Here is a 113,617-nt window from a genome sequence, read left to right as displayed (position 1 = left end):
TACTGGTTTAGCATGCATCCCCTGCATTAGTTCCCCGCTCGGCCCCCGTGTCATCAGCTTACCTGTTGAGAAGCCAGACGAAGTATTGTAAGGAGGCTTCTGGAGTCCACATGGCGGATCCATGCCGGGCGCAGAATCGGGATTCGGAACGGACGGCTTTGAGATAGGCTGCGCGTCTTATTACAGCTAGGGGTGAGTGTGTTCCCTGCTGGCAGCAGTCCCCTGTTACGTGCAGAGTCGTTGTCTCACCCTGCAGAGTGTGCCGCGCGTCTTCTGGGGCTTCCGCCTTGTGTATCCAGGTCCGTCCCCATTGGTCTGACGTCAGCGGCGCAGGCGCAGTCGGCGGGGGAATCCCGCGCATGCGCACTGCGGATGAACGTTCCGGCATTCATTTATTCTGTGATCACTGTGAAGGAGGTTGCAGCTCTCTGCCTGGCAGCACCTCCGGTGATCACAGAAGGTATTTTGACAGCTCAGGGGCTCTTATATTATCGCATATCAGATGATGCGATGAATTTACTATTATGTTTCTCTTATAGATGGCTGAAGAGTATAGATCCAGAAAACGCACAAGGAAAGACAGACACAGATTGTGTTGCAAATGTAGACAGCCTCTACCTGATGAACATGAAGGCGACCAGTGTGCGTATTGCTCCCCGCAAAGGGGTTCTGGATTTCAGGAGGAAGCCAAAGAATTCTTCGGCTGGTTCAAAGGCCAATTATCATTGGCCCTTGCCGAGGTGACTTCTCAAACACATTCAGCCAAGAAAGCTAGAAAGGAGTCGTTTAATCTAGTCTCTTATGAAGAACTGTCCTCTGACTCTGAAATATCAGAGGAAGAGTCGGATTATTATTCTGGCAAATCTTACGGACCGGTTTCTGAGGAACTTTACCTTTTTAATAAAGATAAAGCCCAACACTTTATAGACAGTGTGAAAGACACAGTTGAAATGGAACCTTCCTCATCTAGCCTACCAAAAAATGAGGCTCTGTTCTATTTCCCTAAGACTGATAATGCAGCTTTACCTGCTCAGCCTTTGCTAACTGAATATATGCAAGCTGACTGGAGGAAACCTGACAAGAAAATGGATCCAGGTTCTCATTTCAGAGCAATGTATAGGCTAGATCCGAAGGTTTCGGAAGATTGGGAAAATCCTCCTGTTGTAGACCAGCCTGTGGCTCGTCTTTCTAAGAAGTCGGTTTATCCTGCTGAAGAGTCGTGCCTGTCATCCGACGCTATGGATAGGAAAGCAGATTCGGCATTAAAAAGAGTCTATGCGACTGCAGCTACGTTTTGCAAAGCTTCTATGGCTACTGTTCCGGTAGCAAGAGCTCTTTGTCTCTGGTTAAGCCAGCTGACTAAGGATCTGTCACAGGGGGTCCCTAGAGAAGAAATTTTACACTCCTTACCAGACATGAAGAAAGCAGCAGAGTTCCTGTCTGATTTCCCGGTTGATGCCATCAGGTTCAATTCCAAGATAATGGCGACATCTACAATAGCTAGAAGGGCATTATGGCTTAAGCAATGGGGTGGTGACGTTCCAGCTAAAAGCCATTTTTGTTCACTACCTTTCCAACCAGCAAGTCTTTTTGGCCCTCAATTGGAAAAAATCTTAGAGTTTCTAAGTTCTTCTAAAGGGGTTGCTTTTCCTCGACCTCTTAAGAAAAAAGGGTTTCAGCAATTTCGCAAGCAGCAGAGAAGATCTCCTTAGTATAGAGGATATCGCCAGCAAGGTAGACAGTCCAAGTATGGTAACAGAGGAGCCAACCAGTCTTTCTCTCAAAAGAAAAAGCCCTATCAAAAGAAAGAAAAAGAGCAATGACGCCAGAGGAAATGTCCCTGTAGGAGCAAGACTGCGTCATTTTGCTTCTGCATGGATGACGACAACTTCCGATGCATGGGTCAGATCAGTAGTCTCAAGAGGTTACTCTATAGACTTTGCAAATTATCCTCCAATTCACTACTACATAAATCAAGGCAAACCGCTACTCCTGCAACTAGTTCAAGAATTCATTCACAAGGGAGCCCTAGAGAATGTACCGTTCCATCAACAACGCTCAGGGGTTTATTCAAGGATTTTCGCGGTTCCCAAGAAAGAAGGTTCTTGGCGCCTCGTGATAGACCTGTCCTTCCTGAACAGATATATAGTCGCAAAACATTTCAGGATGGAAACAATAAAGTCTGTAACAGCCTTCTGGGAGGAGAACGATTGGGCCGCAACCTTGGATCTCAAGGATGCCTACCTGCACATCCCGATCCTGAGAGCACATCGCAAGTTCCTCAGGATTGCCATATGGCAAGGGAAATCACCTCCAGTTCACTTGCCTGCCGTTTGGGATTGCATCAGCTCCCAGAGTCTTCAGCAAAGTAGTGGTCACTCTAGCTGCTCATCTGAGACTCCAGGGAGTTTTTGTAGTCCCTTATCTGGACGACTGGCTCATCAAAGCCCAGTCAGAAGAACTTCTTCGGCAGCACATCAACCTGACTATATCAGTCCTTCAACATCACGGATTCATTCTAAACCTGCAAAAATCCAATCTTCAGCCGTCCAAGAGATGCAAATTCCTGGGTTTCCGGCTGGATTCAGTGGCCATGAAAATCTTCTTATCCACCGAGAGGGAAATGAAACTCTTCAGCAGCGTCAGAGATCTTCTTCACGCAGATCAGCCTACCATTCGTGTGGGAATGAGAGTCCTAGGTCTCATGACCTCATCTCTGGAGGCAGTCCGATGGTCCAGGTCTCACATGAGACTCCTCCAGCAGGACCTGCTCGCTCAGTGGGATCGTCGCCAGGCTTCTCTGGACAGTCCGTTTTCTCTCTCTCCAGCAACGAGGAAAGACCTAAAGTGGTGGTTATGGTCAGACAAGATTTCTTGCGGGAACAGTCTGTCCAGGGCTCCCCAAGTCATACTCACCACAGATGCGTCCAAACTAGGGTGGGGAGCTCACGTTGCGGATGTTTGGGTTCAGGGGTCTTGGTCCAGAGAGGAGTCTCGGTGTTCATCCAATCTGAGAGAGCTAAGGGCCATCCACAGGGCTCTACTTCATTTGACTCATCTAGTCTCCCATCACAATGTTCTAGTGCAATCAGACAACCTGGCAGTGGTTTACTATGTAAACAAACAGGGAGGAACAAGATCTCCCATGCTGATGAAAAAATGCCAAGTCCTGATGGGTTGGGCAGAGGAACATCTCTTGGACATTCATGCAGTCCACATCAAAGGGTCGTCCAATGTCACAGCGGACTGGTTGAGCCGGCACCAGATTCAATCTGCGGAGTGGAGTCTGCATCCGGAGTCATTTGCCTGGATAGTGAAGAATTTCGGCCTTCCAGAGATCGATGTTATGGCAACAGCAGTCAACAAGAAGCTACCAGTGTATGCCTCTCTCAACAGGAAGGACTCGCCAGATGTTCTAGATGGTCACTCCTTCAAATGGTCCAGCCAATTCCTGTACATTTTTCCACCGCTTCCTCTAGTGACGAGAGTGCTGAGGAAGATCCAGGAAGATCAAGCCCATGCGATCGTAGTACTCCCATTTTGGCCCAGGAGTGCTTGGTTTCAGCGCACGTGGGAACTTTCGAGAGGGAGATACAAAGAAATTCCCTTCCGCAGGGATCTCCTCAGTCAGAACGGCCTGCTTCACCCCTCTCTGGAAACCTTGAAACTCACGGTCTGGGAGATGACAGGCAGACTCTGAGAGACAAAGGTCTAGCGGATGATGTAGTTGACATTCTTCTGTCATCTAGAAGACCTTCTACCATTAAAGTGTATGACAGAATCGCTGGCATTTTCAAATCGTGGTGTTCACAAAATAATGTTTCTACACCTTCGGTACCGGCAGTGCTAAAGTTCCTTCAAGTAGGTTTTAAGAGGAATTTGAAATTTAATACCTTAAAGGTACATTTTTCGGCAATCAACTATATGTATGAAGGTCGTTTTTCCAATCAGGTCTTGATTAAAAGATTTTTCAGGGCAATAAAGAACTTACGCCCTTCAGTCAAGAAGCCCATTGCTGCTTGGGATCTGTCACTGGTGCTGGATAGCCTAACATTACATCCATTTGAACCCATAGAAGAAATGGACATTAAATTCCTCTCATGGAAAGCACTGTTCCTGGTAGCTATCTCTACAGCAAAAAGGATAGGTGAAATCCAAGCGTTTTCCTGTAGACCTCCGTACCTCAGAGTCAGTCAAGGTTGTCTCATACTGCGCACCTCCCAAGGTTTTCTTCCAAAGGTACCATCATCATCTAATATATCTCAAGAAGTGTTCCTGCCATCATTGTGCGAAGATCCTCAAGGAACAGAGGAAGAAAGATTAAATCGCCTCGATGTCAAAAGGACGATTTTGTCTTACCTGGAAAAGACACAACAGTTCCGTCTATCGGATTCGTTATTCATTCAGTTTCAAGGCCCGAATAAGGGTAAAACAGCTTCCAAAGCTTCCCTAGCTAGATGGCTAAAAGATGTAATCTCCTTTTGTTATACCAACCAAGGGCTTCAACCTCCAGCAGGTATCAAAGCTCACTCGACCAGATCCACTGCCACCTCGTGGGCTCACTTGGCGCAAGTCTCATTGGATGATATTTGCAGGGCGGCTTCGTGGTCAACTCCCAATACATTCATCAAGCATTATAAAGTGGATGTGATCACCAACAAGGAGGCGTCCTTTGGCAAAAGAGTGCTGGAAGTGGCTGCTTCTTTATGACCCTCCCTATTTTCTTGATTGCTTTTCTATCCCAATTGTTTTCCTGTGCTGCCGTAGGACGAATAGAAAGTTTAAATTTACTCACCGAAATTTCTTCTTTCTATGAGTCCGTAGGCAGCACAGCATCCCGCCCTATTAAAATTGTGTTATTGCTGCATAATTAACTTGTGTGGTGTCCTTTCTGGGATCTTCTTATAGCAGGGTAATTAGGGCTAGGTATGGTCACCTGTTCAAGCTCTAATTGTTTGTTTCTTCTGCCTAGTAGGATGAAACTCATGTTAACCCAATTGTTTTCCTGTGCTGCCTACGGACTCATAGAAAGAAGAAATTTCGGTGAGTAAATTTAAACTATATATATATATATATATATATATATATATATATATATGCGTATATGTGTGTAGGTCGATACTTTTGCTTGTATATGCTCTGGGCTTTAGTATTGTAGTTTGCACTTCTACCACTAGATGTCACTATTTATTCTAGTCTTTGTGTAGCACAGCTAAAGGAGATTAAAAGGGTTAATTGTTATTGTGATTGATTGATTGTTTGCGTTATCCTATAATATGTGATGTAAGCTGACTGAGACCAATCCCTTTCAAAAGGTACCTCATGCAGGGCCCTCTTCTATCTTCCAATGTATCAAAGTTCCGATTTTGTGTCACAAGATGTGTTTACCCTAATCGTAGTGCTCTCTAAAGGAGATTTATGGTGAGGTGGAGCTGGTTTGGGTATGTTCAGTCAGAGTACTTCAGAGTGAGAGCAAGCAAGAGAGTGTGTTCCTGATGCAGTACTTTCCAGGGCCTGCTGCAATATGCTAGGTTTCCATAGGCGTCTCGCCAATGACTAGCTCTACACACTAAGGGGGACATTTATTAATTCCGTCGTTTTCTGCGCCGGACTTAAAAATGCCTCCGCAGCTTCGGCGCTACGGAGATTTATGTAGACGCGGACTGCCTCTACATAAATCCTGTGCGCTCCGTCCTGCATTTTTAACTCATATACAAAATAATAGTGGTGTCTTGGTTACCTCCACCCCAGCCATTCTTGGGGTATTCCTCTCCTACTATGAAAATCTCTATAGTTCTAACTTAGAGGTCACCCTTAATCACATTTCAGAATTTCTATCATCCATTTCTTTCCCCACCCTTACTGATGACGCTAGAGACTCTCTGGACTCCCCGTTGACATTGGAGGAATTGGAATTGGCAGCCACGTCTATGGCCAATGGTAAGGCCCCGGGGATAGACGGGCTACCTGGGGAACTATACAAAAAAGTTGGGGATGTACTGTTACCCAAACTGCTAGAGGTCTGGCAGGCCTCACTGGAAAGGGGTTCCCTACCAGACACAATGCGGGAGGCGTTAACTGTAGTCCTGCCCAAACCCGGCAGGGACCCATCCTTGCCTGGGTCATATAGACCTATTTCTTTACTAACCGCAGACATTAAAATCCTGGCTAAAGCCATTGCTACTAGGCTGTCCTTATATATGTCCTCCCTGGTACATCATAACCAAACGGGATTTATTCCCACTCGGTCCACGGCAATGAATATTTGCTGAGTATTTATTAATTTACAGTTGCCCTCAGAGGGCTTTTGATAGCGTCGAGTGGCCATTCCTTTGGGCAGTATTGGAGAGGATGGGTTTCAGGCCCCGGTTCATCACATGGGTTAAACTATTGTACTCTTCACCCTGTGCTAGATTAAAGATTAATGGGGGGCTGTCTTCCAAATTCCCCTTGTACAGGGGAACCGGGCAGGGCTGCCCGTTTTCCCCACTCCTATTCGCATTAGCAATAGAGCCACTTGCTGCCCTAATAAGACACCATCCAGATGTTCACGGGTTTAGGAGGGGTCCACTTGAAGAAAAAAATCGCATTATATGCGGGTGATGTGTTACTATACCTAAATGATACGGATAAATCTTTATCCACAGCTATTCTCTCATAAATGACTATTGCCGATATTCTGGCTTATCCATTGGATGGGACAAATCTGTGCAATTGATGAGGCTTCTGTCTGATTGTTGGACCCCTCTATCCCCCTGAAAGTTGTAGAAGACTTTAAAGAGAACCTGTCACCCACCGTGCCGGGGTGACAGACTCCCGACCCCCTGTTATAGCCCCCTATACTCACCTGATCCCATCGGGTCCCGCTTCCTGATCCAGTCGGGTCACAGAGATATCAGCTCCCAAAGCCGGGCGCGCGCTGACAGGAGAGTCCGATGCCCATAGAGAATGACGGAGCATCGGACTCCCCATTCATTCTCTATAAGCGTCGGATTCTCCTGTCAGCGCGCGCCGGGGTTACACCTTGGCTGGGAGAGCTTTTCTTCCTGGAAGGTTTCTCCCAGTGGAAATCTTGGGGCCCCCGGAGAGTGGGAGAGTTGTATAAAAATGGGCAGTTGAAGAGTTTTCAGCAACTAGGAGAGGAATACCCTATACCAAGAACCCAGTTTTACAAATACTTACAGTTGCGCCACGCTTGTGAGGGAGAGGGGGAAGTTCTCATACGGGAACGGGTTAACGTTCCACCCATATATATTGTTGGCACCTCTACATCAGCTTCTGGTCTCATATCTATTCTATACCTCCACATCCATGAAAAATTCCTAGAACAACATCCTTTAACTATAAAAGAAAAATGGGAAGCTGATTTGGGCCCGTTAGAGGATGATCTCTGGAAGGAGGTTTTGAGTATGACCCCCCAGTTGTCTGTGGGTGAACAGCATCGTTTATCACAATTATATTTATTGCACCGTGTGTATCGGACTCCTGCCTTCCTGTTTAAGGTGGGGATCCGACCGGATGCCCTGTGTCCTAGATGTCAGAGGGACGAGGGGGGGGGCTCCTGCATATGTTTTGGCGATGTCCTAAATTGACTAGATACTGGCGAGAGGTCGCCTCTACCATTTAGAAGGTGTTCACTATTCAGATAGAGCAATCCCCCCTGGTTTGTGTCTTAGGCTATGTCGAAGACATTGACCTTACAGCTCCTGAGAAACTAGCCGTGGCCTGCATACTCTATATGGCCAGGAAGTTGATAGCGCAGTCCTGGCTAGACCAGAATTCCCCAACCTTATCCTCACTTATAGCCAAGGTAAATTGGCTTATAGCCAATGAGAAATATGCTTATGAAAAAAGGGAAGCTCTGAAGAAATTTGAAAAGATCTGGGCACAGTGGCTTGACACGCCAGGTTTGGCACCCGCTTCGCTTAATAGGGGCAGCCCCCCCCCCTCTCGCCCTCACCTGGAGTAGCATTGGGCAGGTGAAATATCTCTGTTAATTGTTGGATAGCTGAGCATTAGTCTAATCTGCATCCGCAGTTACAGAAGTCAATTACGACTACTTTCTTTCATTGTGATTTTTTACATTCTTCAGGATGGACTTTATGATGCACTGTACGGGACATTGCCAAAAGGTTTTTTGTTCTTCTTTTATTTGTGTATGTTGTCTCTTCCAGGGTGGACTCTGTGTCTGTTTTCCACCCCTGCTGTTGTTGTTGTCTGACTAAAACTGAAAAAACCTTAATAAAGATCTTCTTGATTAAAAAAAAAAAAAAAAAACCCACACACAATGTGAGACAGAGGCATGTAATATTTGTCTCCTATGGTGGGAGAGCAGTGGGAGCAGGAGACAATGTGAATTGGCACAGAGGCCATTTTTTTTTAACTTCCTGGATTTCCAGTGTACCAGTGTAGCAGAACCGCACAGATACAGTAATAGGCTATGTTCACACTACGTACGCATCCGTACGCATTTCGTACGGCGCCGTACATGTGCGGCTGAAACAACGGCCGTGCGAATATTCGATGTGCGGACGGATGCGTACGCAGTGTGTACGCAATGCGTACGCATTGCGAACGTACGCCCGTAGTATACTTACGCTTCCTGAGCGCCCTACGAAGCGATCTGACAGCGGTCTTTTACTTGGAAATCTTCGCCTAGCCCCGGACACCCCACAGAACCTTTTGGATCGGCATAGAAGAGCGGAAAAATGAAGAAATCACCACTTCGTACGGAGCCGCGTGATACGCTACCGGCGTAAGTTACAAGCCTTCCGGCCGGAAACAATGGTCTTGTTCATTTCTTACGGTGCCGTATACGATCCCGGCGTACATTCGTACGAAGTGTGAACTGTGCGGCCGGGATCGTATACTTTGCATTGTACGCTAACTACGTAAGTTTCCGGCCGCGTATTCACGGAGCGCACTACGGACGGAAACTTACGTAGTGTGAACATAGCCATACATTGTATAGACACATCTATATAACTTTAAATGTACTTTAAATAGAAAACAAGTTTTTCTTATCCGGAGTTCCCTTTTAACTTTCTGGTCTTCGCCATCTTGGATATAGATCAGCATTTAGAAAAACTTGTAGCTCAGGAACAGCGGCAGCTAGAAAGACAGGATACAGCTCAAAATACTCAGGGGGACTTGTTAAGTAATACCAGCTAGGTTTAGGAGCATTTCATATTTAACTCTTTAATGGAATACTCCTTTAATACAATACTAGAATCAAGCACAGTTAATGAATAAGGTACTAGTATCAAGCACAGTTAACAAATATGGTGCTTAATACTAGAATCAAGCACAGTTAATGAATATGGTACTAGAATCAAGCACAGTTAATGACTAAGGTACTAGTATCAGCAGTACTAGCAGACTAGGTATTAAATATCAGACAGACACCACACGTTCATCCATGTGAAACTTGTTTATTCATAACCCACAGACATAGAGTCATCATGGAGTTGTTAGAAGTTATAGTAGAGGGACACTAGTCATACAACTTTTCATCATAAATACAGTACATGACAGAAATGAGTGGGATTGTAAAGAAATGGAACAAAAACGAAAAGGAGGAAAAAAGGTCTTACCTGTTCTACTCTCCTGTGCTTACTTCCTCCCTCTGCTCATTTTGCCTCATGTACTCGGCCCCCTCCCAGAAGGCCTACATCCAAGAGGAGCAGAGGGGGAAGGTGAGCACTAGCGAGAAGAACAAGTAGGACCTTTTACATGAGTGATCAGACTGTCAACCCACATGACCTATTGTCAAAAGGTCAAGACTCTTTGCTTTTATACTTTATAGACCTTCAGTTTGTTGAGAAACTCTCTTGAAAAGACTTCAGAGTCATTTTTGATCCAGGTGATCACAGATATCTCTGCCCTGACTATGGCTTTTATGGATAAGCTCTCGATATAGTTGAAGCAGTGTTATTATTGTAGTGATATGTCAATATGTTACACAACTACCATTTTCATCATGTCTGCACAGCAAAAGCTAAAATAACGGGAATTATAGTTTTGTAAACTTTGAAAGACCAAAGCTTCTCAATGACTGTTGGCAAGATGACATGTTTATTTCATGTTGTTCTTAGGTTGGTAAGGGCTTGATGAGGAGTTATTCTATCCCAGTCTTCAGGAATTTTTGCTGGTTTGGCATTATAGATTTGGGCAAAAAAGTGATTAAACTCTTTAAAGACAAACTTCCAGTAGTCTGAGGCATTGGCAGCCATGTCGGGACAGATGGCCCAGTCAGGGTAATAGGTCCTGTAATCTTTGTAAGGATGAGGCTTCCAAGCGGTGTCTTCATTAGTAAATCTTTTGTTAGAGATGACATTAGTAGAACATATAGAATGGTCAAGAACGTTGGTCTGTTCATCTTTATGTTGTCCTAGTCCTCTGGGTCGGTGAAGAGAAGTGAAATGCTCCTTGTGGTCGGCTCCTCCAGCCTCGCAGGGGGCTTTACAGAATGGACACCGCTTCCCACATCCGATGGCCTTCTTAAAGAGCTCCTCCTGAGGCTTCAATGTCAGCCGTGAAAGTATTGACTCTATACTCATTAAGTTCATCTGCTGCTGGATTTCATTTTGTAAATAACTGAGATGCAAGTCGACATCCTTGACAAATTGTTTAACATTTACCTTACTCTGGAACAGGACAGCTTTCATGTTGTTTTTGGAAATTACAAGTTCTTTGTCTAAAATGTCACAAAACATCCCTAAAAACTCATTGAGGTTTCCAGAAGAGATAGGAGCTGGATGATTGAGGGTTTCTCGCACTTTGGCCATTACAAAATGGAGAATCTTCTCTTGCAGCACTCTGATACGTTCTTTGTAATGTTCAGTAATGTAAGCGGAGATCCATCTTTTGAGAAAACTCTCATAGTCATTGATGTATTTTATGTACTGTTCCCATGACTTGTCCTTTAGCAACTTCTCGAGAATCACTAATTGTAAACGTTTGCGACTCTTAAATTCTTCTGGGTCATTGGTCAGTAGGATGTCATCCATCATCTCCTTACCAAGATGTTTGTTGATATGATCAGTGATGGCCGGCTGCAGACAGAATTTACAGAATTGTTCTGCTTTCCTTCGACAGTCGTCCCTTTGTTCATAAATGCTTCTAAAGATGGAGAAGTATTGAGGCTTCAGCCTCTCCAGGCAGGTTCTTGGGTCATTTCTTTGTACAAAGTCCTCATGCATCTTCTGGAATCTTATGGTTGCACTTCCTAAGACGTGAAGTTTAAGATCTAACACAAAGAGTTTGTTAATGTGAAGATCTTGGAAGTCTCGACCTCCCAATGCTTTATTGATCAGTGATAGCAGCTCCTGAGAATACAGGGTATTAAAGTCATCCTTCTTACTAGTAACGTCTTCAACATATCTTTTACATTTATCAATTAAGGAGGTGGTAAGATCACTTAAACGCTTTGCATCATCTGAAGAATAGCCGGAGAGATGCTTGTTTTTTAGCTCAAACCTACTCTCTTTATACACATTGAGGTTATGGAACCACTCCATGATCACACTGTCTTCACAGTCTATATCTTTCTTTAACTGTGGCAGGATTTCATGACCAACATGGCGTCTTTCTATTTTACTCAGTGTCAAAGTAGAAACAGTCGTATCCCACATTGTCACAAATTCTATCTTCAGAGCATCATTGTTTAACATGTATTCAGTATTTCTTGTTCTTTCCATCACTTCTGCTATTTTTTCTTCCATGATGTCAATGTATTGGGCCTGTATGGCTTGGATCTGGGATTTATCTCTCTGGATACAAATGGTCTTCTCACACTTATCATAAAGAACGTTTTCAAGTTGTTTCCTGAGATATTTCACACTTCTGATAAAGTCTCCTCGAAACATTTCCAGGAGATGAGCATTCTCAACATCACTCTCGAAATACTCCTCTAGAGTCAGATTCATGGCTCTCTCCTCCTTGTCCAGTATTTGATTCATATAATTTTTGAGCTTGTTCCATAAATCTGCACTTATTTTCTCATACGTTAAGTTGTAGATGAAAGTTTCTGTCTCTATCATCCATCTGTGAACATTTTTCTGAAATGTCCATTCCCAATCGGCATACTGAATACACAGCTGGTTATAAGCCTCAGTGACCAAGCGGTTCCTAAAGCTGAAAACGAATTTCTCATGTTTTACTGCATTCCATAAACTTTTTATCCATTCTGTAAATTCTCGAATATTCTGAGGTTTTCCAGCCATTGATTGAAGGGATCTGAGTATTGATTGTCTCAGATCACTGACTATCTCGCTATATCCAGTGTTTACAGAGGCCATAGGTGGTATCCCATACCATAACCCAGGAACGTACCAGGAATCTTTGTCAATATCACAGTAGATAATGTCTGAGAAATGATTGATTCCGCTTCTTTTCTCCATTCTAGCTGCTACTTTGGCCATTTCACTCAACTGCTCCAGAAATTTCTGTCTAGCGTTTCTGTTCTTTACATGAGCGGACACATCACTCACATTCTGGTGAACAAAATGACAGCTGGATTTCTTGCCTATTTCTTTCATTCTAAGAAATGCATGGACCACAATCTGTAGGATATCTTTCATTTCTTCTGCATTTTCCATGGCCATGTTGACTATGGTGATGTCACTTAACCCAACTACAACTGTGGCCAACTCATTGTCATGTTCATAACTGTTCTCCAGAGAAACAAGTTCCAAGGATTTCAGTCCTTCAGTGTCAATGACCAGAATGTAGTCACAATTTAGTTCTTCCTGAAAGTTCTTTGCATCAATAAGAGTCATGAAGGCTCCTCGTGTGCATCGCCCACTGGCCACAGGGAACTGTAAACCAAACATGGTGTTCAGGAGGGTGGACTTCCCTGTACTCTGCACTCCCAGTACAGTTATCACTCTCATCCTACATTGTCCTCCAGTCTTCTCATCCAACTCAGTCAGGACATCAGTTATCCACTGTAGGGGAATGTTGGACGCATCTCCATCAATCAGCTCCAATGGGAATCCATCCAACAGGAGGTCGGCAGCTTTTCTTGGCAAATCAATTAACTTATTTTTAGATTTGGATTGTATTTCATAAAACTGCCCCAATTCACGTATAAAATGTTCTACACCCAATGAGCCATCTGCTATTTTTTGGTCGATTTCTTGAAGATCTTGCTCGGTTGCTGATAATTGTGTATACTTACGTTTGTATTCGTTCTGAAAATTTCTTAGATGATTTCTTCCTTTTGTGTCAAGAAAGATTTTCAGCCATTTTAGAAATAACTTTCTTTCCGATACAGAATACATCGTTATGGCTTCCCGGAATCTCTCCATGCCGTATGTCAGACTTTGCTGTCTTTGCACTTCTTGGAGTTGTTCTATCTTTGCCCGGAGCTCAGACTTATATTCTTCTGCATCTCGGTCACCTAATTCTCTCATTCTACACATTTCCTTTTCTGTTCTAGACATTTGTTTCCAGAACTCTCCCTGGAGCTTCATTGTTTCCTTCTTATACTGATTTATATCATTTATTTCATCTGTAATTTCCTTGGCTTTCCCTTTTATTTCCTGACATTTTGGAGAATTCTCATCAATATGGATATTGGGTTCAGTGACTTTCTTTGATATTTCCTCCAGACTACGTGTGTCTTTGGTCTCTGAAAACATTCTCTTCATTGCTGTCCGAATTTTCTTCACCATCTGAGAGTCATTGACTCGTTTATTCTTAACTAGAAGATTGTTTCTCGGGAGCACTTCAGTGAGGGATTTCAGGTTCTCAGTATTCACATCTCCATCTTTTACATTTAGAATGAAGAAAACATTTGCTTCCTTCTGTAAACTTGATACCAGACTGCGATGATGCTCATTGATGTCCTCAATAAATATGAACATCCCTGATGATAGACTTCTCAGGAAGCTGAACTGTTCCTTATTGGATTTAAGGTCTCCTCGTAGATTCGTAACAGCAATGGGCTCAGGAAAAACATCTGACTGTCCATTTCCAGTTGGAAGATACCAACATATTTCCACAAGTCCTTCCGAGAGTTTCCTAGGAATATTCCCACCAGGCATATCGCCATGCACAAAGAAGTTATGGTTCTGTTGAGGTGGACTTAAGACTTGGTTCAGATATCGAGATTTGGAAATGTTACAGGAACCAAGTCTAACAAAGGAAAATACAGGCATGGGGACATTTACTATACTGTCTTCCTTATAGTCTTTACTTGGGATCAAGCACTGAGGTTTCCATCTCTTTACAATGTCTCTCATTGACCACAACATAAAGGTGAAGTCTCGTCTATCAAGGGAAGGAAGAAGAAGAGGGACAGCAAATTGGCACATGGACATTTTGTATACAATCTGTTGTTGTCTGATCATGTCTGAACAATTCAGGAGACCACACAGAACATCAAGAGGATTAGAGGGTTTTGTTGACTTTGTGTCTTTCTTTCTGAATTCTTCTTCTTCATCATCATCATCATCATCATCTGAATCCCAATATGTTATCTCAAACTCCTCATCTTGAATAGTCTTCCTGGCTGAGGTATCCAGGGCCATCAGCTTCTGTAATAATTCTTGAAAAGATTAAAAAAATAAGTTGTCAAAATCACAAAGCAGAATAAAATATTTGTCACTACTTAACTTGATATAAATTCCATTTATACTTTTTTTTTATATATTTCAATCATTCTTTATTAAAATTTTCAATATAAATATTAACATACAAAGCAGGGACCGGCACACATCGGTGTACATAATACACGAGTGCTTGCTTATGCACAGACATTTATCCATAAGTAAAGGAATGTTAAAACAATATTACAATATTAATACAATTTTTTACTTGCTATTTGCCTGAATCGGGGGATTTGTCACTTCTTCATCACTGTGTCGGCACTTTGGTCATAGCAGCCTATCATTTACTGTTACTGCATACAGCGGCTGAACAGTCCACCATAGGTGTAACCCCGGACTGTAGTAGGAACAACGACCTTTGGAGACCATGCTTCTTTACAATTGCAGCGTTCTGTTGTGTCTACTTTTACACAACCACTGTCTGGTTATGCCCACAGCAACCAATCACAGCTCAGGCTCATTTTACTAGAACACTTTAAAGGGAACTATCAGCAGGTTAGAAAAATCTTGTCTGCTGATAGCCCCATAGTGTGCAAGGGGGCAGAGGAGGAAGGTGAGTGTGTTACCATGACCCTCAGCGCAGTTCCCGGGCTGTTAGTTATGCCTGGTAAGCTCTGGAGGGGGGGGGGGGCTACTTTCCTTTTAAGCAATGATAATCACCAGAGAGGATGGCCCGCCATCAGAAAACCCGCCACCCCCCAGTGCGTGCAATGATTGCCCTCTTGGGCCCCCATAACCACACCCCCAGTGCTCCTAACAGCTTACCAGACACAACTAAATGCACAGGAATGGTGCCGAGGATGAAGGTAGCAGACATACCTTCCTCTTCAGCAACCTGTGCCCACTAGGGAGCTATAAGCAGGGAAGATATGTCTTAGATTTAAATTGAATGTGCAGCTTGTGGATAGTGCGGCGAACCACACATAGAGTAAAAGGGGGGGGGGGGGGGTGTCAGGATCACTAAGATATAAAACTTGAGCTGTGATTGGTTGCCGTGGGAAGGCCAAAGAGTTTAAGCAGATACATCTATGTGTGCTACTTTATTCCTAACTATGGTGGATGAGTGGATATTGTAGGTTCCACACGTTGTTGTACACTCTTGTTTCTAGTCCTCAGCGGCTTCATCAGGTGCGTTTATCTTACCTAACTGGGGATCATGGTCTTCTTCAGGATATACTTCTATGTTTCTTGTCTTGGAGTTTATTATTTCTTCTATTTGAGATAAAAATGAACATATAATTTATTACTATCATGTGCAAATGTTTCCTCGTCATTTACACTAATGTTCCCCACATTCCCTCATGGGACAGATGCTCTGCAGCCTCTGCTGCCTCTTTACTGGCAGAATTATGTGGGTTTCCCTGCGTAATGGCTTGTGTGGACCCCAGAGACAGCGGCTCTTAAGAAATCTAAAGGATCCTGTATTGTCTTCCTATAGTCAGCTCCAGTGGTCCCTCGGGTTACAATATGAATCGGTTCCGGGCAGGGCCGCTTCTGCCATGAGGTACAATGAGTATTCCAACTCAGACGACAGATTCTGTGGTCCTGGAGGGGACAGCTTAATCTTCTCCACCAGTGACATTTTAGTTAGGTTTAAAATAGCAGCGAGGGTCCCTCTCCCTGAGCAGCCTCTATCCCCACGTTCCGCCACCCACACTCACTGGTGTCCGCACGTACTGCTGGGCTCAGTCCATGATGTCACCCGGCAGCCTTCCTGCTGATTGGGTACGTGCACCATGGGCGTCCACTGAAGTGATACACTCTTGTCACACACCTTCTTATGCGCTTTGGTGAGTATACTCGGTGTGGGCAGTTTACTCATCCTGGAGGGGCAGGCTTGCTGAAGTGACTGGGGTGGTGGGGCGGTGTGGGCACCAGGTGGGGGGGGGCGACTATCTCAGATTTGCCTCAGACAGCAGAAAGCCTGGAATTGGCCCTAGTTCCAGGACGATCATTGTATGATGAATATATTTTATCTGGAGACCAAAACTCTATGGAAAACTGGTAATTGGTTCTGAAACCCCCAAAATATCATCCCCAAATGAGAAAAAAAAAGAATATAAAGGAGTTAAAGGAAAATAAGCAAGTAACTAATGAGGGTAAGGCAGGTCCTTACATACAACAGTCAGAACAAACTACTGGAGACTGTAAATTAGTTTCTATGTAGAGGAGCAGAGTGTTCCCAGACTCCTGTACAGATCACACAGGGTCCCAGCAAACCAGAATGAAGCCGCCCTCACCTGGTGCCCAAGGGAGAGGAACAGCAAGCCGGCTCTAACCCTGGACACAAAGCTGGAGATCACTATATAATGGCTCTTAACTACTGTGCAGACTGAAGGTAGCAAACAGGATGCTCAGACCAATAGTGCAGCAGCCATGAAAGGAGAGTGGAAGAACAACAAAGTCCAGCACTCACCGATTTCCAGCTGATATACATCAAGAGCAGGGGGGAGAAGCAAGAAGGTGCAGGGAGGAGAAGCAAGAAGGTGCAGGGAGGAGAAGCAAGAAGGTGCAGGGAGGAGAAGCAAGAAGGTGCAGGGAGGAGAAGAAGAAGGTGCAGGGAGGAGAAGCAAGATGGTGCAGGGAGGAGAAGCAAGATGGTGCAGGGACGAGAAGAAAGCAGGTGGAGGGAGGAGAATCAAGAAGGTGCAAGGAGAAGAGGCAAGAAGGTGCAAGGAGAAGAGGCAAGAAGGTGCAAGGAGGAGAAACAAGAGGGTGCAGGGAGGAGAAGCAAGATGGTTCAAGGAGAAGAGGCAAGAAGGTGCAAGGAGGAGAAGCAAGAAGGTGCAGGGAGGAGAAGAAGAAGGTGCAGGGAGGAGAAGCAAGAAGGTGCAGGGAGGAGAAGCAAGATGGTGCAGGGAGGAGAAGCAAGATGGTGCAGGGACGAGAAGAAAGCAGGTGGAGGGAGGAGAAACAAGAAGGTGCAAGGAGGAGAAGCAAGATGGTTCAAGGAGAAGAGGCAAGAAGGTGCAAGGAGGAGAAACAAGAGGGTGCAGGGAGGAGAAGCAAGAAGGTGCAAGGAGGAGAAGCAAGATGGTTCAAGGAGAAGAGGCAAGAAGGTGCAAGGAGGAGAAGCAAGAAGGTGCAGGGAGGAGAAGCAAGAAGGTGCAGGGAGGAGAAGCAAGAAGTTGCAGGGAGGAGAAGCAAGAAGTTGCAGGGAGGAGAAGCAAGAAGGTGCAGGGAGGAGAAGCAAGAAGTTGCAGGGAGGAGAAGCAAGAAGGTGCAGGGAGGAGAAGCAAGAAGGTTCAGGGAGGAGAAGCAAGGAGGTGCAGGAAGGAGAAGCAAGAAGGTGAAGGAAGGAGAAGCAAGATGGTGAAAGGAAGGAGAAGCAAGATGGTGAAAGGAAGGAGAAGCAAGATGGTGCAGGAAGGAGAAGCAAGAAGGTGCAGGGAGGAGAAGCAAGAAGGTGCAGGAAGGAGAGGCAAGAAGGTGCAGGGAGGAGAAGCAAGAAGGTGGAGGGAGGAGAAGCAAGAAGGTGAAGGAAGGAGAAGCAAGAAGGTGCAGGAAGGAGAAGCAAGAAGGTGCAGGGAGGATAAGCAAGAAGGTGCAGGAAGGATAAGCAAGAAGGTGCAGGGAGGAGAAGCAAGAAGGTGCAGGAAGGATAAGCAAGAAGGTGCAGGAAGGATAAGCAAGAAGGTGCTGGAAGGATAAGCAAGAAGGTGCAGGGAGGAGAAGCAAGAAGGTGCAGGAACGATAAGCAAGAAGGTACAGGGAGGAGAAGCAAGAAGGTGAAGGAAGGAGAATCAAGATGGTGAAAGGGAGGAGAAGTAAGAAGGTACAGGGAGGAGAAGCAAGAAGGTGAAGGAAGGAGAATCAAGATGGTGAAAGGGAGGAGAAGCAAGAAGATGAAGGAAGGAGAAGCAAGATTGTGAAAGGGAGGAGAAGCAAGAAGTTGCAGGAAGGAGAAGCAAGATGGTGAAAGGGAGGAGAAGCAAGAAGGTGCAGGGAGGAGAAGCAAGAAGGTGAAGGAAGGAGAAGCAAGAAGGTGCAGGAAGGAGAAGCAAGATGGTGCAGGAAGGAGAAGCAAGAAGGTGCAGGGAGGAGAAGCAAGAAGGTGCAGGAAGGAGAAGCAAGAAGGTGCAGGGAGGAGAAGCAAGAAGGTGCAGGGAGGAGAAGCAAGAAGGTGAAGGAAGGAGAAGCAAGAAGATGCAGGAAGGAGAAGCAAGAAGGTGCAGGGAGGATAAGCAAGAAGGTGCAGGAAGGATAAGCAAGAAGGTGCAGGGAGGAGAAGCAAGAAGGTGCAGGAAGGATAAGCAAGAAGGTGCAGGAAGGATAAGCAAGAAGGTGCAGGAAGGATAAGCAAGAAGGTGCAGGGAGGAGAAGCAAGAAGGTGCAGGAAGGATAAGCAAGAAGGTACAGGGAGGAGAAGCAAGAAGGTGAAGGAAGGAGAATCAAGATGGTGAAAGGGAGGAGAAGCAAGAAGGTACAGGGAGGAGAAGCAAGAAGGTGAAGGAAGGAGAATCAAGATTGTGAAAGGGAGGAGAAGCAAGAAGTTGCAGGAAGGAGAAGCAAGATGGTGAAAGGGAGGAGAAGCAAGAAGGTGCAGGGAGGAGAAGCAAGAAGGTGAAAGGGAGGAGAAGCAGGAAGGTGCAGGAAGGAGAATGAAGAAGGTGCAGGGAAGAGAAGCAAGATGGTAAAAGGGAGGAGAAGTAAAATGGTGCAGGGAGGAGAAACAAGCAGGTGCAGGGAGGAGAAGCAAGAAGGTGCAGGCAGGTAACCTCAGGCAACTGTAAATTGAGGGATTACTGTATAGTATTTTTTTTAATCAACTGGTGTCTGAAAGTTATAAAGATATGTAAATTATTTCTATATAAACATTTCCAATCTTCTAGTCCTTATCAGCTGCTGTATGTCCTGCAGGAAGTGGTGTATTCTCTCCAGTCTGACACAGTGCTCTCTGCTGCCACCTCTGTCCAGGTCAGGAACTGTCCAGAGCAGGAGAGGTTTTTTATGGGGATTTGCTGCTGCTCTGGACAGTTCCTGACATGGACAGAGGTGGCAGCAGAGAGCACTGTGTCAGACTGGAGAGAATACACCACTTCCTGTAGGACATACAGCTGCTGATAAGTACTGGAAGACTGAATATTTTTGCACAGAAGTAATTTACAGATCTGAATACATTTCTGACACCAGTTAATTTAAAAAATATCTTCATAGTTCACCTTAGGTAAACATACCTCTTCTTTTAGCAATTGTGTGTGGACCTATAAAACCTACAGTATAAAGCTTAGTTTCTGGCCCCTTTAATAAACTGATCAGCAGCCATCATGGGGGTCAGAGCCAAACATCCACCATGGAGTCCCAGAAACCCCCTACGCTCTATCACTTGTTAGGTTGTAGGTCAGTGTTTCCATCCTTTACCTGAAGGCAGGGCATCATCTCTTCTAGTCTCCCTTGAGCTTTTCCTGGACACTTGAGGTTCATCCGGTTCTTCACTTCTTGAGACTTTTCTAGGAACTGCTTCTTCTTCTTTATATTGTCTTTTTCCTGATCCATTGATAAAATGAAGCAATTTTAGAGCAGAAAGAAGACACAAGTTCTTTACAGGTTTATATTGAATATGCAGCTTGTGGATAGTGCGGAGATTGGTCGCTGTGGGAAAGCCAAAGAGTTTAAGCAGATTGATCTATTTGGGCTACTTTATTCCTAACTATGGTGGATGAGTGGATATTGTAGGTTCCACACGTTGTTGTACACTCTTGTTTCTAGTCCTCAGCGGCTTCATCAGGTGCGTTTATCTTACCTAACTGGGGATCATGGTCTTCTTCAGGATATACTTCTATATTTCTTGTCTTGGAGTTTATTATTTCTTCTATTTGAGATAGAAAATAACATATAATATATTACTATCATGTGCAAACGTTTCCTCGTCATTTACACTAATGTTCCCCACATTCCCTCATGGAACAGATGCTCTGCAGCCTCTGCTGCCTCTTTACTGGCAGAATTATGTGGGTTTCCCTGAGTAATGACCCGTGTGGACCCCAGAGACAGCAGTAAAAGGGAAGAGAAACAAGAAGGTGCAGGGAGCAGAAGCAAGAAGGTGCAGGGAGAAGAAGCAAGAAGGTGCAGGGAGGAGAAGCAAGAAGGTGCAGGGAGGAGAAGCAAGAAGGTACAGGGAGAAGAAGCAAGAAGGTGCAGGGAGGAGAAGCAAGAAGGTGCAGGGAGGAGAAGCAAGAAGGTACAGGGAGAAGAAGCAAGAAGGTGCAGGGAGGAGAAGCAAGATGGTGAAAGGGAGGAGAAGCAAGAAGGTGCAGGGAGAAGAAGCAAGAAGGTGCAGGGAGGAGAAGCAAGATGGTGCAGGGAGAAGAAGCAAGAAGGTGCAGGGAGGAGAAGCAAGAAGGTGCAGGGAGGAGAAGCAAGAAGGTACAGGGAGAAGAAGCAAGAAGGTGCAGGGAGGAGAAGCAAGAAGGTACAGGGAGAAGAAGCAAGAAGGTGCAGGGAGGAGAAGCAAGATGGTGAAAGGGAGGAGAAGCAAGAAGGTGCAGGGAGGAGAAGCAAGAAGGTGCAGGGAGAAGAAGCAAGAAGGTGCAGGGAGGAGAAGCAAGATGGTGAAAGGGAGGAGAAGCAAGAAGGTGCAGGGAGGAGAAACAAGAGGGTGAAAGGGTGAAGCAAGATATTGAAAGGGAGGAGAAGCAAGTTGGTGAAAGGGAGGAGAAGCAAGCAGGTACCCCTTTAGGTAAACATATCTTTTAGCCATTGTGTGTGGACCTATAAAACCTACAGTATAAAGCAGCTTAGTCTCCGGCCCCTTTAATAAACTGATCAGCAGCCATCATGGGGGTCAGAGCCGAACATCCACCATGGAGTCCCAGAAACCCCTTACGATCTATCACTTGTTAGGGTCCTATTCCACGGGCCGAGGAGGGCCCAATCAACGATGTATACGAGCAGCGATCTGCTAGATCGCCGCTCGTTTACTGGGCCTATTCCACAGCTCGTTGAGCGAGGGCTGCAAGGATATCGTTACCGATGTCCTTGCAGCCCTTGCAGCAGCAGTAATACATTACCTGCAGGTCTTCTCCGCGCTGTCTTCATCCCAGGGTCCCGCCCTCTCTATCTTCTGAATGGCCGGTCAGCTGACAGGCCACAGTCAGCCAATCACAGGCCGCGGCGGTCCCGGCCTGTGATTGGCTGAGCGCTCCGTCAGCTGACCAGCCATTCAGAAGATAGAGAGCGCGGGACCCTGGCATGAAGACAGCGCGGAGAAGACCTGCTGCCAGGTAATGTATGATGCTGCTGCTGCTGCTGCTGCTGTCAAATCGTCGGTCGCCCGCCGCGCACCGCTATTCAACCGTAGCGATGCGTGGTGGGGGAACGATGATTTTAGGTCTGGCCCTAAATGAACGATCAGCCGATGACTTGATCATCGGCTGATCGTTCTCTCTATTTCACCGAAAGATAATCGGCCGAATCGGGACAAATGGGGCCAATCCGGCCAATTATTGTTACTGTGGAATAGGGCCCTTAGATTGTAGGTCAGTGTATCCATCCTTTACCTGAAGGCAGGGCATCATCTCTTCTATTCTCCCTTGAGCTTTTCCTGGACACTTTAGGTTCATCCAGTTCTTCACTTCTTGAGACTTTTCTAGGAACCGTGGCTTCTTCTTTATATTGTCTTTTTCCTGATCCATTGATAAAATGAAGCAATTTTAGAGCAGAAAGAAGACACAAGTTTTTACAGGTTTATATTGAATATGCAGCTTGTGGATAGTGCGGAGATTGGTCGCTGTGGGAAAGCCAAAGAGTTTAAGCAGATACATCTATGTGTGCTACTTTATTCCTAACTATGGTAGATGAGTGGATATTGTAGGTTCCACACGTTGTTGTACACTCTTGTTTCTAGTCTTCAGCGGCTTCATCAGGTGCGTTTATCTTACCTAACTGGGGATCATGGTCTTCTTCAGGATATACTTCTATGTTTCTTGTCTTGGAGTTTATTATTTCTTCTATTTGAGATAGAAATAAACATATAATATATTACTATCATGTGCAAACGTTTCCTCGTCATTTACACTAATGTTCCCCACATTCCCTCATGGGACAGATGCTCTGCAGCCTCTGCTGCCTCTTTACTGGCAGAATTATGTGGGTTTCCCTGAGTAATGACCCGTGTGGACCCCAGAGACAGCAGTAAAAGGGAAGAGAAGCAAGAAGGTGCAGGGAGAAGAATCAAGAAGGTGCAGGGAGGAGAAGCAAGATGGTGCAGGGAGAAGAATCAAGAAGGTGCAGGGAGGAGAAGCAAGATGGTGCAGGGAGAAGAATCAAGAAGGTGCAGGGAGGAGAAGCAAGAAGGTGCAGGGAGAAGAATCAAGATGGTGCAGGGAGAAGAAGCAAGAAGGTGCAGGGAGGAGAAGCAAGAAGATGCAGGGAGGAGAAGCAAGAAGGTGAAAAGGAGGAGAAGCAAGCAGTTGCATTTAAAAAGTATCTTCTCAGTACCCTTTAGGTAAACATATGTTTTAGTAATTGTGTGTGGACCTATAAAACCTGTAAAGCAGCTTAGTCTCCGGCCCCTTTATTAAACTGATCAGCAGCCATCATGGGGGTCAAAGCTGAACATCCACCATGGAGTCCCAGAAACCCCCTACGCTCTATCACTTGTTAGGTTGTAGGTCAGTGTTTCCATCCTTTACCTGAAGGCAGGGCATCATCTCTTCTAGTCTCCCTTGAGCTTTTCCTGGACACTTGAGGTTCATCCAGTTCTTCACTTCTTGAGACTTTTCTAGGAACCGCTGCTCCTTCTTTATATTGTCTTTTTCCTGATCCATTGAGAAAATGAAGCAATTTTAGAGCAGAAAGAAGACACAAGTTTTTTACAGGTTTATATTGAATATGCAGCTTGTGGATAGTGCGGAGATTGGTCGCTGTGGGAAAGCCAAAGAGTTTAAGCAGATTGATCTAATTGGGCCACTTTATTCCTAACTATGGTGGATGAGTGGATATTGTAGGTTCCACACGTTGTTGTACACTCTTGTTTCTAGTCCTCAGCGGCTTCATCAGGTGCGTTTATCTTACCTAACTGGGGATCATGGTCTTCTTCAGGATATACTTCTATGTTTCTTGTCTTGGAGTTTATTATTTCTTCTATTTGAGATAGAAATAAACATATAATTTATTACTATCATGTGCAAACGTTTCCTCGTCATTTACACTAATGTTCCCCACATTCCCTCATGGGACAGATGCTCTGTAGCCTCTGCTGCCTCTTTACTGACAGAATTATGTTGGTTTCCCTGAGTAATGACCCGTGTGGACCCCAGAGACAGCAGTAAAAGGGAAGAGAAACAAGAAGGTGCAGGGAGCAGAAGCAAGAAGGTGCAGGGAGCAGAAGCAAGAAGGTGCAGGGAGAAGAAGCAAGAAGGTGCAGGGAGGAGAAGCAAGAAGATGCAGGGAGAAGAAGCAAGAAGGTGCAGGGAGAAGAAGAAAGAAGGTGCAGGGAGAAGAAGCAAGAAGGTGCAGGGAGGAGAAGCAAGATATTGAAAGGGAGGAGAAACAAGAAGGTGCAGGGACAAGAAGCAAGAAGGTGCAGTGAGGAGAAGCAAGAAGTTGCAGGGAGGAGAAGCAAGATGGTGAAAGGGAGAAGGAAAGAGAAGCAAGAAGGTGCAGGGAGGAGAAGCAGGATGGTGAAAGGGAGGAGAAACAAGACAGAGCAGGGAGGAGAAGCAAGAAGGTGAACGGGAGGAGAAGCAAGAAGGTGCATTTAAAAAATATCTTCACAGTACCCCTGTAGGTAAACATATCTTTTAACAATTGTGTGTGAACCTATAAAACCTGTAAAGCAGCTTAGTCTCCGGCCCCTTTAATAAACTGATCAGCAGCCATCATGGGGGTCAAAGCTGAACATCCACCATGGAGTCCCAGAAACCCCCTACGCTCTATCACTTGTTAGGTTGTAGGTCAGTGTAGACCCAGTGTGGACCCCAGAGAAAGCGGTAAAAGGGAAGAAAAGAAAGAAACTGAAAGGGAGAAGTAAGAAGGTGCAGGGAGAAGAAGCAAGAAGATGCAGGGAGGAGAAGCAAGAAGATGCAGGGAGGAGAAGCAAGAAGTTGCAGGGAGGAGAAGCAAGAAGTTGCAGGAAGGAGAAGCAAGATGGTGAAAGGGAGAAGGAAAGAGAAGCAAGAAGGTGAACGCGAGGAGAAGCAAGAAGGTGCAGGGAGGAGAAGCAAGAAGGTGCAGGGAGGAGAAGCAAGAAGGTGAAAGGGAGGAGAAGCAAGAAGGTGAAAGGGAGGAGAAGCAAGAAGGTGAAAGGGAGGAGAAGCAAGAAGGTGAACGGGAGGAGAAGCAAGAAGGTGCAGGGAGGAGAAGCAGAATGGTGAAAGGGAGGAGAAACAAGACAGAGCAGGAAGGAGAAGCAAGAAGGTGAAAGGGAGGAGAAGCAAGAAGGTGAACGGGAGGAGAAGCAAGAAGGTGAACGGGAGGAGAAGCAAGAAGGTGCAGGGAGGAGAAGCAGGATGGTGAACGGGAGGAGAAGCAAGAAGGTGAAAGGGAGGAGAAGCAAGAAGGTGCAGGGAGGAGAAGCAGGATGGTGAAAGGGAGGAGAAACAAGACAGAGCAGGAAGGAGAAGCAAGAAGGTGAACGGGAGGAGAAGCAAGAAGGTGAAAGGGAGGAGAAGCAGGTGCATTTAAAAAATATCTTCACAGTACCCCTGTAGGTAAACATATCTTTTAACAATTGTGTGTGAACCTATAAAACCTGTAAAGCAGCTTAGTCTCCGGCCCCTTTAATAAACTGATCAGCAGCCATCATGGGGGTCAAAGCTGAACATCCACCATGGAGTCCCAGAAACCCCCTACGCTCTATCACTTGTTAGGTTGTAGGTCAGTGTATCCATCCTTTACCTGAAGGCAGGGCATCATCTCTTCTAGTCTCCCTTGAGCTTTTCCTGGACACTTGAGGTTCATCCGGTTCTTCACTTCTTGAGACTTTTCTAGGAACCGCGGCTTCTTCTTTATATTGTCTTTTTCCTGATCCATTGATAAAATGAAGCAATTTTAGAGCAGAAAGAAGACACAAGTTTTTTACAGGTTTATATTGAATATGCAGCTTGTGGATAGTGCGGAGATTGGTCGCTGTAGGAAAGCCAAAGAGTTTAAGCAGATTGATCTATTTGGGTCACTTTATTCCTAACTATGGTGGATGAGTGGATATTGTAGGTTCCACACGTTGTTGTACACTCTTGTTTCTAGTCCTCAGCGGCTTCATCAGGTGCGTTTATCTTACCTAACTGGGGATCATGGTCTTCTTCAGGATAAACAGTGGTGCCTTGGATTACGAGCATAATTGGTTCCAGGACCGTGCTTGTAATCCAAATCCACTTTTAAACCAAAGCAAATTTTCCCATAAGAAATCATAGAAATGCAGATAATTGGTTCCAAACCCCCCAAATAATGATTTATTATTGTGAACAACATGTAAAACTAATGAAACAAACATTCAGAAACAGCAGAATCTGTGATATTATAAGTTACTGTACAGTAATGGAGAGGATGGGAAACACAAGGGCGGACAGAGACTGCAGGGAGCATGAAGGAATGAGCAGGACAGATGTGGGCACATACATGCAGCACTCTCTGTCCGAGGAGAGAGGGGTTACAGCTATGGAGAGATTACCCCACAGTCCTGTCCTCTGATGAAAGCCCAAGCCTGAAGTCGATTTGCTATGATTTGGAAGGTGGGGGAGACTTCCTGGGTCAGAGTACAGTGCTGTAGACAACGTTATGCAGACCATGACCCTCCCCCACTCGCGCTCCCACCCAGCACAGGGAGTTCTTAAACCAAAGCAATGCTCTTAAACCAAGTCATAATTTTGAAAAACTGTGAGCTCTTAAACCAAAACACTCTTAAACCAAAACACTCTTAAACCAAGGTACCACTGTACTTCTATGTTTCTTGTCTTGGAGTTTATTATTTCTTCTATTTGAGATAGAAATAAACATATAATATATTACTATCATGTGCAAACATTTCCTCGTCATTTACACTAATGTTCCCCACATTCCCTCATGGGACAGATGCTCTGCAGCCTCTGCTGCCTCTTTACTGACAGAATTATGTGGGTTTCCCTGAGTAATGACCCGTGTGGACCCCAGAGACAGCAGTAAAAGGGAAGAGAAACAAGAAGGTGCAGGGAGCAGAAGCAAGAAGGTGCAGGGAGAAGAAGCAAGAAGGTGCAGGGAGAAGAAGCAAGAAGGTGCAGGGAGGAGAAGCAAGAAGATGCAGGGACGAGAAGCAAGAAGGTGAAAGGGAGGAGAAGCAAGAAGGTGCAGGGAGGAGAAGCAAGAAGGTGAAAGGGAGGAGAAGCAAGAAGGTGCAAGGAGAAGAAGCAAGAAGGTGCAGGGAGGAGAAGCAAGATATTGAAAGGGAGAAGAAACAAGAGGGTGCAGGGAAGAGAAGCAAGATGGTGCAGGGACAAGAAGGTGCAGTGAGGAGAAGCAAGAAGTTGCAGGGAGGAGAAGCAAGAAGGTGCAGGGAGGAGAAGCAAGAAGGTGCAGGGAGGAGAAGCAAGAAGGTGCAGGGAGGAGAAGCAAGAAGGTGAAAGGGAGAAGGAAAGAGAAGCAAGAAGGTGCAGGAAAGAGAAGCAAGAAGGTGCAGGAAAGAGAAGCAAGAAGGTGCAGGGAGGAGAAGCAGGATGGTGAAAGGGAGGAGAAACAAGACAGAGCAGGGAGGAGAAGCAAGAAGGTGAACGGGAGGAGAAGCAAGCAGGTGCATTTAAAAAATATCTTCACAGTACCCCTGTAGGTAAACATATCTTTTAACAATTGTGTGTGGACCTATAAAACCTGTAAAGCAGCTTAGTCTCCGGCCCCTTTAATAAACTGATCAGCAGCCATCATGGGGGTCAAAGCTGAACATCCACCATGGAGTCCCAGAAAACCCCTACAATCTATCACTTGTTAGGTTGTAGGTCAGTGCAGACCCCGTGTAGACCTCAGAGACAGCAGTAAAAGGGAGGAGAAGTAAGAAGGTCAAAGGGAGAACAAAAAAGATGAAAGGGAGGAAAAACAAGAATGTGCATTTAAAAAATATCTTCATAGTTCCCCTTAGGTAAACATACCTCTTCTTTTAGCAATTGTGTGTGGACCTATAAAACCTACAGTATAAAGCAGCTTAGTCTCCGGACCCTTTAATAAACTGATCAGCAGCCATCATGGGGGTCAGATCCGAACATCCACCATGGAGTCCCAGAAACCCCCTACGCTCTATCACTTGTTAGGTTGTAGGTCAGTGTTTCCATCCTTTACCTGAAGGCAGGGCATCATCTCTTCTAGTCTCCCTTGAGCTTTTCCTGGACACTTGAGGTTCATCCAGTTCTTCACTTCTTGAGACTTTTCTAGGAACCGCGGCTTCTTCTTTATATTGTCTTTTTCCTGATCCATTGATAAAATGAAGCAATTTTAGAGAAGAAAGAAGACACAAGTTTTTTACAGATTTATATTAAATAGGCAGCTTGTGGATAGTGCGGAGATTGGTCGCTGTGGGAAAGCCAAAGAGTTTAAGCAGATCTATTTGGGCCACTTTATTCCTAACTATGGTGGATGAGTGGATATTGTAGGTTCCACACGTTGTTGTACACTCTTGTTTCTAGTCCTCAGCGGCTTCATCAGGTGCGTTTATCTTACCTAACTGGGGATCATGGTCTTCTTCAGGATATACTTCTATGTTTCTTGTCTTGGAGTTTATTATTTCTTCTATTTGACATAGAAATGAACATATAATATATTACTATCATGTGCAAACATTTTCTCGTCATTAACACTTATGTTCCCCACATTCCCTCATGGGACAGATGCTCTGCAGCCTCTGCTGCCTCTTTACTGACAGAATTATGTGGGTTTCCCTGCGTAATGACCCGTGTGGACCCCAGAGACAGCGGCTCTTAAGAAATCTAAAGATCTTGTATTGTCTTTCTGTAGTCGGCTACAGTGGTCCCTCAGGTTACAATATAAATCGGTTCCTGGCAGGGCCGCTTCTGCCATGAGGTACAGTGAGTATTCCACCTCAGGTGGCAGATTCTGTGGTCCCGGAGGGGGCAGCGTAATCTTCTCCACCACTGTCATTAGTTAGTTAGGTTTAACTTAACAAAATAACCTCAGGCATGTCCCCTCTCAGTCCTTGGCCAGCCGCTATCCCCACATCCGCCACCCACACTCACTGCCGTCCGCATGTACTGCTGGGCTCGGTCCATGATGTCACCCGGCAGCCTTTCTGCTGATTTGGTATGTGCACCATGTGTGTCCACTGCAACGTTAAGCTTGGGTCACCCACCTTTTCCTGCTCTTTGGTTAGTATACCAGGGGTGGGCGAGAGTCAGGCCACTCAGCTAATCACAGGCCGGGACCGCCGCGGCCTGTGATTGGCCGGGCGGCCTGTCAGCTGACAGGCCACTCTGGCGTTACAGCGCGCGGGACTCGGGGAGAAGAAGACTGCAGCAGCAGCCCTGGAACGTGGATGGGTAATGTATATCGTTAGTCGCCGGCCGCGCACCACTATTACACGTAGCGGTGCACGGTCGGCCCCCGACAAAAAATAGGTCAGAACCTATATCAACGATCAGCCGATAATCGTTGTCATCGGCTGATCGTTGTATTTATTACATGGAACGATAATATGCCGAATCGGATAATAGTACCCTAAAACTCTATGGAAAACTGGTAATTGGTTTATGAAACCCCCAAAATATCATCCCCAAATGACGGCTATACCCATCATGTGGTCGTTAGGGGGGGGGGGGGGCAGAAGAGAGAAGGTGCAGGGAGGAGAAGAGAGATGGTGCTGGGAGGAGAAGAGAGAAGGTGCAGGGAGGAGAAGAGAGATGGTGCAGGGAGGAGAAGCAAGATAGTGAAAGGGAGGGGAAAAAAGGTGAAAGGCAGAAGAAGGTGCAGGGAGGAGAAGCAAGAAGGTGCAGGGAGGAGAAGCAAGAAGGTGCAGGGAGGAGAAACAAGAAGGTGAAAGGGAGGAGAAGCAAGAAGATGCAGGGAGGAGAAGCAAGAAGGTGCAGGGAGGAGAAGCAAGAAGGTGAACGGGAGGAGAAGCAAGAAGGTGAAAGGGAGGAGAAGCAAGAAGGTGCAGGGAGGAGAAGCAGGATCTATCCATGAAGCATGTCTGCCCCTGCTCGTTTCTTCTCCCGGCACCATTACCTCTATGGAATACACTGAAGTCTGTTGCTGGATATCGGTGAGTGCTGGGGAGACGCTACTACACATCCAAACACTGCATGCACATTGCTGGGGATTTACTAGTGAAATGGCCTCTTTTAGTTGTCTTTTACCTATTCACATGTGCCGTAGTAGACCCCGACTGTCTGTAGCATTTTATGCTGAGTCTGTTCACAACATACGATGGTCCAGAAAGGAACAATGTATGCTAAAATATTGTAACCTCAGGCCACTGTAAGTTGAGGGATTACTGTAATCAACCTGTGTCTGAAAGTTATAAAGATATGTAAATTATTTATATATAAACATCTCCAGTCTTCCAGTACTTATCATCTGCTGTATGTCCTGCAGGAGGTGGTTTATTCTCTCTAGTCTGACACAGTGCCACCTCTGTTCATGTAAGAAACTGTCCAGAGCAGGAGCAAATCCCCATAGAAAACCTCTCCAGCTTAGTCTCCAGTCCCTTTAATAAACTGATCAGCAGCCATCATGGGGGTCAGAGCTGTCCAAGAGTCCAAGAAACCCCCTACGATCTATCACTTGTTAGGTTGTAGGTCAGTGTATCCATCTTTTACCTGAAGGCAGGGCAAAATATCGTGTAGTCCCCCTTGAGCTTGTGCTTGACACTTGAGGCTCATCTCCTTCCCTTTTTGAGACTTTTCTAGGGTCTGTTGCTTCCTTTCGATCTTTATATTTTCTTTTTCCTGAGCAGAAGAAACATCAGTGTATTGAGCGTGTAAGAAACCACGTATAAGAGGTAGTTCCTGTCCTTAAGAAGAGCTCGTCATAAAGACATATGGAGACTTACAGACCATTGCTGCTCCATTGAGAATTCTAGAAAGAAAGGATATGCAAAATGGCTCTCACACCTCTTGAGCAAAGAGATTTCCCTTCAAGTCAAGTCTCGCTCAGTCAAGGAGCCTTAGAACATTGACTGGGGATTTTATGCCAAGCCAAACAATCTCTCCAAAAGGAAGATATACCCATCTGCAGGCGGCTGTTTCAGGGTTTTTGCCCCTCATCAGTGCAGAGCAGGGTGTTGGCTGCTAGTGAGAGGTCTATCGACGTGGGTCAAAGGGGTATTGACTTTTGCTATTTTGCATATCCTTTCTTCCCAGAATTCTCAGTGGAGCAACAATGGTCTGTAAGTCTCCACACGTCTTTATGATGAGCTCTCCTTAAAGGGAACCTGTCACCCCCCGTGCCGGGGTGACAGGCTCCCGACCCCCCGCTACAGCCCCCTATACTCACCTGATCCCGCTGGGTCCCGCTTCTGGATCCGGTCGGGTCACGGAGATCTCAGCCGCTGCAGCCCAGCACACGCTGAGAGATGAGTCCAACGCTCATAGAGAATGACAGGCGAGTCCATCGCTCCGTCATTCTCTATGAGCGTTGGACTCATCTCTCAGCGCGCGCGCCGGGCTGCAGCGTCTGAGATCTCCGTGACCCGACCGGATCCAGAAGCGGGATCAGGTGTGTATAGGGAGCTGTAGCGGGGGGTCGGGAGCCTGTCACCCCGGCACGGGGGATGACGGGTTCCCTTTAAGGAGAGTAACTACCCCTTTGACCCACGTCGATAAATCTCTCACTAGTAGCCAACACCCTGCTCTGCACTGATGAGGGGCAAAAACTCCAAAATAGCTATCTGCAGATGGGAAATCTTTCCTTTTGAAGAGATTGTTTGGCTTGGCATAAAATCCCCAGTCAATGTTCTAAGGCTCCTTGACTGTGCGAGACTTGACTTGAAGGGACATCTCTTTGCTCAAGAGGCATGAGAGCTGTTTTGCATAAGATGTATAAGGTATAAGCTACTCTGCTCCTAGGACCCCAGTAATCAACTGTAATGTGTAATGATACTGGATGAATGTTTAATTTTCCTGCTGCGCCTCCTCTGGGAAGATTAGGGCTGTGTGTATAATAGTTGATGTTCTTGGTCCCCCAGTGGCAGGGTTGTTTCTTCTGCTAAAAGATCTAAACTCGGGGACTCCCCTTTTAAACTTAGGGCTCTATGACATGGAAAGATTTTTGCTCAAGAACTCTTCATATTGTTTCGAATTTAGTCAATAATCTTTCTGTGTTTATGCAAGCAACCATTAAACAACTGGCGCAAATAGAGATGAGCAAAGTGAATCCGGTGGATTAGGCTGTCAATTCCCTTCACTCTGCGAAGGGAATTCTAGCTGATTTGTTAGGAAATTAACAAAGAAAAAACAAAATGGCAGCAGCACATTCTGTCTGGAGCGTCGCTGAGTGGGAGAAAGGGATTAACCATAATCCCTAGCGCCTGTCCAATAAGGTGCAGGCCCCTCTGTGATGTCAGCACCTCCCCCTTACCCTCTATAAGACGGTTCCGTAACGGAGGTGGCCAGTCGGCTGTGTGTGTAGGAGAGAGCAGGATGGCAGCAGAGCAGGGAGAGACTTACAGAGCAATATAGGGACAGAAAGGAGAGGAGAGACTAACAGAGCGATATAGGGACAGAAAGGAGAGGAGAGACTAACAGAGCGATATAGGGACAGAGAAGAGAAGAGAGACCAACAGAGCGATATAGGGACAGAGAGGTGAGACTAACATAGCGATCTAGGGACAGAGAGAAGAGACTAACAGTGATATAGGGACAGAGAGGAGAGACTAACAGAGTGATATAGGGACAGAAAGGAGAGACTAAAAGAGAGATGTAGGGACAGAGAGGAGAGGAGAGACTAACAGTGTGATATGGAGACAGAGAGGAGAGATTAACAGAGAGATGTAGGGACAGAGAGGAGAGACCAACAGAGCGATATAGGGACAGAGAGGAGAGGAGAGACTAACAGAGATATAGGGACGGAGAGAAGAGACTGACAGAGTGATATAGGAACAGAAAGGAGAGACTAAAAGAGAGATGTAGGGTCAGAGAGGAGAGATTAACAGAGAGATGTAGGGACAGAGAGGAGAGACTAACAGAGCAATATAGAGACAGAGAGGAGAGACTAACAGTGTGATATAGGGACAGAGAGGAGAGACTAACAGAGCGATATAGGGACAGAGAGGAGAGGAATGGCAGGAATTGGATTGACATTATTTTTAAATTGTGATTTTCCAATTTTTTACACTTTATACAGGAAGATGCTTTAACACATTCTCCCTTCTGTAATAGTCCCAGTACTGGAGCTACTTTAGTTTGGCTGTTTTATTGAAATTTTTTAAGATTCGATCCACGAATACTAACATGCTTGACCGAAAATTTGTGAAGCTCACCAAACGAATTTTCGGCAGCTTCTCTTGTCTCTAAAGGCAAATTTGTTTGTGTCATTGATCACATCTTTTGAGCCGACTTTAAAATTATCATTAATCATTCACAAACCTTTTGGTGTGAGTGCACATCGTCCTTTTGTAATTACAGTTTGCATACTAGAATATATGAATGATCGTAATTGTTTGCTATCATTTATCATAGAAGAAAACGAAAAATCAGTTTGTCTAATAGGACCCTTACAATTATCTAACAAGGAAGCCCCTAAATACTTCAATAGAAACTTGGAAAATAAATATAAAAATGACCGCTATACTCACCATCCATATAAACGTGCAACACCTAGTGGACGTTCTGGTGGCTCCCGACTGGATGGGACTCTTAACACTAAGCTCACCTTTCCCAGGTTTTAGAGGGTTTCTGCAGTACTTAGAGCTTATCCAGGTTATCTTAGCACAGGGAGGAATTCTGAGGAAGGCGAAGGTGCCAGTTCTTCCGATTCCTCCCAATAAGAAGTTTTGAATGAGGGCGCGAGAGAGAGGCAGAAAGAAAAACCCAAGCACCATAAAGGCAAGAAGCAGGGCTGGGGAGGAACTTCAGGAGCCTCTAAGGGTGCCAAACCAAAGGGAGGTACTAAGAGACCCCCTTTGATCAGTCTATCGAATGGATACCTGTCCCTTGCAGAAGGCCACTGTCCTCCTGAGGGGGAAGAGCAGAAGGGACTACCTGGGTGCCCAAACCTGCTCCCCAGAGGGTGGTTTCCAAGGGTGGATAAGTAACCACAGTGGGTAGAAGTGAGGATCCTGGAATGGATGCATAATTTCTCTTAAACATACGAAGGAAGAATCCAAGGAGTCCTCCACAGACCAGGAGGATAGTGTAAAGGGGAGGCATTAAGTCTAATACGGCTAGGTTCACAGCATTTGATTTTTTTATTTTCTTGGTCATATTAACACCAACTGTCAGGAGCCGGCCAGCTCCCGCACCTCCAGAGCGTGCAGCCAGACATCCCCCCACTCCCCGATGATATCCCTGGGTACCGGCCGGCCAAGTTGCTAGGGACACGCTGGCATTCAGTGTTTCTGCCATGGGTGCCCTGCCCCCGGCTGAGCATCACTGATGATGTGCGTTAGAGTTAAATGATTGGTGGACGGCACTGCCAGTCACACTGCTCTATGTGTCCTGAGGCTGGACTCTGAGCCCAAATCATGCCTGGGGCTGGTACTCCTAGCCCTGTAAGTGTCCTCCCATGCTTGTGCCCTTTGACCTAGCGTTCCTTCTTACGTTGTGTATTTGGTGTTTTGACTTCTGGCTTCTGGACTTCGACTATTCTTCTGGATTACGTTTTGTACTGCGCTGCCCTCTAGTTGCTGACTTTGACCTTTGACTTTGCTGTATTGTGTTGCGTTTGTCTATTGTTCCATGTTCACACTTAGCAAAATGGATTAGGGCACGTGGGAAGTTTAAGGGTTTTGTATAAAGGGAGATAATGAGAAGATACTAATGTATGCGGACGATCTGCTCCTATTTGTCGTCAACCCTGAGTTAAATCTCCTGCGCATTATAGATGATTTAAGGATTTTGGGTGACCCTATGGGGTTGTCGATAAACTAGAGCAAATCGTTCGTCATGCTGTTGGATAGGGCTTTAAGGGAGGATTTATGTAGTCTTAAAGTTTGTAGTATGGAAAGGGGTTTTGAATATTTGGGAATCACAGTGGCTGCCGATCCCGCTTTATACATAAAACAAAATGTTAAACCAGTAATGGAGAAAATTGCAAAGAAGGTTGTGGTGTGGGCTGGTCTCCCTATATCAATGTCAGCAAGGATGGCCCTTATCAAGATGGTCCTTCTTCCTCAAATTAATTTCTTTTTGGCAGCCTCACCAATATGGATACCTGCTAAGTGGTTTAGGAAAATAGAAACGTAGTGCCGATCTTCAAAAAGGGCTCTCGAACTTCACCAGGGAACTATAGACCTGTAAGCTTAACGTCCATTGTGGGGAAACTATTTGAGGGGCTTATAAGGGACTACATCCAGGAATATGTAGTGGCTAATAGTATTATAAGTGATAACCAGCATGGTTTTACTAAGGACAGAAGCTGTCAAACCAACCTGATATGTTTCTATGAAGAGGTAAGTAGAAGCCTGGATGGCGGCGCGGCTGAGGATATCGTGTATCTGGATGGGGTGGGGGCGGCTGTGGATATCGGGTACCTGGATTTTGCGAAAGCGTTTGATACAGTTCCTCATGGATGTCTGATGGGTAAGTTAAAGTCTATCGGTTTGGAAAGTTTTATGTGTAACTGGATTGAAAACTGGCTTAATAATCGTACCCAGAGAGTGGTGATCAATGATTCCTACTCCGAATGGTCCCCGGTAATAAGTGGTGTACCCCAAGGGTCAGTACTGGGCCCTCTTCTGTTTAACTTGTTTATTAATGATATTGAGAATGGAATTAACAGCAATGTTTCTATCTTTGCAGATGACACCAAGCTTTGTAGTACAGTACAGTGTATGGAGGATGTGCAGATGTTACAGGATGACTTAGACACACTGAGGGGGACATGTATCAAGCCAAAACTGTGTACTTTTCGGCAGAAAGGGGCGAATTGCGAATATTTTATTTGCTAAACGACCATTTGCGAATAAAATATTAGCAATTCGCCCCTTTCCGCTGGGTATGCCAGTGGGGCGGGAAGGGGGTGTGTAGGGGGTGGAACGGAGGGCGTGGACTCTGTTCCGCCAAAAGATAAGCCGAAAACCTACTCCAGTCCTTAGCTGGCGTAGGTTTTCGGCGGTGCGCACCTGCGCGCACGGGATTTATGTAGAGGCAGTCCGTCTCTACATAAATCTCCGTAGCGCCGGAGCTGCGGGGGCATTAAGTCCGGACTTAAGAAAACGCCGGACTTAATAAATGTCCCGCTGAGTGGTTGGGCGTCCACTTGGCAAATGAGGTTCAATGTGGATAAATGTAAAGTTATGCACCTGGGTACTAATAACCCACATGCATCATACTGTATGTCCTAGGGGGAGTAATAACCTGCAGCATCATATGTCCTGGGGGGAGTAATAACCTGCAGCATCATATGTCCTGGGGGGAGTAATAACCTGCAGCATCATATGTCCTGGGGGGAGTTACTCTGGGAGAGTCGCTGATGGAGAAGGATCTGGGTGTACTTGTAGATAATAGACTACAGAACAGCACACAATGTCAGTCAGCTGCTTCTAAGGCCAGCAGGATATTGTCATGCATTAAAACAGGCCTGGACTCACGGGACAGGGATATAATATTACCGCTTTATAAAGCTTTGGTGCGGCCTCATCTGGAGTATGCCGTCCAGTTTTGGAACCCGATTCATAAAAAGGACGTGATAGAGCTGGAGAGGGTACAAAGACGGGCAACTAAACTAATAAGGGGAATGGAACATCTTAGTTATGAGGAGAGATTAACCCCTTAACGACATCGGGCGTATATTTACGCCCTGATGCCGGTAAGGACGTTCAGAGCGGGGCCGCGCGGCGACCCCGCTCTGAACCGCGGCGGTCCCGGGTGCCACTTGTAGCCCGGGACCGCTGGTATTAGCGGGCACGGTCCGATCGCCGTGCCCGCTAATACAGTAATCAGATGCAGCTGTCAAACATGACAGCTGCATCCGATTACCGGATTCAGCTGTTCCCTGGTGTGTAGTGGCGGAGATCGCTCCAAGATGGCGCCGCCCTCGACTCGGCATTCGTTTATTCCGGCTGCAGCAGCCGGAAGTAAACGAGTGCTTATCTCATGGATCTCTGCAGCATATCTATGCTGCAGAGATCTCTATGAGAGATCAGAGCACTTATACTAGAAGTCCCCTAGGGGGAATAACCCTAACCCCAGGGGGAATAACCCTAACCCCAGGGGGGCTTCTAGTATAAGTGTTAAAGTTAAAAAAAAAGTGTTGTTTATAGTAAAAAGCCCCCTCCCCTAATAAAAGTCTGAATCACCCCCCTTTTCCCAGGTTATAAATAAAATTAAATAAATAAATAAATACATAAACAAACATGTTTGCTATCGCCGCGTGCGTAATCGCCCGATATATTAATTAATCACATTCCTGATCTCGCACGGTAAACGGCGTCAGCGCAAAAAAAGGGCGAATGGCGTAAAAACCCCAGGGCGAATGGCGTAAAAACACATTTCCCCCAAACAAAATGCGTTTTTTTTTTCAATTTCACCACACTTTGAATTTTTTTCTGGTTTTGCAGTGTACTTTATGCAAAAATTCAGCCTGTCATTGCAAAGTACAATTAGTGACGCAAAAAATAAGGGCTCATGTGGGTTTCTAGGTGGAAAAATGCAAGTGCCATGGCCTTTTAAGCACAAGGAGGAAAAACCGAAAACGCAAAAATCGAAATTGGCTCTGTCCTTAAGGGCTTAAAAGAATTACATTTGTTTAGTCTGGAGAAGAGACGTATAAGGGGAGATATGATTAATTTATTTAAATATATAAATGGCCCCTACAAGAAATATGGGGAAAAGATGTTCCAGGTAAAACCCCCTCAAAGGACAAGAGGGCACTGCCTCCGCCTGGAGAGACAAGGGGGCACTTCCTCCGCCTGGAGAGACAAGGGGGCACTGCCTCCGCCTGGAGAGACAAGGGGGCGCTGCCTCCGCCTGGAGAGACAAGGGGGCGCTGCCTCCGCCTGGAGAGACAAGAGGGCACTGCCTCCGCCTGGAGAGACAAGGGGGCGCTGCCTCCGCCTGGAGAGACAAGGGGTCGCTGCCTCCACCCGGAGAGACAAGGGGGCACTTCCTCCGCCTGGAGAGACAAGGGGGAAAGGCCTGCGCCTGGAGAGACAAGGGGGCACTGCCTCCACCTGGAGAGACAAGGGGGCGCTGCCTCCGCCTGGAGAGACAAGGGGGCGCTGCCTCCACCCGGAGAGAAAAGGGGGCACTGCCTGGAGAGACAAGGGGGCACTGCCTCCGCCTGGAGAGACAAGGGGGCACTGCCTCCGCCTGGAGAGACAAGGGGGCACTGCCTCCGCCTGGAGAGACAAGGGGGCCCAGCCTCCGACTGGAGAGACAAGGGGTCACTGCCTTAGCCTGGAGAGACAAGGGGGCGCTGCCTTCGCCTGGAGAGACAAGGGGGCGCTGCCTCCGCCTGGAGAGACAAGGGGTCACTGCCTCCGCCTGGAGAGACAAGGGAGCACTGCCTCCGCCCGGAGAGACAAGAGGGCTCTGCCTCCGCCTGGAGAGACAAGGGGGCACTGCCTCCGCCTGGAGAGACAAGGGGGCACTGCCTCTGCCTGGAGAGACAAGGGGGCGCTGCCTCCGCCTGGAGAGACAAGGGGGCACCACCTCCGCCTGGAGAGACAAGGGGGCACTGCCTCCGCCTGGAGAGACAAGGGGGCGCTGCCTCCACCTGGAGAGACAAGGGGGCGCTGTCTCCGCCTCGAGAAAAAAAGGTTCAATCTCCGGAGGCGACAAGCCTTCTTTACCATGAGAACTGTGAATCTGTGGAACAGTCACCACAGGATCTGGTCACAAATCTGGCCTAGACAAGTTCTTAGAGCAAAATAATATAGATGCATATGTATAGAACCTATCACCCCTCCCCCTTCCCTGTATCCATCCCCTCCTTGGTTGAACTTGATGGATATGTGTCTTTTTTCAACTTTATTAACTATGTAACTATGTAAAACCTTGCTCAATAGACTCACATGGGGAAGGAAGAGGGTGAGGCTGCGTTATGGTCAGTTTTGCCCGAAAGAGGCGGATTTGCATTACCGGATTTTTTTTTTATACTTTATTATTGCACATAAGGATGCAGGTTGGGTTTCAGCTAATTGCATGAGACAAAAGGTTAGAAGCGGGAGGGATGAGGGTGATTTCAAAGGGAATAGATAGTTTTGGAGCACTGACACATCAGGTATGGCAGGAAATTAAAAACATTTGTAAGGTTAGAAGTAGTTTGGTTTTCACGGAGTTATGGAACAATTGTAATTTCCCGGAATTTGGGGAGTTATCTAATCAGAAGTTTTGGAGTCAGTTTGGTCAAAGCAAAGTCCAGTAGTTTTTCGAGGACGGTCTCCTTAGAAAAAGGGAGGATATTTTTGGTGGGTGCGAAGAGTGCTGGCAAAATAAATGTAGTTATTCACAATTAGGGAATGCATTTAATAAATCACATAATAAAGAACTTTTTCAAATATCTCACAGTGAGGGGACTAATAAAATTGTGGCTTTAATTAAGGGAAGCGGACTTCCATCACGGATATATAGAATATTATTAGGAGAAAAATATGAATCAGTTTTGCCTGCACAGAGATCTAACTGGGAAAAGATATGTGGTTCACTTACTCATGCTAGGTGGGAGGGTATTGTTAAAAGTGTCTCTGGCTGGATCATCCCGGCAAATGATCTTTCTGGCCGCAGGGTTCTGATGCGGGCGCATCAGCACGCGCCCGCATCAGAACTTCTCATAGCACCTGAGGAGAGAACAGGTAGGATATTGTTGGTCAGGCTGTTTTTTCTAGCAAGACTGACAATATTGGGAAATTGGATAGGAAAGGCCGGTGTCTCTATAGAAGAATAGGTGAACCAAGTTAATCTGGTCAAAAGATATGATTGGTTGTCAGCTAAGGGAGTTAGGAGTAGGGAAGATAAATATCACAAGATGTGGAGGAAGTGGTAATTGTGTTTTGTTTTTTTACTTGGTGGTGTTTAGCATTTACCCAACAGAAAGTCCTCTCTGAGGTGGAGATGTGTAGGAACATCACTATCACTGGTGACCTCGGGAAGATCAGGTCTTTAGAGTATGGCAGTCTTATGCACCTGTGCTGCCCCTATAGAGTTATGCACCTGTGCGGCCCCTATAGAGTTATGTACCTGTGTTGCCCCTGTAGTGTTATGTACCAGTGTGGCCCCCATAGTCTTATGTCCCTGTGCGGTCCCTGTAGACTTATGTACTGTAATTTCGATGGACGATATCATCAACGATGCCATCTTGATCCTGGTTGTGCACCTGCTCTCCTTCATGCTGGTCCTGGGGCTGCCCGTCTCCGTTGGCATCCATGTGTCTCTGCTGCCTTCTTCTGATCCCTGTTGCAATGACACCTCTGGTCACTAGGGTGCACAAGAGGGACGCCTGCTCTTGATTTATGGGGCCAGCCTGTCTTCTGGTGCCTTTGGCCAATATAATTCCACCTGCACTTATGTATAGTCTCTCCGCCTGCAACCCCTTTCCTGACCATTGTTGCATTGCTGTATTCTAAACAATGGGGTCTTTCTGGGATTCTGCTGACTCTCCGTGCATTCTGACACATGCTTGTTTCTTGGTTTACACTTTCTACCTAATCCTCTTCTGTACTGTCTGCCTTTCCTGTTCCCAACTCAGATTGTTTTAGATATTTGAAGCCGCCTGCCCTGATCCTTCATCTTTTTGAGTACAATTCCTGTCTTGTCCCTGCACTGACTCTCTCACTGTCTTCTGTGAGAGAATCAGTTTCTGCTCACACCAGGACCACACTTGTGGAGCGACCTGGTTTCCTCTAGCTGTAGAAGTCCAGCTTCTGCATCCAGGAATGGGATAAAAGACCTAGAGGGGACTTACACTCCGATCCCTGGTGTGGCCCAAAGCCAATCCGGTGAGTAGAACAGCAGGTCCATACTCGCTGTACCCATATGGTCCCTGTAGTTTGGGCTACGGCTTATTTCCGGGTCGGGTTTATTTCCTGGCTAAGGCTTATTTCCCAGGTCAGGCTTATTTCCGGGGTCGGGCTTATTTGCCAGGTCGGGCTTTTTTCCTGGCTTGGGCTTATTTCTGGGGTTGGGTTTATTTCCTGACTAGCGCTTATTTCCCGGGTCAGGCTCTTTTCCCAGGTCGGGCTTATTTTCTAGGTCGGGCTTATTTCCTGGCTAGGGCTTATTTCTGGGGTTAGGTTTATTTCCTGACTAGCGCTTATTTCCCGGGTCAGGCTCTTTTCCCAGGTCGGGCTTATTTTCTAGGTCGGGCTTATTTCCTGGCTAGGGCTTATTTCTGGGGTCGGCTTATTTCCCGGGTCAGGCTTATTTTCTAGGTCAGGCTTTTTTCTGGGGTCGGGCTTATTTCCTGGCTAGGGCTTATTTCCTGGGTCAGGCTTATTTTCTAGATTGGGCTTATTTCCTGGCTAGGGCTTATTTCTGGGGTCGGGCTTATCTCTGGGGTCGGGTTTATTTCCTGGCTAGGGCTTATTTCCGGGGTCGGGCTTATTTCCGGGGTCGGGCTTATTTCTGGGGTCGGGCTTATTTCCCAGGTCGGGCTTATTTCCTGGCTAGGGCTTATTTTTCTCTATGAACAACAATCACCATTCATACTTTATACAATCAACATTTATTCAGATATGGTAGAATCATGTGATCCCGTTCTGGAAAACCAGCATAAGTCTCCGATCCCTGAATTCCATCCTTTTCCCTTTTTTATGCTCATTTGGTGTTAATAAAATAAAATTAACATTTTTTCAAAAACAGCCAATCCATCACCTTGTGGAGCATCATCACAACCCTCCGAATCCTAAACTCCTCAGTGAATTAGTTGTGACTCTATTTCCTGAAGAAGCTGGAAGAAGCTGGATGTAGCCAGAAGAGGAGGGGAACATTTACAATACAAGGATATAGATACGGAATATCCGCAATGCTCTGCGCTACTACAGGATGGACGATAGGCTTGATGTCATGTCTGGTAGACGGCTGGAGTGGTGCAACCGGGAACTAGGAAGACGATGGCACCAGGTCCAGCAAGTTGTGCCAATCTGGTAAGAACCTTTTAGATGTTAAATTGGAGCTAGAGTTCGGTAGGATGAATTTGTATAATTCTTGGTTCCCAGAAGAGATGATTCCGTTTGTTTGAACCAAGGAGGCCATTGTAAAAATTCACACATGTATCACGCCTATGTATTTTTATTTTATAAACATGGAGTATTTTTATTGTGTATTTTGTATGATATGTCACTATGATATTATGAAATATGTCGCTACTTTATTGGTGTATTTTTAGTGAGGATATTTATTATTGAGTGTTTGAGTGTAACCTCTGACCCGGGAGTGACCTCAGGAGTCTGAGGAGAGGAGGGTATCAGTGTGAGTGTTGATGTAGGTTAAGCTTTAGTTGATGGTTGAGCTGAAACATGTTGCTGCTATTTAATTGATTTCAGCTATTGGAGACATTTATGTCACATTCGGGTAATGGTCCGTATGGCAGCGGTACTCGTATGTGTGGTTTTGCATTTGTTCATCAGCGTTTGTTGGTCAAGAGGATGCCCCCGGTATAGTTAGATCTGTGCTAGCTTCTCCTGCCTTCTGTTCCGCACCCAGTTTCCTCGAAGAGCAGCAGTGAAAACTTGTTTTAAAGGAGAAGTCCGGCGAAAAATTTTATTAAAGTATTGTATTACCCCCCAAAAGTTATACAAATCACCACTTTTCATTCCTCACAGACTCTTCGAAAAATAAAAGGTGGAATCTGATTGATTGCTAGGGGCAACTAAGACAATTCTACTTTAGGTGTTTAGCATTTACCCAACAGAAAGTCCTCTCTGAGGTGGAGATGGACCAGTGTGGCCCCCATAGTCTTATGTCCCTGTGCGGCCCCTGTAGACTTATGTACTGCAATTTCAATGGATGATACTCACCATCAACGGCGCCATCTTGATCCTGGTTGTGCACCTGCTCTCCTTCATGCTGGTCCTGGGGCTGCCCGTCTCCGTTGGCATCCATGTGTCTCTGCTGCCTTCTTCTGATCCCTGTTGCAATGACACTTTTGGTCACTAGGGTGCACAAGAGGGCCGCCTGCTCTTGAATTATAGGGCCAGCCTGTCTTCTGGTGCCTTCTGCCAATATATTTTAACCTGCACTTATGTATAGTCTCTCCACCTGCACCCCCTTTCCTGACCATTGTTACATTGTTGTATTCTAAACAATGGGGTCTTTCTGTGATTCTGCTGACTCTCCGTGTATCCTGACACATGCTTGTTTCTTGCTTTACACTTTTTGCCTCACCCCCTTCTGTATTTGAAGCCGCCTGCACTGATCCTTCATCTTTTTGAGTACAATTCCTGTCTTGTCCCTGATACTGCACTGACTCTCTCACTGTCCTCTGTGAGAGAACCAGTTTCGGCTCACACTGGGACCACACTTGGGGAGTGACCTGGTTTCCTCTAGCTGTAGAAGTCCAGCTTCTGCATTCAGGAGAGGGATAAAAGACCTAGAGGGGACTTACACTCCGCTCCCTGGTGTGGCCCAAAGCAGGTCCATCCACAACAGCAGACAGCAGGTCCATACTCGCTGTACCCATACGGTCCCTGTAAACTGGGCTAGGGCTTATTACCTGGCTAGGGCTTATTTCTGGGGTTGGGTTTTTTTCCTGGCTAGGGCTTATTTCCCAGGTCAGGCTTATTTCCCAGGTCAGGCTTATTTCCAGAGTCGGGCTTATTTCCCAGGTCGGGCTTATTTCTGGGGTCGGTTTATTTCCTGCCTAGGGCTTATTTCCCGGGTCAGGCTTATTTCCCAGGTCAGGCTTATTTCCTGGCTAGGGCTTATTTCTGGGGTTGGGCTTATTTCCTGGCTAGGGCTTATTTCCTGGCTAGGGCTTATTTCTGGGGTTGGGCTTATTTCCTGGCTAGGGCTTATTTCTGGGGGCAGGCTTATTTCCTGGCTAGGGCTTATTTCCGGGGTCGGGCTTATTTCCTGGCTAGAAATAGTCCCCTAGCTAGAAATAATCCCAGGTCTGGCTAATTTCCGGGGTCAGGCTTATTTCCTGGCTAAGGCTTATTTCCGGGGCTGGGCTTATTTCCTGGCTATGGCTTATTTCCCAGGTCTGGCTTACTTCCTGGCTAGGGCTTATTTCGGGGGTCGGGCTTATTTCCTGGCTAGGGCTTATTTCCGGGGTCGGGCTTATTTCCTGGCTAGGGCTTATTTCCGGGGTCGGCTTATTTCCCAGGTCTGGCTTATTTCTGGGGTCTGGCTTATTTTCGGGGTCGAGCTTATTTCCTGGCTAGGGCTTATTTTGTTCCAAGTCACAACCTCCTGCAGTCTAGGCTTCACAAAGTCGTCACGCTGATTTCTTTTTATTCTATTTTCAAAATAGTTATTGATTTCCATGTGCAAATGGTCCTTGAATGGCCTATTTTTTGCAATATCAAAAGTCTGGATGTAACGGCATGCGGTTGTGTCCGTTATCCCCTACCTGCAGCAGGTGGCTGTGTCCTGTGATCGTCTGTCTACTCTCCTGCTTTTTCTTAGCATTCTTCTCTTAGCAGATTCTCTTGCTCTGAGCTGGCCTCCTGGAGGATTTGGCTCCCTCTAGTGGCAGACGTGCTCCTGTTCAACTATATTTATAGCTCAGCCCACAGGGTCTAAAGAATTCCAGCCTGTTTCCCTGAGGGTATGTATAGCCACCACCCCCAGACCTCTGTGCTCAGTTGTTGGTGTGTTTCAGTCAGCAAACCACCTCTCTGCTCCCTGGCTATCTGCCACTTCCTAGCGTTCTTCTAGGCGTTTGGATCTTGTTCTATTTCTAACTCTCAGCTCCAGTCTGAACAGTGCCTTCTCGTATTTTAAAGTGTGACCACAGAAGAAGAGCATCTAGTCCCAGGCCCCTGCACTTCTTCACTACCATCAGTCGGTGGTCACCAGGGACCTTCTCTGAGGGTAGCGACCTGGGAGTTTCCCGCAGCAAAGCTCACCCTTCCTTGTGGCGGGCTGTGGTGAAAAACGGGAACTTCTTACACTCTGCTACATGGAGAAGGTACATCAGCACTCCTCCATGATCCAGAAGATCCACCTCCTCTTGCCTGGTCCAACCATTACACTGGAGATAGGCAATCATTCCAGCGAGAATCCTATTGTATCTATTATCCTCCCATGAAGGAAGTTCCTTATGTCTTTAGCGTTGTGTACTGGCTGAATCCCAGGCTAGCAGACCTCTGTGACCACCTCGCATAACAAGCAGCAGCACTAAATGGGCCCACAGCCTTATAGCTGCTGGTTTGTACCAGACTTTTTTGGACTATAATGTCTGAAATGTGTCCAATCTTATCCTTCTTCCCTCGAGCAATTATTAGAGGTGGGACTTTACTTCCATTCAGACGACCTGCTAAAATACAGGTAACATGTGCATCATAACCGGTGGAGGGAACGTAGGCAGAGAAGCCACCACTGTAAGTAAGCAGGTTGTGATCCTTGGCCCATAAACCCTGCAGCTTCATCCATAGCAATAACATAGCGTGTCGAAAAGTTGCTATTTAGATAGTCGAAGCCATCAAGAAAGGACGTGAATGCAAGTTCACATTTAATAACTTCCATTCTGGGAAAAGATCTGATTGTGGTCCCATTCAATGGATTTGCAGATTCTTGAATATCAGCTCTGTGCACAACCAAAGCCTTTCTTCTATTTGGCACTAACCCATTCACAGATCATGTCCTCCAGCTGAGCAAATAATGGTGGTAGCATAGCCAAAAACCCATACTGTAATCCCCCGATTGTTCTGTAGTTAGTCTCCACATATTCTATACCTCTAGTTCTTCCCCACAATATTGTATACATCCCCTCTCTGTATGTAGCCCCCATATTGTATACCTCCCTCCCCTCTCTGTATGTAGCCCCCATATTCTATACCTCCCCCCGTAGTTCTTCCCCCTCCATTTTGTATACATCCTCTCTCTGAATGTAGCCCCCATACTGTATCCCTCCCTCCCCTCCGTAGTTGTTCCCCCAAACTGTATACCTCCCTTCCCCCCACTATAGCAAAGCCCCTTATGCTGTCGCACGGTTGGCGCGCAACAATTATAAGTCCAAACCTACGTCAACAATCAGCTGATGATCATTGTCATCGGCTGATCGTTGTGTTTATTACACGGAGCGATAATCGGCCGGATAGGACCGATTCAGCCGATTTACGTTCCATGTAATAGTACCCTTAGAGTGGAGACAGCTTTACTAAGTCTCTGATTGCAAAGTACAGGGCAGAGGCTGAGGATCCTCCGGTGGGCCAGTCCGACGATGCGCCCAGTGATGCAAGATACGCTGATGTCTCTGCGGCACGCAGGAGAGGGCTGGTACAGCAAACCAGCTAGGACTGGCTGCCATTTGTGTCATATCCATTATGGTACACAGGCAGTGGCACTACTGAATCTCTGTGTCACCGCCGCTGTGACCCAGCAGAGTACAGTGTAGACAATGAGGCCTAACCGAGGATTCTCCCATCATCTGGTGGGCCAGTCCTACATTTACGCAGTGATGCAACAGGCAGTAATGCCCCTGCGTCTAAGGGGTGTGTGGGAGAACACTGGTACGGCCACCAGCTAGGGCACTGCACAGTCCTGGCTGTCACTGGTGTCACGTCAGCTATGGTATACCTGTTAAAGGGGAATTATTATGAGGTTAGACAAATCTAACCTTCTGATATGTCCCTATTGGGCAGGAGGTACTGGGGAGGAAGGTATGTCTCTTATCTTCATCCTCTGCAGTTGGTAGTTTACTCTTTGGTCCGGTAAGAACGTTAAAAGCACTGTCCTGTGCTCATAGCGCCAATCCGCCCCCAGCTGGCCTGCCCCTTTTAATAATTTTCAATGGAGCAGGCGGAGGGCTATCAACAGGTTAGATTCGTCTAACCTGCTCATAGTTTCCCTTAACCCTTAGACGACCCAGGGCGTATAGTTACGCCATGGAAGTCTGTCCCCAGACGACCTAGGGCGTAATTGTACGCCCTGGGTGTTTCTCCCGCTATGAAGCGCGCTCCGGAGCGGAGCGCGCTTCATAGCAGGTGGGGGCCGGCTGCAATCAGCAGCCGGGACCTCACCGGCAATGACACGCTGCAGCGATCGCGCTGCCGCGTGTCATTAACTCCTTAAACGCCGCGATCGCGGCGCGACCGCGGCGTTTAAGTGTAAGTGACAGGGGGAGTCCCCTGTCACCTACCGATCGGGACCCCCGCAGTGTGACTGCGGGGGTCCCGATCGGTAAAACGGACTGCCGGAGGTCTCTCACCTGCCTCCGTGCGGTCCGATCGGCGATCTGCTACACTGAGCCTGCACAGGCAGGCTCAATGAGCAGAGCGCCGATAACACTGATCAATGCTATGCCTATGGCATAGCATTCATCAGTGTAAAAATCCAAGTAGTGAATGTAAAAGTCCCCCAAAGGGACTTCAAATGTGTAAAAAAAAAAAAGTTAAAAACACTAACACACTACCCCAAAACCCCTCCCCCAATAAAAGTTGAAATCACCCCCCTTTCCCATTATATAAATAAAACATATAAAAATAAATAAATAGATAAACATATAATATACTGTAGCGTGCGTAATTGTCCGATCTATTAAAATATAACAAGTGTCATTGCGAACGGTAAACGGCGTACACGAAAAGAGGGAAAAAAGTGCGCGGATTACCGATTTTATGTTACATTATATATATAAAAAAATTAATAAAAAAAGTGATCAAAACGTCCGATCTTCACAAATTTGGTATTAATAAAAACTAGAGATCATGGCGGAAAAAATGACACCACATACAGCCCCGTAGGTGAAAAAATAAAACCGTTATAAGCGTCACAATAGTCCCATTTTATTTATAATTAATTGCCAAAAAAAAGGATTTCATTTAAAAAATATATATATAACATTAGAGAATCTGCGTAAACCTGCATATGGTTGTGTTCGTACTGACCTATAGAGTAATGGTATCATGTCGCTTTTACCATATAGTGCATTACGTAGACACAGGAACCCCCCAAACGTTACCATATTGCATTGTTTTTTGCGATTTCACCAATTTATATCTTCATAAATAATATATTTGGATTCCATCATACATGTTATGGTAAAATGAATGACGCCATTACAAAGTACAACTATTCCTGTAAAAAACAAGCACTTACATGGCCTGTAGATAGAAAACTGAGAGTGCTAGAGCTCTTAGAAGGGGAGGAGGGAAAAACGGAAACACTAAGATCAAAATTTGCGCGGTCCACTGGGTCATTTTGGGCCTGGTCCTCAAAGGGTTAAAGTGTCACTGTCGTATTTTTTATTTTATTTTTTTTTTGCAGAAATCAATAGTCCAGGCGATTATAAGAAACTTTGTAATTGGGTTTATTAGGCAAATATGCCATTATCTGCATTCAAAAAACCATTTCCCAGGTCCCCATCTCCTCTTTATTCATTCACTGCTCATTATCAGGAAATTGTGTCTTGTTGCATCAGACGGATCCTGTCTGTTCTATGGAGAGAGGAGGGGGGAGGGGCGAGGATCAGAGAGCAGAGAACAGAGGATTACACAGCCAGGAGCTGTATGAAAACCGGTATTCAGAGGTCAGAGAGGTCAGTGCTGACTGTCAGAGGAAATAGCCGGTGATGTAGCTGTAAATTAACTCTTTGTTGTCCTGTTTTGGTGCCTCATCTCCCTCCACCCCCCCCCCCCCCCCTCCATAGAGAACAATGAAGACAGGGGGGAGAGCTTCAAACTGCTTTTTCATGATAAAAAAATTTTTTCCGGCTAATAAACCCAATTACAAAGTTTCTTAAAATCGCCTGTACTATTGATTTCTGCAAAAAAAATACAAATAAACGACAGGTACACTTTAAACCAACTTGATGATGCCACATGACCTAACCTAGCGCTGGATAAGCTTACTGCAACTATGGCTTATTCTAAGAGAAGGGCACAAATACATGCATTGTGCCTAGTGCTACCCACTGAGCCACCACCGGGCCATCCACATTGAACATACAAAGTGAAATAATCCTAGTGTAATTGGTTTATTGGAAGGCTATTATACAAAGCAAAAATTAGAATAAAAATGTACCATTTGGTCTCACCTTCTCCTTGGAGGATTTCACAAGAACATTCAGGTTTTGGATCCGTTTTTAGGGATATGTATTTTGGAGGAGAAGCAGGGAGAAAGCGTATTTCTTCTTTTTTTATTCGTTTCCATAGTTTTCTACCTGTGAACAGATACGACACAAAATTAACCACAAATAAAATCAACTTTTATTCAGTATAACATGTAACATGTATAAGGACAGTGCCCTGTGCCCTGTATAATTAATGTCCATGGGGCTTGCTATCCATATAGTGGGTAATATGGGATCACAGCACTGTATGGTAGGGTTCAGATTACCCACTACATATACTACATAATCAGGCTCTTACCTAATACGCAGAGGATGACACCCAGCAGGATAACCAGCAGTAATGCAGCCAGAAGAAACCAGTGTCCCCGATCCCCGCTGTGTGCAGGTTCTGCAGATAGAGGAACATGGGTCAGAGGGAAGGACTACAGATATAAGAATACCGGGTGACCCCCGCTCTGGCAGTGCCCGCTTACCTGTATTCTGGAGAGTAAAGCTTGTATAGAAATACAGTAAAATCTCCCATGAATCTCGGTAATGCTGACATTTCTCTGCAAATTGCAGACAACTAACATATAGTATTTAGAGTAGATACTAATGCCAGGCAGACACAAATCTATAAAGAATACAAACATTACTGTAGCTGTATCATTTGTTCAGTCCCTTACACTTCATTGCTGCAGGTGGGACATGTAACTCTCACGCAGACCACCGGCAGACGACAGGCTGTACTGAGGAAATAATCTAATATTTTCAGAGTGCAGCAGTGTTGTAGATGAGCGATCACAGTCTACATACCCCCCTGATCCACAAATAGTGTGTGTCTGGTGTGTGCAGAATCTCTACTATACCCTGTGAGATGCAGCTTCACACTGACTGCAGCTGCACATTATAGGAATACACTGAAACCTTTCTGGGTAATGTATGGGACAGAAGTTCTGTACTATTTGCTGCACTCAGAACTCTAGAAGGGAGTAAGTGCAGTGATGAGACTCTGTCCATCTCTTTCCATCTGCAAAGTATAAGGCATTATGGAAAAAGTAAGCTCTATTAAAGCGTATGTACCAACAGGTACATCGCTGTATGATCGTTACATTAATATACCAGCGTCAGCACGGGGATGTCGATGCTGTGGTCCTTTTTCTGAACCGCAGCCCGATTCCCGCACATGGTACCGGTCTATTCCTGGTCACCATGAAGCTTCCTAAAACTCTGGAGGTGAGCCCACCCACAGTGTGATGAAACCCCCTCTGGGCCTCTCTAAGCTAAACACAGCAGTTCTTATTCTATAAGCCCTAAATCTTTGATTGTACCCACTGAGACATTAATGAAACAGTCATATACAATATAATCATTCAGGTCATCTAGTATCAGAGACTGCAACTATAATGTCCATTGTGCCTAATTTTTCAGTATTAATTTTTTCTCAGTGTTCTTCTTTCATGGATTCTCTCACAACTTCAATAACCTGAAAGGATAGCTTTGCTATGACTATTGTGTTTGTTCCTGCAGTATTTAGTAACCAGGGCATTATGTCCGTGGGTCACATAACTCACATGTTCCCTCATTCTGTCGCACAGTCACACTGTCTTGCTTACAGTACATTGACGGCAGGGCACATACAGTTAATAAGATGTATTATGTTACTTGTCGAGCAGTCTGCAAAGTCCCTTATAAAGGAGGTCCTCCCTGTTTTTTGACTCTTGAATTTTCTTTGCTCTGCCTGATATATTGTGCAGTGACCACACCTAAATGTAACAGGTATCATCCTACGCGTCCAGCCCCCCATCCTAGGTGTCCGGACCCCATCCTAGATGTCCGGCATTCTAGGCGTCTGGCCCAAATCCGAGGCGTCCGGCATCCAGTCCCCATTCTAGGCGTCCAGCCCCCATCCTAGGCGCGCGGTATCCAGCCCCCATCCTAGACGTCCGGCCCCAATCCTAGGTGTCCGGCATCCAGCCCCCATTCTAGGCATCTGGCATCCAGCCCCCATCCTAGGCATCCAGCCCCCAATCCTAGGCATCCGGCATCCAGCCCCAATCCTAGGCATCTGACCCCAATCCTAGGTGTCCGGGCCCCCATCCTAGGCGTCCAACCCCAATCCTAGGTGTCCGGCCCCCATCCTAGGTGTCCGGCCCCCATCCTAGGCATCCAGCCCCCATCCTAGGCGTCCGGCATCCATTCCCCATCCTAGGTGTCCAGCCCCTATCCTAGGCGTCCGGCATCCATTCCCCATCCTAGGCGTCTAGCCCCCATCCTAGGCGTCCGGCATCCATTCCCCATCCTAGGTGTCCGGCATCCATTCCTCATCCTAGACGTCCGGCATCTATTCCCCATCCTAGGCGTCCGGCATCCATTCCCCATCCTAGGTGTCCGGCATCTATTCCCCATCCTAAGCGTGGGACATCCCTGCAGCCAATCACTGACGGAGATGGGACAGCCTTGGAGTCACTCACTGACTGAGATGGGACAGCCCTGCAGCCAATCAGTGATGGAAATGGAACAGCCCTGCAGCCAATCAGTGACGGAGATGGGACAGCCCGGCAGCCAATCAGTGATGGAGATGGGACAGCCCTGCCGCCACTCGGTGACTGAGATGGAACAGCCCTGCAGCCAATCACTGACGGAGATGGGACAACCCTGCAGCCAATCACTGACTGAGATGGGACAGCCTTGGAGTCACTCACTGACTGAGATGGGACAACCCTGCAGCCAATCACTGACTGAGATGGAACATCCCTGCAGCCAATCACTGACTGAGATGGGACATCCCTGCAGCCAATCACTGACTGAGATGGGACAACCCTGCAGCCAATCACTGACTGAGATGGGACATCCCTGCAGCCAATCACTGACTGAGATGGGACAACCCTGCAGCCAATCACTGACTGAGATGGAACATCCCTGCAGCCAATCACTGACTGAGATGGGACATCCCTGCAGCCAATCACTGACTGAGATGGGACAACCCTGCAGCCAATCACTGACTGAGATGGGACATCCCTGCAGCCAATCACTGACTGAGATGGGACAGTGCTGCAGCTGAGGCTGTCACTCCCAAGATGAGTTCATCTCAGAGGTGGCGGCTGCGACCAGTGGAGTACACTGGACACACTGCAGGAGGACTCTGGGGGAGTGTGGAGAGGTAAGCATAGGCTCTTTATAATTGTCCATATATTTGCAGCACAATTTCATAACCCTTTTAAGAAGGAGGCAGCGCCTGAAACATTACACCTGACATGCTGTGTGTTTCCAGCGCTGGAGCATCTTCATGCGCTCGGAAAGATCATAATAAGGACTTTAACACCTTGGACACCACTGGACTGCGCTGTTCTTGTTTGTATGACTTGTATTACACTTCTATATGGCGCCTCTTATATGTGACTGTTTTGTCCAACTGAAAGTAGTTAAAGGGATTATCCAGTGTTAGAAAAACATGGCAGCTTTCTTCTTTTAGAGACAGCACCGCTCTTGTCTTCAGTTTGGGTGCAGGTTTTGTATCTCAGTTCCCTATAAGTGAAAGGAGCTTAATTACAAACCGCACCTGACCTGGAGACAATAGTCAGGTTGTATCTGGAAGAGAGCAGACATGTTTTTGTAACCCTGGATAAACCTAAATGGGCATGGTCAATTCATAGGAGGATGGATAGTACAGCTGGTTAGAATCCACAATAGTAACACATATGGCCTCACCTTGAGTGTTGACTTTGGGCACAATACACAGGACAATGAGGAGGCCCAGGCCGACTTCGCTCATCTTCCAATTCTGAAACCAGGCTACAAAGAGAAGAGATGACAGAGGTAGAATGATCAGGGCTGGGACAAGGAGTTTCGGTGCCCTAGGCAGAGAAGGCAAATGGTGCCCCCCCCCCCCCCCCTGCTGCTGCTATATCTGGTCCATGGTGAGCCGCTGCAGCTGGAGGATGACACAGGACTGTCTCTGCCCATTAGGAGGAGGTGAAGTGGAGAATCATACTACTCATCTTTCTCTGGTCCTGTGGAGGAGCATTTGGGGTGGGTTAGGATGGTGGAGTTGTAGTTCTACCACAGCCACACAGGATCATGCTGGGAGTTGTAGTTCTACCACAGCCACACAGGATCATGCTGCAAGTTGTTCTACCACAGCCACACAGGTGCATTTTGGGAGTTGTGGTTCTACCACAGTCACATAGGAGCATGCTGGGAGTTGTAGTTCTACCACAGCCACACAGGATCACTACAGTTGTCCCTGCACTTTCCCCTCTCCTGATTGGCTCTGGAGGTCATGTGACATTGGTCAGAAGCTTTTCTTCAGCTCTGGAGCCAAGCAGCAGAAGAGAGGAGGAGAGAAGGTGCCTGCCGCCATGGGGCTGGAACCTTCAGCAGTTGCAGGGCAGAGTGAGGAAGGGAGGGGGTGGGGGAAAACAATAATATACACTTACCTCCCTGCTCCAGCGCTGCTGCCTGCACTCCCTTCCGGACTTTTGTAAAATATGGGTCCTAGTTTGAGTTCTCCTTTAATTATTACTTTTAGGGTATGTCCACACTAAGGAATTCTCGCAGAAAATGAACAGGTTCATTGTTTGGGCTGATGGGGAATCCGCCTGTGCATAGAATTTAGTCTCTGGCACAAGCGGAGATGCGCGCGGGCGTGAGTGTGTACGAGTGGTGGAATCCGTGGGAGTTCTCTGCGATAATTCCTTAGTGTGGACTTACCATTACCCAGCATTATAACATTAAGTGACCCTCCAGTGATAAATTAAAAAATGCCTATTGTGCAGCACTGTGCGGTCCTTTCTATGATATGTGTATTTTGAATTTGGCGCCAAAGTAGATTTCTTCAACACCAACCTTTAAAAGGGTACCTGTCACTATGGTGCTATCCCCCTGATCAGCATGCAGTCACAGCTAACGTTAAAAGATCAAGTTGCTGTGAATATGTCCCATACTGGGCATGTTTTGTGCATGGGACCTGGTGTAATTTATAGGACTGATACAAATAAAAAAAAACCCTGGATTAACACCAAAAAAGTATATGGTTCCAATCTAGAAAAAACTGCATATGAAGGGGACGGTGGCTGCTATCAATGGCCAGACACATAATGGGCGCAGTGACACCCCAATCTCCTCCTCCTGAGTGCATGGAAATGGTTAGGGCGGAGATAGGGGGCGTAATGGAGGGGGCGTCTGTGTCTGGATGGAGGACATGGAGACTGTGGGAGATGCTTGGATAGAGCAATCCTCTCTACTGGTGTGTGGGTTGTCTGGAGCCTGTTCACCATTAGGGCCTTCATGTAACCATTGCCCCCAGGATCTATCAGCCTGGTCAGAATGGTCTATCTGGCAGGCAGTTTAATCATCAACTGTCTCAAATTATGGCTGTCTCCTATCTATGGCAGCCCCCCATCTATGGCAGCCCCCTATCTACGGCAGCCCCCTATCTATGGCAGCCCCCTATCTACGGCAGCCCCCTATCTACGGCTGTCCCCTATCTATGGCTGTCCCTTATCTACGGCTGTCCCCTATCTATGGCTGTCCCCTATCTACGGCTGTCCCCTATCTATGGCAGCCCCCTATCTATGGCTGTTCCCTTTCTATGGCAACCCCCTATCTACTGTATGGCAGCCCCCTATCTATGGCCACCATAAAGAAGCCTCAGAGCCTTTTATAGGGCAGTATGGAGGCACCTTTAGAACTTCTTATGGTGAGACCCAGTGTGTGATCAGACCTCACCTGTAATCCTCACAAATCACAGACAGAACCGCAGCACAAGTTTTGAAGTGATTATTCATGTGTTTTTTTTTGTCAATGAGTATAGAAAACCAATGGGAGAAGGAAGGATCCCAGGACTCGTCTTGGATAAACACTACAATGATGCATTTTGCACATAATCAGTGCCAGGTGACAGCTGGTGGTTCTGTCCACACAGTCCACAAAAAAGGTCTTTCTAGCAGAATATCTAATTTAAAAAAAATGCTCTGCAATCAGTGTAGTACTCCATGGAAGCGTAGCTTTTACATCTGTACTTGCCGCATCCCAGAGAGGGTGTTACTCTGCTGTTTGGCAAGTGTGTACATCAGTACTAATATGTGTATATGCTCTGGGGTTGAAGGCTGCATTCTGCACTCCCACCACTAGATGTCACTTTATACTGTATGCACTATATGGCACAGCTGAAGTAAGAGCAGTGGTGTAGCTACCATGGTAGCAGACCACACAACTGCTATTGGGCCCATGCAGCATAGGGGCTCAGGCCCTCCTGGTGAAATGTGGTCTGCCTCCATGGTGGCTATGGCTCACAGCACCCACTGGCTGGCACAAGGGCCCCCCATGCACATACTCACATGAACCGGCACGGTCCCCTGGCACTCCTTTCTCCCAGCTCCCTGTCCCTGTCTTGCTCTGGGGATCTGGGAATAGGGAATGCCATGAGACTACGCAGGGTCATGTGAGTATGGGGGGGGGGGGGGGCTATACAGGATTCATAGGGTCCCATGAGTTCTAGTTACGCCCCTGATTAAGGGTTAACTGTAATTGTGACTGTTTGTATGTAATTTTCTGTGTCTGCCACTGTTCTGTGAAACTGACTGAGATCCAATCCCTGTCCAGAGTACCTCACAGTAATACTCCAACCTATAGGTGATTAGAAGTAAAGCCCAATCATATAGCTCCCTGAGTATTATAAAGTGTGAGGTAGAGCAGGTTTGGGGACGATTAGTCCAGTTTGTAGCCAAGACGTTCGAACTGGTTAAGTCTATTCACCTGGCTAATACCGCCTGGCTGCCCCAGCTAATACCGCCTGACTGCCCCAGCTAATGCCGCCTGGCTGCCCCAGCTAATGCCGCCTGGCTGCCCCAGCTAATACCGCCTGGCTGCCCCAGCTAATGCCGCCTGGCTGCCCCAGCTAATGCCGCCTGGCTGCCCCAGCTAATGCCGCCTGGCTGCCCCAGCTAATGCCGCCTGGTTGCCCCAGCTAATGCCGCCTGGCTGCCCCAGCTAATGCCGCCTGGCTGCCCCAGCTAATGCCGCCTGGCTGCCCCAGCTAATGCCGCCTGGTTGCCCCAGCTAATGCCGCCTGGTTGCCCCAGCTAATGCCGCCTGGCTGCCCCAGCTAATGCCGCCTGGCTGCCCCAGCTAATGCCGCCTGGTTGCCCCAGCTAATACCGCCTGGCTCCAGCCCTCCCTTATGCCAGCCCCCCTCCAGCGCGTCATCAGCTGCTCAGCCGTGATTGGCTGAACATAACAGAAGCCCCAGACATCTTCTGTTATGCTTAGTGAATGAGCAGCTGATGACGCGCTGGAGAGGGGCTGGCATAAGGGAGGGCTGGAGCAGTCAGGCCGGCCTCCTAAAGATGACGTGATCGTCCCAAGATGGCGGCCGGGGTTGATACTTTCGGGTCCGCGGTCGAGCGGGGGTGGGGGTGGGAAACATGGGGAAGGGGGCCATTCACTTAAATAACACACATTACATATTTACCAGAATCTAAAAATTTCTTCTTTAAATACACAAAAACACTACTGATACTTTTCTCCGCATAATAGTATTTATTAGTGACGCATTTAGATAAACGATACAGCACAGGTCATTGTTTTCTCTTCCAAATGTAAATAAGAACAACAAGAACTTTATTTACTTTATTATATTATTGCAGATTATGGTGCGTTTACACAGAGAGATTTATCTGACAGATTTTAGAAGCCAAATCCAGGAATGGATTTGAGGAGAAATCTCAGTCTTTACCTGTATGACCTGTTCTCTATTTATAGTCTGTTCATGGCTTTGGCTTCAAATATCTGTCAGATAAATCTCTCTGTGTAAACGCACCTTTACCAAAAACAATACATATTAATCATCTAATGATAATTGTGGTGCGGACAGGTAAGGGCCCTATTCCACGGGATCGATAATCGCCTGAATCGGGCTGATTCGGCTGATTATCGCTCGGTGGAATAGAGAAAACGATCAGCCAATCATTGTGTCATCGGCTGATTATTTAGGACCAGACCTAAAAACATCGATCCCCGCACAATCTTGTGACAGCGGCAGGGGACAGGGGAGGGGCAGAGCGCATGGCCGCGTGCCCTGCCTTCCCTCCCTCCCCCGGTGCGTGCCCTGCCTTCCCTCCCTCCTCCCGGTGCGTGCCCTGCCTTCCCTCCCCCTGGCGCATGCCCTGCCTTCCCTCCCGCCAGGATCACTTCGCAGAGCCCCGATGGACACCGGACAGAGAATTCTCCCTCTGTGAAGGAGAATTCTCCCACTGTAGAAGGAGAATTCTCTGTCAGGAGCCCTATAGATGCTGCAGTCGTGCTGACCGCAGCATCTATAGGGTTAACTCTCAGAACCGGAGCGCGGTTCCGGTGCTGAGAGTTGCGGCGGGTCCCTGGCTATCACTAATAGCTGGGACCCGCCACAGATGACACAGGCACAGCTTCTACGCCTGTGTCATCCTGCAGAGTAAATTTACGCCGCTGTAGCATCAGGCATAGGCTGCAGCGACGTTAATTTACTGTGCAGTGGGGGAGAGGGTTAAAGGGATTATCCAGCTACAAAAACATGGCCACTTTCTTCAAGAGACAGTACCGCTCTTGTCCCCAGGTCAGGTGTAGTTTACAATTAAGCTCCATTTACTTCAATGGAACTGAGATACAGAACCTGCACCCAAACTGGAGACAAGAGTGGTTCTGTATTAATCAATTGGTTTCAGAAAGTTATATAGATTTGTAAATTACTTCTATTTAAATCTCTCCAGTCTTCCAGTACTTATCAGCTTCTGCATGTCCTGCTGGAAGTGGTGTATTCTCTTCAGTCTAACACAGTGCTCTCTGCTGCCACCTCTGTCCATGTCAGGAACTGTCCAGAGCAGCAGCAAATCCCCATAGAAAACCTCTCCTGCTCTGGACAGTTCCTGACATGGACAGAGGTGGCAGCAGTGAGCACTGTGTCAGACTGGAGAGAATACACTACTTCCTGCAGGACATGCAGCAGCTGATAAGTACTGGAAGACTTGACATTTACACCTTTAACATCTTTGTGTCTGGGTTTACATTCACTTTTGAGTTTTCATTTTTTCCTGAAACCCATAACTCATATTTTTCTATGTATGGAGCCATATGAGGGCTTGTTTTTTGCGGGACCAATTGTACTTTCTCATAAGTCTTTTCATTTTACTATAAATAGATAATTATTTGTCGGGTGAAACTGAAAAAACAAACTCTGGGAGATTTAGTTCTTACACCATGCAAGTTACTGTAAGGCTATGTTACCACAATGTCTTTTTTATGTAAAAAAACGTCCGTCTTTATCAAAAGATGGACGTTTTTTACGTTAAAAAAAGATGTTGTGAGAACATAAAAGTGACCAGTTATCTGTATCCTGTGGGTCAGGGCGATTACAATGATACATAATATATATTTTTTATTCATATGCCTAACATTGCTCTGTCCTAAACCCATCATGTTTTCTTTTGTCTATTGGGCTGCATTAGGGCTTATTTTTTGCCCCATCATCCCTTTTTATCGGTAAGATTTTGGTTTAGATGGGACTTTTTCATCTCTTTTTCTGATGTATGATGCGACCACAAATCAGCAGGTTTTTTTTTTTGTTAATTTACACTATTTACCATGCCAGCTCTGACAATTTCAGACAGCGATACCAAAAATGATTATTTTTTGTATTTTTTTTTTTCTACAGTTTTTTATTTGACAATGGAGAATAGAATCATCATTAGAATTCAAGTACTGATCTATGTAATGCTACAGCATTGTCCAGCATGTATAGCATCATCCCCAAGCCAGGTAGTTCAGTGCTCATTCAGCGGCACTATGTCATGGCATAGCAGAGAGGAGCGTGATACAGTATGTGATCTGCTGCGAAGACGGGACAGACCACTAAGGTAATGGAAACGACTATGTACTACAATAGCACATGGCTTACCCGGGCAAGTGCCAGGGCCCAAAGATGGAAAGGGGCCCGGTGTTTTAATGTTCAGCCCGCTCACTGTAGTGAAGACTGAACATCAGAAGACACAGGATACGGAGCAGGACCTGCACACAGATTGAGCAAAGGCTAAAGGACCTGATCACATGACCCAAAGGTCCTCAAATTTACAGTGTGGAGAGCAGCGCGACAGAGAGGAAGAGGGAGAAGACTGAGCTGTAACTGCTGTGTGTCAGTGTGTTAGGCAGTCAGTTTTTTGTATCCGTCTGTCAGTGTGAGTGTGTGTCAGTGAGTGAGTGTGTATCACTCAGTGTCTGTGTCAATAATGTGTGTTTGTGTATATGTGAGTGGTATCTAAAGCGCTTGTGCATAGTGTGTGGTTGATGGATGTATAGTGGATGGAGGAGGGGCCCGCTGAGGTTTTGTCACCCCAGGGCCCACAAAAACCTGGAGCCGGCCCTGACTACACAAAAATAGCTGTGCACAATTGAAGCTACAGGTACTGCAGAGTGTAAGTTGTTGCTTGCACACATCTGTTGACTGTGTGGTGTTAGGACTTTTTACTCATTCAGTAAGTGGCGGCAGTGTTGTTCTTCCTGTGTTTGTGAACTCTTTGTGGTACTGTTGTGTTCAATTTGTAGCCTTAACCCCTTAAGGACTGGGCCTGAAATGGCCTTAAGGATCGGGGCAATTGTCACTTTTGCGTTTTCGTTTTTTCCTCCTCCCTTTCTAAGACCCATAACTCTTTTATTTTTCCACCTACAGGGCTATGTGAGGGCTTGTTGTTTTCAGGAACAGGTGTACTTTGTAATGATATCTTTCAATCTGCCATAAAATGAATGACGGAACCCCCAAAATATCATTTATGGGGTGAATTTGGGTCAAAGAATGAGATTCTGACTTTTTTTTTTGGGGGGGGGGGGGGGTCCATGTTTACGTAATACACTTTACAGTAAAAGTGGCATTTTTCCTTTATTCTATAGGTCGGTGTGAACACAGCGATATGCACGGTTACTAGGTTTTCTAACGTTTTACTATTTTTATTAGCAGTAAAACTTTTTTTTGCAAATAGGTAGATTTAAAATGGCCGTATTGTTACTCCCATAGTGCTTTTATTTTTTTACCTACAGGTTTGTACGGGGTGTCATTTTTTGCGTCATGATCTCTAGTTTTTATTAGTAACATTTTTTTCTAGATCAAACATATTAATTGCTTATAAATTTTTTTTATACATAAAAGGTCATTAAAAAAAACAATCTCTGAATTTTTTACCGCTTTTTGTTCACTCTGTTCACTGTGCAGGAAAAGTATTGTTTTATTTTAATAAATCGGATGATTACACACGCTACGGTATATAATATGTTAATTAACTTTATTACTTTCTATGTGTTTTATGTATGAAATGGGAAGGGGGAGTGATTTACACTTTTAGGCTATGTTCACACTACGTGAAACTACGGCCGTAGTTTTGTGGTGTGTAACATAGCCTTATTTTTAATGGGATCCCGGCCGGAGCCCACACACATTGTATATGCTCCGGCTGGGATCCCATGCGGCGCCGGATAAAACTGTCATGTCAGTTTTCTGCGGCCGGAATTCAGTGAATTCCGGCCACAGAAAGTCCTGTCAGTGCACCGGCCGCTTGCTTCACTGTGGGCTATGGGAAGCTCTGATGCGGGCGCGAGCTGATGATCAGAAAGATCATCTGCGTTAAGTCCCAGGCATTGAGGGCGTAAATGTACGCCCTGTGTCGTTAAGGGGTTAAACGGGTACTCTGGAGGAAAACATGTTATCAGCCAGTATCAGGAAGTTATATAGATTTGTAAATTGCTTCTACTTAGAAAAAATTGTAAGCTTTCCAGTAGTTATCAGCTGCTGTAAGTCCTGCAGGAAGTGGAGTATTCTTACCAGTCTGAGAATGTCCCCTCTGCTGCTGTATAACGTTCTGTAAGCAGCTGATTTAAAAGCATTTTACTCCAGAGTACCCCATAAATGAGGAAAGTGGGTGAGATTGACCTGCGAACTACTATTTATCCTGTTATATTTGCACTCACTTTGTAGAGTCAGAGAGGGGCATGTTCATGACAATTTAGAAGGCTTGGTTGTAAGAAAAGTAAGTGAACCCTCTGGAATTATCTGGATTTCTGCATTGAAAAAACCCACAATCTAAGTACACTAAAGTACACTAACACAGACAAAAACAGTTTATATCTATTACTGAGCACATTTAGTAAATATTCACAATACAGGGAGATGAAGTAAATTCAAGGGAACCAAGGGGCTGATATGGTTCCCTGCATCACTGTATTAGGCGTGCAGCAGGCAGAGGCGGGAGGTAGTCATCTGGGCAGCCCCCCCCCCCCCCCCTCTATGTCTATTCACCGCTCTCTGCCTGTCAGCGCGCTCTGAGAGGATGATTGACAGGCAGAGAGGTCAGTTACTGGCGCCTCTCCCTGTCGAGCACTCTAGCATTTTAGTGCTTGTACAACACTTCTCAGCTGGTAGATGCCCTCATTATCTCCTCCTTGGACTACTGTAACATCCTCCTCTCAAGCCTTCCATCTAACTCCCTCGCTCCCCTACAGTCGATCCTTAACTCTGCTGCCCGACTAATCCATCTCTTCCCTCGCTTTGCCTCTGCCTCTCCCCTCTGCCAATCCCCTCACTGGCTCCCTATTGCCCAACAAATTGATTTTAAATTGTTGACCATGACATACAAGGCAGTCCACAACATGCCCCCTTCATATATCAATCATCCAACGACCTCCTTTTGTGCCCACCCCTTGTTCACACAACCTCCTGCGAGATTTTGCCAGAGAACTCAGGGTCATTCCAAAGGATTATCTTACTTTTCTCTACTGTACTATTATATTGTTGATAGACTTTGCGCTGCTTGTTCCTTTGTTATTTTATACCAGTCTCCTGGTAATTTAGCTTCTTTTGCTTTGTATTTTTCTGCAAACTGCTTATTAAACTCCTTGAAGATATACTTCCAGTACACAGAGGCCTCGATGCTTGGATCAGGCTGGATTTTCCAGTCTGGGTAAACTTTTCTGTATTCTTTGTAATGGCGTAATTCCCACTTTGTGGCCAAGCACTTAAACTGTGTATTAGTCACCACTTCTGTTGTACAAACCTCATGACTAAGAACTCGTGTTATATCATCTTTGTATGTCCCTAAGCCCTGGGGTCGGTGTATAGTAGCAAAGTGCTCTTTGTGGTCAGCACCTCCGGCCTCACAGGGGACCTTACAGAATGGACACTGCTTCCCACATCCAAACACCTTTTTAAACAATTCTTCTTGAGGCTTTACAGTGACCCTGGAGAGTAACTCTTCAATATTCATAGACTGAAACTTACTTCTGACCTTGTTTTGAACATCCGGTAGGAAGGACAGGAGATACCGGAAGAACTGTTCTCCGCCAGAGGAGTTCTCAAATGTGACCACACTCATGTTGTTCTGTGAGATCACTAAGTCTTTCCTCAGGATCTCACAGAACCTCTTCAGGCTTTGTCCTAATTCTGCATTCTGGAGAAATGACTGGTTTACAAGAAGGTGTCTTACTTTCTTTGTTATTCTGGTTACAGCTGCTGTGATCAAGGGATCCAGACGCCCCCGGTCCTGGTAGCGGGCGGTTATGTACTTTGTTATCCAATTCACAGTAAAGATCTCATACTGAAGACAGTACTGTACATAATCAGAAAATTTTTTTTCTTCAAGCAGATTAGTTAACAAAACCGATTGGAAGAAAGTTCTGCTTCCATATGTGATTGAGCCATCACCTGTCAGGATCTCATCAACAATGTCTTTTCCGAGGCTGGAATTGACGTAATCACACAGCGCTGGCTGCAGACACAGATCACTGAACCTCTGAGCCCTGGTTTTGGCTTCATCCTTCTCTCCATAGACTTGTTTGAAGGTGTTTAAGTAATCGACTTTCAGTCCCTCAAGATAACTTCTTGGGTCATTTTTGTGGATAAAGTCTTCATGCATCTTCTGGAACAAGGGAGCCGCCTTCCCTAATGCAAGTAATTTTATTTCCAGTTCAAATAATGGTTTGAGTTCATATTTTTCCACAGCTTTATCCCTGAGACCTTCATTGATGATGTCCAGTAGTTGCTGACAGAACATTTTATGGTAATCCTGTTTTGTGAATAGCTTCTTGTTAATGTATCTATAACACCGATCTACAATTGTTTCTGCCACATCAGCTACTTCACCCCAGTACTCAACAGAAAATCTCTTTATGATTTTATAGAAATTTGTTCCTTCTAGATATTTAATTTTCATTTCAAATCTCTTGTCCTGGTATTTATCTAGATCCTTCAGGTTAATGAGCTTCTCGTTGATGTAGCCCGGTTTATTCTCCATGTCGATCCTCAGATGTTCCAGCATCATTTGGCCGATGTTCTTTTTCTCGATCATCCTCACATTGAACCCTTGTAAAGTTTCCTGCCACATGGCCTCAAACTCGGACTCCAGCTCTACGGTGCTCAGTTTAGATTGATCACCTTTGTGTTTTTTCATGAGTTTACTGACTTGCTCCTCAATCATTTTCTGGTAATTTCCTTGAATGCTTCTTAGTTTATTTTTATCTTTTTCAATTTGGATAACTTCCTCACACTTGTTTTGTAAGTCAAACTGTAGCTCACGTTTCAGTTGATGCACTGAGTTCATGAAATCCTGTTTGAACTTTTCTACAAGTTTTATATGCTTTTCTCCCTCCTTAAAATATTCTTCTATACAGTTTTCCATTTTCTTTGCTTCTACATCGAGAATCTGTTGTATTTCATTGATCAGTCTTGTTCTTATGTCACCTTCTTGTTGGGCGGCTAAGTGGTTCTTTATCTCATTCTCGGCTTCCGTCATCCAGCTGTGTGCAGCCTTACGACATTGCCACTCCAGGTTTGAGAACATGATACACAACTGGTTATATGCATCAGCCACTAAACTGCTCCTAAAACTAAAGAGGAATTTTTCATGCTTCACAGCGTTCCACAAACTCTTTATCCATTCTATAAATTCTTTAATGTTACAACAGTCAGAAATAGTTTTTTGTTTTAGAAATTCCAACAAATATGTCTTCAGTTTATGAATGTTTTCGCTGTATCCTAGACTAACTTGAGCCATTGGGGGTAGTCCGTGCCACAAGCCTGGGATGTACCAATTGTGCTTCTCAAGATCATAGTCAATAATTTCACTAAATTTAGTGAATTTAGAATTACTTTCCATTCTTCCTGCGACTTTAGTCACTTCATCCAATTGTTCCAAAAGTATTTTTTTCCCTGTCATATTTTGTTCCTGGGCAGACACATTACTTACATTCTGGTGGACAAACTGACAATTGGGTCTCTTTCCAACATGTCTCATTCTCAGAAATGCATGGACCACAATTTGTAAAATATCTTTCATCTCTGTGGTGTTTTCCATGGCCATATTGACTATGGTGATGTCACTTAACCCAACCACTAATGTAGCCAATTCATTGTCATGTTCATTACTATCATCAAGTGAAGACAGTTCAGGAGCTTTCAATCCTTCAGTGTCAATCACTAGTATAAAATTACAGCCTAGTTCTTCCTGAAAATGCTTTTGAACATTAATAAGAGTCATGAAGGCTCCTCGTGTGCATCGCCCACTGGCCACAGGGAACTGTAGACCAAACATGGTGTTCAGGAGGGTGGACTTCCCCGTACTCTGTACTCCCAGCACAGTTATCACTCTCATCCTACATCGTCCTCCAGTCTTCTCATCCAGCTCAGTCAGGACATCAGTTATCCACTGTAAGGGAATGTTGGAGGCATCTCCATCAATCAGCTCCAGTGGGAACCCATCCAACAGGAGGTCAGCAGCTATTCCTGGAAGGTTATTAAACTTCTTCTCAGTTATCTGACTCTCTTTATTTTTTACCATTGAGCATTCAGCCTCATAAGATTGTACGAGTTCACGCAGAAAATGTTCAATTCCTAAACTACTGTCGGATAAGACTTGACCATGGCTATTACCATAAAATGTTAAAATGTTTTTGGATTCTGAATCAAGATAAAAACGCATCCAATTTAAAAAGTACACTTTTTCCTCCGGAGAGAGATTCATGAGAGCTTCTAAAAATATCCGGAAATTGTTGGGCATTGTCTCTCGATATTGTTTTCTGCGCAGATCTAGATTTTCTGTAAATAAATGTGACCTGTATTCTTCTCCAGATCTGTTGCCTTGATCCTTCATTCGGCACATTTCCATCTCATTTCTTGATAATCGGGACCAGAGATCTCCTTGAAGCTTCATGTTTGTCTTCTTATAATCTTTCACACCTTTGATATATGTAGTGATCTCTTGGGCGAGTCGCTTTGTCCTCACACATACTTCTGAGTTCTCATCCACAGTTATTCCAATATCAGAGGCAACTCGTGAACTATCATCTAGAGGACTGCACCTCTTTTCTTTGGCTAGGCTATTTCTTATATACTTTCGTAAGGATTTTACCATCTTTCGGTCTTGACATGTCTTTTGTTTCAACAATACAATTTTTTTTTCACATTTTCATCAGGAAAGAGCTTTAATAAATACTCCTGTATTTGTTTTTCTTTACTTGTTATAGTGAACAAATAGTTACTACGACCATCACGTGATAGCTTCTCCAGGAATCTTTCATGCCTCCCTGTAATATCATTAGACGTTATGTTGATAATGAAAAATATTTTGTTACTGGAGATGTCAACCTCTGATAATACTGTGTCCACTTGATCCAAATTCCCAATGAATATATAGACTGTCGCTGAGATCTTAGTCAGGAAGCTGACTTGCTTTCGGTGATGTAGAATGTCTCCGCGTAGGTTGGCGATGGTTAGAGGATCAGGAAACAGATCAGAGTCACCACCAGATGGAAAGTACCAGGAGATTTCCACCAATCCATCTGAGATGATTCTTTCAACATCTCCACCACTCATGTTCCCGTGCACAAAATAATCATGAAGCTGTCCTTCTGCACTTAGGATCTGGTTCAGGATATTGGATTTTGATAAACTATATTCTCCTACCCGGACAAAGGAGAATATTGGCATGGAAATATTGACCACATAGTCTTCTACAGACCCTTTACTTTCCCTCATACTTTGTGGTCTCCAGCTGTTCACAATATCCTTCATTGCCCAGAGCAGATGGGTGCAGTCAGATCCATCACCAGAAGGAAGAAGAAGGGGCACAGCAAACTGGCACATGGACATCTTTAATAAGATGTGTCTCTGCAGGAGGTGATCTGAACAATGCAGGAGAGCGCACACAACGTCCAGGGGGTTCACTGAGTTTGTAAGACTTTCTTCTTCATCTTCTTCATCTTCTTCATCTTCATCCTCTTGTATATAGCGAGCAGTTTTATTCAGTGCAATAAGCTTTTGCAAGAAATACCAGGGAACATTGTTCAATGGATGAGGCTTAATCTTCTTACATGTTTCTGATCCAATACTCAGAAGACTGGAAAGTGTGAGCTTTGTGGTTTTATAAGTCTCTAGTCCAAGGATTACCAGAAGGTCATCAAGAGAACGTGTAGCACCTAAATGAAAAAAAAAATACACATATAGCTTTTGTTTTATTTAATAATTTTATCGATGAAAATAACATCTATAAACAGAACATGTGAAGTATAGGGCATCAGACACCAGAGCATTGTTGAGACACCTTTGAGACGCTAAAGTAAGGTTATAACCTATATTTGTCGGGCGCCGACCGCACTCCGCTACGTGTAATAGCGGTGCGCGGCCAGCGACTGACGATATATATTACCTATCCACGCTCCAGGGCTGCTCCTGCGGTCTTCTTCTCCGAGTCCCGCGCGCTCTAGCTTCAGATTGGCCTGTCAGCTGACAGGCCGCTCAGCCAATCACAGGCCTGGACTGCCGCGGGACTGCCGCTCTGAAGCTAGAGCGCGTGGGACTCGGGGAGAAGCCGACCGCAGGAGCAGCCCTGGACCATGGATAGGTAAAGTATATAGTTCAAACAAGGGCCGCAAAGACATCGGTAACGATGTCCATGCAGCCCTTGTTAAACGATTATCGGGCCGTGTAATAGGCCCAGTAAATGAGTACCGATCTAGCAGATCGGCGCTCGTTTACAGGTATTATCGGGCCCCCATCGGCCCGTGTAATACCACCCTAAGTCCATGGGCTTCTGTAGCTACCAATAGGGCTTCATAGCCAATCAGATCCACACAGTAGACTTATGTGGCAGTAATTTATACCAGCTCAACTATATCACTACAATGACCTGAGGGATGGTGCATGCCATAAAAAGGCAAAACATACCTAAAGGAACCATTGAAACTGAGAAATGTGCAACTCATCTATAATAGGTGCCATAACCGGCCTGACTTTGTTAGATGAACACTTTAGAGTGGTAACAGATGATATTACTGTTGTTACTGAGCCCCTGAAAGCCCCCTCCATGGTGCACAGCTATCTCTCATTCCTTGCCTTGCCACACACAGCACATCACTTAGTCCTTGCTATGCCATGACACAAGTGCAAGTGAACCGCATAAGTTGATGCATTGATGCAGTTGATGTGCATTGAGAACGATTTACACAGTGCAATACTATAGATGAAATGTAGAGGGAAGAAAAGGGTTACTGATGTACTTGGTGTGTAAGGTGCTACGTAAACCGAAATGCACGACACAGCAGCAGCAATGAAGGGGTTATACTAGCTGTTTCTGCTGTGCGGAGGGGAGATTGCTGTGGTCTGGGTTGCAGGAAGTGATGTTGGGCCTGCTGGTGGGTTCTGGTGTTTTGGAGGCTACTTGTCATGGTGGCCAGGAGTGGTAACACCCACCCTCGGACATATGGCAACCGAAACTTGGTTTAGACTAAAGTGATGTTCGAGGTGTAAGTGCAAGTGCAGGGGAAGAGAGATTAAAAACTTTAAGCAACTTTCAGACTTTACTTGATATTTCACAGATGTCTCCTTTCTTGCTTGTAGCATCCCTAAAATGTTGCGCTGTTTCTTTAAGTCATTCATTTGTGAACTTGTCTAACGAAAGGAATCTTTTGAATCCAGAAAGCTCACAATTCTAACTATTTTTTTGTTGGCCAATAAAGGTATCACTCCTAAAATACTTTTATCACAGGTATTTACCACAATATGGATTTTTCTGGCTAACACAGTACCATAATATATTTTTATTTATATATTCTAAGACTTTACTTGAATAAGGTTTCTTAAAAAATAATGAGCAATAATACTCCAACGGGTAGATAGGTGAGTTGATAGAAGAAAAAGTAACAGGAGATAGGGACCAGATAGGAGAGCCCCTTGCCTAATGTACTTTGTACTCTGTCAGGATGTGGTGAACTGTTGAAGAAGTGTTTGAAAAAATCCTCGTGCTCACGTATGGATGAGTCCCAGTTATCTCACCTTCTGCCCCATAGTGTCAGGTTTCCATCATACTTAGCTAGTACAAGTGCCAGGTCTCTGCTCTGGGTGGAGCTGGCCTGTAGAAACCTTCCTACTAAGCTGAGCGTCTGTCAGTAGAGAGCAGCTTGCTGGCACTGTGGAGCTAACTGCCCTATAACTAAAGGGAAGTTGTCACTAAAGGGAAGGGAAGTGTGTGTAGCTAGACCTAGTGTTATCTGCAGCTGTGCTGTGAGAGTGTGACATCTAGTGGTTAGAGTAAGGAACAGCGGCCACCTGTCCTAACCTGTGACACTAGGGAGATACACTCCTACCAAAGTGTAAGAAGAAGAAAAGAAAAAAACACGTAATGGGACACTACAAGATGACATTGCAGTAATGTGGAAGTACAGCAGTGGTTACGTTGGAATTTTCACACAGCACAGCTGTCCTCAGCTTTATGGGGGGTGAGAGAGGGAAACCTTGATTTGCCTCTCCAGATAATCTACAGTGGGCAGGCTGGCTCAGCTTGCAGGTACACAGGCCAGGTTTTTTCAGACTCTCTCCATCTCCTGAGCACATGGCAACACCTCACCCCTTACACTTCCTGTGTTACATCTTGAATTTCTCGGTTACTTGAGACAGAGATCTCCTTACAACACAATGCACAGATGATTGCAAAGAAGGAGACCTAGGCTCCTTGAACAAAGCCTCATGAGGACGGAGGATGTACTTGCAGAGACTGGGAAGTTACTTTTCATAACAGGCACCAGCCCTGAGGTCATGACTAGAGATAAGCAAAGTGAATCTGGCGAATTATGATTCACTGTGATTTGTGCTCTCAGTTCACTTCATGCTACTAAACGAATTTACAGCGATTCATTCAATTTAAAATTTGCTAAACAAGGAGGTCGCACATGTTACCTTACAGTACTGTCATTTGGTGTAAGCAAGGGATTATCCATAATCCTTAGCGCCCGTCCAATCAGCTGCAGGCCCCTCTGTGATGTCAGCACCTCCCCCTCTATATAAGGCGGTTCAGTAACAGAGGTGGCAAGTCAGCTGTGTGTAGAGGGGAGAGCAGGATGGCAGCAGAGCAAGGAGAGACTAACAGCGATATAGGGACAGAGAGGAGAAGCTAACAGAGTGATATAGGGACAGAGAGGAGAGCAGGGAGAGACTAACAGAGAAATATAGGGACAGAGAGGAGAGACTAGCAGAGAGATATAGGGACAGAGAGGAGAGCCTAACAGAGCAATATAGGGACAGAGAGGAGAGACTAACAGAGCGATATAGAGACAGAGAGGAGAGACTAACAGACTGATATAGGGACAGAGAGGAGAGACTAACAGAGCGATATAGAGACAGAGAGGAGAGACTAAAAGAGCGATATAGGGACAGAGAGTAGAGGAGGGACTAACAGAGCGATATAGGGACAGAAAGGAGGGACTAACAGAGCGATATAGGGAAAGAGAGGAGGGACTAACAGCGATATAGGGACAGAAATAAGAGACTAACAGAGATATACTGACAGAGCGAAGAGACTAACAGAGCGATTTAGGGACAGAGAGCAGGGAGAGACTAACAGAGTGATACAGGGCCGGAGAGGAGAGACTAACAGTGATATAGGGACAGAGAGGGGAGACTAACAGCGATATAGGGACAGAGAGGAGAGGAGAGACTAAGAGAGATATAGGGACAGAGAGGAGAGACTAATAGCGATATATGGACATAGAGATGATGATAGAAACTAACAGAGCGATATAGGGACAGAGAGGAGAGGAGACACTAAGAGATATAGGGACAGAGAGGAGAGACTAACAGAGCCATATATGGACAGAGAGGAGATGATAGATATAAGAAGAGGAGATGATATAAGAGCAGTGCAGCTACTGTCCAGTATCACAAGTCACTAAGTGCTGTGTGTACATTATAGGAAGTCACTGAGAGCAGAGAAGAGAGTGTCAAACCTAATAACTCACTGGGCACTGCAGAGAGAGAGCATTATACCAAGTCACTGGGAGTTGTGAAGACAGTGCATTATACGAATATTTGCCGCTGTTCCACCAACGTCAACTGCTGTCCATGCCGAAAATTGAATGATTGACAGGCTGATCTTTTTTATACCGACGGTATACAACCAGAGTTCTAATGTGTCTTGCAGAAACCTATTGTATTTTTTGTTCTAATTTTTGAATATTTCATTTACACATGCCTTCAAGGGACAAAATATACATTAGAACTAGAATGAAAAAAATATCAGGAGCCCGGTATATTATACACCCCAGTATCAGGTCACCAGTATATTACACACCCAAAATCAGGTCCCAGTATATTATACACCCCAATATCAGGTCCCCAGTATATTACACACCCCAATATTAGGTCCCAGTATATTATACACCCCAGTATCAGGTCCCCAGTATATTACACACCCCAATATCAGGTCCCAGTATATTATACACCCCAGTATCAGGTCCCCAGTATATTACACACCCCAGTATTAAATCCCCAGTATATTACACACCCCAAAATTAGGTCCCAGTATATTATACACCCCAATATCAGGTCCCCAGTATATTACACACTCCAATATTAGGTCCCAGTATATTATACACCCCAGTATCAGGTCCCCAGTATATTACACACCCCAATATCAGGTCCAAGTATACACCCTAGTATCAGGTCTCCAGTATATTACACAACCCAGTATTAAGTCCCCAGTATATTACACACCCAAGTATTAAGTCCCCAGTATATTACACACCCCAGTATCAGGTCCCCAGAATATTATACATCCCACTATCAGGTCACAGTATCATCATTCTCCTGCCCCTCCATCATCATACTACTACCCCTTCATCAATATCCTACCCCTCCATCATCATACTACTACCCCTTCATCAATATCCTACCCCTCCATCATCATACTACTACCCCTTTCTGTTACTATCTCAGTATAAACTTCTGCAATGTAGGTGGGTTTGACCTGATGACAGAATATGGTGCTTGTAAGGTTGTGAATGTAAGGTGGCTATTTTTTAGTTTGTCAGGTCTCTACTTTTAGGAAAAATATATGAAGATTATGGGATTTCTTGTACTTTATAATTCAGATTTATTTGTGTGTAAGTCTGTTATATATCATCCATAACTGCAGCAAAGAAGAGACAGAAATCTTAACAAGGAGAATAGAATAGCACTGTACCCTTCAAATAAGAAGTGAGGCCGTATCAGCAAGTGTCCTACCTTGTCTGCCGGCCATGGTGATCCGGTAAAGCTTTTAAGATGACGTTCTGTATCTCAGGAACGACCTGAAGAAAATATTTCACAAAAATCAGTAAATTATGTAATTCCCAGTATTCCAGACCACAACCAAGATTATTATTCTGCAAGAAGGGTACATCTTTATCATAAGCTATGGGTCGCAGCCGCATCCATAACAGACATGACTGCCCTGTACATTGTAACACCACCACTAGACACACCTGTCCTGTACATTGTAACAACACCACCACTACACACCTGTCCTGTACACTGTAACACCACTAGACACACCTGCTCTGTACACTGTAACACCATCACCACTAGACACACCTGCTCTGTACACTGTAACACCACCACCACTAAACACACCTGCCCTGTACACTGTAACACCACCACTAGACACACCTGCTCTGTACACTGTAACACCACCACCACTAGACACACCTGTCCTGTACACTGTAACACCACCACTAGACACACCTGCTCTGTACACTGTAACACCACCACCACTAGACACACCTGTCCTGTACATTGTAACACCACCACCACTAGACACACCTGTCCTGTACATTGTAACAACACCACCACTAGACATACCTGTCCTGTACACTGTAACACCACCACCAGGGGCGGGCTGGGCCGGGGGGCAGGGGGGCACATGCCCCCCGGGCCGGTCTTCCCCCAGCTGTCAGGGCCGCATGGCTGCTGACAGCTGGCTGGAGTCCTCAGTGCCCCGCCTCCCCTGCTTACAGCCCCGCCCTCTTCAGTCATATTTACCTGTGGCTGTGGTGGATCCGGACTGTGATGGAAGCGGACGCTGAAGCCCCGCCCCCCATGCCGGTAAGCCCCGCCCCCTGTATGGCCACTATGCTTTCTATAAGCCTAAGAGGCTTATGGTAAAAAGCAAACTGCTGTACGCAGTATCTTCCTCCGGCCACCAGAGGCCGCTCTCTCCTCCCAGCTGGTTCTTCTGCAACTGGGCTAGAAGAGCCTGAAGACCGAGAAGATGGTGTCTGCAGGAAGCAAGGTACCTACACAGGAGGAGATCTACACAGCAGGCCATAGGGCAGGGGGAGGGAACCAAGGCCCTCCAGCTGCTGCAAAACTACAACTCCCATCATAGCTGGAGAGCCATAGGCTGTCCATGGATGATGGGAGTTGTAGTTTTGCAACAGCTGAAGAGCCAAGGTTCCCCCTCCCTGACATAGAGGATACATATATACAGGAGACCTACACAGGAGGATACATATATACAGGAGACCTACACAGGAGGATACATATATACAGGAGGAGACATACAGAGGAGTATATAGAGGATACATATATACAAGAGGAGACATACTGAGGAGTATATAGAGGATACATATATACAGGAGGAGACATATATACAGGAGGATACATATATACAGGAGACCTACACAGGAGGATACATATATACAGGAGGAGACATATATACAGGAGGATACATATATACAGGAGACCTACACAGGAGGATACATATATACAGGAGGATACATATATACAGGAGACCTACACAGGAGGAGACATATAGAGGGGTACATAGAGGATACATATGTACAGGAGGAGACATACAGAGGAGTATATAGAGGATACATATATACAAGAGGAGACATACTGAGGAGTATATAGAGGATACATATATACAGGAGGAGACATACAGAGGGGTACATAGAGGATACATATATACAGGAGGAGACATATATACAGGGGTACATAGAGGATACATATGTACAGGAGGATACATATATACAGGGGTACATATAGGATACATATATACAGGAGGAGACATATACAGGGGTACATAGAGAAAAAGAAATGGTGTGGAGACAGCATCCATCCAGTGAAAAAATATTTTTACTTTATTTTAAGCCATTGCATATAAAAAGATTACCGACGTTTCGGCTCTAACACTTAAGAAAGGCTCAGGAGTGTTAGAGCCGAAACGTCGGTAATCTTTTTATATGCAATGGCTTAAAATAAAGTAAAAATATTTTTTCACTGGATGGATGCTGTCTCCACACCATTTCTTTTTCGCTATTGAGTATCAGGTGTGGGCCCACCTGACGGAGACTGTGCATCCCTGGGAGGTTCCGCTGTTCCAACCTTGGACTTTACCAGGGGTACATAGAGGATACATCTATACAGGAGGAGACATATATACAGGGGTACATAGAGGATACATACATACAGGAGGAGACATATATACAGGAGGAGACATACAGAGGATACATATATACAGGAGGAGACATATATACAGGGGTACATAGAGGATACATACATACAGGAGGAGACATATATACAGGAGGAGACATACAGAGGATACATATATACAGGAGGAGACATATATACAGGGGTACATAGAGGATACATACATACAGGAGGAGACATACAGAGGATACATATATACAGGAGGAGACATATATACAGGGGTACATAGAGGATACATACATACAGGAGGAGACATACAGAGGATACATATATACAGGAGGAGACATATATACAGGGGTACATAGAGGATACATATATACAGGAGGAGACATACAGAGGATACATATATACAGGAGGAGACATATATACAGGGGTACATAGAGGATACATATATACAGGAGGAGACTTATATACAGGAGGAGACATACAAAGGATACATATATACAGGAGGAGACATATATACAGGGGTACATAGAGGATACATACATACAGGAGGAGACATATATACAGGAGGAGACATACAGAGGATACATATATACAGGAGGAGACATATATACAGGGGTACATAGAGGATACATATATACAGGAGGAGACATACAGAGGATACATATATACAGGAGGAGACATATATACAGGGGTACATAGAGGATACATATATACAGGAGGAGACTTATATACAGGAGGAGACATACAAAGGATACATATATACAGGAGGAGACATATATACAGGGGTACATAGAGGATACATACATACAGGAGGAGACATATATACAGGAGGAGACATACAGAGGATACATATATACAGGAGGAGACATATATACAGGGGTGCATAGAGGATACATATATACAGGAGGAGACATACAGAGGATACATATATACAGGAGGAGACATATATACAGGGGTGCATAGAGGATACATACATACAGGAGGAGACATATATACAGGAGGAGACATACAGAGGATACATATATACAGGAGGAGACATATATACAGGGGTACATAGAGGATACATATATACAGGAGGAGACATACAGAGGATACATATATACAGGAGGAGACATATATACAGGGGTGCATAGAGGATACATATATACAGGAGGAGACATACAGAGGAGTTAGGGCTGGGCGATTAATCAAATTAATTTGCCCAGAAGGTTAGAATCAATTTCGATTAAAACCGTAAATTCAATTTTCACAAAAAATCATTGCAGGTGGAGCAGCGTAGAGTGACGGGTTGGCGGCCGAGCAAGAGGTGCAGGTCAAGCAGGCGGCGCGGAGGTGAGGTGCATGGCGGGCGGCGGTGCGTGGAGTGTTGGGCCGGAGGTGAGGTGCAGGGCGGTCGGCAGTCCGCCTAACAGAGCCGCGACTGACCTACCCCAGCTATACATATCACGTCCTGCTCCCCTCCCGGCCACACGTGCAGGTCCCCGGTCTCTGGAGGAGGCTGCAGGGACTGTAGTGGTGATAACGTTGCTTCGGGTCCTGGAGCTGAACAGCGGGATCTGCATCCCCCGATCCCGCTGTACAGCTCCAGTAATGGCAGTGACGCTATCACCTCTACAGTCCCTGTGGCCTGCTTCAGAGACCGGGGACCTGCACGTGTGGCCGGGAGGGGAACCTGTGTGCCGGGGTGAGAGGAGGAGGGATATGTGCACTCCTGCCCCAATCACCCCCAGCTGCCCAATCCCTCTAGAGTCACCCCCAGTCTGCCTCAGTCCCCCTCTGTCACCCCCAGCTGCCCCAGTCCCCCTAGAGTCATCCCCGTTCCCCCCAGTCATCCACAGTCTGCCCAGTCCCCCTCAGTCACCCCAGTCTGCCCCAGTTCCTCTCAGTCATCCACAGTCTGCCCAGTCCCCCCTCAGTCGCCCAAGTCTGCCCCAGTCCCCCTTCAGTCACCCCCAGTCTGCCCTAGTCCTCATTCAGTCAACTCCAACTGCCCCAGTCCCGCTTAAGTCAACCCCAGTTTGCCCCAGTCCCCCTCAGTCACCCCCAGCTGCCCCACTCACCCCCCAGTTTGCCCCGTACACCCCCAGCTCTCCCAGTCATCCCCAGCTGCCCCAGTTTCCCCCAGTATGCCCCTGTCACCTCTCATCTATACCTTTATTCCTACTACACCCCTCATCTTTACCTGTACTACTACTACTACTTCTACTACACCCCTCATCTATACCTGTACTACTACAGCCCACATCTATACCTGTACTACTAATCCCCCTCATCAGTATTACTAATACCCCCCATATCTATACCTGTACTACCTCACCCCTCATCTTTACCTGTACTACTACACCCATTATCCACTATACCTCCACTACTACACTCTACCTAGATGGATGTCCCGCTACCCCCCCCCCCCCTCGCTTATCCGGAAATGCCCCTGCCTGCATGTGTCCCTGCTACATAGAGGATACATATATACAGGAGGGCATAGAGGATACATATATACAGGAGTACATAGTGGGTACATATATACAGCAGTAAATAGAGGATACATGTATACAGCAGTACATAGAGGATACATATATACAGGGGGAGGCATATATACAGCAGTACATAGAGGATACATATATACAGGGGGAGGCATATATACAGTAGTACATAGAGGATACATATATATATATACAAGAGTACATAGAGTATACATATATATACAGGAGTACATAGAGGAGGCATATATACAGGAGGACATAGAGGATACATATATACAGCAGTACATAGAGGAGACGTATATACAGAAGTATATAGATGATACATATATACAAGAGGAGACCTACACAGGAGTACATAGAGGAGACATATATACAGAAGTACATCGAGTGATATAAACTATTGTAAAAATACAGTAACCCCAGCTTTCCCAGCATCTTGCGTAGTAGTCAGTATAATGAGGGTCAGGCAGCTTTCCCAGCATCTTGCGTAGTAGTCAGTATAATGGAGGTCACCCAGCTTTCCCACCATCTTATCCTCAGTATAATGGAGGTCACCCAGCTTTCCCACCATCTTGTACTCAGTATGATGGAGGTCACCCAGCTTTCCCACCATCTTATACTCAGAATGATGGAGGTCACCCAGCTTTCCCACCATCTTATACTCAGAATGATGGAGGTCACCCAGCTTTCCCACCATCTTATACTCAGTATGATGGAGGTCACCCAGCCTTCCAGCATCTTGTACACAGTTTTATGGGGGTCACCAGCTTTTCCACCATCTTATACTTAGTATGATGGAGGTCACCCAGCTTTCCAGCATCTTGTACACAGTATTATGGGGGTCACCAGCTTTTCCACCATCTTATACTCAGTAGGATGGAGGTCACCCAGCTTTCCCAGCATCTTATACTAAATATGATGGAGGTCACTCAGCTTTCCCAGTATCTTGTAGTCAGTATGATGGAGGTTACCCAGCTTTCCCACCATCTTATACTCAGTATGACGGGGGTCACCCAGCTTTCCCACCATCCTATGCTCAGTATAATGGAGGTCACCCAGCTTTCACAGCATCTTATACTCAGTATCATGGAGGTCACCCAGCTTTCCCACCATCTTATACTCAGTATGATAGAGGTCACCCAGCTTTCCCACCATCCTATACTCAGTATAATGGAGGTCACCCAGCTTTCCCACCATCCTATACTCAGTATGATGGAGGTCACCCAGCTTTCCAGCATCTTATACTCAGTATCATGGAGGTCACCCAGCTTTCCCAGCATCTTATACTCAGTATGATGGAGGTCACCCAGCTTTCCAGCATCTTGTACTCAGTAGGTCACCCAGCTTTCCTAGCATCTGTCTATGGGACCGTTCTGTGTCATCACTGAGCCGCCCCATAGACTTATACAGGAAAGTGAGTTCTGACCCTTTCACAGGGCACAGTAGGATATTTGGTCACAAATGACTGGAAGGACCAAAGATGTTATAGGTAAGAGGTTAGAGGCCAGAGTGGTCCTTTAAGGATGGGCCGCCAGCCTGCTACTCATGGGCCAGTGCTGTGTACTTGCCCCCCGGGCTAAAATTTGCCAGCCAGCCCCTGACCACCACCACTAGACACACCTGTCCTGTACTCTGCAACACCACCACTACTAGACACACATGTCCTGATAAGAGCGCCCCCAGGACCTGTGCTTTGTGCTGCATGATACACTTCCAGGACCTGAGGAGGTCCGTAGAGCGTGAAGCAGGCTGTCACCACTCCGTTCACGTAGCGTTTGCTCACATCTATGTCCACACTATGTCCATTTGCTGAAATAAACTAAAGGTTTTTAGAAGACGTCGTGGGTGAGTGCAACTACTTTATTCTTTGTTCTTTGAAATTTTGGATGGACTGTGCCTGTTAGTGAGCACCCCCGGTGTGGCCGATTTTGGCAGCCCCCGCTATTGGTTACACATACAGTTATATGCACCAGTAGTGCCGCCTTTCTTTCTTTGTGTACTTCCAGGACCTGTGCTCTGTGCTGTTTGATACCCTTTCAGGACCTGTGATCTGTACTGTGTGATACACTTCCAGGACCTGTGCTGTCTGATACACTCCAAGGACCTGTGCTCTGTGCTGTGTGATACCCTAACAGGACCTGTGCTGTGTGATACCCTTCCAGGACCTGTGCTTTGTGCTGTGTGATACACTCCCAGGACCTGTGCTCTGTTCTGTGTGATACCCTTCCAGGACCTGTGCTCTGTGCTGTGTGATACCCTTCCAGGACCTATGCTCTGTGCTGTGTGATACCCTTCCAGGACCTGTGCTCTGTGCTGTGTAATACCCTTCCAGAACCTGTGCTGTGTGATACCCTTCCAGGACCTATGCTCTGTGCTGTGTGATACCCTTCCAGAACCTGTGCTGTGTGATACACTTCCAGGACCTGTGCTCTGTGCTGTGTGATCAACTTCCAGGACCTGTGCTCTGTGATACCCTTCCAGGACCTGTGCTCTGTGCTGTGTGATACCCTTCCAGGACCTGTGCTGTGTGATACCCTTCCAGGACCTGTGCTGTGTGATACCCCTCCAGGACCTGTGCTCTGTGCTGTGTGATACCCTTCCAGGACCTGTGCTCTGTGCTGTGTGATACCCTTCCAGGACCTGTGCTCTGTGCTGTGTGATACCCTTCCAGGACCTTCCAAGCAGCTTGTGCCTGAAAAAAAAGACCTGTTTCATTTTATTTACAATTAATCGCTCCAGGGGGCCCCTGTGAGTTATGGGCCTACCCTGCCCAGTGGGAAAGACGGCCCTGCACCCCTGTGGGTGACATGACTGTCCATGGCACGCACTATTGTAGAATAATCTGTGCACTTTGAGCTTTATTAACTAGAAATTGGTTTTAAAACAAAAACAAAGTGAGGCGTTCTCATTCTATACATAATAAAGGAAAACAGTACAAAGTGTACGACAATATAAAGGAGTTCTATGCAATGTGGTCTAGAAAGGAGTGATTCAGCGTATCCTACCTTCTCCCTGCCAGGTGTGCGCTGGAGTCACCACATCTTCACTGTTACATCCTATATACATCTCATATATAAAAGATCAGGTGAACGACTAAAGGACAAAGCAATAAGGAAAACATCATAGTGAAAAATAGTGTAATAAAATGCACTTCCTTATAGTGTGATCTATAGACTGTTATTACAGGGTCCGTCCTGGAGTGTATATAGATACCTGTACTGATACTTTGCTCCAAGCAAGATAAGATAAACTGTTACTAAATCACAGATACACACAGTACACACCTCGTATATACCCCATATATTTACCCTTAGATATACACTAATATATAAACTCCTATATACACTAATATGTATACACTAATATATAACCTCATATATACCCACATCTATACACTCATATATACACTAATATACAAATGCGATGCCCTGACCCGTGAGGGTCACTCCGCAGTGCAGGTGTTACTAGCAGGCAGTAACTGGGCAGCTGCAGGCTATAGAGTTGTCACGGTACTGGCACGAGGGTGGCACAGCTGTAGGCCGGTCTGCGGTACTATGCGGTATACTGGGCATGCGATTCCTCGCTGTACCTAGTCGGGGCACCAGATAACGGACACCAATGCCAGGGTTCAGTAACAGCGGTGGTTACAAATTTATTGTAACTGAGGTAACTGGTAGCAACAGTCTCTTCCGGATGCAACCGGGTATATAGCAGACTTATATAGACAGCATAGCAAAAAACTGTTTGCCCCCCCCCTCCCCCCAATGCGTATGATGCCAGGAGAGCTGTATAATATATCCATATATTTACCCCTCTAATATGTATATAATACCTGTATATATATATACCCTTTCATATGTATATAATACTCTCATATATACCCTTCTAATATGTATATAATACCCTTATATATACCCCTCTCATATGTATATTGTACCCTCATATATGCATATAATACCATCACAAATACCTGTCCCCTATTATTATCATCATATATACTGTATATAATAATATAAGAGGATATTACTGTATATACATATGGGAGAGGTATACATATATACCGTATTTTCAGGCGTGTAAGGCGATTTTTTAACCCCGAAAAGTCTTCTCAGAATTCGGGGGTCGTCTTATATGCCGGGTATGGTCGCCCCATACAGTGGGGGGGCTAAAAAATGGCCGCATCCCCACCGTATGGGGCAAACATTTAAATAGAAAAAAAAGTCAACTCACCTGGGCCCTGTTCCCGGTGTCTGCGCGTCTTCTCCGCTACCCGCGTAGTCAATGTAGAAAAAGGTGCACAAGCAACCGGGAGAACTGCAGTCTTACAGGTTTGTATGAAAATGCCATTCAATGCCATGGGAGAGATTCACAGAGTGGCCTGCTGCTGGAGTCAGTGCTTCAAAAGCCACAAGCACATTCAGACGTCTGCAGGACATGGGCTACAAGTGTTGCATCCCATGTGTCACTCCTGACCAATAAACAAGGCCAGAAGCGTCTTATCTGGGCCAAGGAAAAGAAGAACTGGACTGAACTGCTGATCAGTGGTCCAAGGGGCTAATCTCAGATGGAAGTAAATTTTGCATTTCATTTGGAAATTTCAGTCGCAGAGTCTGGAGGAAGAGTGGAGAGGCCCAATCCAAGCTGCTGGAGGAAGAGTGGAGAGGCCCAATCCAAGCTGCTGGAGGAAGAGTGGAGAGGCCCAATCCAAACTGCTGGAGGAAGAGTGGAGAGGCCCAATCCAAGCTGCTGGAGGAAGAGTGGAGAGGCCCAATCCAAGCTGGTGGAGGAAGAGTGGAGAGGCCCAATCCAAGCTGCTGGAGGAAGAGTGGAGAGGCCCAATCCAAGCTGATGGAGGAAGAGTGGAGAGGCCCAATCCAAGCTGATGGAGGAAGAGTGGAGAGGCCCAATCCAAGCTGCTGGAGGAAGAGTGGAGAGGCCCAATCCAAGCTGCTGGAGGAAGAGTGGAGAGGCCCAATCCAAACTGCTGGAGGAGGAAGAGTGGAGAGGCCCAATCCAAGCTGCTGGAGGAAGAGTGGAGAGGCCCAATCCAAGCTGCTGGAGGAGGAAGAGTGGAGAGGCCCAATCCAAGCTGCTGGAGGAAGAGTGGAGAGGCACAATCCAAGCTGCTGGAGGAAGAGTGGAGAGGCCCAATCCAAGCTGCTGGAGGAAGAGTGGAGAGGCCCAATCCAAGCTGCTGGAGGAAGAGTGGAGAGGCACAATCCAAGCTGCTGGAGGAAGAGTGGAGAGACCCAATCCAAGCTGCTTAAGGTCTAGCGTGAAGTTTCCACAATCTGTGAATTGGGCCGCAGAAAACTGACATGTCGGTTCTTTGCGGCGCTGTATGGGATCCCGGCCAGAGCGTATACGATGTGTATATGCTCAGGCCGGGATCAAATAGCAGTAAAGGCAGTGTTCCATACCATACAAAGTACGGCCATTGTTGCCGATGTCAACAACGGCCGTACTTTTATGTAGTGTCTAATTATAACCATCTCCATATTTACATTGCTTTTCTATTATTTTACTACTTTAACCCTTAGGGGACACAGCCAGTTTTGGTGTTTATGACACAGCCAAATTTTTCAAATATGACATGTTTCAATTTATGTATTGATAACTCTGGAATGCTTTTACCGATCCTTGTGGTTCCAAGATTGTTTTTTCGTGACATGTTCCACTTTATGTTAGTGGTACATTTGGGCCGATACCTTTTAACTTTTTTTGTGAAAAACTCCAAAATGATGTGAAAATTTTAAAAAAAATTGCATTTCTCTAAATTTGAAAGTCTCTGCCAATAAGGAAGATAGTTCTACCACATAAATGATTGATTAATTCATATCTATAACATGTCTACTTTATGTTGGCAGCATTTGGTGAACATGCTTTAACTTTTTTAGGATTTTAGAGGCCGTTATTGTTTAGTAGCAATTTTCTAAATTTTTGTGAAAATTTAAACTCTGAATTTCTTTAGGGACCAGTTCAGTTTTGGAGAATATTCTAAAGGCCTGGATAGTAGAAACCCCCATAATTCACCCCATTTTTAACTCTTCACCCTTTAAAGTATTCAAATTGACATTTAAAAAAGTTTTTAACCCTTTAGGCATTTCACAGGAATAACTGCAAAGTAAGTGTGAAAAGTAAAAATTTCCATTTTCTTGGCAGATATTTCAATTCAATCCTATTTCTTTCATACCGCACATCTATAAAAAGTGAAATGCAATAAAACATTCCTCTGAATCTGCAGTTTTTACAAATACCCCATTTGTGGACATAAAGTGTTGTGCGGGCGCACAACATGGCTCAGAAGAGAAGGAGCACCCTTTAAATTTTGAAGTGTGGATTTGGCTGGAATAAATGTAGGAGACCATTTTACAGTTACAGAGCCCCCTCCCTAGTGCCGACACAGTAGAAACCCCCCACAAGTGATGCCATTTTGAAAACTACACCCTTTAAGGAATGTAACAAGGGGTACAGTGGGCATTTGGTACCCTACAGGTTTTTTACAGTTTTTGCAAAAGTGAGCAGTGAAAATGAAAAATCACATTTTTCATACTTATACATTGGTGAAACCCCTAATTTTTCAAATTTCAAAAAGCAAAGCAATTTCTCCTGAGCACAGAAGTACCCCATTAGTGGACGTGAAGTATTGTAAGGGCGCACAACAGGGCTCAGAAGAGAAGGAGCACCTATGTCTGTGTGTGCACAGACGTTTACTGACACTAACGGACACTGACTGAAGCTTACTCACTCTTACTAATGGACACTGACTGACGCTTACTTACAGATGCTGACTGACTAACGGATGCTGACTGACGATTACTAACGGACGCTGATTGATGCTCAGTAACGGACACTAACTGACTCTTACTAACAGACGCTGAGTGATGCTGACACTTACAGAAGGTAACTGACGCTTACTGACACCTGCTAATGGGCGCTGACTGACGGACAGTGAATGACGCTTACTGATGGACACTGACTGAGTTTTTTGGATGGACGCTGACTGAAGCTTACTACCGGATGCTGACTGATTCGTACTGACGGACACTGACACTTACTGACGCTGACTGATCCTTACTAAGGGGCGCTGATTGACTCTTACCAACGGACGCTGATTGACATTGACGCTTACTAACGGACGCTGACACTGACGCTTACTAACGGACGCTGACACTGACGCTTACTAACGGACGCTGACACTGACGCTTACTAATGGACACTGACATTGACGCTTACTAACGGACGCTGACTGACACTAACTAACGGACGCTGACTGACAGACACTAACTAAGATCTCTCTTATTACTGGGAGATCACAGGGGAGGGGGTATTTTTTTTTATATATGTGTGTGTGTTTTACACTATATGGATGCAGGCTCTGATCCCTCACAAAGTGAGGAATCAGAGCCTGCATCCATGCTCTGCCACAATCAGATACTATGATTGGCAGCTCTGTGATCAGACGCTGGTACATGCTGCTGCAGCAGGAGGGGGGTCAGAGCAGAGATCGCTCCTTTCCCCTCCTCCTCGCAGCACTGGCTCTCACTCTGAGCTCCGGGATCCGGGGAGCCAGTTCAGCGAGGAGGAAGGGGAAGGAGACATCTGCTGTGACCCTCCGGCACAGCAGCGACGGTGGCGATCGGGAGCAGCATGGGTATGGCCGGCACAAGGGGGGATCCAGGGGCGTGGGTTCAGCGACAGGATTAGGGGATGCGGGGGAGGGAAGAACGGAGGACACAGCGGGGGTGACAAGTATCGGCGGACACGGAGGGGGAGACATGGATCGGCGGACACGGAGGGGGAGACATGGATCGGCGGACACGGAGGGGGAGACATGGATCGGCGGACACGGAGGGGGAGACATGGATCGGCGGACATGACGGGGGGGACACAGGGGGGCGGGAATGGCGCGGCAGCAGCTTCCCCCGCATGCCGGAACTCGGCAGAGACCGGGACCGGGGGTTTACTACTTGTTTCACCGGCATCAGTGGATCGTTACCGATCCACTGATGCCGGTGATCGCTGGTGCTGGACCCCTTCAGGGGGTCCAGAGGCAGCTACACTAAACTGTCAGCTATCAGCTGACAGTTTGGTTTTGGCTCCCGGTCACTGTTTGTGTAAACAGTGAGCACCGGGAGCCGGGAAGTTATAGTACGTCCTGGTGCGGAAAGTAACCTCCTGCCAGGACGTACTATAACGTCCTAGTGCGTCTATGGGTTAAAGTGACAATTAAATGTCCCCTCCTTTTTGCATTCAGACATCTCTACACAGGTGTAAAGGGTAAATTTAGCGGTTTTCATACCTTATTTTATATCATACGTCATGGTGCTTGTTCAAGTAAAAAGTCATCTTTTATCAACTGCAGATTGTGTTAAGTGGGCGGGGCCTCGCGACATTAGCACCACTTAGCCCCGCCCACAATGCCACAGTTGGTCCCGCCCCTTGGCGGCCATTGGTGGGCCGACCTAGAGGGGGTGGGGCCTAGACCTTTAGGCCAGCCTGTACCAATGGCCGGCGAGGGGGCGGGGCCCACTTAACATAATCTGCAGTTGATAAAAGATCACTTTATACTTGAACAAGCACCATGAACGTATGATATAAAATAAGGTATGAAAACCGCTAAATTTACCCATTACACCTGTGTAGAGATGTCAGAATGCACAAAGGGGGTGACAGGGTCACTTTAATCCCTTAAGGACTGGGCTTTTTCATTTTTTCCTCCTTGCTTCTAAGAGCTAAAACACTTTATTTTTCCAGATACAGGGCCCTGTGAGGGCTTGTTTTTTTCAGGAACAGCTGTACTTTGTAATGGCGGCTTTCAATCTACCATAAAAATAATGACTGAAACCCCCAAAATATCATTACAAAATATCTTTGCAATTCCGCACATTTTTGGGGGGTTCCATGTTTATGTAATGCACTTTATGGTAAAACTGACATGATATCTTTATTCTATAGGACAGTCTGAATAAAGCGATATGCAGTTCATATAACTTTTCTACTGTTTTACTATTGATATTAAGTGACCCATTGTGTTTCGTATAACGCTTTTATTTTATCACCTACGGGGCTGTATGGGGCATCATTTTTGCGCCATTATCTCTAGCTGATATTCGTACCATATTTGTATAGATCGGGCGTATTGATCACTTTTTCTTATTTTTTTATATATATAAAATGTAATAAAAAATCAGCAACCCTGGTGTTTTTTTTACTGCTTTTTGTTTACTAATAATAATAATAATAATAATATTGTTTTATTTTAATAGATCGGACGATTATGCACATTATGACATATAATATGTTTATTTATTTTATTATTTCCATGTGTTTTATTTATAAACATGGGAAGGGGGGTGATTTCAACTTTTATTAGGGGAGGGGCTTTGTCATGTTTTTTCTAAAATATTTATTTATTTATTTATTTATTTTTTTAGTCCCCCCAGGGGACTTTCGCATAGGGGCGTAGTGGGGGGGGGCAGCTGCCCCGGGCGCAGAGACCAGGGGGGGCGCCATCACAGGGAGCAGAGAGAGAAGGATCACAGTGGATGAGGCAGCCTCAAAGCGTCCTGCCCTCAGGCAGGGGACGATTTTTACTTGATCAGCAGAGGTATTTCCCATACTGCAATATGGAACAAGGTAGAAAGAGAGAGGCGGTCACTCACCATTAGTTGCCGAAAACATTCATTTATTCATCCAGGCATGAACAAAGCAGGGAAGGGGGAAGGTGGAGGAGCAGGTGCAATCAGACGAACGTTTTCACGCTATCGCGCTTCGTCAGGTCTGGCCAGACCTGACGAAGCGCGATAGCGTGAAAACGTTCGTCTGATTGCACCTGCTCCTCCACCTTCCCCCTTCCCTGCTTTGTTCATGCCTGGATGAATAAATGAATGTTTTCGGCAACTAATGGTGAGTGACCGCCTCTCTCTTTCTACCTTGTTCCATATTGGACTGTTTTCTTGGGCGTAGAGCACCTCCATGAGCCGCAACTACATCCAGGTGAGAGCTTGCCTATCCATAAGACTGCTGATATAGTGTGCATTCCCGTAGTGCCAGCCACTCAGTTCTTACCCTATATATATTTCCCATACTGCACTGTCTCCTGGCTGCTGTTTAGCTATTATTTGCACAAAATTGCTGCGTTTTTACCGAGATTTTGAGCAAATCATGGCTAAACAGCAGCCAGGAGACAGTACAGCAAAGTTACTGTGTAGATGGTGAAGGACCTTGACATGAGACTATGATGTCACCGCAGGTCCTGTATGTACACTGCACTATGGAGGAGGAAGAAAGAAAATACAGGTGTGTGGAAAGGGGAGGACAATCAGGGGTGCCCAGTCTGGGGAGGGGGGTGAAGGGTGCCCAGTCTGGGGAGGAGGGTGAAGGGTGCCCAGTCTGGGGAGGACAATCAGGGGTGCCCAGTCTGGGGTGAAGGGTGAAGGGTGCCCAGTCTGGAGTGGGGAGGAGGACAGGGGTGTACAGGGTGACACCAGTCTGGGATGGGGGAGCGGCACAAGAGAGTGTCCAGTATCTATTTAGGGGTCTAGTTGTCCATTATTCTATACTTAACCCCTTAATAACTGCCCTCCCCAAATATATATCACATTTATATAAACCTTACCTACTATCTGCAGGGGTAGGGAACCTTGGCTCTCCAGCTGTTGCAGAACTACAACTCCCATCATGTCTGGACAGTCAAAGTTTTAGCTTTGACTTTCCATGCATGATGCCAAGGTTCCCTACACCAATCTTTAAAGCACCTGTATCTGTATATACAGCGACCAAGATACAAGAGTAATTTTTCTAAATTATTTCTAGTTTGAATTTGGTGATGGACCTTACTGGAGGTATTACTGCTGCTGCTGTCTCCGCTGCTGAGTGGAGTTGATAGAACCTTGGGAAATCCTAGGTCCGATGGAACCCAAACATTCACGAACCTGCCGCATTTGATTGCTGATGCCTGCCTGGTCTGTGGGGAAGGAGGAGAGTGCCCGGGTACCTAGGTAATAGTCTAGGTAATAGGCTGAATCCCGGAATTCCAGTCGGTACCCGGGCACTCTCCTCCTTCCCCATGGATCAGGCAGGCAACAGCAATCAAATGCAGCAGGTTTGTAAATGTTCGAGTTCAATCAACTCTACTGCTGAGTGTACCTGTGCATTAGGAGACGACACCGTAGAATCACATTACACTGGGTGTCACACTGGAGATAGATCAGGAAGCTTTGCCTCCTAATTCACAGGTACAGACAGCAGGGATCGGAGACAACGGTACCTCCTCAGGTACAGACAGCAGGGAGCGGAGACAACGGTACCTCCTCAGGTACAGACAGCAGGGAGCGGAGACAACGGTACCTCCTCAGGTACAGACAGCAGGGAGCGGAGACAACAGTACCTCCTCAGGTACAGACAGCAGGGAGCGGAGACAACGGTACCTCCTCAGGTACAGACAGCAGGGAGCGGAGACAACGGTACCTCCTCAGGTACAGACAGCAGGGAGCGGAGACAACAGTACCTCCTCAGGTACAGACAGCAGGGAGCGGAGACAACGGTACCTCCTCAGGTACAGACAGCAGGGAGCGGAGACAACGGTACCTCCTCAGGTACAGACAGCAGGGAGCGGAGACAACGGTACCTCCTCAGGTACAGACAGCAGGGAGTGGAGAGAGATGAGCGAATCGCTCATCTGAACAATCTCTCATCTAAACTTCATAAAAAAATAAATATATATATGTTATATACAAGCAGTGAAGGGATAACATGGGCCCCCCTGTGCTTACTGCACACACAGGGGGTGGCGCCAAACTGAATCTTTGCCCCGGGTGCAGGAGAGCCTAGCTACACCTCTGCTGCTATGCCATATGCCTGTGGCAGACTCTCTCAGAAGACTGAAGATCAGACTGCATGGAGGAAGATAAGAGACATCCGGCAGTCAGGTTCTGCAATCAGGACCCCCACAGCTGATCAGGGACAGGAGCTCTTCTTGTCACTGACACTTAAACTTACACTTAAACGGCATTGAAGGGGTTAATGGCAGGCTGCCGTGTGATCGTGGTGGCCCGTCATTAACTGTGAGGGCCTGGCTGCTGATAGCAGCCGGTCCTCACCGGCTCCTGAGATCGCTTTATAGTGTGGGTCCCCCCCAGGACATACATGGACGTCCGCCGTCATTAAGGGGTTAAAGGAAACCAATCAGAACAATTGTACTGATATGGTTTCCAGCTGCACAGTATAGATCTACTGTGCAGCGCTCCAAAGGTTACCAGCGCAGCTACAGCAGAGTATATATGTACTGTGGAGCTACCCGAGGTTACCAGCCGCGGCTGCAGCAGAGTATACATGTACTGTCCAGCTCCCCGAGGCTACCAGCCGCATCTACAGCAGAGTATATATGTACTGTGGAGCTACCCGAGGTTACCAGCCGCGGCTACAGCAGAGTATATATGTACTGTGGAGCTACCCGAGGTTACCAGCCGCATCTACAGCAGAGTATATTTGTACTGTGGAGCTACCCGAGGTTACCAGCCGCGGCTACAGCAGAGTATATATGTACTGTGGAGCTACCCGAGGTTACCAGCCGCGGCTACAGCAGAGTATATATGTACTGTGGAGCTACCCGAGGTTACCAGCCGCGGCTGCAGCAGAGTATACATGTACTGTCCAGCTCCCCGAGGCTACCAGCCGCATCTACAGCAGAGTATATATGTACTGTGGAGCTACCCGAGGTTACCAGCCGCGGCTGCAGCAGAGTATACATGTACTGTGCAGCTCCCCAAGGCTACCAGCCGCGGTTGCAGCAGAGTATACATGTACTGTCCAGCTCCCCGAGGCTACCAGCCGCATCTACAGCAGAGTATATATGTACTGTGGAGCTACCCGAGGCTACCAGCCGTGTCTACAGCAGAGTATATATGTACTGTGGAGCTACCCGAGGCTACCAGCCGCATCTACAGCAGAGTATATATGTACTGTGGAGCTACCCGAGGTTACCAGCCGCATCTACTGCAGAGTATATATGTACTGTGGAGCTACCCGAGGTTACCAGCCGCGGCTGCAGCAGAGTATACATGTACTGTCCAGCTCCCCGAGGCTACCAGCCGCATCTACAGCAGAGTATATATGTACTGTGAAGCTACCCGAGGTTACCAGCCGCATCTACAGCAGAGTATATATGTACTGTGGAGCTACCCGAGGCTACCAGCCGCGGCTGCAGCAGAGTATACATGTACTGTCCAGCTCCCCGAGGCTACCAGCCGCATCTACAGCAGAGTATATATGTACTGTCCAGCTCCCCGAGGCTACCAGCCGCATCTACAGCAGTAGCTTTACATTGGGGAAAAAGGAATTTTATTCCGCCGCGCAAGGCTGGGACAGGGCGGCAACTAGTCATTTGGGCGGGGAGCCTCCGGGACTAGTCCCAGCTCTCTACCTGCACCGACCTGTCAGCTGAACACTCACTTCCTCCATGTTCCACAGACAGAAAGTGGGAGGAGCACGGGGGGAGGGGATGGGGAGCTATGGGAGGGGCTGCCCGGATGATCCTTAGATAGTCTGCGCTGCCCACTGAAGAGAAATGCGGTCTGCTGACGCCTCTCCTCTCTGCTAGCCTTTATGTTCTCTCTGTTACCTTTCTCTTTAGTATCCTCCATGTTGTAAGAACAGAAGCTAAGCCTGTAATGGTTTCTAGTAAGGAACACAAGGAGGGAGATGCCCCTAGCAACCAATCAGATTCCACCTTTCATTCCTCACAGACTCTTTGGAAAATGAAAGGTGGAATCTGATTGGTTGCCGGGGTGACTGAGGCAGTTTCACTTTACACCATGTTTGATTAATCTCCCCCAATGACTGTACCTCCACAAATGTCTGTCCTGATGCTTTTACTCCAGAGAGCTGTAATCCACAACAGGTTATGGGCCCAGAACACAAAAACCAAGAACCCAGAGAAGAAGGCAGCAGATTCGTACAACTTCCAGAGGTCCTGAAGGGGTCTGACATATATGAGAGGATTATCAGAATGGCCGGCAGCTCAGAGCTCAGACCGACAGCGGACAAACTGGACAATGAGAATGATCAGCTATGGACGTGGAAAACATTGATGACTTGTGGGAGATTATTACTACAGAGAGACCGCTGCTCAGTTACCAGGAAGAACAGACAGACAAGGGCCACCATAAGGCCTCATTCACATGTCCGCAAAATTTAAGCGTAATTGAGATTTCAATGTGTCTATTCATACCTCCGGTCTCTTACAGTGTGTGAACATAGCCTAAGGGCCCTATTCCACAGTAACCATAATCGGCTGGATCGGCCCCATTTGGCCCGATTTGGCCGATTATCGTTCGGTGAAATAGAGGGAACGATCAGCCGATGATCGTGTCATCGGCTGATCGTTCATTTAGGGCCAGACCTAAAATCATCGTTCCCCCACCGCGCATCGCTACGGTTGAATAGCGGTGCGTGGCGGGCGGCCGACGATTTGAGAAGCAGCATCAGCATCATACATTACCTGGCTGCAGGGCTTCTTCTCCACGCTGTCTTCATCCCCGGGTCCTGCGCGCTCTATCTTCTGAATGGCCGGTCAGCTAACAGAGCGCTCAGCCAATCACAGGCCGGGACCGCCGCGGTCTGTGATTGGCTAAGTGTGGCCTGTCAGCTGACCGGCCATTCAGAAGATAGAGCGCGGGAGACCCGGGGATGAAGACGGAGCGGAGGAAAAGCCCTGCAGCCAGGTAATGTATGATGCTGCAAGGACTGCAAGGACATCGGTAACGATGTCCTTGCAGCCCTCGCTCAACGATCATCGGGCCGTGGAATAGGCCCAGTAAACAAGTGGCAATCTAGCAGATCGCCGCTCGTTTACATCGTTGATCGGGCCCTCCTCGGCCCTTGGAATAGGACCCTAAGTCTGTCAGTGGAAGATGATCAGCTGATATTATTATTATTTGTGAAGACATGTTGCAGCCATGTTGTTATGCAGTGCTCGGACCAATGCACTGGAGACCAGACCTGAGGCTGACCCGACCCTCAAAGGTGTAAGGACCCGGCTAACAGATGAATTAAAGAGAAAAAAAAGGAACTAGTGCTCCAATCCACAGACACTGATGCTGGAATCGCTCTTAAAGCCGCAGACACACGTTTTCAGAAGGATACCAGGACATGTTACAGATGCCACAAGATTGCACAGTATGGAAAGCAGAACAGTAGAAAAAAGGTAGAAAAAAACCTATATCCTACCCCCATGTAAATAACTGGAATGGTCCATTTAAAGTGACAAATAATCAGGAATTGCAAAGCTGCTGCATTGATTCAGGTGCAACAAGTCACATGACAAGCAATGGGAACGTCTTCAAAGAGCCTGACGTAACCAAAAGGGAAAGGATCTATCTTGCAGATAGAAGCAGCATAACAGGAGAAGAAATGGGACATGCACTCCTAGGGGGATATTTATCATCCAAAAAAGTTGTATTTTTTTGGCGGAAAATGGCCAGATGAGAATACATTTATTTGCATTTTGCCATTTTGCGAATTAATTTTCACATCAGGACATTTTCCGAGGGGGCGGAACAGGGGGTGCGGACTCTGGGTCCGCTTAATTTAGAAATTTTCACGCCGGAAAGTGATAAGAAAACTCAGCTCAGCTCTGAGCTGGCGTAGGTTTCCTGGCGCACACACTGGTGCGCACGGTGTTATTGTAGAGGCAATGTGTCTCTACATGAATCAGCGTAGTGTCGGAGCTGCGGGAACATTTTTACGGCCATCGCAGAAAACGCCGGACTTAATAAATGTCCCCCCTAGTGTGCTCGAGTAAAAATGGGGCAATTTAGCCATCCCAATGCAGGATGTACTATATGTTCCCAATCTGGAAGGTGATTATTATCCGTAAATTGCTCAACAGCTAAAGGACTTACTGTGATTCCAAGGTGATGAGCGTGCTATCCTGCAGGGAAAGCAGGTAATAGCCAGAGCCAAAATAAATGAGCTCTCATACAACCTCAACACGATGATGGAACAGGCAAAACTCTGCAGACATGGACACAATGACTGTATCCACATGGGGCGCAGACCATTAGGCCACAGACATCCTGACAGCGTAGAGGAATCACAGAAAAAGAACCTGACAGAGGATCTTATATCGTCCAGTTAAATTAAATCCAAAGCTACAAAGGATAACAATTGTTTAAAGCAAGTGAGAACAGAGCCTTAAGACCACTTGATATTATACACAGAGATGTGTGTGGAGACTAAGGGCCGTATTACATGGAGCGATAATCGGCCTTATCAGACCAATTCAGCCAATTATCCCTGTAATAGAGAGAAGATCAGCCAATGAAATGATCATAGGCTGTTTCTTTAGGTCCAGACTAGAGATGAGCGAACCTGGCGCATGCAGAAGTCCATCCAAACCTGAACGTTCGGTATTTGATTAGCGGCGGCTGCTGAACTTGGATAAAGCTCTAAGGCTGTCTGGAAAACATGGATACAGCCAATGACTATATCCATGTTTTCCACATAGCCTTAGGGCTTTATCCAAGTTCAGCAGCCACCGCTAATCAAATGCCGAAACGTCGACGTTACTCCCAGCCGAGCCGCGCACCTCGGCAGAGGCAGGAAGCGGGTGCGCGGATCGGCTGGGTGTAACGTCGACGGCGTCCTTCGCAATAGGCAGGATCGGTTGCTGGGGGCGCATCGACGGCGTCCCTAGCAGCTGTCCTGCACGTCTGGTTATCGGGCTGTGCTCAGACGTCACTACGTTCTGTTGTTGAGTGGGACTGGTTGCCGGGGGCCAGCCGATCGCGTCAACAGCAACCAGCCTGCTGTGTTTATCTTTTCTTTTGTGTGTATCCACGGCCGAGGCCTCACCACCCCCGGTCGATCTGTATCAGGTGTACCCTTGATGGTGACTGACAGCTGACCTAGCCAGTTAGCTGTCAGCACCTAGGTTCCTCTTTCCTATTTATTCCAGCCCCCGGTCTCAGTCCAGTGACTGTGATAGCGCCTTGTGCCTTGACCTAGAATTCTCCTGACTGATTATTGTTGCTGTTCTGACCTTTTGGATTTCGTTCCCTGACCTTGCTTTCTGGATTCTGAATTTGTGCCTTCGCTGCCCGGCTGTTGCTGACTTAGTTTCCTGACCATTCCATATTGTGTTTGTTTTGTCTTGTTTTGTTTGGTGTTGCACTTATTTCAGTGTAAGGTTTGTCGACCAGTTGTCCGCAGTAAATCTTAGTACTGTTTGTGGCAAGTAGGTAGGGACAGCTGGGACAGGTGGTAGTCTAGGGCTGCACTAGTCTACGTTTCTTTCCAGTACCCTACCTGACAGAAACACAGGACTAGCCAGATATCCCTCCGGTAAGGATGCAGCCAAGGGGTGGCTTCCCTTGACATTACGTTGACTTATAGGGCCACTTAATATGGTGGTTTCCTTACAGGACCCTCCCCTTGGCTGGGTCCTTCCCAGAGGGATATCTGGCTAGTCCTGGGTTTCGAGACTCTTAAATGAGTCTCCATAAAAAAACAAAGTAAATTCACCCCTCCCTGTTCTTCCATACTGCCGCTCCCAAGTCCTGCTGATGGCCACCGGATGTCATTTTTGGCTGGAATCCTGGTACGGCTGTCCCACCCCAGTCACTGATTGGCTGAGCGGGCAATTGCTCATGAGGTTGCAGCTTGAAGAGCTTCGGGACACTGGTGGCCGTCAGCAGGAGCTGGGAGCGGCGCTACAAGTCCTGCACCTCCCTGGCTTCCTGCCTTTTTTTTTCCCCCGCAGGACTTTGAAGGTGACTGATCTGCTTTCATCTGATGGAGCAATCTGTAGGTAAATTTAACAATGATAATATTATGTCTAAAAGGGTCTCTGGGAATAGTATCATTAATCCCCCTGATGAAGTAGAAGGTGAAACTCGCATTGGACTCTCAACATCATACAGTCAGTATACGATATAATAAGTGTTGGCTGTTTCCTCTGCCGCCTGGTTTTGAATCTTGTGCATTGTGTATAATATCCTGTAATCGCTGTGTATACACTCCTGTATATAGTTGATATGACAATAGTCTCTGCTCTTGTACAGATTTGCCCTAATTTAATCACAAATAATTCGTTTATTATAAACCAATTTGTCCAAACTGATTTCCTTCTCTATAATCCTATTATCTGTATTCGTTTCACTCATGAACCACTGTATGTTTTGTATATTTACATGCATTTGTATTGTATGCTTATCAGTTTGTCCTCTCTTCCAGGACATTTCAGCAATGGCGTCCAAGCTGTGCCTCTTGTTCGGGCTTCTTCTCCTCCACCATCAGAGACCTTCTATGACCTCGCCCATTCTTAGAGCTCGGCACAGAACAAGAATGCAAGAAAAATAAGTTTGTCCCCGGCCATACCCTGTTAGGAGAAGGCCTTACTATCGTCACCATGGAGGCCACCGGCTCTTTTCTGCTTGATCTCCAAGAAGTCGGAGAAAAATGCACAGTGTGTGACAACCGCCATAACAAAGTCCTTCAGAAGCTACCCAAGGCTATGGTGAGACTTCATGTTTCAGAAATATACAGAGCTCGGTGTCTCGGTCTAAAGTGCAAGTAGCCGATGAAGCAACTTCTGTAGTGCAGAATCATTGGAAAGTTGGTCTCAATGTCAAAATTTACGTGGTCGATGCAAGAAAAGCTGTCGGAGGGTCTCACAGTCAGGTGGTCATGTTTGCCGCTAGTAATGACGTCACTGATAGTTACAGCTTTCTGAACCAAAAGCTAGAGTGCTCCTTATACAGGTAAGATCCATATCCTGTATTCAGTGGATTGAACAGGGGCTTATCTAGACGTTTTTGTACAGTTATTAGAAATAATGGATTAAACTTGTATTTACAGTTTTCTTTGCTTTTTCTTTTTAGTTTATTTTATTTCAGTTTTGGTCTGGAATCAAACGCCTCACTGACTTTTAACTTCCAAAAGTCTTTGGAGGAACTTCTAGATTCCTATGATAGGATGACTAAGACTGATAACAGACAGCTTTGGCACGCACCATATCACCCGTGTAGAAGTAGGAGGTCGAACCCAGGAGGTGACTGCAGTGAGAATATGAATATGCAAAAAATGAGCCTGTGGAGCTTCATTTAAGAGTCTCGAAACACAGGACTAGCCAGATATTCAGCCAGGAAGGGTCCAGCCAAGGGGTGGCTCCTGTAGGAAAACCACCATATTAACCCCTTAAAGACCAAGCCTATTTGCACCTAAAAGACCAGGCTCATTTTTCAAAATCTGACCTGTCTCACTTTATGCGCTCATAGCTCAGTGATGCTTTAACGTATGCTAGCGATTCTGAGATTGTTTTTCCGTCACATATGGCACTTTATATTAGTGGCAAAATTTGGTCACTACTTTGTGTGTTTTTTGTGAAAAACATCAAAATATCATGAAAAATTGAAAAAATTAGCATTTTATGAACTTTGAAATTCCCTGCTTCTAAAAAAGAAAGTCGTAGCACATAAATTAGTTGCTAAGTCACATTACCGATATGTCCTCTTTATTCTGGCTTCATTTCATAAACATATTTGACTTTTTTAGGGTGTTACGGGGCTTAGAAATTTATCAGCAAATTACCACATTTTCGTGAAAGTTTCCAAAACTGATTTTTTTAGGGACCAGTTCTTTTCTTAAGTTGATTTAGGAGGCTTGTATACTAGAAACCCCCATAAGTGACCCCTATTTTGGAAACTAGACATCTTAAAGAATTAATCTAGGGGTATAATGAGCATTTTAACCCTACAGGGGCTGGAGGAAAGTATTCACCATTAGGCCGTAAAAAAATGAAAAAATTTAAATTTTCCAATAATATATACGTTTAGATTAAAGTTTCTCATTTTCAAAAGGAACATGAGAGAAAAAGCACCCCAAAACTTGTAACGCAGGTTCTCTTGAGTACTACGGTACCCCATATGTGGGCGTAAACCACTGTATGGGCACACAGCGGGGCTCAGAAGGAAGGGAGCGCCAATTAGCTTTTCCATTGCAGATTTTGCTGCAGAAGTTTCTGAGCGCCAGGTGCGTTTGCAGAGCCCCTGTAGTGTCAGCAGAGAGAAAACCCCCCATATATCACCCCATTTTGGAAAGTACACCCCTCAAAGAATACATCTTGGGGTAGGATGAGCATTTTGACCCCACAGGTGTTAGAGGAAAGTATTCAAAATTAGACAGTAAAAATGAAAAACTCAAATTTTTTTCCAATAATATGTTCGTTTATTTTGAAATTTCTCAATTTCATGAGGAACAAGAGAAAAAAAGTACCCCAAAATTTGTAGCTCAGGTTCTCCTGAGTAAAAAGTTACCTCATATGTGGGCATAAACCACTGCATGGGCACACAGCAGGGCTCAGAACGAAAGGAGCGCCAAATAGCTTTTTCAATGCAGATTTTGCTGAAGAAGTTTCTGAGCGCCAGGTGCGTTTGCAGTGCCCCTGTAGTGCCAGCGGAGTAAAATCTCGCCATAGGTCACCCCATTTTGGAAAGTGCACCCCTCAAAGAATTCATCTTGGTGTGTGGTGACCATTTTGACCCCACAGGTATTAGGGGAAAGTATTCAAAATTGGCCAGTAAAAATGAAAAACTCCAATTTTTCCAATAATATGTTCCTTTAGTTTGCAATTCCTCAATTTCACAAGGAACAGGAGAAAAAATGTACCCCAAAATCTGTAACGCAGGTTCTCCTGAGTACAACGGTACCCCATATGTGGGCATAAACCACTGTATGGGCACACAGCGGGGCTCAGAAGGGAAGGAGCGCCAATTAGCTGGAGCAAAACCGCAGCTAGTAATAGTTATTAGAATAGCGCAGTTACTAAAATAAAATAAAAAAATTAGATTACAGGTAATATGGGGTGGTTACGGACAGTCTGGGGTGGTTACGGGTAATCTAGAGGTGGTTACGGGCAGTCTGAGGTGGTTACGGGTAATCTGGGGTGGATACGGTCAACATGGGGTGGTCACAGGCAGCCTGCTGTGGTTACGGCAACCTGGGGTGGTTACGGGCAACGTGGAGTGGATACGGACAACCTGCTGTGGTTACAGACAATCTGGTGTGGTTAGAGGCAACGTGGGGTGGTTAAGGACAATCTGGGGTGGTTAAGGACAATCTGGGGTGGTTACGGACAATCTGGGGTGGTTACGGACAATCTGGGGTTGTTACAGGCAACCTGGGGTGAATACGGACAACCTGCTGTGGTTACAGAGAATCTAGGGTGGTTACAGGCAACCTGCTGTGGTTACGGGCAACGTGGGGTGGTTACGGATAATCTGGGGTGGTTACGGACAATCTGGGGTGGTTACGGACAATCTGGGGTGGTTACAAGAAACCTGCTGTGGTTACGGGCAACGTGGGGTGGTTACGGACAATCTGGGGTGGCTACAGACAATCTGGGGTGGTTACAGACAATCTGGGGTGGATACAGGCAACTTGCTGTGGTTACGGATAAACTGAAGTGCTAATAGGTAATCTGAGGTGGGTACCTGTAATCTGGCGTGGTTACAGGCAATCTGGAGGGGGTCACTGGCAATTTGGGGTGGTTAGAGGCAAGGTGCAGTGGTCAGAGGCAAGGTGCGGTGGTCAGATGCAAGGTGCGGTGGTCAGATGCAAGGTGCGGTGGTCAGATGCAAGGTGCGGTGGTCAGAGGCAAGGTGCGGTGGTCAGAGGCGACGTGCGGTGGTCAGAGGCGACGTGCAGTGGTCATAGGCGACGTACGGTGGTCAGAGGCGACGTGCGGTGGTCAGAGGCGATGTGCGGTGGTCAGAGGCGACGTGCGGTGGTCAGAGACCAGGTGCGGTGGTCAGAGGCAACCTGCGGTGGTTGCGTGCAGTCTGGGGGGTTACATGTAATCTGGCATTATTACAGGCAACCTGGGGTGGTTATGTGCAACCTGCGGTGGTTGCGTGCAGTCTGGGGGGTTACATGTAATCTGGCATTATTACAGGCAACCTGGGGTGGTTATGTGCAACCTGCGGTGGTTACGGGCAACCCAAGGGAGGGGGGGTTACAGACAATCTAGAATTGTTACGGATAGACTGAAGTGCTTATAGGTAATCTGCGGTGGGTACATGTAATTTTGGGTGGTTACAGGCAATCTGGGGTGATTACGGACAATCTGGAGGGGGTCACTGGCAACGTGCGGTGGTTACGGGCAACGTGCGGTGGTTACGGGCAACGTGCGGTGGTTACGGGTAATCTGGGGGGTTACGTGCAATCTGACGTGATTACGGACAACCTGGGGTGGTTACGGGCAACGTGCGGTGGTTACGGGTAATCTGGGGGGGTTACGGGCAACGTGCGGTGGTTACGGGTAATCTGGGGAGGGGTTAGGGGTAATTTGGGAGTAAACTGCAATTATTACTATAATAAAAAGTGTGTGTTTTATTTTTTTGTATGTTTGTCACTTTTTGTACTTTACACATTCATTTTCACTGTATTACTATGATTACTGTGATATTTTCTATCACACTAATCATAGTTCAGTGACAGAGACCAAATTGGTCTCTGTCACTTTACATTTTCAGAGCTGGCTGGTTGTGGAGCGCATGCGCACTTCATAACCAGCCAGGACTCCGAAGAGGAAGGAGCTCCCTGGATCAGGTAATGTATTAAGGGGTGGGGGGGTGACTGGGGGACGGGGGTGACAGGGGGGTGGGGGGGGCGACTTGGGGGGTGGGGGGACATCACTTTTTATCCCCTGTCACCAATCATTGATGGTGACAGGGGATAAAAACTGCCGGGCTCCACATGGCACAAGCAATCAGCGGTATATAGTATATACCGCTGATTGCTTGTACCGGGACCCCACAGGGGGGTCCCCGATCACTGCCCCAGCTCTCCGCTACCTCTGGTGGCGGAGAGCATGGGGCTTTCATTCATTCTTACTTTAGATCACTGTGAACAGACATTAGTCTGTTCACAGTGATGGCGGCGGCCATCTTGGATCCGATGGCCGCCGCGGGAGGGGGGGTTAGTGACTGGGGCACTAGGGGGGCTGGTCTGGGGTCTGATTTTACTTATTTCATCTCCCCCCAACGTGGATTTACGGTGGGGGGGGAGAGGAAATACAGCGGCGGCACCGGCCCATTAGTGACTTAGGGGTTAATGGGGGTCAGCTGCAGGATCGCAGCTGATCCTCATTATCTCCGGTGCTGTACTCAGATGAAAGCGTAATCGCTGTCCCTGCAGCGATCCCGTTCTCATCACAAAGCCCCTGTCAGTCAGGAACGTATATGTACATTCCTACTGCACGGGGCATGTTCAATAGGAACGTATATATACAGATGGCTGACGTGAAGGGGTTAAGTGGCCCTATAAGTTCAATGTTCAATGAGCGAGTATGGAAGGTGAGTTCTGGGCTTTATCGACTTGGTTCTGCCTCCCAGGATTCATTGTATAACAGTCACTATATTAGAGTCGTCACACTTCATGAAGTGAACAACTGTTCTGGCTGTAAAAATGCTCCCCGCACCAGTCTGTGGCTAGACCAGGAGGCTTCTTGTCATGCTTTAATTCTCCCTAGAACCTTGCAAGTATTCCCTCTATAAAGCTCTCCTAAATGTTCACCAGACACCATAGAGGAATACACTTCTCCAGGCCAAGATGCTGACAGAAGTTCAGAGTATTTAAGCCTACTGACTCCACACAGAAACAGGAATTCCTTACTCCTTCTCTACTTACCACAAAGAGTAAGTAGAGAACAATAACAATTCCCAGCTCTCATACAATAAGCACTGAATTTCTATGGATCACTGCTTACTGTACGACCCATGGAGTCATCTATTAATGCTATGCAGCACCGCTTAACGCCTTAGACTCCATGGACCGGGCATTCTTCACCTGGCCCAAGAAGCATAGGGCTGCGTTTAAATCTATGAATCTGAAACCCCAATTCAAACAAAAGCTCCCAAAGCCAATGTCATAATTTTTGCTTGTCTTTATTTACTGGTGTATGTGTCATGCTAATCTTATTAGAATTTATTTACTTTTGGCTAAAGTACTATTCTAGGCAACCCTTTCCCGGTACAGTGCAAAAACTGCATGAAAAGTCCTACACTTTCTCATCTGATTTTTTGGGTGATTTACACTGTAATCAATGGGACAACAGATAAGATGAAGTCCAGTTGATCCTTTCAGGGTTGCCTCCAATTACCAAATCTTTAGTGGGAGAAAGTTATTGTTCTGCAAGTATTGCCCCTAGTTACACCAAGGAGACTTCCTAGTTGTGGTCATTTCTAGTATTTATACACCCTCACATAAGATAACCAGTAACTTTACTGCCTGTCATGTAAATATATTAATATCTATAGAGCTAAAAACATCTAAACCATTTTGTGTTCTGTCTAAATATAAAGTTGGCTTCTGCCCTGGAGGAGCAATACTCCGCAGCCATATATCTGCATTTGCTATTTACTCTCTTTATTTTTATAGAGGCAGAGTTAGGAATCTTTAAGCTACTTGATTTTTATCATTTATACATTGGGTCCATATTTATCCATGTGACTTTTTAGCTGATATCCTATTTGTATACTTTGGCCTATTCAGCCTTTTTAATATAACTGCAATAAAGAGCGTTTCAACATTGTCACTGGTATTGGTTTTGGTATTGGAGGAAGGAAGGTTTTCTACGATGGTAATGTTAACATATTATCATATATCATATCATGGAGCTTAAACATGAAGTCTTATGCTTTAAAGACAAAAAAAAAAGGGAAAAGTATGAAAATTAGGGAACCGCCATGGGCACCAAAATTACTCCTACTTATTGAAATAATGTTAAAACAAACAAACAGATACTCATTCTGAACAGACTCCTGCAAATTACATATAAACAATTATAGAATTTCTTTCTCCTGTTTTAGTTTTTTTTATTCCCTTGTTTGCCCCTTAGTTTTAATAATGTTGAATATCTAGAAAATATTAAGAATGAGACCTCTATATAGGCCTCTCTATACCCCTAAAGTCCGGATCATTTGCACCTGTCCCACATCTTCTGCTACTCACCATCTTCATCTCATGTAAGCACCAGACTCTCACCCACCACACTCCTAGTGAGTTCTTGAGTTGATATCATGACCAATTGATAAGTCATTGATGCTTCACATATGAAAGCAACAGTGACCCAGGTAAATTATGTTTTCATCCTTCAACCATCTAAATTGAAACTCTGTGTATATCATAATAAGACAATAGCCATCCTAAAATAGAGCTGCCCTAATTTTTCTCGAGAAATCTTCTTACCATTGATGACACATCATGAGAATGTTAACACTTAAACCAACAAGAAAAACAAAACCTAAGACAGAGTCCATTATAGACTGGCAAGATAAAGTGGTTTTCTGTAAGTGGTAACCATCGTAACCCGTATCTGACCACAATCTAAGTTGTCACAAATTTAAAGAATGCCATTTATGGTAGTAGTTTCATCCATGGTCCTGCTATATAGAGAGAGGAGCTCATCTCACTGAGTAGAAGTCACCATTAGACCAGAACCATTGTGGTAAGTGTTGCCCTCCATAGCCGGTAAGACCTAAATAACAAATTCCCTTGATCTTTTTGTTGGATGTGGTGGTTGTTTGTTTATTGGTGGCTCGTGGAATAACTATATAAAGTTGTATCGTCTGGTAGGGTATATTACAAATATTATATGGTGAGTTTTATCACATACTTAGATATATATAGGAACCTGGTTACATCTTATGTAAAATATTGAACTAAGAACGGGTACAGAATTATCAAAACCCCATGTTGTTCCATATGACTCTGTGTGCCTCTCAATGGCACCATATTCTTCCATAGGGCCAGCACTGGTAGCACTGATAGTAAATGGAGTTTCTCCATTCGGTGATGATTTCCCTTCATTTGCTACCTTTATATGATTTGTGTTACCTTTTCACGTTAACTAGAAACCTAATTCTAGATTTTCTGCGAATTCAAGTTTATTTGTACTTGTTTTGAACTAATCACTCCTCGGCGCACAATGCTGGTAACATAGGCAGCCACGGGAAAAGGGTACAGGAGCAAGGACTCCTCTCAAAGACCAGTGTCCCTGCTCCTGTACATTGAGCAAGGAAGCATTTACTGGGTTGGGTGCAGAGAATGTGTGGCCCATAGGTAAGTGGTGACGCTACATGTGGGTGTATTCTGGAGCAGAAGGGCCACTAAGTGTAGAGGAAATCTTGACCAGTCAAATTCAGATTGACCATTTGAATTCAAATTGAATCTGCTGGTCAATTCTAGTAAATTGAATCTAAGCTAGTGTTGAGCAAACTTGCTGAACTGTTCCGGTTTGGCAACATTCTCCAAATGCTCGGCATTTGACTCCCAGCAGCTGGAGAAGTTGGGTGCCATCCTCGGGCTGCCATGAAAACATAAATACAGCCTATGTCGGCATCCATGTTTTCCTGGCAGCCCTAGGGCGTCATCAAACTTCTCCAGCCACCACGAGTCAAATGCTGAGCGGAGAATGATGCACAACCCACAAGTCCACTCAACACTACTCGAAATGAATTTCAGGATATCTCTAGTTTTATCAAATGTGTCTGTCAGCAGCTTTTCCCCTCTTATCAGTCGGAAAACAAGCATGTTTGTCTGGGTTCCTGAATGACCCCATATTCACTGACCAATATTCATATTCACTGAGAAGAGGTCCACAGTGCGCCTAAACCAGCAGTGAGATCCTCTGATCCAGTACTCGCATTCTATAGTTTCACGCATAGATCTCCAAAGATTGTGTACATTTGTACAAATTATTATTATATCTTTTTGCTCTTTTTTTCCAGCGCATTTCAGCAATGGCGTCCAAACTGTGTCTTATGTTCTGGCTTCTTCTCCTCCAATATCAAAGACCTTCTATGAGCTCGCCCATTCTTAGAGCTGGGTGTAGACCCGGCACACCACAAGAATGTAAGGAGACTAAATTTGTTCCAGGCCATACTCTGGTAGGAGAAGGCCTTAATATTGTCACCATGAAGACAACCGGCACTTTTCTGCTGGATCTACAGGAAGTCGGAGAGAAATGCACAGTGTGTGACAACCCCCATAACAACAACGCCCTACAGAAGGTACCCAAGGCTATGGTGGACTGGAGACCCGAGAATTCATGTACCAAAAATGTGCAAAGCTCGGTGTCTCGATCTGACGTGTCAATAGCCGATGAAGCAACTTCTATAGTGCAGAACGATTGGAAAGTTGGTCTCAATCTTAACATTAATGCAGTGAAAGTCAGAACAGCTGTCGGAGGGTCTCATAGTCCTATGGCCCAGTTTGCCAATAGTAAAATTGTGACTGATGATTACAGTTTCCTGAGCCACAAGTTAGAGTGCTCCTTTTACAGGTAAGATCCATATCCTGTATTGGGGGGGAAAGTGGTGTGTGTGTGTGTGTATGTGGGGGGGGGGGGGGATTACTAGCTATGAATTCTTGAATAATCATTAGAAATTATCTACAAAAATATACTAAACACCTGCATTTATGTTTGTCTCCTTTTTCAGTTTTGGTCTGGGATCCAACGCCTCACTAACTTCTCACTTTCAAGAGTCTTTAGATAAACTTCCAGATTGCTATGATGATAAGGCTAAGGATCAATACAGGCGTCTGATAGAAAACTTTGGCACACACTATATTACCCAGGTAAAGGTCGGAGGTCGAACTGAAGAGGTGACTGCAGTGAGAACATGTCAACTGGCTGTGGATGGTTTGAAGATGGACGAGGTGAAGGACTGCCTTTCAGTTGAAGCTGAGCTTGGGATCTCCAATTTGGGCAAGTCGGGAAGTATCGATTCCAAAGTTGAGCACTGCAAGAAAAAATTAATGCAAGCCCGTCTTGGGGGAAGTTTTCATCAAATATTCAAAGATCGAGTATGGAAGGTGAGTTGTATTGGTTCTGCACCCAAGATTCATTGTATAAATGTAACCGTATTAGAGCTATCACAAGTAAATAATACCTCTGGTACTGGTTAGCAGTCTTGCCAAATTGTTCAGATTCGGCAACGTTCTCAGAACTAAAATGCTCGGCATTTGACTCCTGGTGGCAGGAGTTGGATGTCACTCTAAAGTCCTGGAAAACATGGAGACTGCTATGGGCAGCATTCAACTTCTTCAGCGTCCTGGAGTCAAATATCGAACGTTTGAATTTGGAGAACATTGCCGAGCCCAAACAATTCGGCAAGTCTGCTTCAACACTATTGGTAGAGAAGACCTGGCACTCACCAAGTTAGTTCTGCTATTTTCTTGAGGTGCAGGTGACATCAGGTACAAAAGGACATGTTTCAGTCAGGCATGGCCTTTATCTTGAAGGCCATGTCTGGCTGAAACGTATCCTTTTGTACCTAATGTCACCTGCACCTCAAGAAAATAGCAGAACTAACTTGGTGAGTGCCGGATCTTCTCTACCATTTCTCTAATTGTTACCACATCGAGCACCATGACCCATGGAAGTGACGTCCTCTTCCCATCTATCCTGCTTTAACACTATTGACACCCATTGTATTTTTCTCACCAGTTTTGATTGTTTCTAGTCTTAATACACCCTCACATACGATAACCAATAACTCTTACTACATGTCAGCAAAATGAGTTAATCTGTAGAGTTATACATAGGACAGGGTATTTATTGTCTTCTTTATTCAAAGGTTAACGGGGGAAATGCAACATTTGATCTTCTCTCAGCCAACAAAGCCATGGCTGATGTCTTCGCGAACTGGATGGAAAGCCTGAAGACTTCCCCCGGTCTGGTTTCCTATTCCTTGGATCCCATCCATAACCTGGTGAGAATGAAGGGTTCTAAGAAAGAGTACCTGAAGCAGACCATCATAGATTACATCAAGGAGAAGGCTTTAATAGAGAAGTGTTCTTGTCCTGGCCGCCATGTTGGGAATGACTGCTCCTGTACATGTAGAGCTTCTAAGTACACAAATTCTGACTGCTGCCCAACACATCGAGGAGCCGCCAAGCTTCACGTGACCATCAAATCCGGCACCGGTCTAAAAGGTGACTTTTTGTCAGAGACAGACGCCTATGTGATGTTTAAATTTGATGGAGATGAAATAAGAACCCCGACCATCTGGAACAAAAATAATCCCACATGGGATGAGAAATTTGATGTGGGACTTGTAGAGCTCAGGGAAGGTAAAAAGTACACGATAGAGGTTTGGGATGAGGACAGACGATCTGATGATTTCCTGGGGAAATGTCAGAAAGTTCTGACCTCCAATGAGATCTATGACACCTGTTACCTGAAGAGGGGCAGCGTCACATACTCTCTAAATGTTACGTGTGTCGATCACCTGCAGGGGATGTTTTGTCAGGATTATATCCCGGTCCCCCCGAGTCTTTAGTCAGGGGTCCTTCCCCCAAGTGTTTAGTCAGGGGTCCTTCCCCCTAGTGTTTAGTCAGGGGTCTTTCCCCCAAGTGCTTAGTCAGGGGTTCTTCCCCCAAGTGTTTAGTCAGGGGTCCTTCCCCCTAGTGTTTAGTCAGGGGTCTTTCCCCCAAGTGCTTAGTCAGGGGTCCTTCCCCCCGAGTCTTTAGTCAGGGGTCCTTCCCCCAAGTGTTTAGTCAGGGGTCCTTCCCCCTAGTGTTTAGTCAGGGGTCCGTCATGCCATATGAGGGTTTCTGCTCTGAAGGAGGAATACTCTGCAGTCATATGTATCTCTTCAGTTTTAGATGCTTGATATCATTTATACAGCGGGGATCTACATATCTGGGCGGCTTCTTAGCTGATATTCTGTTATTATGTTCTTTGGCTTATTCGTCTTTCTCAATATAAACAATAAAGAGCGTTTCAGCATCATCACTTGTGTCTGTGTTGTAGATTTTACCCAGAGGTTGGAAGGTTTTCTATCTAGGTTAACGTCACCATATTACATCCTCATATACACATAGGGGAAGGTTCATCATTTGCGCCTCTGGGGCTCCAATTTTGGCCTCTCCCGAGTCTGATTTATCATGGTTTACACCTGTAAACAGGCACAAACCATGGCAAGAATCTACACCTGCTCCGGGTAATAGGTGCAGGTCTCGCCAGATTTACTAAGAGGTTTATGTCAATCTGGCAGGGTGAATGGGGGTGGGGCTTTATTTAAGACCAGTGTACGAGTATGCCCACCTTGATAGATGTCCACATAGAGTATAAGAACACAAGACAACAGTAATGACAAGATTATAATGGCAGAATTATATTCAGAGACAGTGTATGGCAGTATTATATATGGAGACAGTGTATGGCAGTATTATATATGGAGACAGTGTATGGCAGTATTATATATGGAGACAGTGTATGGCAGTATTATATATGGAGACAGTGTATGGCAGTATGTTATTAGGGGCACACTGGATGGCAGTATTATATACTGAGACAGTGTATGGCAGTATGTTATTGGGGCCAGTGTATGGCAGTATTAGATACGGAGACAGTGTATGGCAGTATGTTAATGGGGCCAGTGTATGGCAGTATTAGATACGGAGACAGTGTATGGCAGTATGTTATTGGGGCCAGTGTATGGCAGTATTATATACGGAGACAGTGTATGGCAGTATGTTATTGGGGCCAGTGTATGGCAGTATTATATACAGAGACAGTGTATGGCAGTATGTTATTGGAGCCAGTGTATGGCAGTATTATATACGGAGACAGTGTATGGCAGTATGTTATTAGAGGCACACCCGCACCCTCTTACACACACATGCAGGCGGTACCGGAGCTGTGTGCTGCTGATCGGAGTATGGAGGAGGTGCTGTGCCCTGTCTGATTCCAAGCAGAAGTAGACCACACACAGCGCCTCCTCCATGTGGCGCTCAACACTTGGAATCAGACAGGGCGCAGCACCTCCTCCATACTCCGTTCAGCAGCACACAGTTACGGTACCACCGGTGTGGGGGTGTTCGAGGTGTTCAGGGTGCCTCACAGCTCCGGTACCGCCGGTATGTGTGGGGTTCGGGATGTCGGCACCATTTCCCACAGGGCGGGAGTTGCGTGTTCTGTCAATTGGATGCGGTGGTAATCGGAGTACAACTCCCATCATGCCCTCATATATGAAGTTTTCAGGGCATGATGATGTGTTTTTATACACTGTAATAAATAAACTGTTGCAGTACTACAACCCCCATCATGCCCTGACAGACTTCATCTATGAGGGTATGATGGGAGTTGTACTTCTGCATCAGCACACAGACATACACACCCCTTTGGACCAATCAGGGAAACACACACTGCATGATGGGAAATGTAATTTCCTGGCTGGCACCATCTTGCACTTAGATTGACTTTTAGGGAATGGCAGCAGCTAGAAAGGTGGAAGATGGCTCAAAGAACATCGAACTTTGGGAACCTTTCATTTTTGACCCCTTGAGTGGAATACCCCTTTAAGTAAAACCAAGACAAGCTACATAAACTGCTATGGAATATCTCAGCACTAGAGATAAAAGAATCTTTTAAAATTACAGTTTAGGATGTTCTTACCCCAAAATTTGTGAACTTCATGAACCGAACCTTAAAGAATCTGTACTCACCTGTCCACGCTCCCCCGGTGTCCTCTTCTGTGTCTTTAGCCGCCACTCAGGCAGTTACTGGCTGCGGCGCTGTACCTTCTCAGTCAGTCAGTGATTGTTTGAGTAGATTGTCACTCTTAGCTCAGCCAATCACTGACTGACTGAGAAGGGACAGCGCAGTGGCCAGTGATTGCCTGAGCGGGCTGAAGAAACTGAAGACATCACCGGGGGAGCGAGGACAGGCGAATAAACCTTTTTTTTTTTTTTTTTGGCAAATTTTGTTAAGAATTTAGCAAAAATTTAGCTTATTAGCTTAACCCTTTGAGGACCAAGCCCCAAATGACCCAGTGGATCGCGCAAATTTAGATTTTTGTGTTTTCGTTTTTCACTCCTCTCCTTCTAAGAGCTCCAGCACTCTCAGTTTTCTATCTACAGGGACATGTAATGGCTTATTTGTTACAGGAATAGTTGTACTGTGTAATGGCGTCTTTCATTTTACCATAACATGTATGACGGAACCCCAAATATATTATTTATGAAGATATAAATAGGTGAAATCGTAAATAAGAATGCAATATGGTAACGTTTGGGGGGTTCCTGTGTCTACGTAATGCACTATATGGTAACAGCGACATGACACTATTATTCTATAGATCAGTCTGAACACAACCACATGCAGGTACTATGTAATATACAATATGGTAAAAGCGACATGATACTATTATTCTATAGGTCAGCCCGAACACAATCATATGCAGGTTACACAGATTCCCTAATGTTATATATATATATTTTTTTCATTAAATCCTTTTTTTGGCAATTAATTATTAATATAATGGGCCTATTGTGACGCCTATAACGGTTTTATTTTTTCACCTATGAGGCTGTATGGGTTGTCATTTTTTCCGCCATGATCTCTAGTTTTTATTAATACCATATTTGTAAAGATCGGACATTTTGATCACTTTTTATTAATTTTTAAAAAAATATATAACGTAACATAAAATCGTCAATCCGCGCACTTTTTTCCTTTTTTTCGTTTACGCTGTTTGCCGCTCGCGATGACGCTTGTTATATTTTAATAGATCGGACAATTACGCACGCTACGGTATATAATAATTATTAATAAGGGTTGAGGGTAGCAGTCACATTAGGGAACCTTGTAAGCCTGTTTGAACAGACGTTTGAAGCTTTGGGTATTGGAGGTGAGTCTGACAGTCTTGGGTAATGGATCCCATAGAACTGGTATATCATATGTTTATTTATTTATTTTTATATGTTTTATTTATATAAGGGGAAAGGGGGTGATTTTAACTTTTATTGGGGAGGGGCTTTGGGGTAGTGTATTACTGATTTTTTTTAAAACATTTTTTTCCTTTTATTTAACACATTTTAAGTCCCCCAGGGGACTTTTTCATACATTACTTTGATTTCATACACTGATCATTGCCCTGCCATAGGCATAGCATTAATCAGTGTGATAGGCGATCTGCCCATTGAGCCTGCCTGTGGCCTGTGGCAGACTTAATCATCAGAGCGCCGATCAGACCGCACACACATATACTCATATACACATCTACACACGCACATAGATCACATCTACACACACATTTTATATATATATATATATATATATATATATATACATACCTACACTTATATACATATCTACACACATACACACACATATACACATTTACACACCTATGCTCACATCTACACAGATACGTTGTGGCGTGACACCTGGGTTCGGTGAGGTGATTCTCTCTATTTTTGTGCTTGGGGTCGGCTCTTGGTCGGTTTAGCAGTAACTCATCATTTCCCGGCACTCTGTCAGTTTCTGTGCGAGTTGTGACTCATATTCTGTGACATCAAAGAAACAATATATGGAGGTGGGATAGGGGGCCCAACCTGATAACACAACATAAGGAATACCATGAGATACAGAGAACGGCTCAATAAGGCTGGGTTCACACTGCGTTTTCAGCAAAAGTTAAAAAGAACGGATGAAAAAAAACGGATTGCAAAAACGCAGTGTGAACCCAGCCTAGTAATCATAGAAACAGAAAACACAGAGGAAAGCGAATCCCCAGAGTACAGCACACCTGTAAGTAACCTGCAGACAGGCTATACATGAAGGGGAGCGTCACACGTACTCAGGGGTGGTCTTAGCATTTCTGGGGCCCAAAGCGAAGTTATGTCTGGGGGCCCCCCCTCGACATAAACAATAGACCGCTGTGTGTTGCCCCCAGTAGTATATACCCCTTGTGCGCTACCGCCAGTAATATATACTCCTTGTGTGCTGCCCCCAATAGTATATACCCCTTGTGTCCTGCCCCCAGTAGTATATACCCCTTGTTTGCTTCCCCCAGTAGTATATAGACCCCTGTGTGTTCCCCCAGTTATATATAGCCCTCCCGTGTGCTCCCCCAGAAGTATATAGCCCTCCTGTGTGCTGCCCCAGTTGTATATAGACCCCCTGTGTGCTGCCCCCAGTTGTATGTACCTACTGTGTGCTCCCCCACTAGTATATAGGCCCCCTGTGTGCTCCCTCAGGGGTATTTAGCCCCCCTGTGTGCTCCCCCACTTGGATATAGACCTCCTGTGTGCTCCCCCACTTGGATATAGACCCCTGTGTGCTCCTCCAGTAGTATATAAACCCCCTGTGTGATTCCCCTAGAAGTATATAGACCCCCTGTGTGCCCCACCGGTATTATATAGACCCCTTGTGTGCTGCCCCAGTAGTATACAGACTCCTGTGTGCTCCTCCAGTTATAGACCACCTGAGTGCCTCACAAGTAGAATATATACCCCCTGTATGTTTCCCCAGTAGTATATAGACCCCCTGTGTCTCCCACCAGTAGTATATAGCCCCCCCTGTGTGCTCCCCCAGTAGTATATAGCCCCCCTGTGTGCTCCCCCACTTGGATTTAGACCTCCTGTGTGCTCTCCAAGTTGTATATAGACCCCATTCTGCTGCCCCAAGTAGTATATAGACCCCCTGTGTGCTGCCCCCAGTAGTATATAGACCCCTCTGTGAAGCCCCAGTAGTCTATAGCCCCCCTGTGTGCTCCCCCTGTTATATAGCCCCCCTGTGTGCTCCCCCCATTTATATAGACCCCGATGTGCGCTCCCCCAGTTAAACAGACTCCTGTGTGCTCCCCCTCCCATATAGTATATAACACAATAAAACAAACACTTATACTCACCTGGGTCCGGGCGTCTCCTCTCCTCTTTACTCTTGTGGCCGCAGGAAGGGTTTTCCCTGCGATCACAAGAGGCCGCGCTCCCCTTGTCCTGGCGCCGATGCTCCAGTGATGTCACAGCAGATTTGATCTAAATAACTGAACACCCAATCAAATCTGCTTCGGATCCTGTACATGTGAATGCACCCTAAGGCTATGTTCACATGGCATATGAGACTGGCCATTCTGTGACCCGGCTAAGTCACAGAACGGCTGGTGTCAGAGAAGATCATCCCATAATCTTCATTTCTGTTGAATTGGGATGAGGGCGCATCTGTGCGCACCCGCATCCCAAGTCACCATTGCACACAATGGAGCATGCGGCCGGAGCCGCACGCTCCATTGTGTGAACTGACATGTCTGTGCAGCTGCTATTCAATCAATAGCCACCATGTGGCCGGTTGGAATCCTGACCAAAGTGTATACTGTGTGTATGTATATATGTACTATGTGTATACACTCTGGCCGAGATTATATTCATTCACATACAACGTATCTTTTGAATTAATCACAGCTGTTGTTGTAAATTGCAACAACGTTTGTGATTTATGTAAAATATACATTGTGTAAACATGGCATAAAGCAGCAAATCCCCATAGAAAACCTCTCCTGCTCTGGACAGTTCCTGACATGGACAGAGGTGGCAGCAGAGAGTACTGTGTCAGACTGGAAAGAATACACCACTTCTTGCAGGACATACAGCAGCTGATAAGTACTGGAAGACTGGAGATTTTTTAATAGAAGTAAAGTACAGAAGTAGAAGTAAAGTCTCTGGCACTTTGTGACACCAGTTGATTTGGAAAAAACAACAACACTCCTTTAAAAGAGAAAGTAGATCATGAAGTAATATGTAAGCATCCAGCGCTACTAAGTAGAACTCATGAAAGATATGTTACTCACGATAGACTATGTTGTTCTTGGTGATGGGATATTTCTGTCCTCCAGGTCTAGGTTCCAATAAGACAGTGTAATCCACGTTCTAGGTTTCAATAAGAAGATGTGATACACGCTGGGAGTGCGCTCCGGCTGGTAGCGCAACTTCAACCAGCTAAGGTTGTTCCGGTGAAAGTTCAGTGTGACGTTACAAAGTGTGTTACGGAGTGTAACAAGGACCAAAATTCCTCCAACGCGTTTCAGCGTTCCGTACGCCTTCCTCAGGGATGGACCATTTCTACACTATACACCCTCTATACACTATACACCCTCTATACACTATACACTCTCTATCCTATATACACCCTCTATACACTATACACCCTCTATACACTATATACCCTCTATCCTATATACACCCTCTCTACACTATACACCCTCTATACACTATACACCCTCTATACACTATACACCCTCTATACACTATACACCCTCTATCCTATATACACTCTCTATACTCTATACACTATACACCCTCTATACACTATACACCCTCTATCCTATATACACTCTCTATACACTATACACCCTCTATACACTATACACCCTCTATACACTATACACCCTCTATCCTATATACACTCTCTATACACTATACACTCTCTATACACTATACACCCTCTATCCTATATACACTCAGCACTATGCACCCTCCATATACACAATACACACATCAGTAAGATGAGAGGAAGATAGAAAGAAGAGGAAGGGAGAGATAGAAAGAAGTTATGGTAGAAAAACGTCATAGATGTGATCACATACACTAACAGAGAACACGGATTACAGCCATTGCAGGGAATGGTACCGCACCTACTGAGGCTGCGAGAAGAGTCATTCAGGTATATTCACACTGGTCAGACAACATGCACAGGACCTACTTAGTGGAGAATGTTCTATTTGGACCTTGTATATACAGGGTGGGCCAAAATTAGGTGGACAGTGTGTGTAATAGGGTTATATAGGGGGAGATTTATCAAACATGGTGTATAGTGAAGCTAGCTCAGTCGCCCCCGGCAACCAATCAGATTCCACCTCTCATTTTCCAGAGTCCATGAGGAATGAGCGGTGGAATCTGATTGGTTGCTAGGGGCAACTGAGCCAGTTTCACTTTACACCATGTTTGATAAATCTCCCTCTTCATAACCCTATTACACACACTGTCCTCCTACTTTAGGACCACCCTGTATATTTCCACCAGTAACAGAAAGCATCTGAATCCGGATTGGACTCCATGGACTTCAGTAAAACATTGCAAAGTATGATCCCCTTCTTCTATAGTCTCGCAGTGCACCAGCGTGGTCTCTCCCTTCTGCTCCCTGGTACAGATATCATGAGTCTTTCCCTATCCTAAGGAGACAGTTTCCAGTAATGAATACTTCTTTCCTTTAATCTATTTGCCTTATTTAGTTCTTTGCACTTTATTGTTTTTATGCTAAAATGTAATTTTTTATTAATATATATATATATATATATATATATATATATATATATATATATATTGCAGGGAAATTATAGAAATTTGATCAAATCCCGGGAAATGGTGAAATGACCGCACTGTTCCATCATTTCCCTGAAGAAAGTCTGGGATTAGATCAAATCTCTGAGCCCTTTCAGGGAAATGATGAAATGGAGGAGTTGCCGGAGCATTTCTTACCCTATTGGGCCATTCGCCTTTAGTGTTACTCGTGTCGGAAGGGGAAGCGGCTGTCGGCCTCAGTAAAGCACGTTGCGTTGTTTGTGGAATGGAATCTGCGTGAGCCCATTCATGTGACGTTTGTAAAAAATCCAGCACACACAATATATATGTGGCAATACAGTAGGAGAAGGAGGTTGCAGGTTGAAAATTCTGTGCTACTTATGCTTAAAGGC

General features: G+C 45.8%; 3 protein-coding genes across 14 annotated transcripts; 1 reads left to right on the top strand and 2 right to left on the bottom strand.

The window, feature by feature from the left end:
* Positions 1-9,421: 9,421 nt before the first annotated feature.
* Positions 9,422-90,000, bottom strand: LOC138801627 (interferon-induced very large GTPase 1-like). Of its 9 annotated transcripts, none has more exons than XM_069984651.1 (19): positions 89,922-90,000; positions 79,079-79,166; positions 71,398-71,462; positions 52,548-52,631; positions 49,156-49,245; positions 48,822-48,947; positions 42,640-42,750; positions 30,344-30,472; positions 28,233-28,301; positions 27,855-27,980; positions 25,452-25,577; positions 23,628-23,696; positions 23,246-23,371; positions 22,493-22,561; positions 22,112-22,237; positions 20,356-20,424; positions 19,974-20,099; positions 15,756-15,824; positions 9,422-14,551 (listed from the first exon to the last, which is right to left on the bottom strand). In XM_069984651.1, exons 3-19 carry the CDS (start codon positions 71,411-71,413, stop codon positions 10,080-10,082), a joined length of 6,003 nt encoding a protein of 2,000 aa, XP_069840752.1. In that variant the 5' UTR covers positions 71,414-71,462; positions 79,079-79,166; positions 89,922-90,000; the 3' UTR covers positions 9,422-10,079. The 9 variants fall into 9 exon arrangements, with proteins under 9 accessions (XP_069840752.1, XP_069840747.1, XP_069840748.1 ...); XM_069984646.1 differs by lacking the exon at positions 89,922-90,000 and adding an exon at positions 89,698-89,757; XM_069984647.1 differs by lacking the exon at positions 89,922-90,000 and adding an exon at positions 83,176-83,242.
* On the bottom strand, positions 61,637-65,260 carry LOC138801628 (interferon-induced very large GTPase 1-like). Its single transcript, XM_069984655.1, has one exon. The coding sequence runs from the start codon at positions 65,255-65,257 to the stop codon at positions 61,637-61,639; it is 3,621 nt and encodes a 1,206-aa protein (XP_069840756.1). The 5' UTR covers positions 65,258-65,260.
* On the top strand, positions 89,910-105,856 carry LOC138801629 (perforin-1-like). 4 transcript variants are annotated; one of them, XM_069984657.1, is made up of 5 exons: positions 89,910-90,258; positions 94,311-94,593; positions 102,866-103,419; positions 103,577-103,952; positions 104,717-105,856. In XM_069984657.1, exons 2-5 carry the CDS (start codon positions 94,486-94,488, stop codon positions 105,419-105,421), a joined length of 1,743 nt encoding a protein of 580 aa, XP_069840758.1. In that variant the 5' UTR covers positions 89,910-90,258; positions 94,311-94,485; the 3' UTR covers positions 105,422-105,856. The 4 variants fall into 4 exon arrangements, with proteins under 4 accessions (XP_069840758.1, XP_069840757.1, XP_069840759.1 ...); XM_069984656.1 differs by lacking the exon at positions 89,910-90,258 and adding an exon at positions 90,841-91,281; XM_069984658.1 differs by lacking the exon at positions 89,910-90,258 and adding an exon at positions 92,062-92,256.
* The last annotated feature ends 7,761 nt before the right edge of the window (positions 105,857-113,617 follow it).

The sequence above is a fragment of the Dendropsophus ebraccatus genome, chromosome 9 (assembly GCF_027789765.1).
Source record: "Dendropsophus ebraccatus isolate aDenEbr1 chromosome 9, aDenEbr1.pat, whole genome shotgun sequence".
Lineage (NCBI taxonomy): Eukaryota > Metazoa > Chordata > Amphibia > Anura > Hylidae > Dendropsophus > Dendropsophus ebraccatus.
This window is presented reverse-complemented; position numbering and strand designations above follow the sequence as displayed.

Excerpts from the sequence above, each read along its gene's own strand:
- LOC138801629 (XM_069984657.1), top strand. The coding sequence starts at position 94,486 with ATGGAGGCCACCGGCTCTTTTCTGCTTGATCTCCAAGAAGTCGGAGAA. Across the intron at positions 94,594-102,865 it reads AGAAGCTACCCAAGGCTATG|CGCATTTCAGCAATGGCGTC; the intron begins GTGAGACTTCAT and ends CTTTTTTTCCAG. Across the intron at positions 103,420-103,576 it reads TTAGAGTGCTCCTTTTACAG|TTTTGGTCTGGGATCCAACG; the intron begins GTAAGATCCATA and ends CTCCTTTTTCAG.
- LOC138801628 (XM_069984655.1), bottom strand. The coding sequence starts at position 65,257 with ATGGTAAAATCCTTACGAAAGTATATAAGAAATAGCCTAGCCAAAGAA.
- LOC138801627 (XM_069984651.1), bottom strand. Across the intron at positions 20,425-22,111 it reads AGATGATGCCCTGCCTTCAG|AAGAAATAATAAACTCCAAG; the intron begins GTAAAGGATGGA and ends TATCTCAAATAG. Across the intron at positions 20,100-20,355 it reads AGACCATGATCCCCAGTTAG|GAAAAAGACAATATAAAGAA; the intron begins GTAAGATAAACG and ends TCAATGGATCAG.